The 144,179-nt window shown below is 37.0% G+C and overlaps 5 protein-coding genes across 9 annotated transcripts; 3 read left to right on the top strand and 2 right to left on the bottom strand.

The window, feature by feature from the left end:
- Positions 1–31,418: 31,418 nt before the first annotated feature.
- LOC306865416 (myb/SANT-like DNA-binding domain-containing protein 2) lies at positions 31,419–38,497 on the top strand. The gene is made up of 4 exons (XM_079410000.1): positions 31,419–31,881; positions 33,619–33,874; positions 36,991–37,054; positions 37,144–38,497. Exons 1-4 carry the CDS (start codon positions 31,441–31,443, stop codon positions 38,009–38,011), a joined length of 1,629 nt encoding a protein of 542 aa, XP_079266126.1. The 5' UTR covers positions 31,419–31,440; the 3' UTR covers positions 38,012–38,497.
- Positions 38,498–43,663: 5,166 nt separating this feature from the next.
- Positions 43,664–80,821, top strand: LOC306865464 (endothelial cell-selective adhesion molecule-like). Its single transcript, XM_079410068.1, has 7 exons — positions 43,664–43,998; positions 73,223–73,365; positions 75,383–75,584; positions 75,732–75,887; positions 77,320–77,442; positions 78,171–78,300; positions 78,366–80,821. The coding sequence occupies exons 1-7, from the start codon at positions 43,929–43,931 to the stop codon at positions 78,817–78,819; spliced, it is 1,278 nt and encodes a 425-aa protein (XP_079266194.1). The 5' UTR covers positions 43,664–43,928; the 3' UTR covers positions 78,820–80,821.
- A 336-nt stretch (positions 80,822–81,157) lies between these two features.
- LOC306865658 (fasciculation and elongation protein zeta-1-like) lies at positions 81,158–92,356 on the bottom strand. 2 transcript variants are annotated; one of them, XM_079410394.1, is made up of 11 exons: positions 91,524–92,356; positions 91,384–91,429; positions 89,276–89,645; positions 87,754–87,853; positions 86,703–86,789; positions 84,523–84,688; positions 83,737–84,011; positions 82,836–82,916; positions 82,675–82,750; positions 82,402–82,467; positions 81,158–82,187 (listed from the first exon to the last, which is right to left on the bottom strand). In XM_079410394.1, the coding sequence occupies exons 3-11, from the start codon at positions 89,590–89,592 to the stop codon at positions 82,171–82,173; spliced, it is 1,185 nt and encodes a 394-aa protein (XP_079266520.1). In that variant the 5' UTR covers positions 89,593–89,645; positions 91,384–91,429; positions 91,524–92,356; the 3' UTR covers positions 81,158–82,170. The 2 variants fall into 2 exon arrangements, with proteins under 2 accessions (XP_079266520.1, XP_079266519.1); XM_079410393.1 differs by having other exon boundaries at positions 91,384–91,872.
- Positions 92,357–94,322: 1,966 nt separating this feature from the next.
- On the bottom strand, positions 94,323–101,492 carry LOC306865660 (vacuolar protein sorting-associated protein 26B-like). Of its 4 annotated transcripts, XR_013783886.1 has the most exons (9): positions 100,976–101,461; positions 99,540–99,696; positions 99,243–99,407; positions 98,955–99,130; positions 98,674–98,816; positions 98,424–98,591; positions 97,479–97,567; positions 95,941–96,045; positions 94,323–94,457 (listed from the first exon to the last, which is right to left on the bottom strand). XR_013783886.1 is itself a non-coding variant. In XM_079410397.1 (7 exons), exons 1-6 carry the CDS (start codon positions 101,196–101,198, stop codon positions 98,454–98,456), a joined length of 1,002 nt encoding a protein of 333 aa, XP_079266523.1. In that variant the 5' UTR covers positions 101,199–101,461; the 3' UTR covers positions 94,866–97,567; positions 98,424–98,453. The 4 variants fall into 4 exon arrangements, 2 of the variants coding, with proteins under 2 accessions (XP_079266523.1, XP_079266522.1); XR_013783887.1 differs by lacking the exons at positions 94,323–94,457; positions 95,941–96,045 and adding an exon at positions 96,487–96,548; XM_079410397.1 differs by lacking the exon at positions 94,323–94,457 and having other exon boundaries at positions 94,866–97,567.
- A 2,131-nt stretch (positions 101,493–103,623) lies between these two features.
- On the top strand, positions 103,624–132,879 carry LOC306866183 (forkhead box protein O1-B). Its single transcript, XM_079411264.1, has 3 exons — positions 103,624–104,367; positions 128,049–128,240; positions 129,056–132,879. Exons 1-3 carry the CDS (start codon positions 103,813–103,815, stop codon positions 130,208–130,210), a joined length of 1,902 nt encoding a protein of 633 aa, XP_079267390.1. The 5' UTR covers positions 103,624–103,812; the 3' UTR covers positions 130,211–132,879.
- The last annotated feature ends 11,300 nt before the right edge of the window (positions 132,880–144,179 follow it).

The raw sequence follows: 144,179 nt of genomic DNA, 5'->3' as shown, positions 1-144,179 counted from the left end.
GTTGTGCCAAAGGCTCCAACACAGGTTGCCAATCTTCACAGAGTACTGGCGCTTTTCCACTGCATAGTACGGCACGGTACAGTTCAGTACGGCACACTTTTGTGGGGTTTTCCACTGGGTATAGTACCTGGTACTTTTTTTAGTACCACCTCGGCCGAGGTTCCAAGCGAGCTGTACCGTTACCAAAACGTGACGTGTAAACTCTGCTGATCACTGATTGGCCGGAGAGAATCGTCTCTGCCTGCATCATTGAACTTGCGGCACAAGACACAACAGACCCGCTAGATTTAAATCAGCACAGCCAGCGAAGGATCGAACGCAACTCTTTTGAATGGGCGCACCTTTTTTAACAACCAAAAAATGGCTGTTTCGTTGTCTGTTGAGGAAGTACAGACGACCCTCTCTTTGATAGCCGAGGAGCGGATCCAGCGAGAGCTTGATGGAGCGACGCGGAAATTTAAAAGTTTTTCAGGAATCACGGCAGTAGAGGCGGCGCAACTATAACGACATGTGAATAATCCCGCCTACTCTAAAGCGGTACTAAACTGCAGTGGAAACGCAAACCGAGCCGAACTGAGCCGTGCCGTGCCGTTCTGAACCGAGCTGAGCCAAGTCGTACCACGCAGTGGAAAAGCGCCATAAGGGGGATTTCATAGACTGTATCGATATATCGTACAAACTCGATATACCGCCCAGCCCTAATATACATATATATCATATATATATATATATATATATATATATATATATATATATATATATATATATATATACATATATATTAGTGCTGTCAAATGATTAATCGCATCCAAAATAAAAGTTTTTGTTTACATAATATATGGTTGTGTACTGTGTATATTTATTATGTGTATATAAATACACACACATACAGCTTATATTTTGAAAATATTTACATGAATATACATTTATTTATTTATTTTAAATTATATATAAATATATTTAATACATAAACATAACATATTTTTCTTAAATATATATACATGCATGTGTTTGTATTTATATATAGCTACACAATAAATATACACAGTATAAACATATATTATGTAAACAAAAACTTTTATTTTGGATGCAATTAATCATGATTAATCACTTGACAGCACTAATATATATATATATATATATATATATATATCAGTGATGGGGACTCGAGTTTGAGATTCGGACTCGAGTGCGACTTAAGTCGCACACACAGTGACTTCAGACTCGACTTGAGACTCGTCCTCGAAAGACTTCAGACTCGACTCGGACTCGAGCTGCGGGACTCGTGAACAATGTTTATTTTTAGGAAACAACTGATGAGCTCGCTGTTATTCCCCTCCCTCCGTTACCTATAACCTGCCCATGTAACACGTGACGTACTACGTATCTGCTGCGCGCGGTGCGGCCACACTTTTTTTTATTTTAGGCGCGGCCGCCATACATTAGAGGACAACGAACAAACATGTCGACTGCTGTGCCATTCATCGTTAGCTTTGGATTTAAGGATAGATTATACAGTCGGTACATTAGTTAAACCATTACGCCCATGGAGAGTCCCGTAAACCACATATCCAAGTGAGTGTGTGTGTGTGTGTGTGTAAGAGGTGGTGCGCTAATCATAGACTAAAGACCCAGATAAACAATTAAGTAATATTTTCTGTTTCTTATAGCATAGTTTTGTGTTGTTTGTAGTGTGATACACGTTTGCATAAGTAGTAGATGTGTTTGGAAAGTAACACATAACATTTGAATTATATTTTGCTAAAATGAACGAAATGACTCGAAAAAAGATTCGTTAATTTTGCTGAACGAGACTCAAAGGTCCGAGTCGGTAAAATGATCCGAACTTCCCATCACTAGTGTGTGCGTGGCGTGCGCGTGCGTGTGCTTGCGTGTGAGAGAGTGTGTGACCAGTGTGGTCATTGAAAATGTGTTCAGATATATATTCTTCACAGAAAATGAGCGAAGGCCAATGAGTCTGAGTTTGAAAAAATAATTAATCGTATAATTTTTCTCTTGATAAAAAATGAAAACGGGTCCTACAGATCCGAACACTATACAAGGGTTAATTGCCAAACTTGTGGTGGTCGATTAACGTAATCATTTACGTGCCGCTGGCATCCATCACGTTAATTAACGTTGTCTGCAAACAGGTTACAGGATTATTGTTGATCATGTAACATTACACTGGTTTGAGAGTTTGGGATGTGTTGACTTACAGTAGTTTATAAACTATGATTAGTTGCATTTTCATTGCCATTTAAGTGAAATTATTGAACTTAAATATACAAGCTTGATAAAAATAATCATTCTGAAGAAAATTTCAGATGGCTTTTGCATCTGAACTCTTCATATTTTTCACATCGTTTGGTTTGTTGCAATAGTGTTTTGCATTTAGCTACAATGTGATGTTTGACCATATTAAGTCTTTCTTAATTTTTGGTCTGTACTGTACTGTGTGTTCATGCTACAAGGCAAAATACAGATAATATTAACTTAAAAGTAAAGCATTCTTGGTGTTTTTGTCATGTTGCAATAGCCTGTTTACACTGATTATATATAAAAATCAAAGTTGATACTGTATGCTAATAGATAAAGGAGTCATAATAACATATTACATGCTTTCAATTCCTTATATATAGCTATGCAGTGTTGGATGGGTCGCTGTACGTGATGCAACACTTATTATAACCAGAGACTTAATATAATAAAGAGACTTGAGACTTGACTTGGACTCTAGCTCAGAGACTTGTGAGCATCTCTGATATATATATACACACACATACATGCATACAAACATTTATTTATTTATTTTGCTTAAACGTTGTTCTTTCAGAGACCACAAGTTCTCAATCATAGTTCGTTTAACTTTTTCTGAATTATATTACGTATTTATATATTTGCAGCATTTCAAAGTGATTTACAAAACATTGATTTTGATGAGATATTGAGTTCATATTGAACTCTTACATTTGACTGAAACTTTGGTATGTTGCCAAATTTGAGCACAGTGAGATATAATTGAGAATTCTCAAAGACTACTCTGATGTTTTTCCTAAGAGAAAAATCTGAATGCAAAGTGTTCATTTGTTCTTTTGAGACAAATGCATGAGAAAAACCTAATTTGAGACCTCATTTGTGGTTCTTTCCTATAGAACTAAATGTAAGATGTTACATGAGCGAAACATCACTCATGTTAATGAACTTTGATCCTGCAAACAGCCGTGCACTTACACAGCAGTTTCCTCTGAATGCACCAAAAACAGCTCATTGGCTTGTCAATAGATGTGATATGCACTGAATGTGGTTGCTATGGAAATGACTATCTATCCATAACCTAATTCTCTTAGAAGCATGAAACCAATACAGTAGTTATTCTTTTGCAGTGTCAAACTTTAAAGCTCTGTGTGAAGTTAAAAGACATGTGCAGCTTGCATGATCATCACTGAATGCTTCATCCTCTTAACATGCTACCGATGTGCAGTCACTCAACAACCAAACCTGACCCATAATACATGAAATCTTACATGTTAAAGATGGGAAACAGACATCTTTAATCATTTCGACACCAAACGGCACTGAAAAATTTATATGGAACATAAATCATGAATAATAAAACATCATCAGAAATAAAGTGCATTTGGTTATGAAGAGCATAATGATCTTGTTATGATCATATCTTCTCCTCTGTGGACTTATTTCTCTTCCTTATAGGGAGTTATTTCTCTCTCAAGGGTACTAATACATTTTATAGAGCCACAAATTCACATTTTACAGAGACCCAATAAAAAGTTATCTGTTCCAATTCAGCAGGAGAAAAAAAATTATGGAATATCCAAATGACTTTAAATGTTGCTGAACTCTATAAAGACACAAACTACAGAGCGAAAACTATGCACACACCTCATATAATAAGTATTTTAACTATATTCATCACTAACAGGTGCAAAAGCCTGGTTTTGTATTGAATACTGAACAAATACAGTAACTGCCAAATGTTCCAATTAACCTGAATTCTATGTGGGTGCACATACTTTTGGCTATTCATTGTAGTATATGTCAAAACTAAGAATGCAAAGCCCATACTAGGTCCAAAGCATCAATATATCTAAAAGAAAAGGGAGGCAAAACTCCACTGGTTCTTCCTCAGAATATCTATTAATGCAACATTCAACACTGACACAGGATTAGCACATCATTGCAGTTAACATCACTGCAGACAGAAGCACTTTATTTAATGCCATTTACCAGGCTGTTAGCAGCAGCACATTGCTGTTTTAAAGATGGGAGGGTGATCAGTTTCCTGCTCTCTCTCAGAAAATCCTATACAATTCTTTAAAAACGGCCCCTAACAGTCACATCACGACTAGAGAGCTCTGCGAGAGAAATCGATACTGCTCTGAAAACGGCAACAACACCGTTTTCCCTTTACCTGCTCGACACCGTCGCAATCGAAGACTCATTACCACAGATTCTTTCACTCTCTCCGCAAACTCCACAGCAATCAGTCTGACTCGATTAAAAGACACGTGAACCAGCACCTCATTGACAAAACTTTACACCGCCGGAAGAATGGAGAGGAATTGCAGGTTTTGTAAGCTTTGTTTTCTCTAAATACTATTAGATTTGTTCTTTGTGATGTCAGCTGCCAGAGATTTTCATTTGTGTTTTTGTGTCACCAATTGATTCCATTGAACTCTATGCTGCTTTAGTTCACTGTTATAGTCTTGAATGTCTAAGAACTAGGACTTATCCATTTAATTTAAAATAATTACAAGATATGCAGATTAAACTATCAAATTAAGATATACTGTATATGTACAGTAGGCTATATGTTCAATCCATATAAGCTGTGAAGCCATTTGAGAGAATAAGTTTGGGGATTGGTTTATTAATATTAAGATTACTATAAATTCCTGTCATTTGAGGTGTTATGGCTACTAAAATGTTGGGAATATGTGTGTAACTGTCCATAATTCTATCTATCTATCTATCTATCTATCTATCTATCTATCTATCTATCTATCTATCTATCTATCTATCTATCTATCTATCTATCTATCTATCTATCTATCTATCTATATAGTATTATTATTTTTTTATTTTTTTTGACACAGACAAAGTATGCTGAAGGTACATATTATCTAGCAACATACAAAATTTCAGAGTTTGTTTTTTGTTAAAACTATTTATAATTGCAAATAACATGCATATTTCAAATATGCATGTGTATGTGTATATACATATTGTGTGTGTGTGTGTGTTATTTGTATGCATTTATTTAAATATACAAAAAAGTTAAATATGCATATTTGCATTTAAATTTTTTTTTTAACAATTTTAATTATCAACTGCTTTAAATTTTCATGTTAAATTGACAGCCCTAATAAGTACATAAATAGTTATTCGGAGTGCAAATATTTAAATTATAGTATATTCAGATCAACTAACTCACCAAGGTGGTGAACATCTGCATTACATTCAGCATATATTATATCGCTCTTCTAAATGGGAAGATATTAAATAATTCATGTGGCAAAACAGAAGGTTATACACATGATTTAAGAGCAGAATAATCAGTGGGTATGTTGACATGTGAGCTCGCACACACACAGCAAGCTGACACATGCCATCCAGTGCATGGTGAAAGATATAGAGATGTGTCTGGTCGGTCTGGGGTGTGGACGTGGGGGACATATTCTCTCAAAAGACCTCCAGCTAAGATAATAAAGATCACCGCCAGCGTGCCGAGCTGTGCCAGGGCCGTCTGAAGCAGCTGTGCCCGGGTCTGGTATAGCTCTCTGCTGGGATGCTTATGTTACAGACCTGTCATGAGGTCTGGATGACGCGTTGGACCTGGTTTTGTGTGAAGTGGGACCATCTGACAGATTGGTGATCTCGGGGAGCCCAGAATCCAGGTGCAGCCACCAGGTCCCACAGCTGGATGTAAAAGCTCCAGCAGGGTAAAAACCTTTTTTGTAATTGGGCGTCTTTTGGCTCTGGCACAAACAGGTTCTGACCTTTGATGGCTAAGCATTTGGTCTTCCTCATCATTAGGCTGCTCTGTCCATATGCCAAGAGATATAATTGGTCCTTTTCCTCCTCAGTCCAGCTTGAGCAGAACGTTCATTGTCTCTTGAGAGGAAATGCTTCAGTATGGAAAGGTTCTTTACCAGTTCCTCTGCCTCTACAGACCCTTCAAAATTATGCAACTGTGTTGACAAGCACATATGTAACCTGCTTCATCATTTTGAGCTGTTTATGCACTGAATAAAAATATTTCTATAGATATAATTATCATGTTTATACTCCAAACTATAGTAATTATTTAAATGATTGCCATAAAAACAATGGCCTCTAAAGTGTTCACACAATTTCAAACATAATTAGGAGATTATGAAGACATCAGTTACAGACAAAAAAAGTTAAAATATAATGCATTAATATTATAGTGAACATATTTAAAGGTGCGTCACACCAGCGCAATTTTGTCAAACAATTTTGTCACACCTGCTGCTTAACATATTTATGATTTTACCAACATGCCCTTCTCTAAAGTAATTTTTTTCTGGCAAACTAACGAGGAATGCCTTTTTGGAATGCCTTTCTTTTTTTTTTAGGTAAAAGTAACGTCGCTCAAGATTTTGTTCACGAATAGTTTTATTGACGTATTTTTACGATTGAAACACTGTTTACACAAGTGCTCACGTTTCAGTAATTTGCACACTATCTCCTAACATTTCTCCTGTTCTTTCTTTTTCATTTTTTCAATTTTCATTTTTGGGTGATCTATCCCTTTATGAGTGCCAAAACAGCAGTTGTCATTTGAATGTCAAAATAAACTGATATAAATTGAAAGCAGAGACTTTGTTTTGCTTATAAATTGTTTTTCTCCACAAACAGTATCACAGTAGAATATCTCTCACAAGAGTGTCACATAACCTGATTTCCTCGTTTGAGGACTTTAAGTCAGGGAGGCAGGTCGGGGTGACAGAAGCAATATGCTGGGGTACCGAGGGACTACTCGCCGCTAGGTGGCCTGGGGAACACTGAGGGCAAAGGTGCAGTGAGCTCAAACAAACCCTTTGCCTCAGTCAACAGAGTTAACTCTCCATAAACGCTACGCAAACTCAGCATAATCGCACAACAATGGCACAATTAGCCGTAACCCCATGGATATTAGCTTAGAAAACACGCCCCCATGATTCATGCCTTTCAGACATTTGCATTATCATCCATTTTTTGCGCCTCAATTCCTCATTTTATTTTAATTTCCACCTTTTTTTCTAAAAAGCTCATTTGTGAAAATGCTAAACACTCATTTAAATATGCATAGAGCAGCACCCCCGTCTAAAATGAGGTGCTAATTTAAAAAACCTACAGACCATGTCTGGCTCATGTCTGTGTCTGAAGCTCAGAGCTTAAATCAGCAAATAACTAGCTCTGAATTGAGCTGCTTTAGCATTCACAATTTTAAAAGAACTTACAGGTACTTAGCAAAGCCCCTCGCTCTCCTACAATCAGCGGATCTCAGTTCGAACAGAGGAGAGTTCATCTCAATCAAGGCTGGCGGGACAGAAGAGGGCTCTGTATTGACTGTTGAGGAAAGATGAACCATTTGTTTTCGCTCCAAAGTGAAAGGGAAAAGGAGTCCAGTGATTGGCTTTGCTTCAGGAAAAATGCCTTTCAGCGGCTTGTTGAGAAGGACAGACCTCTGCAGGTGAATTAACCTTGTGGAAAATCAATGCTAGTCTGATCAAGTCTCCCGGAGAAGAATTTCGACTTATTCACAAGGCAATTTGCCGATGGAACGGCTGTTGTCATTGAGCAATTCCTTACAAAGCACTTCCACACATGTGAGAGATTCCATCTAGTTTCTTGTGTTTGTAAGTCTGCGGTGGTGATCAATTGCATTCGGAGAACTGAAAAGTCAGCATAAAATGAGATCTGTTTAAAAGAGAGTGAAATGCCTGTCCATCAATCTCATTGAAATAGAAGGGTGCTTATTCAACTATAGGCACTTTTTTTTAAAATAAACACTTAAAATATACCCTTCACACTTTCATTGGTTTAATTTTGTCAACCTACAATGTCAAACAGTGAATACACATTCAACACAGGAGAATTCTGACATTTTTTCTGAAAGTCATGAATATTTCCACCACATCACAAATCTTTTTGTTTTAACAACGGCTCCATTGTTTCTTACTATGGCTAATTTTACAGAAAGCACTTTATGTAGCATAAATACACACAATTAAATCATATTTTCACACTTTCTGTATAATCAAATGCCGCTTGAATGGAAAGTGTGCACAATAAAAATATTCACATCAAGTTTTAATTTTTTTTTTAATTTCTCCTTTCTGTGAGTATTTTGTTGAGTATATAAAGTTACAAAATACTGGATCCACAAAAAGAGGAGATGATACTTTAACATTATAGACATATGTCAAATTTGATTATTAATAAAAAGACATTTGAAAAGTTACCAAAATAAAACTGAAAAGATATGAAAGCTAAATAAATGAATAAACAAACTCCTTGAACATTAAAATGCATAAAGTTGAATACACAACTCAAAACAAGAACATTACAAATGCATATGCAAATCCTCCTACAAATTCCACTACTTATACAAAGGCCAATTCCAAATGCCGAGAGTATATGAAACTATGACAGCATTGGATCTATAGCTCCTTTGTTGAGGAACCCGTCTGTCTATTGTTCACCCTACACAGAGACATCAAACCGCCCATCGGGTCTGTTAGAAAAACAGTGTATGCACAATGTAATATGAACACCATGCATCACCAGTCAGCTCTGGCTAGGGGCCCGTCCCCAACAGCTGGGTCCCCTCCGCAGGGCTGTAGGGAGGGGTAGAGTAACAGGTAGCATCCCCAGGTGCTGGAGCTTCAGCGGAGTCGCTAACCCATCGTGCAGAGCGCTAGCAAAGCTGCGCTTAATTAGCCGAGAGGGAGCCCCCATTGGCCCGTAATGGGCCAGTTTGTGAAGCTCGAATGGGGTACACTGAGAAAAAGATGAAGAGATGGGAGGAAAGGAGGAGGGGGGTTTTCCTAAACCCTTCTCTGCATTATGGATTTGCCCATCTGGCCAAGTGAAGAAAGTCTCATCGCCGGACGAGTTAAACAAAGACTGAGGTAGAGGGGGCGTTTCCGAGATCACACGCTAAATTACGGTGGCCGTCACTCAACTATTGTGTATCTGATGGGCTGGCTATTCACAGCTGGGCTGGCCAAATTGTTCTTTTATACTCTTTTATAACCCTTTATTGAAGCCAGAGGGGTGAGTGAATGATTAACGGAAGGGACAATGAGGTTTGCTCGTCTTCAGCCTCTCTTACTCAATTTAATTCGCTTATTTTTTCCATTCCCTCCTTCCCAGATGCAAATGCAAAAGGGCTCGCTTGGTTAACTGTGTCCACGGTGATCACATGCTGGAAAATTAAAAGTTGCTCTGCAGACAATGAAAAGCCTTCCAGTGATTTCGGTAAACTGTTTGTGCTCGTCGGGTTTTTGGCCCATATTTCTTTGCTCTCAGTTTAATTTAGATTCACACATCAAAGAAACAACTAAATAAAAACCAATGCATGGTGTACACCATTTATATTTAGTCAAACAACATCTAAATAAATGAAAAAAGTTATTTTTCTTTTATATTTTTTATGAAAAAAAGAACATAGACAGATATGGTCAGGACAACATAAAATAAAATAAAATAAAATATATAATATAAAAAAATATAAATTAAACTTCAAAAAGCTTTGCCTTGAGTCCTTACCTATGCCAGTCAAGTGTATATCATTTTTAATTTCTTAATGTGTAAAAAAAAAAAAAAAAAATTTAATTGACAAACACTGACCTAATAAAAGCACATTTTGTACATGCCGTCTAGCCAGGCCTCCCTTTTTCTGTTTCCTCCTTCTCTCTGATGTCCATTTTGCTGCCCCTCTTAGTCTCCTGAGGGTACAAGCTGCTTAACAAACCTCTCGAATGAGGCTTATCCTCCTCAAACCCACCTACCCCTCTGGACCCCAGCCTATTGAAGTTTGGGGGCAATTATAGGGGAAGCAAGAGGCTCTTTTATTAGTTAAACAAATGAAGGGACCGGCTGGTAGGGCTCCATCACCCGCTGACATCCTCCAGGTAAAGACTGAGACCTGTCACGGCTCTTCCCTCAGATCTTTCACACTGAAGCTATTAGGAAACAGCGCTGAGGCAGAGGCTAACGACTTTCAGATGAAATGACAGGGTTATAATGATATTTCTTACAGATCTGAGGAACTGTTTTATAGAAGACTGCTTTACTGCAAGGGAAAAGGAAAAATCTAGGGGAAAATTTGGTCTGGAGGTCAAGCACCAAAGGCAGACAAAAATGATTTCAAAACCAATTTACAGGTCAATGACATATAAGAGTGTCTATGATAAAGAAAAGGAAAAATCTTTTTAAAATTCTGTGCCACGTACACTTTATATTCAGTATCATATGGTTAAAAAAACATTTCTTCAACAAAATTTCAATTGCTGTAACCATCAGGTAAAATAAAATTAGTAGCATATTTTCCTTATATCTTGTATGTATAATATGTAAATCATATCATACAATAATATCATGAACCACTGATGTCACGTGGATTATTTTAACGATGTCCTTGCAACGTTACTGAGCCTTGATCGTGTTAGAAATCTTGCTGTCTATGGAGGGGCAGAGAGCTCTCGGAATTCATCAAAAATATCTTAATTTGGGTTCTGAAGATGAACAAAAGTCTTGCAGTTTTGGTATGACACGAGGGTAATTAATGACAGAATTTTCATTTTTTGGTGAACTATCCCTTTAAATTTATCAAAAGGAGAAAAAAAAAGGTCCAGCTCTTTAAAGTCTTTAAAGTATTTTTACTGGCTGTCAATGTTTTAATATTTCATCAGTTGGAAAAAATAACTGATTCCAACTAAGTGATTCCAACTATATAATTCCTCCGTGTCATTATTTTTTTTATAGCTTTTTAATGTATTTTTGTTTAATGAGCCTGTGTGATTGTGCAAAGTGTTAGTTTCGTCTTGAGCTATTAGCAGTCCTACCTCATTGGCTGGGCTGATCAGAAGCCGGCCACAGCGACTGTTAAAGTATTTAAACTGCTCGGTCGCTGCTCTAAGGTTGGAAAAGCCGATTAGTCACCAGAAGAGATGGACGGCAGCTCGCATAAGTGTTTTGAATAACGTTGTCGCAGTTCTGTTGTTTAAATTATTTACTTGCTGCTAGGAAGGAATAGTTCGTTTCCTACCTATTTCTACTCTGCATTTTCGTTGGGGTTTTTATGTTTGATTGCACTTACTGGTAATTAGAATAATTTGCGCCTCAGCTGAGAACGAGCCTGTGTGATTGTGCAAAGTGTTAGTTTCGTCTTGAGCTATCAGCAGTCCTACCTTATTGGCTGGGCTGATCAGAAGCCGGCCACAGCTGTTTTCACTCTAGTTTCTTAGACTGAATTTATTTGATGTCAGAAGCATTCAGCCTCCTCGGTCAAAGACCAACGAGTGTAAAGACAGACGAATTTTTACTGAGCGACTTTGACAGAGCACACACTTAAGTATCGTTTTTATCTTCCCTCACACTTTCCTATCCTCTATCCTTCCACGTCTATCATGTGTTTCCAAACCATTCCGGTTCTCTCTCAATCTCGCTCTAAAAAACACATGCAGAAGGTTACGTAACCATGCTAACCTGCGCCCTATCTCTACATCTTCCACTGCACCTCTTTCTTTCTCTGTAGGTCTTTGGAATTGCCAGTCAGCTGTCAACAAAGCCGACTTAATTTCTGCTTTTTCCTTACATTCCACACTCAGCATCCTGGGTTTGACTGAGACCTGGATTCGTCCAGAAGACTCGGCAACCCCAGCTGCTCTCTCTCACAATTTCTCTTTCTCTCACACCCCTAGGCAAGTTGGCCGGGGTGGGGGCACTGGTTTGCTCATTTCTAACAATTGGAAATACTCTACCCACTCTCCCCTAGGCAATCTCAACTCATTTGAGTCTCATGCCGTTACTGTAACAGCTCCTATAAGACTCCAGATTGTGGTAATCTACCGTCCCCCTTGCAAAATTCTACCAACCTTCCTAGATGAGCTGGACGGACTGCTGTCCTCTTTCATGGAGGATGGCACTCCACTCTTAGTCTTCGGCGATTTCAACATTCAGCCACTGTCACTTTATGCTCTACCTTAACCTCTTGTCTAGACTACATCTGTCCTCTCTCCTCCAGGCCAGCACGGGCTGCCCCTTCTAACCCCTGGTTGTCCGATGTTCTTCGTGAGAATTGAACCAAACTCAGAGTGGCAGAGAGAAAATGGCGCAAATCAAATGATCCGTCGGACCTGAGTAAGTATCAGTCTTTGCTTTCATCTTTCTCTACTGAAGTCCACACTGCCAAATCCTCACACTTCCACAACAAGATCAACAGCACTCCAGACATGCGTAATTTCTTCAGAACATTTAATTCTCTCCTCTGTCCCCCTCCTCCACCTCCCACCACTTTGATAACCGCTGACGACTTTGCCTCTTTTTTCACAGACAAAAACTAGAACAATCCGTAACCAGTTCTCAACTCCACAGGACCTCCAATCAACCACATGCACTGCTCTAACTCCCATCTTCTCCTTCTGTCCCCTCACCGAGGCAGAAGTATCCAAACTTCTCCTCTCCAGCCATCCTACAACATGTGCTCTCGACCCAATCCCCTCACACCTTCTCCAAACAATCTCTCCCACACTCTTACCGGCACTCACACACATTATCAACACATCTCTCCTCACAGGCATCTTCCCCACAGCATTCAAGCAGGCTCGGGTAACCCCACTGATCAAAAAACCTACATTAAACACTTCTCTTTTAGAAAACTACAGACCTGTCTCTCTCCTTCCATTCGTAGGGAAAACACTCGAACGAGTTGTCTTCAACCAGCTCTCACGGTTTCTTTCACAGTACAACAAACTGGATGCTAAACAGTCAGGTTTCATGAGTGGCCATTCAATAGAGACTGCGCTACTCTCAGTCACTGAAGCCCTGCGAATTGCAAAGGCCGATTCCAAATCACCAGTCCTCATTCTGCTGGATCTTTCTGCTGCTTTTGACACTGTCAATCATCAGATTCTCCTGTCTACCCTCTCATCACTGGGCATCACTGGGATTCCACTTCGCTGGTTTGAATCCTATCTCACTGGTAGATCTTTCAGGGTGGCCTGGGGAGGGGAGGTATCCAAACCACATCAACTGGTCACTGGAGATCCTCAGGGATCGGTTCTTGGACCCCTCCTCTTCTCCACATACACTACATCACTGGGTCCCATCATACATGCACATGGCTTCTCCTATCACTGCTACGCCGATGACACACAGCTCTATCTGTCTTTTCAACCAGATGACCCAACGGTAGCTGCACGGATCTCAGGCTGCCTGGCGGACATCTCGGCATGGATGAAAGAACATCACAGCTCAACCTGTCAAAGACGGAACTTCTTGTCTTCCCTGCCACTCCGACTCTACAGCATGACTTCATGATTCAGTTAGGCTCATCAATGATTACCCCATCAACTTCGGTCAGAAATCTTGGTGTAATCTTTGATGACCAGCTGACCTTCAAAGAGCACATTGCAAAGACTGCTCGATCCTGGAGGTTTGCACTACACAGCATCAGAAAGATCAGGCCCTTTCTGACAAAGCATGCTGCACAACTTCTTGTCCAGGCCCTTGTCGTTTCTAGACTGGACTACTGCAATGCTCTTCTGGCTGGTCTGCCATCAAACACAATCAAACCTCTACAAATGATTCAGAATGCAGCGGCACGACTGATCTTCAACGAGCCCAAAAGAGCGCATGTTACACCTCTCTTCATCTCCTTGCACTGGCTACCAGTGGCAGCTCGCATCAAGTTCAAGACACTGATGCTTGCATACAGAACTACCACAGGCTCAGCACCCTCCTACTTCCACTCACTATTACGAAGCTACATCCCCTCCAGAAGTCTGAGATCTGCTAGTGAGCGACGCTTTATGGTGCCATCACAGAGAGGCTCAAAATCACTCTCCAGAACATTCTCGTTCACCATTCCTGGCTGGTGGAATAATCTTCCCACCCCTATCCGGAATGCCGGATCCCTGTCAATCTTTTAGCAACAACTGAAAACTCATCTCTTTCGGCAGTACTTGACTTCATCCTAAACTCAAAAAAAAAAAAAAACTCACCCTTTTCCTCTATCTTTCTCTCCCTCCCTTACTAGCTTGTACTTATTTGAACAATGACTGAGACTTGGTGTTACGAGCACTTCCTCTGTCTGATTGCCTCTTCAAGATGAATCACTTTTTGTATTCCCCAATTGTAAGTCGCTTTGGATAAAAGCGTCTGCCAAATGACTAAATGTAAATGTAATGAATACAGACAGGACAAAAAATAGCTTTAAAATCCTGTTCACACCAAGGATGTTAACTATAATGATAACTGTATTAGCATCTATTTCAACAGACCATAGCATTCTGCTTATTTTAAGCTCATGCAGATTTGTCTTCTGCCACTTTAAATGCTCAAGCTCTTTTGATTGGCTGTCAGTGTTTTTATGGTTCATCAGCTAAAGAAAGTCATTCCAAAAAAATTCCTCTGTGTTGTTATCATTATTGCTTTTTATTGTACTTTGGAAAGAATTAACTGAAAGAACAAAAAAGAGCTTTAAGACCTGTTTACACAATGGATATTAACTATAACTATACTGATTACTATAACAAAAACTTTATTATGAAGTCCACTCCAATGGATGATTAACGGGTGATTGAGGGGTGTTCAAGTGCTTGAGCTCTTTATAAAAAAAAATATATATATATATCGTTCATCTGTGTCGTTATCATTATAGCTGTTGTGTGGATTTCACTATTCACAAATATTCAGAAAGATTATTAAAACTTTACCATTAGTTATAATCCTTGGAAGTTTACACTTCTCTTTTGTAATCTTTAATTTGATAAATAGCATCACATGGCAAAAATTTTATGCTTAACATCATCTTTTCACAACACACACACACACACATATACAAAGGCTGACAAACTGATTACAGGATAAGAACACAATCTGCTGCATCCCAGAGGACCTTGTCGCCCTCAAAACACAAAGCTTATTCCCAAACCCACTCTCACACAAGGAAGAGAGCCTTGTAATTAGGTTCACATCTTTTCATTCACATAATCATCACACCCTTGTCACAATTTGACGCACAATCAACTTTCTGAAGAGGCCTGTAGTGCACAAAGCCGACCTATGTGCTCCCGCATACACAAACAAGCTTATGTTTGCCAAACACAATTAAAACTTTCCTTGAAAAATACATATTCTGTTTGCTCCCTCCTCCGGTGTTATCTTCCGGTTTTTCCAGGGAATGGTAAAGCCGTACTCACTAGCCATTTTCAAACACTTGGAAAAAACTACATTGCATTTCAGTCACGACACTCTGTGTATTTCCTTTGTCCTCTATTTGTATCAATTTGCTCCTGTCTAACAATAACAAAAGCTGTGCTGGAATACCAAATGTGGAGAGGGCTCTACCTTATCCAACTCATTACTGCAATTCTTTTTTCTAATAAGAGGTTTTATTAAGGCCTTGCCCTTCATTTGCACTCCTTGCAACTCATATAAAAATATATCCCTCCATTCCACATTCAGATCTCCAAAAGGACAAAGCAAATTCAGATTGTCCTTGGAGTGCAGGGTGAATTAGTGCTTCAAAAACAGCAACTGCAACTGTCCATCTCTCACTGGAAATAATCATATATTTAGTTAAACTTACAACAGTACTCAAAAAACAGCATGTAATTTGTATGTATGAGCATGTCCACTCTGGAGATGAATGATAGGTGTTCATATAAGGCGTGAGGCCTTTAATTACCCGGTTGTTCTCATGGGACGCATTACTGAAGGGAATCCATGTGGTCTTTATTAGTGCATTTTAATATTTGGGGGGTTGATATGGCACCGTTTCCCTTACCAGAGGCACATTTGTCCTGCTTTAGGGGGCTTGTGGGGTATCGGTTGAATATGCATGTGCTTGTATGGTCCGGTCCCCGAGAGCATCAACCAATGACAGAGTGATGGAAGAGGATGCCTGGCATCATCCAGAGGGGGGATCAGAGAACAAAGAGCAGCCCAGACCTCCAGACTTTAACACGGCTAATGAAGGGGCCATGCTAATGAAGGACATGCCAACACTGGGGAAAAGAGTTCCAGAAGCAAGAGATGGAATTCTGTGACCCTTTCTGGAAGATGACATTCCAGGAGAATTCCTGGAGGTGAATACACAATTAAGTTTGATAAGTGCTCAGATGACAACTTGGTGGAGGGTTTTGACAAGATGGTAAAAAGTTTACCTTTATGGAAAGTTCCATGCACTAGAGGTCAGGAGTGAAGATTTAAAGTTATGCAGTATCCATAGATGTTTCAGATACTGTTGTAAGAGGTGGCATGTGATGAGTCTCTTGGATATTAATCAGCTGATTGTGAATTCAATACGACAATGAGGTTTTGTTGCTGCAAGGTGCCTAGACCCTTTTGTTTCTCTCACTCTCATTCTCATTCGGACTCCACCCATCACACACACACACACACACACATTTACTCAGCATGGATGCATTACATTGATCAGAAGCGACATTTACAATTTTTCAAAAGATTTTCATCAAAGAATCCTGAAAAAAAAAAAAACAATATATATATATATATATATATATATATACATATATATATATATATATATATCAGCATATTAGAATAATTTCTGAAGGATTATGTGACACTGAAGACTGGAGTAATTGCTGCTGAAAGTTCAAAAAAAAAAAATAAAGTCAATTTGTTGTCTGGAATTTGCAAATGGGATTTTATATGCGAAACTTCTTTCGTATTATAAGCAGGAGGTCCATCAAATATTTAGAAGTCCTTGGCAAAAGTTTAAAAACTCCTGCTTTGGAGAATACAGACATGAATAGAAATGAAGTCATTCCAATTACTGATAAAGTGCTAGAGAAACCTTTTGGGAAAAATTATTGTTGCAATTCCACCTGGTGCCAGTAGTCAGTATCTCAGTTAAAAATCCATTTATAAACAAAAGGCTTAATGATGCAATCCCTTGATATAATTTCTAGATATGGCTGGTTAAATTATTACAAACCAAACAAACATTGACTTTTCTAATCAACAAAAGCACCATCATATCTGATGAATGCAATTAGATCCTTTTGAAATAGGGCAGGATTAGATTGTGAATAAGACCACAATGGCACACAAGTGATCCCTGACCTTTCTTTGGAAATGTAGCAGGTCGGCATGCCGCTTCACATAACAGCAGCAGATAACATGACTACAGATATAATTGTTGTGACAGAATATAATCTAAGAAAGGTCCTAAAACCAATCTGCTGACTTTAAGAATATAAAGATGCAACTTCAAGTATATTTTAATCTCCAAAAGAAACATACAACCAAAATGTTAGTGATGCTTACCTCTATATAACATTACACCACAATGCTATGATGTTCTGGGTAGTGGTTACTAGTATTTTACTGGCGGTGTAAGTAAAAAGAGTCCACCTATAAGTCTCTATGTTATTCTGGTGCTATTCCAATGCATTATTTGCATTTCACTTGCCAAAATCATAAGTCCACCATTCCTTTGCAAGCTGCATCACTTCATTAATTTAGTTAGCCGAAATATTGCAGGACGAATCATGCAGAATAGTTCAAGTCTAGTTCAAAAGTAATAGTAGCACATGATTTATAAAAGAGAAATAAAAGCATAACAAAGAAACGTTAGGTTGTGATGTAATGTTTACAGTAAATTTGTATAGTCTGAAGGGTCATTAGTGCATGCAGTTAATCAAAGGCAGGGGGAAAGGAAGAGCCCCGGTGGGCCCCGCTGCAGCCCCTCTGTTTCCAGCCCCGTTTAATTAGACTCACAGCAGGGCCCCCGTACCCACACACGTGCCTCTCTGTCTCGCTCTCTCTCATCACTCTATCATCCGCTCATCCCCTCCACCCAGTATATGAGTTAGTGTCTGCAAGACCCAGTGGGGCTTGGAAATAATCATAGTCATGTGCTCAAAAGACCATTTCCCTGCCACGGTCTGTCAGTAACCAATATTAAATAAGAAAAAGTATGTATTATTCAAGTAATATTCAAGTAACGATAAAATAAAGAGGATTATATGAGGATTTAAATAGATTGTACAAGACTCAAAATACCTATTTTATATTTGTTGAAAAGCACCGCTATGTGAAACTGAAAAAATACCTGTCCGTTTTAGGATAACGGGATGCCTATTACCAAAGGGGAGTATAGAAAGTGTTGCTGGCCATCTGCCCAGTCCCCTGCGCGCTGACAATTGGCTGCAGACCTTTAACCCTGCTGGAAAATGTCATGCCACAGAGTTTTCACCCCAGGACAACGACCCCTCGACCCCTGAAGCAGAATGACACCCGCAATACAATGTGATTCATTGATTATGATTTCCAAGAAAACAATGGGCAACTTTTGACATCTTATGACTCAAGTATCTCAACTTGAATCTGAAAACCTCAACTGAGCTCATTTTCACAGATTATTTGGCAACTTTTGATCATGTCAGGAGTATTGAGTTTAGGCCTTGAATGGTTAAATACAGTACACACACTTGTATCCTCGTAAACACATTAATTTAGGTCTTAAATGAAAGCAAACAGCTGAGAAAGAAAACACATGTGCAACAGTATATTTGATCCGGACAGCTCTTAAAGTGACAGCAGTCTAAAATTCCTGCTGTCTGTCATTCATGTTAATCAAACAACAAAAGAAAGAAAATCTCTCACTGCTCTTGGCTAAATCACTTTAATAAGTAACTTTAATAAGAAGAAATGCAGTGTTTTTAAACATTTGATTTTATACAACGTATGCAGCATTTCTTTATGTAATTAGTCTCTTATTTTTATTTAATCACTGACTATTTACTATAACATTACTCGTATTGATTTTAGTCAAATTGCCCACCCCTACAACACACCAAAGACTGCAATAAAAATTCAAACAATTTCAATATGAATATTTCTCATCATATTTTTTCTAAATCAAATTATCAGCACTGTATCTAGTACACCGATAAATACCCGATATTCCATTGTTATACTTAAAAAAATACACACTAAAATACATTATTTTAAGTTATGCAGATGAATTTGGGCATCACAGCATTATAATGCACAATATGGAAAATGTATATTATTGTATTTTAATACATGCTAAATTACATTCAATAGTATTATTAAATATTAGCTTTAAGCAAGATTTAAATGACAGAACAAGTAAGCGTAAAAATAAGAGATATTATTATATCCAAAATCGGCCTAAACATACTGCATCAACAACAAAAAAAGTCTCAGATGATAACCAAAATGATTGTGAATCCCATGCACACTGATTTTACAGCTCCATGCTCTTACTGAATACCAAGAATTGTATCATTCATAGAAATTGTATAATTGTTTTTCTTCTGAGGGATTTGACATTTGTAATTGAGTTCCGTTTCTTGTAATAACTTTAAGTCTTCTGAGCTTTGAAAGACCTGAACAATAACATCATCTAGGTTAACTTTGGTTCTGGATCACTGACTTTATGAAGCCTCCACTGTATGTTTGTACTCTCTCAACATAAACAGGAATCAAGCCTAGTTATAAAGTAATCCTAACTGCTCCAACAGCAGGTAACAATAGACACAAACTGAACACCCTCAGCAGGGAGAGATAAGACACACATTCACCACGTATCCTCTTGAGCTTCTATTGTGGTTATCAATCAAGAGCGCACAAAGTCAGGGGACAGCAAGTGAGCCAATTTCCACATGCAGAGCGTTCTCATTATGAGGCAGATGAAAGGTGTCGACTGAATGAATCACCGTGCAGAGATTTAGAGGGCCGATGTCTGACACGCCATGCTGTGATGGATTTCAAATGCCTCAATCACACGCTATTGGCTCGGTGGAAAATTCAGAGGTCGAAATTCTTACTGAAAATGACAATGATACCTGTGCTTGTGTGTTTGGATTTCATGCAAACTTGACTTACTGTTTGTCAAGCACATTTAAAAATGAACTGGAACAGTCCAGTAAAGAGGCTGACCCCATACTCAAGATTAAAACAGACTGAAATTTTCAATAAATTGGTCGATAAAATACAAATTGTTAAAATTTGTAAAAAAAAAAAAAAAAAAAAAGTAAAAAACAAAATAAAGTATCTAAATAATTTTACATTACTCAATGTATTGTCAAAACTTTATTTACTAAATAAAAATTTTGAAATAAACAATCTGATACAATGATAAAATAATTATATAGCTATGTATAAAATTGTGTGTAAAATTAATATTTTATACAATATTTATTCAATAAATATTTGACATTTTACAAATATTTTATTAAATAACTGTATTTTGAATAAATATTGTATAATTGTGTATTGATCATTTTACACATTACATATTATAATATTTATTTAAAATAACATTCAATAACACTTTATAAATAATAACAAAAAATTATGCATAATTACGTGCAAGTAACCCTAATCATATACATTAATTATTATTACTCAGTACTTAAATGTATAATTAATCTGTAATAAAGTGTAACCTAACATTCGATCGAAAACTAAATAAAACTATTTTATACAATTAGAAAATAATTACTTTTATCCAATATTTATTCAAAATGAACTATAATAAAAGGCTTGTACAGTAAAAACATTTTTTTTTTTTTTTTTACATTTTGGAATAATATTTATGGACGAATGTGCATGGTTATTGTCCAATATTGATTAAAATGATCTCAAAGTGGACAAATATCAATGATTAATCAGCCCAGCCTTACAAGTAAATGAAGTTACAACCAAATAAACCACAATCTGCTTGCATGCCTTGTCAAATCTGCCATGTGTTCTGCAAACCCCCTTCTATAATGAGCAGTGACCGAGGCATGTGAGATATCAGTGGTCAGTGCAGCTGCTGGAGGTAATGGTGTATTGAACGACGGACAGTGCTGGGGTCAGGGGCCGGACCCCGCGGATCCATCCAAAGGATGCAGCTGCTCCACACCTGGGCCACAGAGGACCAGAGAACTGACCATCCTCGGCTCTCCTCCTGCCCACGCCACCATCGGTCCAGTTCATCGCTCACCAACTACATCAATACAAACCAGAGTAGACTACTCAATCAACTCATTTATCAAACTCATCGCTATCTTGATGCCTTTATTGAGTCTCCCTTCACAGTTATTCATTCTGACTGAAAGTTATCAGCACTGATTGTGCATCAAAGAGAAATGTGGTGAAAAATAATTACTCTGAAAAAAAAAATGGATATGCTTCACTAAGTGCTCATTTGGACTTTAAAACCGCAGAAACAAATTTAAACATTGTTTTTGTTTGCTTTAGGGTGCTTAATTTGCTTTTATGAGACTACTTGTGCATGAAAAGCTGTCTTGTAAATCCTCCAGCTTTTGAAGTGTTGGTCATAGAAAAATCAGTGGAAATGAAGTGATTTTCTCTTCAATGTTTTCACCCAATCTTATTTTATTTGCAAATGAAGAGGTCCACTGAGGTGAGGGGATAACAGGATAATGAGGGCAAAAGCGGTCATCCCTGACCCCTCACACAACAATTTAACACCAGAAAGCCATCTCTAAAGAAAAACTGTTTGAAGTGCTGTTGAAAGTTGATTTATTTGTCTACTTTTATGTTCTACTTGTGTTTCCAGCACAGACACATTACACTACCACAGTGCTTCTCAACCGTTTTAACTCAGAGGCTCCCAGTTGTCCAACTCAATATTAGAATCCTGCAGCCTCTTTGGAAGTTTGCTGAGGCCCCCTAATGGGTTTGTGAACCACTACAAAAAGTACCTTTCTCTATTTTATGGAGAAAATGTGAGTGCTTGAGCATGAAAAATCCAATGTAAAGCCATGCTAGGATAATCTGAGCTGCATTGCAGTTGCTAGGGTGCTCAGAGTGGTTTCATACGGTCACTTGGTGGTTGTTATTTTGTTCTCAGTAGTTGCTAGGTGATTACTTACTAGCCTAAGTCAGAAAGTCTCTAAACATGGCTTAGGTCCCTCCTTTCAAATCCGAGAGCTCTCTGACCATGTATAGAAAGCTACCATGTTCAAGGCCCAGAAATGTAGTTAGGACATTGTTAACATAAAGCTCTCGGATTTCATCAAAAATATCTTAATCTGTGTTCGGAAGATGAACAAAGGAAGATGAACAAAGGTTTTACGGGTTTGGAACGATGGGAGGGTGAGTAATTAATGACAGAATTTTCATTTTTGGGTGTGAACTATCCCTATAAATCAGTGGGGCTTTTCGGCAATTTTTATCAGTTTCCAGGTTGAAATCAGCAAGTGCTTATGAAATTACAAATCCCCTCAAAATGCTGCAAAATTTTCATGTAGCATTCATGTCATGCATAAACAGTACAGGATTAGTTAGGTTTAATATTTAAATGGTAATGGTTTTCAAAAAAACATGATACTTTTGACATCTACAGACTTTGAGGCTACAGAATTTCAAGTATAGTTAGTAATGAATTTGCCACACTGACCAACAAAATATGACTTTCACGTGAACTGTGCTGCATAGCATACATAATTACACTATTAACAATCAGCATTTTTTTCTGTGAAAGTTTACATTTTCATACAAACAAAACTGCTTTGTTTTTCTAAATGCAGACATGCATTTGGACTTTCCACAAAATATTTTCTACTCTAACAAAGACTCAAATAACTAACCACAAAGCTTGCAGACTTCATTTTTTGCTCAAGTTGGTCATGCAAATTCACTACATTGACCAACAGAAAGTGCCTTTTGTGTGAACTGTGTTTCATACATCAATACAATATTGCCAACAAACATTTTATTTCTGTTAAATTTAGCTAATTTTTCTTACACCTGGCATATTTGTACAGAAAAAGAGTTTGTTAAGCAAAACAAGGAAGTGCAATGGAATTATGCAAAATGCAATTATTCTGTACTCTAACAACAAATCAAATGACACAAAAAAAAAAAAAACAATTACAGTACATGCACACTTAAAATCCCAAGAAAATCCATAATCCACTAAACACTGAACAGCAGCAAGCTGAATCTCAAATGATCTGATTAAATGTTTACTAACATGAAATCCTGCTCAAACTCAACTCAGAAACGTTTCCCTGGCCCAGCTCATTACAAGACTCCTTCTGTAAACAGCAACTCCCTTGACACGCACCGAGACGGCCAACACCAATACAATCTTGCTGAGCCTTGAACTTGGATGCCATCAATGCCAACATCACGGCACCGTTCCTATTCACCGTCACCCAGGCGTGACATGGCTTTGGCCCTGACCATGGTCTGTTATTGCACTTGAATATCAGAGCCTGCCGTCATCATAGCCTCTCTCATTAGCCTTGGCCATGTCCGTTGCGCTCTAATGAGACAAGTCTTTAATTTAAAGTTGCTCTCTGGTGAGGGCCTGCTGATGAGGGAGCACGTGTGTTTTGGAGCCGCCACTGAATTACCTTGGCGTCTAACTGAGGGGAGACACCTGGGCCTCACCGCCGGAGGGGGGTTAGCCTCGGTTACACCACTCCCACGGGGCCAGGTCCCATCTGCGAGAGGGGCTGAGGTAAATTCTCATTGGGACAGCGGGTGGCTGCGTAAGGGACCTAGTCTTTATCCGTCTGATGGGCATGAGAGGCTTTTGTTTGAAGACATGCAGGAGAATTTGAGATGACGGAATAACATATTGAACTAAAGGATGCTGCCCATATGAATCACTCTGGCATGTGTTGTCATTTGAATTTTTCTGTTTAGGTATTCATTTGGCACAGTGAGGATGTCGGAGTGGTTTTCCACTCAAGGTAGCGAATGATCACCTATTTACATAAATCACAAGGTTTGTAAACACTGTATATTAAGTGGAAAATTCATAATATATAACTAGAATGCTTTCAATGTTAAAATGGTCTAAAGTGGACAGACAACTATAAATAAAAACTAAAGAAAGTGGCAATGTCTGATTTGTATATATAAATCTTTTTTTTTTTTTGTCAATCTTTTCACTGAAATGTTTGAACTGATCCATAAAACTGCTCTGCATTTCTCAAAAGCATTTTGATTCTGCTATTCAGTGTCCAAAACCAAACATTGCAAAGTTATGTGGTCACACTTACATCACTTTTTTTAATAAACGATAAGATTATACATGCATATATTATACAATCATGCATACAAATAAAAAAAAATAAAAATAAAACAGAACAAAAAAAAAGTCTAAAAAACCTACAAAAACAAATGAAAATTCAGAATAAGGGTATAAAGCAGGTATTTAAAAAAAAAAATCAAACACTCTTAAAAATAAAAAGGTTCTTTATTGGCATCAACGGCTCTATGAAGAACCTTGAACATCCATGGAACCTTTCAAATGCAGAAAATTTACTTTACAGAAGAAAAAGTTTCTTTAGATTTTTTAAAATGTTCTTCAAATTGATTCTTTTAGGAACTGTTCACTGAAAGGTTCTTTTGGGAACCAAAATGGTTCTTCTATGGCAGTGTTTCTCAACCCTGGTCATGGGCGCCCCCCAACACTGCACATTTTAAGTGAAAGTGACGTGACATACAGCCAAGTATGGTGACCCATACTCAGAATTTGTGCTCTGCATTTATCCCATCCAAAGTGCACACACACAGCAGTGAACACACACCCGGAGCAGTGGGCAGCCATTTATGCTCCAGCGCCCGGGGAGCAGTTGGGGGTTCAGTGCCTTGCTCAAGGACACCACAGTCGTGGTATTGAGGGTGGAGAGAGCGCTGGACATTCACTCCTCCCACCTACAATCCCTGCCCGAGACTCAAACCTGCAACCTTTGGATTACGAGTCTGACTCTCTAACCATTAGGCCACAACTTCCCCAATTTTTTATGTCTCTCTTATCTGACACACCCATTTCAGGTCCTGGAGTTTTTCCTCACGAGCTAATGAGTTGAATCAGATGTGTTTGATTAGAGAGACACACAAAATGTGCAGTGTTGGGGGGGTGCCCAGGACCAGGGTTGAGAAACACTGTTCTATGGCATCACTGCAATAACACCCTTTTAGAACCTTTATTTTTAAGAGTGTAAATACTTTTTAAAAGCTCACAAACTTTTAAAGTCTTTAAAGCTTCCTTAGCATCTAATATTCTCTACGTACAACCTTAATAACCCAAATAATGTCAACACAACCATAAACTTGGGTTTACACGTGCTATAGCACTACAATTCAGAGTGTGACATAAGGGAACCCGTATTTTAATCAAACATCTGTAAATTGAGTAAAACATTGGACAACAAGAGTCAGAAATGTCCTTAAAGATGTTATGTTAATTATTTACCACGATGATCTTGACCTTTTTAAACCAATTAATTACCAGAAGTTATTTCTTCACCACCTGCATGATGTCATTTCTGTCATAACAGCTCTCTGAAAGATTAGCACAGTAATAAACATGGCAATGTTATTGTATTTGGTCTTGGCGTAATAGATCTGCTACTCTGCGGTACCGAGACTTGCTACTGCCAATACTTCCACAGTCATGCTGCTGTGAGCATGTAAGACATGCTGCTGCTGCACATATAACATACATTAATTTACCTCACACATATGTGAAATTACCTGTAGCAGATCTATACAAGTAGAGCTGGGAGAGGTGGAAGGGTTTTTAAAAGTAAATTGCTACAGCAAACACTGGCCAAGTATTTGAATGTTGAGCAGCAAGACCCGGAGAAGGTGGTTGATTTTAGAAGAGACAGGCGCCCTCCTCCTCCTTTGTACATTGGAGGAGTAGCTGTGGAAGTGGTTTCTAGCTTCAGGTCCCTGGGTGTGTATATAACCGAGGACCTTACCTGGAGCACCAACACCACCCGGCTGGTTAGGAAGGCCCACCAGCGTCTCTATTTCCTCAGGAAGTTGCGGCGAGCTGGACTTGGGAGCTCAGTCCTGAGGAGCTTCTATCATTGCGCGGTGGAGAGTGTCCTCTGCACCTGTATCACTGTGTGGCACGGCAGCTGTACTGCTGCTGAGAGGAAGGCTCTGCAGAGGGTGGTAAGGGCTGCACAGGGGACCGTGGGGAGCAGGCTTCCCACCATCATAGACCTCTACACAGCACGATGTAGGGGGAGGGCCCTCCACATCATGAAGGACTCCACTCACCCTGCACACGGACTCTTCGAACCCCTCCCCTCAGGCAGACGGCTGAGGAGCATCCGGAGTAGGACCACCAGGCTCAGAAACAGCTTCTTTCCTGAAGCTGTTGGACTGTTGAACTCTAGCCATGTTCTGTAGGCACTCCCTCTCCCCTTCCGACATGTGCATGCGCATACACGCATACACACATACACATACACATACACACTGACCTGCACTACAAAAACACTTTATCCATCTTAAGTGCAATACTTCACTTATTATAGGTGCAATACTATGGATTACCTCCCTTGGACAACTTCCTCTTGCTTTTAAACCGGGACCTGAGTTCTAATTTCGTATCATAACATGAAAATGTGAGCTGGTATGACAATAAAAGATCCTTGAATCCTTGAAGCTCACTGGCTGTTGATGCAACAGAAACCAATTAGCTGCACCGTGTAGATAACAATGTAATTACTAGCAGACTGAGTTAAATGCCAACCAGTCTGCACCATCAAGAGTTTCATGACAGAACTTTGTATTAATGGCAAATCTATATTGCTGAATAAACCTGGTGCGAATGATGGATGTGTAACAAAGTTACTACGATTTCGGGAAGCTAGTTACTAGTTAGTTCTCACCAATGATGTTATAGTGATTAAGCCGTGAGTTATGTACACTACAGGGTTTGTGCAGGTTTCGCCAAGTCAAATTTAAGCCGTTTTAAGACCATTATGAATGAAATTTAAGACCTATATCATAACATAAAAAATAAAAAATTAAGACAAATTTAAGACTTTTGAATGCCTAAAATTTTACATTTTACAAATTTTACTTCTTAAAGGGGTCATCGGATGCAAAATTCACTTTACAAGTTGTTTGAACATAAATGTGTGTTGGAAGTGTGTGTACACATGCATCCTATAATGATAAAAATCCACCCAGTGTTTTTGTTTTAAATCCTTATTTTAAAATCCCCTCTCTCAAATCAGGCAGTTCTGAGAGTCCTGTCAGAATGACATAGTTTTGCACAGGCCGCTCCCACAATAGTTGATTGACAAGGCCGTCTTTCCTTAGACCCACCCTGAGTGAGCTGAGAGCTGTCCACTATAGTATCGACTCCGGTGCAGGGGAAGACAAGAATGTCTCCAATTAAGCGATTAAGGTGTTTTGTTTTTGGATGTAATAATGAATATAGCAGTCGTCATTTATTCCCGACATCTGAGCCGCTGAAGACGCAGAGGATTAACGCTACTTTCGTTTTGAAGGGAATGCGCCGATCCCCGATCTACTTAAATGCATCTATGTTCGTGATCCAGCTTTATCTACAGAAGAAGTGAGTATAAGGTTTTTTATGAATCCTTTCCTAATATATGCTAGTTAGCAAGTTTTGCGGCTTAAGTGTACAGTCTGCTTGTCACCCCACGGAAGAGAGGTGCGGGGCGAGCAGAGCTCATTAGCATTTAAAGCAAAATGGATTAGAATGGCTTACTGAAAACAGAGCTGATTTTGACAGTGGAAAAAATGAGTTTTTTACACTGCCATTGAGAAATTTTAACCAAAGTATGTTATAGACTTTTCATTAAGACCCTAAAGAATCACATCAACTTGTGGAAAATGGGCATCCGATGAGCCCTTTAAGACCCCGCGGAGACCTTGCATGAAGTTGTACAAGAAATGCATCACTCCAAGTGGTTCTCAATTCAACTCACCGATACACTGAACCAAGAACTGTTTCTTTCAGATACTGTATGTTAACTTGAACATGACAACTCACCAACCCGTTGAACCTGAGAATAAAGTCAGAGATGGCATCAAAATCCAGCCCCCTTTTGGACTCCAAAGTGATTCCAAAAAAGAAAATCAATTAATTTCTTCATAGCACTACCAATTTAATCAATCCAATTAAATATTTATCTTTCTTTGTTTAACAAGCTATACATTGTAAGAGATGTTCATTACCTTTCTCTAAACTCCATCATAGAACCAAGAATCAAATATGATTTGGAGAATCAAAAAAGAAATATCATTTATAATTTCTCAAGGAACAGACACAATTCAGCTCCCTTTTATTTAATGTATAACACAAAGTGTATGAAAAAAAGCACATATTTTAGTATTTCAGTGTGATTTCATGATGCTTTAGGTGAAAAAAGAGAGAAGGTTGTCTCATAATGAAAGCCTCCAAACTAAAATGTGTTTTTTCTCTGAACTGGAGTCTGCAGGTGCTACAATCAGCCGCGCCGCTGAGTGAATCTAATGATCATTCACACCACTGTGATAATGATCTGATCTAAAGCCAGTCGAGTGAGATGAGATGAAACAGAATTTGCTCCCGTCATTGACGACTCACTCATACCAGAAAGAAAGCAAAGCTTCCCTTAGTATCACTGGCAGAATTTGTACTTCGGCTCTCCATTTCGTTGCAGAATCAACTCTCCTGATGTAAAGCTCTGGGTTTGTATGTCTTAGAGGTGAAAATAAGGAAGGGCATCGCAGGAGGAATCCTGGCAGAGGACACTTTGTTGGACAAGTAACACATCTGTGACCCTGTTGGGGGTCAGTCATCGCGGACACTCTGAATATCCAAAATTGCTGTCTGGCAACCAGCATGTCATGCAGAGGTTGTTTATCAAAATATCCTCACCTCCAAACTGCGCTAAAAATCACAATTTGGTCTAATTGACTGTGAATGCATGTGTGTATTTTTGCTCGTATGGGATGAACGGAAATATCTCTGCCCATTAGACATTATGCAAATAAGCACTTTGGGCTTTATAAAATGCAAAGGAATTTTGACTGCCAATCCTAAAAGCAATCTCTCTGACACAAATTCACTTAAATGCTTGCAGCATCTTCGCTAAAATGCTAAATTATGAAATAATAATCGTAATTATCTTCGCTTTCTCACCGCCCCTTAATGTTTCAGAAGGTCATTAGAATTTCTCTCACATTCAGCCATTCAAAGGGCTTTCGTGACTTCGCTGATGATAAAAAAAAATACTGGCTTGATTTCACGAAGACGTGATGTGATCTGACTAAGAAGTACTCCTCTTAATGTCTGCAAGGCGTTTAGAAATGCCTCTAGAGCGAGTCTAATCAGAAGGCCATGCTTCTGATCATGAGCAAACATATCCACTCCCTCATTAAACTGAAGGTATGGCAATGCATGTCTGTGGGGTACAATATGCATACGCTAAGAGATTCCCATTTTAGATTTGCATTCACAAATATAATGTCCAGTGTTCAGTGTACAAAGTCAATTTTTACAATACGGGGGTTGTGGCTCTTTATTATTCATATTCATCATGGTTGAGGGATTCTTTATCTCACATCTTGATGAGAAAAGAACACCTTAGGCTAAATTCATACACAATTGAATCATCCGCACGGGTTTGCTCCTAATTTGTAAACTAATAGCAAATATTAGCTTAGGATTCTTTTATATTTTTGTAATATGAAAGTTATATGAAAAACAAATTGATATGTTGATATGTTTATCAGCATGTGCGCAGCTAAAGTTTAGGATTCAGGTTCCATCGCCAAAAGCTCATGAAAGTCTTTGCATTAACCTACAGGTACTTTTATAAACTAAATAATACATATATGTAGGAGCCTGTCATCTTTGGGTTTTTTTAAAGGTTATACTGTCTCCTGACTCTACAGCTAACCTTTAGCAGACATCAAATACAATGAAGTTGTCAGGAAACACCCAGATATAGACAGAAAACGGTGTCAGGACGGTTCACTATTCTTAGGACGGGGCATAACCTTTGACCTGAAATAGACTCTCTGTTAAGTCATGTGAACAGCTGTGAAGCTGCAGCTCAGTTAAGCTGGATTCCCTATAGAATGACAAGATTTTATTTTATGCATCACAAATAAATAATTTGACAGCATTATTAAATCAACAACACTACTAAAGCAGCATGATTCATGCAGATATCTGGGCTGCTATGAATATAACTAAATTCTTCTTCGATGTACATTTGTGGCAACCAGACAACTGACTAAATAATATAAACTGGTTAAGTCTATGACAATCTGTATCATACTTCATAAAAGAAGAAAAACAAAAAATCTAAAACTGTTATTTTTATGCAAAGCATTAATGAAATTATGGGTCTAAAAATAACAGGGCAAGAAAAGGGCATGATTATATGCATTATGTTTTAGAGAAACACAAGCAGAATGCAAATTTGACAATGATTAACCATTCTTGTGGACAGAACACATGCAAGTAAAGTGTAGCATGTATGTACTGCTCACACAATAACAAGCTGACGCAAGGCAGAATGCAACGAATGAGCAACCCCACCTAGTGGTCGGCCGTGGTACTTTCCCTTGTGGTGGAAAATAGGCCTACTTAAATTGCAGAGGAAATACCCATCTAGAAAAAGGCTAATTGATTTCAAAAGGAAACGCAGATGCTTCGACTTTCAAAAATCAGCTTTCCCTCCGCTCCTCAAACATAGAAACCCGTGAACTTTAGTCAAGCGGAATGATACAAACGGTGAAGCGTCCCAGCGCGGATATATTTTCTATGGCACTATTTCAAGGCCGCCATTTTTGCATAATAATTATCACATTTATTCATTTAGCTGACGCTTTTATCCAAAGCGACTTACAATTGCTATATATGTCAGAGGTCGCACTCCTCTGGAGCAACTAGGGGTTAAGTGTCTTGCTCAGGGACACATTGGTGTCTCACAGTGGATTCGAACCCGGGTCTCTCACACCAAAGGCATGTGTCTTATCCACTGCGCCATCACCACCCCATGAAACATATCACTATATTATAATATTGAAATATAATTTCATTGCTCATAAAATATTTTTTAAATATATTTTCATAATATAAGAGAGACTTGCAAAAATGACAGTCAACGTGAAGCTGTCAATTGCACTTCATTATTATTATATTTAAATGTATTACATTGATTAAAATCTGAAACATTGCGTTTTTACATAATTAACTATAATATATTATTTTGTACATATTATTATTTATAACATAATTATTTGTAATTTGTAGCATAATATTAATAGACATTGGCTGCAAAAATTGGTTGAAAACTCAAAGATATGAGCTGTCAATCACGCTTGAAATGAGCGCGCGCACGCTCTTCCTCTCTGCCCCCTCCCCTTAGCAACAGAGGCAAGATGGCGGCCCCCGGTAACGCCGAGCGTTCTCCTGATCTATCGGTGCCGCTGAAGATTCCCAAAACCGAGGTTCCTTCCCCAGAATCAGAGGATCTGAGTGACAGCAACCAATACCATTCCAACCCCTCCACCCCTAATAGATTCTCTCCTCTGAACGTCGGGGTTTCGCTGTCCGGGGGCGCAGGCCGGAGTGGATCGGCCTCTGCCTCCAACAGCTTCACCGCTTGCCGAGGCATGTCTTGGACTCCGTCCGAAACAAACGCGCTGATCGCCGTTTGGGGCAACGAGAGGCTGGCGGAGGCGCGGATGCAGCAGCTGGAGGTGGCCGGGACGGTGTTTTCTGGCAAGGCGCCGGGACCCGCGATGTACGAGCGGGTGTCCAGAGCGCTGTCAGAGCTGGGTTACGAACGGACCCCATCGCAGTGTCGAGAGAGGATGAAGGTAAAACATCCAAACACATGGCTGTCACTCAGATATGCTTAGAGGCTTGTTGTTATGTTTATTCGGCAGTTTACACAGAGCTTTGGTGAAGCTGTCAAAATCAAAACACAAAGCATGTCTCCGTCTTGTCTCAAGCACATTAGACTGATGGCTGTCAGTTATCATCATGGATTTGTTGTGATGTTTATAGTAGATTGCCTCCACAGAGCTTATGGTAAAATGGCAAAATCAAACCATAAGGCTTTGGTTGGGGCATTGAAGTTTTGATTCCACAAATTAACATTAAATATGTTAAGTTATCATTGGACAAATTGCCTGCAAAATCACTTATGCTACCCACAACAACGTTACCCTTTAATAATAATTTTCTAGGTACTCAAAGCACTTTACTGTGTGTGTGTGTGTGTGTGTGTGTGTGCATGTTTATGTGGTTTATGAGGACACAAATTTGTATAATGACATGGGTATGACAGAGGTATTACAATATGAAGGTGGTTTATGAGGACACTGCCTATGTCCCCGTAATTCAAAAGGCTTAAAAAACATACTAAATGGTGTTTTTTTTAAAATATAAAAATGCACAAAGTCTCCTGTGAGGGCTAAGTTTAGGTGTAGGGTTGGTGTAGGGCAATAGCACACACAGTTTGTTCAGTATAAAAACCATTACGCCTATGGAGAGTCCCCATAAACCACAAAAACCAACATGTGTGTGTGTGTGTCTGTGTGTGTGTTTTCTGAGAAAATAATGACATCATAAATTTTTACCTTGATTTACAGAGGACACCTATTAAATTGTAATACACTTTCTGTGTAACAATAATTAATATATAAAAAAATATTGTCAGGCGTATTTAAAATAAGAATCATTAGTTGTCATTATAGACTATTTATGGATCACAATACAGCCCCCCAAAAACTAATTCATTATCATTTTAAATCTTTACCGATATTTGTGACTATCCATCCAACTATCAAACCACTTGGCTTTACCCATTTTCAGCCAGATTTTAATAATTTAAAATATATTAAATTGTTGTATGATATTTTGTGTGTGTATGTGTATATATATATATATATATATATATATATATATATATATATACATACACACACACACACACACAGCTACCATCTAATTCATATTCAAGTATTTTACTTCTATTATTATTTAGATAATTTTTTTATATAATCCTATTTTTTATATTATTTAATTTTTCAGATTTTATATATAAAGCATTTACTTATTTATTTACTTCAGAATTTACCCCTGAAATCACTCATGCTACCCACACCAGGCATATATTGTATATGAATTATTTCATATATGTGTATGTATATATATATATATATATATATATATAATGTTTTTATGTATGTATACTTGTGTGTGTGTGTGTGTGCGTGTATATATGATAACTCTTATCTCCCTGTGCGTACCTCCCTGATATATAGTATGCAAAAAGCGTTATGTCAAATTTGTAGGAAGTTTGAATATATTTCTAGTGCACACATATAGAAATAGTGCTATTTTATATGGCCATGCATTGCTATCAGATGCGAAATGTAAATAAACATTGATTGTCAATTTTTAAGTGTAAGTGCTGAAAGTACTAGGAAAATTTTTTTTTTTTTTTGAGGAGGAGTAGTTAATTATTTGCGATGTACATCTCAGTCTTAATTGATTCAGATACAGTGTGCATGTGTTGCTGTTTTTATAAACATGACCATCATCTGCAGACGCTGAGACGTTGTTATAGCCGGGTGAAGGAGCACGGCATTGGGAAGAGGAAGAGCAGCTACTCCTTCGAGCAGCTGGAGAAAGTGTTCGGGCAAGGCGGCTGGGATTCTCAAAGCTGTCAGCCTGTGCTGATCAACAGCAGTGGGCTCTACCAGGAGATGGAGTCAGATGGCAGCACTATGGAGGACTACTCTCAGGAAGACTGGTGTAATCAGGACCTTTCTGCTGCCTTCAATGAGGGAGACATAGAAACAGGTGAATACAATAATCTCTTTACAGTGTAAATAAGTTTAAAGTCTAAAAACTATTGGAGTATCATCCTCCTTTAAAAAGGAGAGCTGTAGACTAGTGGTGCAAAATCTGGGCAAGCATTTGAAAGACTTTAGGTTCATACCTCACCAGTGCTGCTCGAAATCTGCAACACAGACTTCCATATGATGCTCCACAGATTTACTGGTAAGTTATATATATGTATGTATATGTATATATATATATATATATATATATATATACTGAACAAAATTATAAATGCAACACTTTTGCCCCCATTTTTCATGAGCTGAACTCAAAGATCTAAGACTTTTTCTATGTACACAAAAGGCCTATTTCTCTCAAATATTGTTCACAAATCTGTCTAAATCTGTGTTAGTGAGCACTTCTCCTTTGCCGAGATAATCCATCCATCTCACAGATGTGGCATATCAAGATGCTGATTAGACAGCATAATTATTACACAGGTGTGCCTTAGGCTGACCACAATAAAAGGCCACTCTAAAATGTGCAGTTTTATCACACAGCACAATGCCACAGATGTCGCAAGTTTTGAGGGAGCGTGCAATTGGCATGCTGACTGCAGGAATGTCCACCAGAGCTGTTGCCCGGGAATTGAATTTTCATTTCTCTACCATAAGCCGTCTCCAAAGGCGTTTCAGAGAATTTGGCAGTATATCCAACCGGCCTCACAACCGTAGACCACGTGTAACCACACCAGCATCTTCACCTCCAAGATCGTCTGAGACCAGCCACCCGGACAGCTGATGCAACAATCGGTTTGCATAACCAAAGAATTTCTGCACAAACTGTCAGAAACCGTCTCAGGAAAGCTCATCTGCATACTCGTCGTCCTCATCGGGGTCTTGACCTGACTGCAGTTTGTCGTTGTAACCGGCTTGAGTGGGCAAATGCTCACATTCGATGGCGTCTGGCACTTCGGAGAGGTGTTCTCTTCAAGGATGAATCCCGGTTTTCACTGTACAGGGCAGATGGCAAACAGCATGTATGGCGTCGTGTGGGTGAGCGGTTTGCTGATGTAAACTTTGTGGATCGAATGGTCCATGGTGGCGGTGGGGTTAAGGTATGGGTAGGTATATGTCATGGACAATGAAGACAGGTACATTTTATTGATGGTATTTTGAATGCACAGTGGTACCGTGACAAGATCCTGAGGCCCATTGTTGTGCCATACATCCACGACCATCACCTCATGTTGCAGCATTATAATGCACGGCCCCATGTTGCAAGGATCTGTACACAATTCCTGGAAGTTGAAAACATCCCAGTTCTTGCATGGCCAGCATACTCACCGGACATGTCACCCATTGAGCATGTTTGGGATGCTCTGGATCGGCGTATACGACAGCGTGTTCCAGTTCCTGCCAATATCCAGCAACTTTGCACAGCCATTGAAGAGGAGTGGACCAACATTCCACAGGCCACACTCAACAACCTGATCAACTCTATGCGAAGGAGATGTGTTGCACTGCGTGAGGAAAATGGTGGTCACACCAGATACTGACTGGTTTTCAGACCCCCCCCCCAATAGAGTAAAACTGAAAAACTGCACACTTTAGAGTGGCCTTTTATTGTGGCCAGCCTAAAGCACACCTGTGCAATAATCATGCTGTCTAATCAGCATCTTGATATGCCACACCTGTGAGGTGGATGTATATATGTGTGTGTGCATGTTTATGTGGTTTATGAGGACACAAATTGTATAATGACATGGGTATGACAGAGGTATTACAATATGAAGGTGGTTTATGAGGACACTGCCTATGTCCCTGTAATTCAAAAGGCTTAAAAAAACATACTATATCGTATTTTTTTGAAAATCTAAAAATGCACAAAGTCTCCTGTGAGGGCTAAGTTTAGGTGTAGGTGCAATAGCACACACAGTTTGTTCAGTATAAAAACTGAGGAAGCTCAGTTGCGTAGGTGTTTTATGTAGTACTGACTTCAGAAAAGCAAAAAGGTTGTCCTGTTTTTCTTAACTGTCAAGGTAGACAGGCACCTGGCAAAAGGACTTCGGAGCATACCATTTTGATTTGTCCCCGTCGAGTACGTCCTATGGGCAAATTGGATTATGTGTTTCTTGAAAAACATTTTTAAGTTAATTTCATATAAATAAATAGACATAAATTAGGCCTAAGCCTAGTACTTGACCAATTTATTTATTTATCTTTTGTCATACTATTGGCTGCCCTGAGCTGTGTCCTTGAAAGCACTTCATATAGAGTACAGTACACCGTAAATGACACAATCTAACACGTGGTATTTTAACAGACAGTTGTTATGATGGCCTCTCTGTTATGTCTGGCTATTAAAATGTCATATGTCTGAACCAATATTATAAAACCATGTCAAAATGATATATATATATATATATATATATATATATATATATATATATATATATATATATATATATATATTATATATATTTATTTATTTTTAATTAATTTATTTTTTTTATTCAGCAAAGACACAAGGGACAGTGTAGGCTTTTACTTTGTAACAGAACAATTATTTTCAAATAAATTCTGTTCTTTTGAACTTTATATTAATCAAATCAAATAAAATATTAAGTAGCACAGCTACTTTCAACATTGAACAGCAAATCAGCATATTAGAATGATTTCTGAAGGATCATGTGACACTGAAGACTGGAGTAATGGCTGCTGAAAATTCAGCTTTGCCATCACAAAAATAACTTACATTGAATAAAATATTAGAATTATAATATTAGAGTTATTATAATAATATTTCCCAATATTACTCTATTTTTAATCAAATAAATGCAGCCTAAGAGAACAAAAAAAAAATAATTATACCCTATATTAATACTATGTATTTATTATCAAAATTATATGTGTATTTATATTTATGTGATTTTTTTTTTCTGCAATAAATAATTTTATTGTAAGAATTAGCAGAATTCTGCAGATCTGCTAAAATTTGTTAAAGGGTATGCATATTCACTGTGGGCCTAGTTATCATCCACAATTCATGAAAATTCTGCCCATTTCAGACCCAACTCAAAGCCATGTGCATAATTTCAAATATCTCATATAACACAGTCTGGTCTTTCACAGAGGACAACCAGCTTTCAAAACCCAGAGTTCTTCAGATACGACTGGAGCCATCTGAGCACACTCAGTAAGTTTGAACCTGTGTCCTTTTTCCCAATCCATTTACCTAAACACACAGTTTACACTCAGGACCTCATTTCCTCGTGCTTTCTTTAGACGCCATGAAGTGATGCAGAACGTGATGCGTATCCTGGAGTCAGTGGAGGTCAAATGGGAGCACTTCCAGACATGGACTGACTTCTCCCGCCTCCACCTGTCCAATAAGCTGGCCATCTTCGGAGTGGGCTACAACACACGGTGGCGAGAGGAGATCCGCTACCACTACGCAGAAATCAGCTCACAGGTTCCTCTGGGAAAAAGACTGCGGGAATACTTCAACCCTGAGAAGGCCGAGGGCAGGGTCATCATGACCAAGGTGCAGAAGATGAACTGGAAAAATGTCTATTATAAATTCCTAGACATCACTATTAGCGAAGCTCGCTGTTTGGAGCTGCACATGGAAGTGGACTGGATCCCGATCGCACAGACAAGGGCGGCAGGATGCAGCAACGGCTCCCAGTACCTCCTGCCAGGAGGCATCCCAAAAACATATGGCCTGTATGCAATAGGCTATGAGGAGACGAGTGGGTCCAATTCTTCAACTAGCACAGAGGACAAGTCTTCCCCCTCACAGGAAGAAGAGGAGACGGATCATAGCGAGAGCGTGGAGAAGGACAAGAGAACATCAGCCAAAGTCACTTACTGTTACCTCGGCATTGCAGAGGAAAGGACACTACAGCAGTATCTGTTCCAGCACTTTCAGACTTCAGGCAAACACTATAGCCGAGGGGAGCCTTCAGCCGTAACCATGTTCCTGCAGGACAACTGCACCGGCCAGGCCAAAGAGGGTGTCCTCTCTGGATTACACATCTACATTAAGTTTATCGAGGTGGAGCTGGACTTTCTCTCCGCCGGGTCTTTATTGGAATGTTTAGAGACTGCGATCGGTTATTCGTTAAAGTTTAACAAGAAGGATGCACTGTAGCTGTTGCATTTGCCAATGAATCTCTTTAAAGCCAGGATTTTGAAATATAGACTTGAACTCAAAGTATTTATGTGGTATGTCAGACACAGTCTGTTCCGAAAGGGGCCGTATAGTCTCCTTTGCAGTAATTGTCTTTATCAGGGAGCGTAAACGGGAGCAAACTGCCTTTATTTAAATCTCTCGAGATGCAAATGCAGGAACTGTCCGAGAAAAAACAAAAAGAATCCTTAATGAGAACTCTTTAATTAATCTAAGTATAAAGTCTATCTATATAGAAGTATAAATATATATATTTAAGAGTATATATTGATATTGTCAAGCATTCCAGCATTTCCAATTACAGCATTCAAAGAATGTTTTTCATGAAGCGTTTATCAATGTTTGTTTTTTATTTGTGAGTTCACACAGTGGCTTTATGTATGATTGTTTCCAGGTCACAGTCTTGTTTACATGTTTGGAAGGACAAAAAAATAAATTGATGAAATTAAGTGCTGTTCATTCACTTTCTGTTTTTAAATTTGTCCGTTTTAAGTTTTTATGTATCCAGACCTTTCGGAATAAAATGTTAATTATAATTAAATGTTTCATAAAGTCTTATATACATTAAGTCATAAGATGTCAAATGTAAAAATAAGATACATTTACAGTACTTGAGATGCAACTTGAACATATGAAGTCTTGTTTTCTGAGAAACTGAACAAAATTATGGGAGTTTTTTCTTAAAACAAGAACAAACATCTGTCAGTGTGGTATGAAAACTTGTTTTTTCCCTTGAATTAAGTGGATTTTTCTAAACCTATTGGATACTTGTTCTTGTTCTAATAATAAATTCATTTAATTTTAATCAAAATAAATAAATCATAAACAAGACTCCTTATGCTATGTCATTCTGCTTCTCAACTCTATCTTGATTTAATAATCTTTAAATATTTTAACTGGAAAACAAGACAAAAATAGTGATGAAGAACACTTTTTTTGCATAGTGATCATATGGTATAATACATTATTTCCAAATTCTAGTTGTTGAAGATGGCAGAGGTATTGAAGCCATAATTAATTAATTTTTTTTTTTTTTTTTTTTTTTTTTTAAAGAAATGGAGATCTGTTGGAATTCTATTTTCAAACTTTGAAGCAATGTTAATGCAAGACATTTCAATTTTAAGACCATAAGGAAGTATTGTGCTCCATTCCATTTATTAATTATATTTTCTTTACTTGGTCTTAAAAAAGTCTTAAATATACCTTTTTAAAACCTGCAGAGACACAGATGGTAGGTTATGTGACCAGCAGATGGCAGTAAATATCTGTGAGATTAGAACATTTGCTGAAAGATGTCCATTAAATATGTGTCCATTTAATGTCACATTCTAGAATATTAAATTATGTATTAGATTACTACTTATAGGCCCCAAGTAGTGCATGTCAAAGTATCTGTCATACAAGTAAAGTGCATTTTGTCATGCTTAAACATGCAATACTTTAGTTCAATTTGACCCTGATGCAGTGAATTATGTCCCAAATCAGAAGACTGTATAGTGTTTTATTTAACACACTGTGCACCTTTTCTTTGTAACATTGCCTGTGTAGTAAACCTCTTTTGTGGTGTTGCAAAGGTAGTTGGCTGCTGGCGTTGGTCGAGCATGTGCTAAGAGAATCAATAATCCAAACACAAAGTCTAATTTCCCTGCTTAGCCTGTCATATGAGATGAGTATCGCCCTCGGCCAGGAAAAAAACACTCCCAGTGGAGGTTGCTACACTTTTTCTAACCCCAAACATTAATTATTTGCCTTATTGATTGATTTTTCTGTTTTAAAAATGGTGGATGGTGACTAAAATATAGAACACTTATTATTATTGAACATGATAAGTGTTCCCCCATCGATTGCACTTTATTCATAGCACCTTTAACTCATGGGTCCATTCAATCCATGTAGGTTTTCCTTCTTATCTTTCTTTTTTTTTTTTTTTTTTAAATCTTTATTTAGCTTTTTCTGAAAGCTCTAATATTACATGTGTCCTTATGAATACTGAAGATACAAAAGTCATACATGCCGTACATAAGAAATACATCTATGAGAACATAATTAATACTTTGTAATACTTTAATACTGTTAAACCACTAATGATGTAAATCAGACAGAAACATATTTACAATGATTATAATTATGTTATTATTCTATTTTTTTATTTTGTGTGTACTAAAATATAATAATAATTTGTTTTTAAAAATATATATTTTCCAATGTTATATTATTATAAGAATTTTCTCAATTGTAAATCAGTTTATTTATATATATATATATATATATATATATATATATATATATATATATATATATAATTTTTTTTTTTCTTAATGGTAAATTAATACTGCTGCTTGCACAATTATATATAACCACTATTGTGGTAATAATAAATTAAATTACATTTTTAAATAAGAAAAATTAATTAATAAAAATAAATAAACAACAAAAAATTCAAAGAACAGCTTATCCTTCTGTTTCCTGTGTAACTTTAAACGACAACAAGGGGAATAAAACAAGAAATGCAATAAAAAGTGGCTTAACCTTCAAAGTTCATTCTTATCTCCTTGTTGTTTATGGTTGAGCATCCATAAATGATGGACCTAAATTACACTGCAGCTCATTTTCACGTCATTAACTTTTCTGTTTGCTCGTCTGGGAGCTGTGAGATGATTGTGGCTCTGAATGTGTTCTCTTGTGTATCTGACTGACCGACCTTTGGTCGTTGATTATACAGCTCTGAATCAGTCAGTTTTGCCTTGGGAATGGCCTCCAGAGCTTGTTTTTTTTAACTGTTGTGTCGTTTTTATAGTGGTTTAAAAAGGGAAAAAAGACCTCCTGTGTCGAGACGTGTGCTATTGCAGCTAAAACATCTGTATATTTTATCCCATACACCCCAGCTCACCCTGTCCTTTGAATTTTCTGTGGATGCAGTTTGCCTGGGGTGCTCGAGTGCGTTTAAGATATTAGCTTTGACTGCAAAACCACATGATCGTGTCCAAGTAGCCCAGGGTGTAATCACAGAACTGAGCTCATCTGCCCCTAATAATCCAGCAGTCCAACTGCATCCACCTCAGCCTTGTTTCCATGGCAACATGCCATCCTAAAGAAACAGGAATGAGGAGGTATTCACCTCCGAGGGCTGAGAACACTGTACCGCCACGACAAGCCCCACTCCCTGTCCTGTTGCATTATCATTGCAAGAGCTAAAAGGAACTACACAACATTAGTGCTGCTGTCCCGTCTAACTGAACAACACAAGAGCAGCCTGACTGTATTTTTATTGGTCTTCAGTCTTTTAAAGAGTTAAATGAAACTTGGAAAATCCACCTGGGTAATTGATACCATGCGCAGAGACCTGAGACTGCAGTCATGGTCATATATTAACCTTAAGCATGAACACGAACTACTGATGTGTAAAGCATTATATAACATTTTGATAATGACTTGGTAGTAAAAGAAAAATGTAATAAAAGTAATAAAGTGTGACATATTGTACTAGTTTATTCGTATAATCATAAACTAACTAGTTATTTGTAAAATGTTGTAAAATATATCTGTCTATCTATCCATCAGTCTTTCCATCTATCTATCTATCTATCTATCTATCTGTCTGTCTGTCTGTCTGTCTGTCTATCTATCTATCTATCTATCTATCTATCTATCTATCTATCTATCTATCTATCTATCTATCTATCTATCTATCTATCTATCTATCTATTATGAGTTTCTGGAGTTTTGGTGTTGGAATTTGGTCCCATTCTTGCCTGTTTCCAGCTGCTGAGGAGTTGGTGGTCGTCTTTAACATATTTTTCGTTTAATGATGCGCCAAATGTTCTCTATAGGTGAAAGATCTGGACTGCAGGTAAGCCAATTCAGCACCCGAACTCTTCTATACTACAAAGCCATGCTGTTGTAATAGCTGCAGTATGTGGTTTTGCATTCTCCTGCTGAAATACACAAGGCTTTCCCTGAAATAGACATTGTCTGGAGGGGAGCATATGTTGCTCTAAAACCTTAATATAACTTTCAGAATTGACAGTGCCTTCCAAAACATGCAAGCTGCCCATATACCCTTATGCACCTCCATACCATCAGAGATTCTGACTTTTGAACTGAACGCTGATAACACGCTGGAAGGTCTCCCTCCTCTTTAGCCCAGAGGACATGGTGTCCGTGATTTCTAACAAGAATGTCAAAAATTTGGACTCGTCTGACCATAGAACACTTTTCCACTTTGAAACAGTCCATTTTAAATGAGCCTTGGCCCACAGGACACAGCGGCGCTTCTGGACCATGTTCATATATGGCTTCCTTTTTGCATGATAGAGCTTTAGTAGGCATCTGCGGATTGTGTTTACCGACAGTGGTTTCTGGAAGTATTCCTGGGCCCATTTAGTAATGTCAGTGACAGAATCATGCCGATGAGTGATGCAGTGTCATCTGAGGGCCCGAAGACCATGGGAATTCAACAAAGGTCTTCGGTCTTGTCCCATATGCACAGAGATTTCTCCAGTTTCTCTGAATCTTTTGATGATGCTATGCCCTGTAGATGATGAGATTTTCAAAGCCTTTGCAATTTGATGTTGAGGAACGTTGTTTTTAAAGTATTCCACAATCTTTTTACGCACTCTTTCACAGATTGGAGAGCCTCTGCCCACCTTAACTTCTGAGAGACTCTGCCTCTCTAAGACATCCCTTTTATAGCTAATCGTGTTACAGACCTGATGTCAATTAACTTAATTAGTTGCTAGATGTTCTCCCAGCTGAATCTTTTCAAAATATCTTGCTTTTCAGCCCTTTGTTGCCCCTGTGCCAACTTTTTTGGAGACCTGTAGCAGGCATCAAATTTGAAATGAGCTCATTTAGTGCATAAAAGTGTAAAATTTCTCCATTGAAACATTTGATATGTTCTCTGTGTTCTGTTGTGAATAAAACATTGGCTTGTGTGATTTGAAAGTCTTTTAGTTTTCATTTTATTCAAATTTAAAAAACGTCCCAACATTTCCGGAATTCGGGTTCTATCTATCTATCTATCTATCTATCTATCTATCTATCTATCTATCTATCTATCTATCTATCTATCTATCTATCTATCTATCTATGAGATTTCATTTTGTGAGGGGGATTTAAGACGCGGGAGGCGCGCAAGAAAAATACAACCGCGCTAGGTATATTTCTGGTCATTTTAATATGTAATTAATCACAAAAATTAAGTATCCTGGGGATGATCGAGGGGCACAAGAAGAATCTGGAGGGGCACAACGAAAATCTGGAGGGGCATAAAGAAAATCTGGGGGGAACAAAGAAAATCTTAATTAAAAAAACATTGTTTTTGTTATTAATGTGGATATAAATTAATATTACTTTAATTTATATCAAATAATTAAAATGATTCTACTGATATAACCAATATTATTTATAAAAGATATGTTTGTATATTTCCATATGTCATTGCTTTAATCAGTGTGGATTTAATAAGCGCAGCTAGGTCTGGTTTAGTATCCCAGGCGTTCACCTGTAACTGGAGTGATGACGTATCCGTGCACGCAGTGCAGGTGCAACAGCTCGGACTGAAGTGCCGCTAGTGTTCACCACACTCTCGCGGTCTGTGTAGTGCGTAAAGAAACTCCAGCGCTCAGAGAATCTGCTGGGAAACACACGGACACTTGTCCATCTCATTCAACTGAATTCTGTGGAGTCAAAGATGATTTCCAGCTTGGATGTAGCGTCGGTCTTCCCGCGGTGAACATCGCTTGTTTTGAGGAGAACACACAATTTTAGGATACTTGAAAGAGCCTCAGTGCTTTGATTTGTTTGTAGACAACTGTTATCGACGCAGTGTTAATACGGACGAGAGCGCGCAGAGCGGACACTTTTCACATGCTGAGCCATGGAGACGCTAACTTCAGCAAAACTTCACACCTGCCTGTCAATATTCACATTTCTGTGCTGTTTCTCAGGTAGGCTGCTTCTACACAGCTACTGTTATGTGTGCGCTGGGAATATAAATACTTCATGTGTTCAGATACTGGATAGATATGGTTGCTTAGCTTGAGTTCATTCAGTTTCACTCAGGCTGTTTTTAAAGTCAAAAGATTAAAAAAAGCAAGCCAACAGTATTAAGTAATGCTGTATATATTTAAAATTGTTATAAAATGGTTCATTTAGTAAAATTGCATTATATATATATATTACTTACTTACTTTTACTTAAGTAAATATATATATATTAATAGGCTATATTCATGTATACATTTCTGCTTTTGTTGGTTGTTTAGCCTACACTGTAAAAAGTGATACTTTGACTTAACTTAAAAAAATTGAGGAAACCCCTTGCCTTAAAATTATTAAGTAAATAATAATAAAAAAATTAATATAATAATATTAAAAATAATATTTGACAATTCACTTAACTTATTTTTTTTAATTATTATTTACTTAATCATTTTAAGGCCAGGGGTTTCCTCAATTTTAGAAAAAGTTAAGTCAACTTATCACTTTTTACAGTGTACACAGTCTACAAAAATAAGAACAGACAGAATAAGAAAAGCATCAAAGTGAACTGGAATGTAGGTTATAGTTTACCACGTGGAAGGAAACAAAAAAAGTGGAAGAAAAAAAATCTAATAAATATTTTATTTTATTCTATTTATTTTCCTCCACATAAGGGTCAATTTTTTTTAAAGTGAGATGTACCTATACATCAGGTGAAAGCTCAATAAATAATTAAAACATTCCATTGATATATGGTTTGTTAGGATAGGACCATATTTGGCTGAGATACAAATATTTGAAAATCTGAAATCTGAGGGTACAAAAAAAAAAAAAAAAAAAATCACCTTTAAAGTTGTCCAAATGAAATTCTTATCAGTGCTTATTACTAATCAAATATCTTCATGGAACATGATCTTTACTTAATATCGTAATGATTTTTGGCTTAAAAGACAGATAGATAATTTTGAAGCATACAGTGTATTGTTGGCTATTTCTACAAACATACCCATGTGACAGTCTGGTTTTGTGGTCTAGGGTCATATATATATTATACACACACACACATACATACATGCATACATATACATATATAAATAAAGTTCAGTTAAACACATTTTATATATATATTATAATATTCCTCCCACTTGGTAAACTAGTTAGTAAATACACATATACGATACCACATTAATAACATATTTACAATACTACTACATGGTGTCCAGCATATAAACCCTTGAGTCACATGCCCTTATAAAACACTGTTATCTAAACACCTTCATGAGTAGACTAGTTTCAGTTGGGTGTGGTCATCTGCTCATGGAGTCATTTGACAAGCTGCTCTTGAATTATTATGTGTGTGAAAAACAAACAATTGATATTGTTTGGATCTAAGTGACGTAGCATTACTGTAGCGGTTGTAAGTAACAGGATATGACTTATGAGGATTCTGAGATTAATGATCTTTGTTTTTTCATGCATGCATGCACAAGTGACACACATTTTGCAGATGCATCCTCTTCTCTGCAGTGCCTAGAAAAGAGGGGAGTAAAAATTATGTAAAATGGATTAACAGTGGTGTATTTCCTTGAGTAAATTAGATTTAAAATTGACAGAATCCATCAGTGTTTTATATGGAGTGAGTGAGAAGTAGTGAAATGCCTTACATAATAATTGTCACTAATTGTCTGTAATTCTGTAACCACAGAAAAGTTTTAACTGAATGTGAAATCTAGAGCTGCAGGCCAGACATTTGTAGTGCAAACCAAGGATTTACTAAACCCACTGGAATGAAATAGCAAAGAAAAATTCCATTGCAGGGTTTCTGTGTTAAGCCCAGGTGGCAGGGATAAAATTAGTTCAGAAGAACATCATAAATTCCTGTAATTCTGCATTGCTCTGGTAGATTGTACAAGTCAAAGCATGGCTTTTGGTAAAAGCCCTTGTTGGCCGTTTGGTGACACTGGTAAGAACAAAGTAATTTCATGCCAAAGGTTTTATTTGTCCTGTCTTTATATTTAGATAGAAGAACATGGCAACAACTTCAGCGGATAAGACTGTTGCTCTAGATTGCAACTGAAAACTTTATGTTGACAGATTAACAGTGTCCCAAAAAATATTTGGGCACTTAAAATGTCTATATGTCATTGGTTACAAAATATCAGATCAAGTGTTTCTTTAAAAAAAAGAAAGCTAATTTTCCAAGAAAGCTATGAAAGAAAAATGTTAGATTTTAAATGTTAAAAGAAAATATTAATTGTTTAAAATTAAAGGAACAGTTCATCTAAAAATGAAAATTTCCTAAAAAAAAATAAAATAAAGAAAAAAGATCAAACCAATGGTGCAAATGGATCAAACAGCTCATAAAAATATCACAATAATCCACAAGTAATCAACACAACTCCAGTAATGTCTTGTGAAGTGAAAAGCTATATGTTTGTAAAAAAATTAAAAAATAAAAATTAAGGCATTGTATCTTGAAACCATTGCTTCTGGCTAAAATATGAATCCTCTATCCATAATGTTGCTTTCTTCATTCAGAAAGCCATCTCATCTGAATCAGGAGAGAAATCTGCACTGGTAAAGCACTGTTTACAAGACAAAACAAGCTTTTTCATTAGAGGAAGAGTGATTATGGATTATGGACTCTTATTTTGGCCAATAGTGGTTTAAAATTTAAAATGCCTTAATGAAAGCAATTTTGGGTGAACTGTTCATTTAAAACAAACTGTATTTAGAATCTTTCATGTGATAATGAACTCCACATTTGTGAAAAACTGGAGTTTTTCCATTTATGCCATGCTGGTTAGGGTTTGGGATGTGGGGTGGGGTGTGTTGTGTATCAGGATGTCCCATATACGGAAGTGAGAGGACTCCCTCTCCCAGTGCTGTGTCCCCAGAGGAACTTGCTCATTGCGGTCTGGGGTCATGAGAAAACTAGTGGGCGACTTTCCCAACTCTCTTCTTGGCCTATTGCATTCTTGCAAATACACACACACACACACACATATGTATGATGGCATGATAATCCATTTTTAAAAAGATGTGACATATCCTCTTGGAGAGGTTTTTACATTACATGGCTTGTACAGCCAATTGTCCTTTGACGTGCCATTGTGTCTTTGTGTTGACACATTTTCTTTTGAGTGATTTTTATCTTTATTTTTAATGTTGTTGTTTTTTTTTAATTGGATAAGATTATGGTTAATTCGAGTCCTAGAGCAGTTTAGAACACCAGTGTTTTTGCATCCATTCATCATTCAGTTTAACTTGATATGGTGTAGTGGCAGGTTGTCGTGCCGATGTGGCAGTTTAGTCCATACAGAGCTCATGCAGGGTGACGTTGTGTTGATACTTTTACGCTGATCTCTATCTGGTCTTACAGGAATCTGTGTAACAATTCATGAACATAGAGACACTGAGGTCAGACACAGAGACTCCTTCCTGTCAACTCTTGAAGGCACACACAGATTTAGCATGACGTATTTCAGAGGGAACACCTATGTCTTTTTCACTAACAATGTACAGTCCAGTATAACCATGCCATGCATATTTAAATGAAGGCAAATTGCAATTTTTGGGGCATTTTTGCAGCATTTCCTAATTTGCATAATTCCTTTATTGAATGCTGAAACAATGCAGACAGCGCGTGCAAATAAATGTCAGCGGGTGTGATTCATTTTTAGTGAATTTCCATTGTGTCTTGTGAAGGAGTCTTGCATATCGATATATGAAGCCAATTAGTTCAAAATCATATTCATATTGCATTCATAATACCATAATAATATTGATCCTCCTTACCTTGCAATCCAACAAGAAAAGTAAGAAATTAAGATTTTTATATAGATTTTTTTTTTAAAGCAGAGCATCAAAACTATTGACATGACACTAAATGAATCCTGAAAATCCAGTTAATGCAACTCAGGAGAAGAGTAATCTTGGAGAGCTAGTTGAGCTTCTGTAGAGGAAGTGACAGAGTAATTACCACTGCTGAAATCCAGTGTAATCTCATGTGGCCGGTCAGGAATCATACAGTGCTGAAATGCAGTGACAGCAATTTACTGTTTGACTGTCTGTCTGTCAGATTGACTTATTATACCTGGAGTTCTCCTTTTGCACTGTAAGAATATTTTAAAATATTATCTTCATATGGGAGAATCTTAATTTTTGTTCTAGTGAAAAATATTATTTAACATTACTGAATTATTATACAACCTAGTACTAACTACATCAAGAAACATTCATTTTAAAGATTTTATTACAATTATTATTACTTATTTGAGAATTTTTCTCTTCAAAGTAAAAGCAGAGGCTTTGTGCTAGAACATAATGCATTGCCTTGGTACCTTGCTATTAGGCATCTTAACTTCATGTATGACTGCTCTGGAATGCTCCATATTTTCATCAGCTCCATGCAGCACACTAAAGGCAATTTGCATGGCAGACTGCAGGTGATCAGTTTTTCAGGAATGACTATTATTTAGTTTTAGAAATAACTGTTGTATTTGACACCTCTCTCGAAAAAGACTGCTACCGTAATGCCTATTGGCCTACTGAGAGGTCTGTTCTTGTTAAGCCTCAATCTGTGATCAAGAGTTTCTTTGGGTAAAATGGGTGACCTTGGGGGTCACAGTGTGTTGAAAATCTCTCCAGCCCCCAAAAGAACACCTCTTTCTTCAAATAAATAGCCAGACACAAATATGAGCAAGAAAAAAATATATGTGGCTTGTTATGGAGAGAGAGTGTGAAAAGAGTGAGAATCAGAAGTGAGCTGTCATTGAGGTTATGCCCACATGTCATCCCATCAGCCATTAGAGGACAGAAAACTTTACTTTGCAGCTCATCAGCACTACTTCAGCTCCTGCGGCTGGGTACAGGCACAAAACCTCATTACTGTAAGAAAAAAAACACCCTGCACACAGTCATTTATAACCTTTGAGAACAGTCATTTTCACATATAATTACATACTCATACTTCAGACTTGAACGGAAGGGTCCTGAACCTGTGTTTACATTCTGGTGACTATAACAATAATTTTGGCGCAGCTCTCATTATAAGCTGTAATTATAGACTTTCAGAGGGAGTGTTAGGATCATTGGCGCACACCAGTGTTTTGGAGAGTTAAGACTTCATTATGTTAATGACAGCTCAGAGGTAAAGACCCTCGCTGGTTTTATCCTCCCATCAGGCTTTCAAGACAAGATGCACACAGACAGAGCTGTTCTCAACATCAACTAAAATGAGTGTGAACATTGATTTAATTTGCATGTTGATGTTTTAATTCTCCATTCCATTTGTTCCCACTTCAAGACCTTGTGATTTACAGGAAAGATATTACTGTAATTCAATCAAGGGTGACAGGAGGATGGGTTGATCCCGAATAACACATTTAGTTTAGTCCAGTGTGATTTCCACGAATCCAAAGCAAACATTAGATTTGGTCTCTAAAGTTACACTGACCGAGCGGCCATTGCCCCACACTAGTACTAACACTCTAAATAGGGAGGGGATTGATTTGGGGGCCAAGCCTCAAGCCTCAGGCAGTGACCTCTTGTTTCATGTTCTTTCGTTAGCAGTGTTAAGGGTTAAATGCTCTAAAATGAGCTTACTATGTTTAGATTTAAACCCTATTGTTTAGCAGCTATGCATCTTGTGCCAACTCTGAACACAAACACACAGTACGGTGGCCGAGAGAGCTCAACGCGCTGCAAATAGATAAAACACCTGCAAATAAAGAAAACAACTTCCTCAATTTGACAACACATGCTACAAATGCTCACAACATAACCAAACAAAGAAACGCGCTGCAAATAGAAAAAAACGCCTGCAAATTAAGAAAACAACTTTCGTCAATTTGATAGCAGGTGGTGCAAATGCTCACAACACAATCAAATAAAAGAAACACACTGCAAAGGCTCACACAACCAAATACATTTTATTTGCAGTGCATTTATTTTTTGGTTGTGTTGTGAGCATTTACAGCGTGTGCGTTTTAAAATTGAGGAAGTTCTCTTAATTTGCAGGTGTTTTTTCTATTTGCAGCGCATTGAGCTCTCTCGGCCACCGTAACAAAGGGAAATGAGGAAATACGGCTTTGTTGTTGGGCAACAAAAATTATACTCACTTCATGCCTTTCAGTAACTCTAACCTGCATTTTTTTTAGCTGGAAATTCTTCTATAAAGAGACCAACGGTAACATTTTCATTTCTACTGGTATTATGATTAAACTTCAGGTTGTTGCTGCTCTGCTCGCTGTGACCTTCATTGACGTTTGGCAAGTGTGTTTCTTTCCTCAGTGACTGATCATTACTGTCATTGATTTTCTCACTTAAATCCTTTAGTCATTAAGGTGGATCCTCTTTGGCTCGTTACGGAGTTATTTTTGGCTCTAATTTGTATAACTTGTAGTGTTTGAGTTCGAAAGTGTTAGTATTCAGTTTATTATGTGTCTGCTACTAGTGCTGTAGTGTAAAATCATAATGTTTGACTGGCTCTAGTAGAGTTATTAATCATTTAGAAGTTTTTTTCCATAGAAGTTTTATGATATATATATTTTTTTTTTGGTATTATATTAAATAATTTATATAGATTTATATATTATTAAAGAATATATATATATATATATTTTGCCACTGTGTCTTTGCTTTGATTATTATGGCATACCTTTTATTGTCACAGCTCTTGATTCCTGTATTACACTGTTAAAATTTTTCCTGTATTTTTAGAGTAAGTTACTGGCAGCACGGTTGCCAGCAAGTTACTGTATTTTGTTTTACAGCAATGTACTGTAATGCAATTTAACAGTACGTAGAAAAATGTACTGTATAACTATAAAACAGTATCGTACTGTATTTTTACAGTACTTTGTAATTTTGTTTCTACTATAATTTGCTATTGTGCAATTATTATTGTGTAGTTGGAATAGTACATACATATAGTTAGTAAAATTGTGATACTACTATAATTCAGAATACCATTACGAAAGACAATCCAAACATATTTACAAAAGTATTTTTATTAAAACATTTCAAAACATTTTAGTATGGTGTTTCAACTATTTACAGCCATAAAAGCATTTTAAGTGTGCAAGAATATAAATGAAACAAACACATGCATCTTGAGGGCTGGATTGGGAATCAATGTCTTAACAGAGAACTTGATTTATCTTAAATCTATCTAAAAATTAAACTCTTAAAATTAGCAAAAACAATAACAGGTTTCTCATAACCATCACCCATAAATGCAGGGCATGTGGGTGGTGGCAAACAGGCCACTGACCCTCTCTGTGAAGTCCTCCATTTAAACATCATTTTGGACTGAATGAAGCTGTTGACATGCAGGATTGATGGCCATCACTCTGCACCACCGTCCTGATCTTCGGCTCACTCGTTGTCCGCCAGTACATTTCTTCTCATCAGTGGTTGAACTGAAACACAGTAATGAAACACACACAAAGACAGAACCTGTTATCCACAGCACCAATAAAGATGAACAGACAGCATAAGGAAAATAGTGAATTAAAATTCTGTAGCATAGATGAAAAATACATAAATAGTTTAATTCAAAAATTTACATACACCTTGCAGAATCTGCAAAATGTTAATTTTAACAAAATAAGAGGGATTATCATACAAAATGCATGTTATTTGTTTAGTACTGATCTGATTAAGATATTCCACATAAAAGATGCTTACATATAGTCAACAAGAGAAAATAGTTCAACTATAATAAAAATGACCCGTTCAAATGTTTACATACGATTGATTCTTAATATTGTGTTGTTACCTGAACGATCCAAAGCTGTGTTTTTTGTTTAGTGATAGTTGTTCATGAGTCCCTTGTTTGTCCTAAACAGTTAAACTGCCTGCTGTTCTTCAGAAAAATCCTTCAGGTACCACAATTTCTTTGGTTTTCCAGCATTTTTGTGTATTTGAACCCTCTCCAACAATGACTGTATAATTTTGAGATCCATCTTTTCACACTGAGGGCAATTGAGGGACTCATATGCAACTATTACAGAAGGTTCAAATGCTCACTGATGCTCCAGAAGGAAAAACCCATGCATTAAGATCTGGGGGAATCTTCTGTAGCCTCTGAAGGGCAGTACTAAATGAAAAAAAAAAAAAAAAAAGAAAGACGATATTTAGGTAAAATAAGAAAAATTCTTCATTCACATCTTCATTCTGTTCAAAAGTTTTCACCTTTTTAGTTTTCAAGTTTTATAAATTGTCTTAATGGATCCTTTTTCCTTCTGGAGCATCAGTGAGCGTTTGAACCTTCTGTAATAGTTGCATATGAGTCCCTCAATTGTCCTCAGTGTGACAAGATGGATCTCAAAATCATACAGTCATTGTTGTAAAGGGTTCAAATACACAAAAATGCCTGAGAAAACAAAGAATTTGTGGGACCTGAAGGATTTTTCTGAAGAACAGCAGGCAGTTTAACTGTTCAGGACAAACAAGGGACTCATGAACAACTACTGCTTGCCTTGCCTTGCCTTGCCTTGCCTTGCCTTGCCTTGCCTTGGCTTGCCTTGCCTTGCCTTGCCTTGCCTTGCCTTTCTTTAGCACTAATTTTTTAGCCACAGAGTATAATGGATATTGAAGATATTTGAAGCACAAAACACTAATTTGTGATTCCGCAAACACACTTATTACAACCACATGTTGTTACTAAAAGTTCTGAAGACCATTTAAAGAGCTGTGATTTGTTAGTGCTTTTATGCTCATTTTATTTCTTGTGCAGGTCTACTGTGTGCTTTCAATGCAAGACATAATACAGATATTTGAATGTGTCCACTGGTTTTATTTCTTCGAATCTAAGCATATAGACTATTTCTATGATAATTTATGATAATTTTATCCTCAAAAGACAGGCCAGGGGTGATGCTGCATCTCTATGGTATATATCAAGCTAATATCTCACACACTGCTGCTCCCATCAGCTACATCAAGCATGCAATTTGAAAGCAGGGTGATGCAGTATGCATTACGGCATGCAGGGACACGCATATTGTGTGTGTGTGCATGTTTCAGATGGTCATATATGAAGATAACCACTCAAAGCAGGATATTTCTTCTTGACACCTCATTGCAAAAAGGAAACATCTTCTTTCCCAGAATGCACTGCTCATTACAACTCTCACAGTCTGTAATTTACAGCACGCCTGAGACCATCGATATTCCATCCAATCCAAATTCTCACATCTACTCCGAGTCCCAACGCCTTTTAGTTAAGCCCAGGTTTTCGATTGTCACCAACCCCGGCTTTGCATCAAATACATTTTTTGATTTCCCTTGTATGTTGTAACATTGTCCTCTGAGCTCAACCACAGATCATTTTCTCAATGTTCTACCACCGCAATCTCTGGAGTAACATTTTTTTCTGCTTTATCTTTTTCTGCTCTCTATTTCGTTCCTAATTTATACAGGCAGCACTCCATGCATCCCTCAATTCCCAGTTTGCTCTTTCCACGTTTGTGGAAACACTTATGAAAATAATAGCCTAGGGTCCCCCAACAGAGCGTTGCTCCCAAAAACACATTAAAGTGAATGAGAGAGATGTCCTGTTCTTACCCTGTGCCCAATCCATTACTGGCAGTCACTGTCATTAGCCATTCATTCCCACTCACCACTCAGAAATAATCAGTACAGGAAGTGCACCAGGGAGTTCATCTTCTCTCCATCAGTGTAAAAATAGCCGGAGCTGTCAGGAGCAGGTCTGCTTTTTCCCTCCACTATCGATAATTCAGACTCCTAATTACTGTGTGATACATAATTGAGCACTTGATGAAAACCTGTGGATGTTCATTTAAACTGTCTCACCTTTAACCTGCTGCCTCTCACAACGACAGCCTTGGAGAGCTTCCGAATACTAATGAGACTGGGAATGATTGAGAATTGAGGATTTTATGTGAGATTTATGGAAGTCTTCCAGACATAAAAATACCAGTCTTGTCACAAATTAAACTACAAAGTATTACTATCACTGACTAAATTCATGTCTTTAGGATCCTTATTGCGTAATATTATGAGATTTCCCAAAGATAAAATTAATCAAATAATTAAAATACCAATAATTTCTACATTATTAAACATTTCTTTACAGATGCTTTAATCCAAATGACTTGTGTTGCATTCTAATTATATATTTTGTCAGGTCATGCAGTAATGTTTTGCAGTGTGTGTAGTTCTGGAATGATGTATCAGCTTCCAGGACTGCAGCTATCCATTTTTTTTTTTTAGTTACATATTAGTCAGATGGTAATTGCATAATGCATATTTTAATTATGTTAATTAATTATAGGCAAGAGTTTTCATATAGAATTAAACCAAATGCTGACAGTCTTTTGGGGACCAGTATTCTCAGAGATCAGTGGGCAATGGAAGGAAAACTTTCTAGGATAAACAGTAATGCATTGAGCGGAGGCTGTGAGGAAACACCAGCAGTGTCTAGATCAGAGAGTATTGAAGTGAGGTGTCTATTAAAAATACAGAAAGATCCTGAGCTCCAGATTTGACTGTTTAATCGAGCCTGTGAGGATTAGCGTTGGATTATTCAGGCATTGCAAAGAATCAGCAAATTAGCTAGTGGGTTTAATCCGAGAATAGGACGCACACGGAATAAGCACAGATACTCTCTGAGTGTGTGTGGAGGGTAAATATTAAAGTTGTAATGGCTCATTTGACATATTTGTAAAATGAACCATTAATTTGATATGAATCTTCTGGTTTCCCAGCCATTACAAATGTCAGAAAAAAATTCCTTTCATTAAATTATAGATGTATATTCATAAGATCAGCATAAATGCAGGGTTGAGGCTTTAGATGTACCGTCTTAGCCATCAAAGACACAGTAGCAGTGCAGTTACAAATCACCTTACTAAATATTACATAGATCTTTGATGTAATATTCTTCGGTTGATAACTTTGAGGTGACATTGAAATCATTCTCAGAAGCTTTATAAAGACATGAAAGATTTGAAATGCACAGTTGCAAAGGATTACTGCGGAACGGAGCCTGAGGATTGTGTGCAAATGGAAATTTATCCCATCTTTGGAAATGCTGTGCATGGGATATGTGAAGAAACACACTTTCAGATTCACATTGTTCAACATTCAGCTGTCACAAATGAACTCAGAGGTTCATTTTCACGTTTCTTTTGAAGCGTCAATGTTTTGGTCATGAATGATAGCTGCGGCTCTATGAGCGAGGCAGCTGTCAAAGCTGCATGCAGGTGATAAGTTGGGTGCCAGTGAAGGAAGCCTGTCCCTTCAGTGAGTTTTCTATTTCTGGTGGGAGAATTAAGGTAAATCTCATGCCTTTTAATTCTCATGACTCACTGAGCAGAGAACATCTGCAGAAAAGTCTTAAAGTGCAACATCTGAAGTATTATTTATTTATACAGCAAAGCTGAGTGTGGAATTTGCGTACTGAAGCTATTGGGGCATGGCAGCTAAGTACGCAAGCTTGTCCTGGGTTGTCTGATCAAATTGGTGCATGCAATTACAGAGGAGAGAGAGCAATAAGACAGTGGAGATCACCTTACATTTATTCAGTGTGGTTTGTAGTTCAGATAGTAGCAGTTGTTTCACAAGAGGCAGACCTCCTTAAAATCATACCCTTTTGGAGTTTTGTATATGCCTTTCATAACCAAACTTAATATTTGAAAACAAAAAAGGAATACTGTAAGAAATTGTGAAATTGTAAACATGGTTCTGACTCCAGACTTGTGTTGTATGAATAGCGCTTTTTGCATTTTCCCCTGAAGATATTTCTTAAGGCTGTCCACAAGTTTATTAGTTGATACTGATATCAAGATATGGTGTGGCCGATTGCCAATATGATGTTGATTTCTGAAATACAATACAGTTAAATAATAGGAAAAAATACTAAACCACACAATTAAAATGAACATTTATTTTATTTTATATTCATGCACGCCTCATTGCATCCGCCTTAATTTTTAACGTAAGAGCAGCCACCATCATTTATATCTTGAATGTGCGAGGTTTCCAGTGTCCAGTTATTTTTAGCTGTAAAAACATCTCGTTATACTGCTTGATACTGCAAACTGGTATTTCTTATCATATCACTTTATGTACTGTTGTAATTATAAACATACTTGTTTGTAGCCCAAATAATTATACAGTTTACTGCATTTTGGTATTCTTCTAGTTTTTTTTTTTTTTTTTTACCTGTAGAGGCTAATGAAGTCTCACACATTTACACATACCTGCAAACTAGTCGCTTTTCGGTGAAATTCGCCATTTTGAATCAAAATATGTCATTTTTGTGAATCGTCTAGATTTTTTGAGAGATGAGCCCCCCACCCTCTCAAAAAAAAAAATTATTCTGATCTAGACTTCTAGGTCTGGGCGGAGAGAGAGAGAAATGTGTTTGACCAAAATCCCGTTCTTGGTTCGACTTGAAGCAGCGCCGCGCAGACCGAGTCGAAGGCTTTCGAATCGCTCTCTTTGATGTTATACACCGATCAGTCTGCACGGTGCTGATTCAAATCGAATACACCTCATCTTACGAGCTGACCCTCTGAGCCGGTCTGTTTTGACGACACACATAAGCTCGCATCCACATGTAAACATGTCGTCGGCGTGGAAGTTCTTCATTGTGAGTCAAGCTGACACAAAGTTGGCAATTTGTAATAAAATACTGACTATTTTTGCTCAAGTTCACTGATGAAGTTTCAATCAAAGCCACAGCAGAAGTGCTGTGTCTCCCAGCAACACACAACAGCGTTTTGATACTGAATGAATCCATGTTTTTGAATGAATCAAATGAGTCAATGATTCAATAACCTTTCATAAAGACAGTTGCCTCGATTCTGAATGAATCAGACATTTGAATGAATGATTAATGACTCGCTCATTAAAAAAGTAATTTAACGTCATCTACTGGTGGTTTGGTTTCATATTTACAAGTATTGCATTTTTCCCAACATTTTTAACTTGTATGTTCAAAAATATTTAAAACAATATCTTATAAAATTATTAATGCATTTGAAATTTTGTGGCGAAAATGCATATGGCACCTCAGCTTCATCAGTCTGTGTAAATACATCCAATGCCACTTCAGATGCAGCTTCTGTTTCGTCTGTGTTGAAAAGATGGCGTTTGTTGATAGTATGTGCACTCTAATGTGAACATTACAATTTGCAAAAATAAATACTCCACTCCTCACAAAGAGAAGTATGAACATAGATGACAACAAAATTGCGCTGTCCAAAAAGTATTTTTGTATACAAGTATACAAAGTGACCAACATTTAGTTTTCAACCACTGAAAATGGGTATTATACCCCAGGTGAAAAAAAGTACACCTCCATAATGTACTTAAAGTGCTCTATTTTCGAGCACTAATTTTGTACTTGATATACTAAAAATGATTCTTTAGTACTTCTTAAGATAAATTTAAGATCATAAGTGCTATTTTTGGAACGCCATGAATATGTGCTAAAATGCACTTTAACATACTATCTCTGTATTTACAATATGTATTTAGTCACCATTTGTAGTACACTTGAGTGTTCTAGAGTATGAAAGATGGTTCAAGTGTACTACAAGTGGTGACTAAATTATTTTTTTTAAATACAGAGATAGTAGGTTAAAAGAGCATTTTAGTTCATATTCATGGAATTCCAAAATAGCACAGTTGAGTACACTTAAGTTTATCTTAAGTAGTATTAAAGAATCATTTTTGGTATGTTAACTACAAAATTAGTGCGCAAAAATAGAGCACTTTAAGTACATTATGGAAGTGCACTTGTTTACAACAGTCTGAACATGGGGCCTCATTGAGGTCCCCATATCTCTGGGATTGAATGATACAGAAACTTGAAAATAAAAATTCCAAAAGAAAAGTTTATTAAGAACTAGAATCTAAAATTATATTGCAATATCTTTAAGACTTCTTGAGTTATAGGCACACAAACTTTGGAAAAAATAATACTTATGGCAGAAGTATCATATTTTTTGCAAAGACATTTGGTTTTTGACCACTGAAAATGTGTACAATTTATCGATTTACTCCTGGAGCTATATTGAAATTCCATTATCTCTGGAACTGTACCATGTAGGGCATTGTTAAGGACCCAATATCTAAAAGGGCATTAAGATATCTTTAAGACTTTTTGAGTTACACTCTTAAAAATACAGGTGCTTCACGATGCCATAGAGCAGGTATAGGCAACGTTGGTCCAGGAGTGCCGCTGTCCTGTAGAGTTTAGCTCCAACCCTAATCAAACACTCCTGAACAAGCTAATCAAGGTCTTCAGAATTACTAGGGCTACAGGCAGGTGTTCTTTGTGGCAAAAGAAGGTTCTTCAGATAATAAAAAGGTAAGCAAGAGATGGTTCTTTAAAGAACCTTTGACTGAATGGTTCTTTGTGGAACTGAAAATGGTTCTTCTATGGCATTGCTTGAAGAACCTTTTGAAGCACCTTTATTATTAAGAGTGTATAGCCCTACAAACTTTGGAGAAAAAAAACTTCCCCATTTTTGAATGGTTACCATTGGCACATACTGCAACAAAGATTGCTGAATTCAACAGATTTTACTAATAGACCTACCAATCTCTGTGTAAAACTAACATTATGATGCTGCCATCTTTCTTAAGTAATTTTTAACCTCCTGTAATTTGGCTCTGAATCTCAGGTGAAAATTGCCCCCTCTACAAGAGAGTGGATTACTCAGTAAATATTAATCTACGACATTTAATATTTTTGCTTTCTCATCACTATACATGTTTATCATTCTTCAGAATAAGCAAAATCAAACATTTTAGCCGAGGACGTCTGATTGAGGTGGCACGGAAAGATCCAATTGTGATTTATTTATTTTTTCAGTCATTTATAAAAATAAGAGATGAAGGGCTAGACTGCTGTCTTCCAGGAGAAAAAATTGAATTGAATAATTACTTAGCTGCTGATTAAATGTGTGCACTATTTGATTGGTCAAAGTGTTTGACATGTGGCCCCTTTAGCTTGGAAGTAATTGTGCTTTCTTCAGGCTTAGACTGATAATACTAATGGGAAGAGGGTTCAAGCAAACAATGGCTGATTGATTAATTATCTTTTTTAAAACTGAGTTTGAAACTCCTGAATCTGTTAGCATCCCGTTACAATACAAAACAAGTGTTTCTTTGCTGTATTACAGCCATATTAGTCTCTGCATAGCTACATTTTGAGTTTCAGTGCAGTGGTTTGTGCTTATTTCTCAGATGCCTTGATTTATGAGTTGAACACTAGTTTCTGCTCTTCCTTCCACAAAAAGTAATTACATGAAGTACTAATTTGCATTTGCATTCGATATGCATCATTGCAGTCCCATTAGTACCAAGTTTGTTTGCCAAAAGAGAATCTGTTATATCATAATGCTTAAATCTCTGCGTAAATGTCTCATATGTAATTAAAACGCCATAGGCGATCAATTTAATACTGGATGGCCTCTGTGGTTCTTCATAGTAAAACTGTTTGCTGCATTTTTTATTTAAATTTTGTGGTTGAACGTCTCACAAATAACTGTCTAGCAATATAATAGATGTGTTTGTTTGAAATTAAATGCCCTATATAGTGTCTGTGGTAAACCTGTTATTGTTCTTCACTTTTTATGACCATTTTTGCATTTGCCATTTTTATCTCATTATGAAGTGAAGTGAAGTGACATACTTCCAAGTATGGTGACCCATACTCGGAATTTGTGCTCTGCATTTAACCCATCCAACGTGTACACACACAGCAGTGAACACACACACACCGTGAACACACACCCGGAGCCGTGGGCAGCCATTTATGCTGCAGCGCCCGGGGAGCAGTTGGGGGTTCGGTGCCTTGCTCAAGGGCACCTCAGTCGTGGTATTGAGGGTGGAGAGAGCGCTGGACATTCACTCCCCCCACCTACAATCCCTTCGAGTCCCGAGACTCGAACCCGCAACCTTTGGATTACAAGTCCGACTCTCTAACCATTAGGCCACGACTTCCCCAATTATTTATAGTCTATAAATAATTTTCTGTGTACAACTGACTGGGGACCCACAGATTATGTTTTGTATTTGCATATAGTGTGTGGGTATTTACAGTTGCTAATGCCTTTTAGGAAAGTTTTAGAGGTTAGTCTGCAATATTATGGCGCAAATATCTCTTTTAATAACTTGTATGAATTACTTTAAACCCCTTTTTATTCTGTGCAGAAAGACTTAGTTGTATGGAAAGTGGTTCTCTTTAATATTCTGTGCAAAAGAACATTATCATCTTAGTAGCATGCTTTCTTTTGAAATGCAGAGAGGAAGAATGGGAAAGTAGAAGGAGGGTGAGAGAAAGAGGGAGCAATAAATTAAGGAAGAGACAGCATTTACGCCTTTCCTTTTTCTGACTCTCCACTTCCTCTCTGACCGCCTGGCACTCCCTGATAAGCTCCAGCATTCCCTCACCAGGCAATTCCACTGTTCTCAGATCACCTCGATAATGCCAGCAAATAAATAAATACATTTGCTGTCCTGTGAGTAATACAGAAATCACTGCAGTGACTAAACCTGAGATACACAAACTTCTCCAGCGTTCAGCGATGGAGGAAACGCTGTCAGCCTGAACGATTTTTTAAAAGTTGACTTTCAAGGCCGTGGTATGCAACTTTTATCTCGGTTTTATTTTAAAAATTGATTTTCAGTAAGTCGTTCTGCAGTTCAAATGATTTGTCAGACCTGCTTTACAGAATAAGATTTTCATCGTGATTGAAGAAGTCGCTGCAGATTATCATGGCCACTGTTTTGAAGGTCTGCAATCTAATCTCCAAAGTTTAAAGGGAAATGTGACTCTGTTACCCAGGCCTCCCCCATCCGTCCTGAAAACGGACCCCTGTTGGAAAGCGAGGTTTGTAAAGGAGTGCTTTGTTGGGATTCGGTAGCCAGCGCTATTGTTTATTGTCCCTCGGGATTCACTGCAACAGAGCATCATTTTGCAGACACGCATTGAATGCGTTTTTGTTGGTAGAGAGATAGCAAAAACTGTATTTTTGGCAGGGTAATGTTCTTCGATTGCACCCTTATAGATCTTCCGTTCATCAAAGTAACAACAGTAAAGCTTTCGCTCTTCAAAATGGCATACAGATCAACTCTGATCCTCTTAACCCAACTAGCCTACCTGCTTGGGACACTAATTATTGCTAATTCTGTTTTGATCCAGATTGCTATATTTTTTTTGGTCATTTTTTGCCTTTGTGGTGGTAATCTCAGATATTTGTTAAGGTTTTGCCTAAAGGTGTCTCATTGCGTTGAAGACTTGAAATGAATGAGTGTGTGTGTGTGTGTGTGTGTGTGTGTGTGAGTGTGTGGAGCTGCTAAAGACAGCTTTGAGCTGTGAGAAGATTAAAGGGAAGAGACAAGGTTTAGACACTGCCAGAGAAGACGAGCCCAATCTCAGAAAGTGCAACAGGAGGGTGTTGTGATGGACAAGGAGGTGGTAGGATGTCCGTAGACTTATCTCGCCTCCAGTTAATCATCTTAAACAAAACACCTTTCGAAGGTACATGCAATTTCTAGATTGCATTAGATGACTCGCTCTCAAAGACATCTTTGCCAGAGGTCAGTCTTTTAGGGGCATACAGATTTTGGACAGGCGGATTTTGAAGACCGATGGCAGTGCTCAGTGACCCCTGTCTGTCAGAGCAGATCTGAAAACGGCTTCTCATTCTGTCTGAAGGGTTGGTCCTTAAAAACCTAGTCAGATATGTGCTATAGATGCATTGAGCATTAAAGGGTTAGTTCACCCCAAAATGAAAATTGTCATTAATTACTCACCCTTGTGTCTATAGCACAAAAAAAGTATTCTCGTAGCGTCGCAAAACTTAAGTCACTCCACTGATGTCACATGGACTGCTTATCCGATGTATTTACTACGTTTCTGGACCTGGGAACATTTCGGTTGCATTGCTGTCTATGGGAGGGTCAGATAGCTCTCCGATGTCATCTTAAAACATCTTAATTTGTGTTCCGAAGATGAACGAAGGTCTTATGGGTTTGGAACCCTTTAAAGGGTTAGTTCACCCTAAAATTAATTAATTAATTAATTAATTAATTAATTACCCTCATGTCATTCCAAACCCGTAAGACCTTCGTTCAACTTCGGGAACACAAATTAAGATATTTTTGATGAAATCCAAGATCTTTCTTACCCTCCATAGACAGCAAGGGTCCTACCACGATCAAGGCATAGAAAGGACATTATCAACGCATGCGTATTGCATTCCTATGTACGTAAACAAGGTGAATCGTAATGCGTTGGTAATGCTCAATTAAGCTCAATTTAATGCCACATTTGCATTTGTAATGACTTTCAGACATTTAAAATGTATTATTATTTTTCTTATTACAAAAATGTCCATAATTTCCCAAAAATGGCAGTGTCTAACAAAAAAAGAGATTATATATATAAGATGTGCACATATTTCTGAAATTAAAATAAATATTTACTTTTACTCAGTGTATTCAAAATATTGTGTTTTCAGTATGGTTTTTCTATTTGATAAGACTTGCAGTAAATTCTGAAACTGACATTTTCTGTTTATCAGTTAAGCAACCTTATTGTGTCGGATAGAATAATGTCAAAATAGCCAAATATCATCTGATTATTTGGCCCGGCTGTCCATCACTCTATATTATATCAAGCTAAAAACATGGCCTTCTCATTCATAAAGGATTTCATACACGTCACATAGACAATTCCATACAATTGTGTGAAATGTGAATGTAAGGGGATTTTATTAAGTCACTTATGTTTGTCAGCTGTGAACTGATATAGTTTTTTGGCCTTTGTATTTGAGAGGCCTTCGTTGATCTGTGGGCATTATTGCGCTTTGTTTAGGGGATACAGCCATAATGTGGGCAGCAGAGGAATGTTTGTATTCCCACTCATTTGCTATTCTTGAGGAAAAATAGCAAGCTGGTGGCTGAAGCAAATGTCACTGATGACAGAAGAAGCTCTGATGCCATTCTTCCCCTATAAATCTATATTTTGTTTTATTTTTTATTTTATTTTATGCACATCTTTTATTGCATGTGGGGGTTTTGTGAGAGAGATTTTAGGCAGGATTTCTAGATCAGACAGATCATTAACCCTGAGCAGTCAGCAGTAAGCCTTGTGGCTTATCTTGCCATCTTCTTAATTCACACATTGAGTAATTAGTTTATTTGTCACACCTTAATCTGAAAAGCTTTAGATTCTCTCATCTATGTCATTATGAGAAACGACCATAGTAGAAGACAGATAATCATTTTATATGCTGATGAGCACTGTCTGAACCTTTTGCATTTTATTTTCTATTTATTTGAACTACATTGGCATTAACTCAACAGGAAAATATATTTTCAAATACTTGTGCATTCATTTCATTTCTGGGTATCCTTTAAAATCTACTTCTGTCTCCCTGTGGAAAAAACCTCTTATTAGGTATATTTACTCTGGAAATTGAAGGAAACGTTGACCAAACACTCATAAACTCTGAAATAAGGGTCAAATCCAATAGTTAAGGCAAGTCCGAGCTTTGTGGACAAACACGCGATCTCTTGCAGTTACCCCAAATGAGAATTGCAAAGAGACTTGCTGTGGGGCAGCGTGAAGGAGATGACATGCTCGGGTGCAATCGTGAGGCTTGTCCTGCTGCATTTCTGTGCCTTCAGAAGCGTGTAGTACACAGTTTCACTCTCTCTTAGCACTCATTCTCAACAGGAGGCAGATAAATGCTTAGATGGTCCTGGTGGACCGCTGTGTCTGTCCATTTCTCATTTTGAACTCATGGCTGCTTTTTTGGTAAACTTTTCTGTGGAAGCCTTTCACCAGACAGCCCTTGACAAAAATCACACTGAGATGCAACCAGCCAGCTTTCTGATGTGTTTGCCTGAAGGGTCAAGTGGATTTATGGAGGATTTTTTTTTTAAATTTAAATATTTATTTATTTTAAAAGTTTTATTTATTTTTTTTATTTATTTTTCATATCATTTGTCTTATTTATTTTTTATTGTTAATTAAATTTTTTTAATATATTTTTTATTTATTTTTTACATTTTGTATTTTTCTTATTATTTTATATAAGTAGTATTTTATATAAAAATTATGGACATGTTTGAGAGTCCTAGAAGTCCGTTATTTAAAAATCTGGATTTGTTACATCAGCGCTGGGGAACACAGATTTCAGTCAATGTCAGGAATTTATTTTTTAAAACACTTTGAAGTCAGGGCTGGATTTGGTTTTTGCTTTGAATTTGCTTTTATGAGATCAGTGCTGGCTGAGTGTCATATTCAAAATCTGCTGGGTAACTCCTGATGAGTAAAAACCCCTGATTGAGAGGCATATTTATCTCAACAACAGCTCCCCTTGAGCCCATGGCCTGGATCAAATTTCTCTAGCAACACAAGTAAAAGGATTATGACACCGGTAACGTCCCTGTGTCGTAATGCAATCACCTGAACTGGTATAAAGACCATAAATATGATCCTAAATCTGCAGGCCTCTAATGAGATTTGTTACGCATGACGGCTATCAAGCCCATAGCGGTGGTAAAGCTCTATCTGGGTCGTGGGTGTCTAGATCATGATTAACTCATGAGCAGCTTGATGGCATATATTACATCTAGAGTCAGACCACCTGTCAGTGACATGAAAAGATGATGATATCACTGCTGTTACTCATCTGTGGCATCAGCTATGAACTAAAGCCTGCTTTTATGACTTCAGGTACATTAATGAGGCAAAAGCTGATATAAAAGATGTGAACTAACTCGTCCAGCTGTTTTAAATTGAGCCGCTCCCTTCAGTTGTTAAGGAATATTCTGGGTTGTTTTCAACTGAATGGCTATATAATGCATTACTACAAACATTCTATATATACACCTAAACTTAGCCCTCACAGGAGACTGCATTTCTACTTTCCCCCAAAAAAACTCACTCTGTATGATTTATAAGCGTCTTGAAAAGCGGGCTGAAGTGTGGCTGAAATTGTTCCCTGCAGGAGTTTTGTCAAGGGTGGTTACATGCTATAAATTGGTATTTTTCCATAAATCGGTCGTCACTGTTCTCTCAGGGACTGTGACTTTTCATAACTCCTTGTTTTCAGATGAAATAGTTTTGCTCTATTCTCATTGGCTGTTTTTCTCTGTATTCAAGTGGCCACCAGCAATCACGCTGGGAATATGCTGTTATAGACACAGTTTGAAAGTTTGATCACAGGTGCGACCTCAGCAGAAGGAAACGTGACCGGCCCCAGGATGTGCGTGTGCGTCTGTGTCGAGACGTGCCACAGGAGCCACATTCTCTCTGCTTCTGTTTGTTTCTGTTGATCCTCGGGTTAATCAGAGCTCCTCAGAATCAAAAATGCAAAACAGAGTTGATTAATTACGGCCAAACACAACATCACAACCTGCTGTTTCTGCTCATGCCCATTCCTTTGGCCTTCCAGCTTCCCCTATTATGAGCTTTATTCATCAGATATGGCTTTGTGTGTTTTTAAGACTGGTTTAACTATGGAATTGGAGTAGCAGATCAGTAGCAGATCATCCCCTATGATACTCGGCCTTTCTGATGGTGTTGCTAACTTTATTGCAAATATGTTTGGCTCGAAACTGACATTTTCCACTACAAAATACAAAATAATTTTTAAGTAGCGCTATTTTAAAGCATCGCTTTACTTTGTTTCACAATGATAAAGGACAGAAAGGGCAGCGTAAAGAAAGCTGTGGGTTTTTCTAAATGGTGGTATTCAGGCCGAGAGTTTCTTTATTCAGCTCAACAAACATTTGTTTTATCGGTTCTCACGTCATTTTAAGATTAATGCCTCACTCAGCCTACCAGAGAAGCTTTATCTACTGCTGTGGTCAAGCATCTGACGTATATAAGAACCGCTTTGAAATGCATGTCTTAATCGAAATGTCCATACTGCTCCTCAAACTCAGTCTGATAAACCACATCCATCCTAGACTGAGCCGTATCTCTTTCCTAATACACTAGCTCTGCAGAGCGAAGAGATAAGGCTTTGGTCTCATTGATTTATCTGCACTGTTTTCCATAAGATTTAGAGGGCCGGAGCTCTGTGGTAATTATTTTGTCTTCATAGATGGGTAATTAGTTTTTGGACAGTTATCCTCAGCATGTGGCTTAATTATAAAATGCGTTATTTTTCTTAATTTTACGTTTGCAAGATAGTTTGGCATACTTTGCTTGCAGCTGTATTTCAGGGGATGTTCTCACAGGAATTGCATCGTGATTCACTGCACAGATTAATTTTTATATTTATTATGTATATATGCATGTGCATGTATGTATTTAAGAAAAATATATTGTTTATATATTAAAATATTTATATATAATATCAAATATAAGAATATGAATATATAAATGTATAAACGTAAATATTTATAAATAAAATATATTCTGTATGTGTGTATTTATAGATGCATAATAAATACACACAGTACACATACAATGTAAACAAAAACTTTTATTTTGGATGCGATTAATCGCTTGACAGCACTAATATTTTTATTTTGTTCAAAATATAAAATACACTGGGATTGATATGATATTTTTAATGTTTTTTTTTATGCTCTCTTTTATTTCACATTTATTTGATGAAAAATACAGTAAAAACAGCAATATTGTGAAATATTATTACAATTTAATTTTTAATTACATATATTTTAAAATATAATTTATTCCAGCGATTGCAAACAGAATCTTCAGCAGCCATTACTCCAGTCTTCAGTGTCACATGATCCTTCAGAAATCATTCTAATATTCTGATTTGGTGCTTATGAAGCATTTCTTAATATTATCAATGCTGAAAACAATTTTGCTGTTTAATATTTTTGTGGAAACCGTGATATATTGAAATGGATTGAAAACTCAAAAGAGCAGTATTTGTTTAAAATAGTTTTTTTTTGTATTTAATGTCACTTTTGATGCTTTCTGTGGTCAGTTTGATCAATTTAATACATCAAACACCACTGTGCCCCTCCTATAGTTTTAAATTTATTCAGTACACTGTTTTAACATGGGAGTTTTCATTTCAGCTGTCAGTAACGGGTTTGTGTCGCTTATGACAGCAGTGGTGTGAGGTTTGATTAATACAGCCTTAAACTGAGATGATAGACGGCATCTCTGAATCAGATTAAAGGCATGAGGTTTGTGTGTCACAGATGATCACATGTTGCAGCTCCTGTAAAACACAGGGTAATCCCAGCACAATTCATCATGTTAATCCAGTGTTTTCTGGACAGATTGCATCACCTGCCACCTCTCAGTATTGTACAGATTTGACTCCCAAATGTCAGTCACTGTGTTGAAGCGATCAGATCTGGGCCAGGGGAGCATCCTGAGCCCAGTGATTGATGCAGGAGCAATACGGGCTTATATTGAAGTTATTTCAGGATCTTAGATGGAGATGCAGGTGTGTGTGTGACCCTGTTTCCTTTATGTGCTGTTGGAGTGTGTCCCAGTCTTTGTCTTATCTGGCCCAACTCTCTTTCCTGTATCCATGTTTTAACACAAAGCACAGGAAACAGGAAAGAAGGAAACAGGAAAGAAGGAAACAGGAATACACTGGACTTAGACTCTGTCTTCACTTCCAGCGTTGCCCTTATATGTCAGTGTCAGCAAAGTGCTTCTCATCCAAAATGCAACAGGCAGAATTTAAACAACAAGAGTAACTGGTTGCAGAATAGCATATGTGTTTTTTTTGTTTTTGTTTTTTGGTGAATCCAAACATTATATTATATAATCTTTTTATAAAGATGATTTTAATATATATATATACAAAATGTGACCTCTAAAATGTGGCTAAAATATGACCTAAGACGTGTTCCTTTCTTACCGTCCCATTTCTCACTAATTCTGACTTTGTAGAAAGCATTTGTTTTAGGTTGTTGATACGGAGTCAGACTTTCTGTAGTCTTTGCCTGTCCACTTTTCACCATCCACGTGAATCAGATTTCTCTCTGCACCCTCATTACTGCTTCAATCAACCTTGAGCTGCACTAAAGTCGATTGCAGAGACTCTCTTATCATTCCTTTTCATCATCACATCCACTCGCACGGCCCTCTCTTACGCCACAGATAATGTGGATAACACGCAATCTTAATTCTACAATTAAACTAATGACTTACAAATATTTCTCAAATGAACCAAACCGTCACAGTTTGATAGAACTGATGCTCTCTATCCGCTCTCAAGCATTGTCTGTAATTACCGAGAGATAATAGAGAGTTTTCTTGTCAGATAAGGAGTTTTTTAGAAGAGGTTACAGAGGGCAAGCTTGACTGGTTTTTCTATATACGATGCTCAATGTTCAAGCCTCTAGAAGAAATCTTTTAAATCTATACATTTACTACACAAAAACATAACTTTTGTATTTTTTTAATAAAAAAATTGGTGTATCCAAGTAAAAGGCTTAATGGGTTTCTTCTCATATGACCACAAAAGGGCATCCTGTGTGGGAAATAAAAATAAAAGCTCAAAAATACAAATACTCGCAAAACCTCAAGAGAGTAATGCCACCTAGATGTTTTTCCATTCTTCAGACCAATAATAGTATTAATTATTTATTATATCTTGTAATTAGGACACTGAGAACATCATTCTATGTTATGTCTATGATATAGAATGAAAAAAAAAACATTAAATAGTTTAAACGTGTGCCTTTTTTCATTCTTAAAGTAGACTTCCGCACTGCTGTGTTGGGTATCCTTTACTCAGCATAATTCTGCCCCTCAGATAGTAATTTTCCCTGAAGGCACACAAATGAGATCCTCCCTACCACATCCAGAGTGTTCATGAAGAAAACCATCAGTCAATCTCTCAGATCTGCAGTGCGCTTGTGTACGTCTCCACCCCGGCCATCAGATCTCGAGTTCATCTGATCAAGGCTTTATAGTCGAGATTAGATTTGTCATTTTCATTTGACTCATTTTGCCAGAGCTTCTGTAATCATTTTGGGTGTTAACTCCTCTTAAAACGGCCTTCAGTCTCAGATCTGGGCAGGAATGCTTTAACGGTAACTTTGCAGTATAGATAGAGTTAGGACAGGAAGTTCTGGCATCCACAGCAAACTGTCAGATGCATCAAAGGCCTTTCCCGAACTCTTTATCAGAGCCTAGTGCCAACTTCCAAAAAACAAATAGTGCTCTTCCTGCAATTAAAAGCATCAACATCTCTATGTAAGTCATGCACATAAGCATACGTGTGGGAGCAACCTCACGTTGTGTTCTACTTTCCATGTTTATGTCTTCGTGAATCACGTTATCCAAGATTCCCTCATGAAAGTTACATTAAAGTCAACATGATTTTAATAACATTCATAATGTGACATTTTAGAGTGAAACAGGATGTTCAGTGAGATGATAATGTAGGGCGGGACTGAATTGTAAAGTGTATCTCTACATGAGTAACATGTTTGGTCTTGTCACCCATAAAGGAAGGTCAGTTTGGGTAATTGGGTAAAAGGTATTACCTTTTGTTTCTCACAATAATCTTGAATCCTTCACGATAAGACCAGGAACATTTATCAAAAAAGGAAAATAGGGTCATTTTTGGTTTCTTGTTCAATTTCAGGTTAATATCTGAGACCACAAAGGACATCTGAGACCCCCTTGTTTTGCTTAAGCTATGCACAACATAATTACTAAGAGTCTTGATTTATGTTAGCGCAGCACTTTAGAATAATGGGGTTATCACAGAAATTAGACAGTTTTCAGCTAAATGTTCCACATAGAAACTTTAGGCTCGGCTGATGTTAAACAGGTGCGGTGCATAACTTTTAATGAATAACCTAGCACTTGCATATCACAGATAAATTACACGCAATCACATTATGTTTGAGAGTCTCAGAGTACAAGTACATACATGTGATGATTTATCTGTCTTTATATAACCAAAGTGAGTTGTTTGATTAGAAATACATTTTTATTTATTTGTTGATTTATGCAGTTAATGATTCAAAAGTTTTGGATCAGTACAATTTATATTTTATATTTGTAATATATATATATATAAAATATGTATATTTGAAGTATTTTATACTCATCAAGGCTGCATTTGTTTAATGAAAAATGACAATTTTTTAAAAATAATTGTTTTCTATTTTATTGTAATTTATTCTTATGATAGCAAAGCTGGATTTCCCGCAGGCATTACTCTAGTCTTCAGTGTCACATGATCCTTCAGAAATCATTCTAATGTGCAGATTTGGTGCTCAAGAGAGATTTGTATTATTATTAATGTCAAAAATAGTTTTGCTGCTTAATATTTTAGTTTTCTTTTTTCAGTTTTTTTTTTTCCCATGATTCAAATAGGTTCAAAAGAACAGCATTTATTTAAAATATAGTATTTAAAAATATATATAATTTTGATCAATTAGCCGAAATGCATCCTAAACTATTAATTTCTTTTAAAAAACCATCTTACTGACCTCAAACTTTTGCATGGTATAGTCTGCAACTGTGAGTTTTATTTGTATTATATTCCAATTTTTTGTGGCCATTACTGGTGATTTGCTGGATGAGTTTTTGGTTGATGACTGACACCTCATTACCTCTCCAGCATGTGTGGCTCTAACTGATGATCTTTCCATCTCTTTTCTGACTTCACGCCACTCAGTAGCATATCTTATTCAGATTAGACCCATGGGAATGATGTGAGAAGATTTATAACACTATTCTTCTTCTCATTAGTCTTAAATATAAAAGTCTGTATTCAATATCTGACTTGACGTGAGCTGCTGTCTCTTTCTGCATGTTCTTCTCATTGCCCATACCTGTCCTCAGAGCTTTCCTCAGAACTGTCTGGGGTTCTCAACTGAACAAACAAAAGCACATTTGCATCAGCAAAAACATTTGTGTAAACCAATGTGCGATTTGGAGGACTATAATGCCAGAAATCATTTGTAGGCTCATTAGGCTGATGGGATTGGGACAGTACTGGAATATCTTGTCATTAGGAGCTAAACCAGAAGATGCTGTGATGATATTATGCTTGAAGACTCAGGAAATGGTCTCTCCGCTTTGTTCCTTCTGTCATTCTCAAAGTAAAACAGCAACATCTCTTAAAACATTTCCCAGGGGAGTCATTTATCATCGTTAACTGAGCAGTGTGGACATTTACTTGAACTGGTCACTGGTTAGCGCACACTAAACTTAACATCACATCCGCAGCACAGATGCTTTCCTCCTGTGGCTTGTAAAGAGCTTCATGTTTGCTTGAGGTTGCTCTTCCAATAAGTGAGTTTAATAGGAGAATTTAAACACTGCTAAGATCCTTATGTGGATCTGAGAGACTGTGTTCACAAGAGAGAAAAACACTCCCAAAAGTGCTCTGATTAATGAGAGGCTGATGCTAACACGGGTTCCCTACTGAGCATCAGATACTAGTTTAATCTCTTACTGAGGCTTTAGTAGAGCGATCTAGAGATGAGGAGAAGACTTGGGAATGCTGGGTAATGCACCTAATGATTCAGAAGCTCTGCTTTGTTAGATGCAGAAAAACACAGTGATTTATAGATGCATTGAAAAGTCCTGAATGAAGGATTTTCAGTAGTGAAGTGCACAAAACACCATGTTTTTGGTGTTCTGTTGTTCTTATTTACTGCATAATGAGTTTATTGCATAGTATTTGTTGCCCTCTACTGGTATGTTGGCAGTCATGCAGTTTAAGGTCAAACTCTTGTTTGAAAAGTTAATGGAAAATATTTTTTTTTTTGTTCTGTCTTTGCCTTTAAGCATTGCCTCTAAGCTGCTTAGGGTTTAACATGCTTTGTATGGTACCCTAGCATGCAGATTATGGAAAATGTTCAAGAACTAAATTTGCATTATTGTGAATGAACATTTGTATATTTTTGACTTAAAGTGCTAGTGTTCTTGCTAGAAAGCTGGTAATTATATGTTTTAATTACAAAATACATGAATTAAATGTGAGTTTGAAAGACATGAATACTCAATATTTTATATTTGCTATTGTTCGAAAGTTTGGGGTCAGTAAGGTTGTTTTTTTGAAAGAAATCAATTTTATTTACCAAGGACTTTTAGTTTTCAATTCGGTAACAATAGAAAGACTAGAAGCAATAAAAATGATCCTAAAATTCAAATAATATAATTAATATACACACACACATCCAGAAAGTCTACATTACGTGTGGTACAGCATCATTATATCATGTTGCCTGATCTCTCTGTATGTTTGTTTATAAATCTTTCAATCTGAGAAGTGTTTGACAGTCCAGTTGGAACTAGTTCAGGGTATGGTTTTTGGATCACTGCCGTGACCTCTGTTCCTCGACAATGCCTTCAAATGACAGATGGGGGCAGACTGGAGCACTGGATTAAGAGGGATTTTTCTTCTTTTGGTAAACAATAGAACTGACACTGATTGCAAGATAAATCTGGAAGAGAAATCTATTTTGCCCTTTGACCTCTAAGATGAAATGTGGATCAAGGTTTTCCATGAAAGCTGATTAATTCCTTTATACATTCATAATGCAATTCAGCATTTGATTCCGTCCCATATATGGGTTGAATTTGAATTGAGCGATAGCTTTATTTGGTGAGTCAATGGAAGTAATTTGACTATCATTGCTAGATTGTAATCAGATTAAAGACCAGCCCGCTAACATATAGCAGAAGAAAATATCTGAAAGATAAGCCCAAACAGGATTCTAGTTGAGGATTAGTGGTTTACACTTAAGCGATCGGAATTCAACATATGCATGGCATTGAGGCTCATTGCAGTGGGCCTGTGAATGTCCCTCTCCCTCCCACGTACCTTCTGCTAAGCCTAAAACAAGATGCTCGGCAGTTGCGTCACCCAGTTTTTCTCCCTGCGGACTTTCATCTGAAATCATAAGTGACAAGAGGATTTTAGAAGCAGATTCTCTCTTATGAGACTCTGTGTAATGCGTATTTGTTTCTCCGGGTGCCGAGCCGAAGCATCCCGGCCAAACTGGCGGATCAAACTGACAACCAGGACAGCTGGATTCAGCTTGTTTACCTCCATTTGGGGGAGTGTATGTCACTCCTGAATGTTTCTGAGATTTTATTGGGGTTTCAAATAAGCGCACCTGGACTTGTAGGCTGTCAGCTGTGTTGAATGTAAATATATTTAGTGTTTTTCAGGTTGTTAATCGATTTATGCTTTCTTTATCTTTTCAGGTGACCTGGCCCAACTTCAGCTGCCTCAGAAAAATGTTGAAGTGATCAAAGGGAAGACGGTAGTGCTGCAGGCTTCTTACAGTGGAGTGGCTATTGAGAAAAATACAGTGGTCTGGAACTACATGTCCAGCAGCACAGAAATGGTGACTGTCTTTATGTTGTTTTTCTTTGTTTGTGTTGACCGAGACAGCAGTGCCCTGCAGTGTGACATGCTATATTTCATCTAAAAATAGTTTTACACTTCAGAATTATGATTTTATTAATTTGATCAATTCATAACTTTTTTTTATTCTTATGTTGAGAGAATTGAATTGAATTGTCACACTGTAGAAATACTTAAGTGAATTGCAAAAAAGTTAAATAATTATTTTTAAATAAGTGCCGTCTGAAATATTCTTCTAAAATTTGCCTAGCATGTCACAATTTATATTGAATATTTATACTTAATACACCCTGTAAAAATACTTAAGTGAACTGCAAAAAAACTTAATTATTTGTAAATGATGATTTTTTAATTTTTTTACAAATGTTATATATACCTATAACACCCTAAAATCTTGATGTTAAAAACATGAACATGTCATTTGTTGCTTTTATTTATTTAAAGCATACCTAGTCAGCTACTTTGTGGATTAAATAAATAGCTAAAAATGGTCAAATAAGATTAGCATAAGAAATAATTATAAAAAAATATATAATAGTAGGATTAAAATAAAACCCCAAGGTAGTGCAAAGACTGTGTACAGTAGACTGAGACAATGAGCAGTCAGATGTACATTGAATTTAGTAATGATTATAATAATAATAGTAGTAGTAGTAGCAGCATAATTTAGGCTTGTCATATTAAAATAATATTTTTAATTCTCATATAAAGTGCTTTTAGCTAGTAATAATTAAGGTAAGAAATTATTGTAGTAATTTATTGGCTGTTTTCAATCTGATTTCATAGTTCATAAAAATCCTTGTAATTTTTCTCATGGTGGATCAGAACGTAACATGACATGCAGCTGATGTAATGTAATGGCCACTCTCTGTCCCTGATCACTCAGGCTCTTGAGGTCAAGAGTGCACACAGACGAAATCCTGCTCCTCATTATCACCCATGCTCAAACACTCATGTCAACATGTTTCCAGTGCAGTACACCGAAGGGATTCAGCATAGATTTATAATAAATTCTGATAATGTTATGTCAGTCCAAATTAGATATCGAAATGGTGTGGTATTTATGGGTGGGATTATATTAATTTGTTAGTTTTTGTGCAGATGCCAGAAAGTTTAGCGCCATCTGTGCATGTTATGTTTTGGATTATGAATGGCAGAGACAGAAATATTAATCTGGACTGATTAAAAAAAAAAAGTATCATCACTTTTATATGGAAATTTTGTTTTTGTTTTAATTCAGTTACATAATGTTGATCAAATGTCGACAAATGTCTTTATCACAGAATCACTTGTTTTTTTGTGTGTGTTAACCATATTGAAAGCACAAGAAGTCATGTGAATCATCATAGCAGACTACTATCTCATACTACCTGCAAGCTCAGACCATCTTACCGTAAGAGCTAGTATAATACTGTGATTGAAATGTCCACTTTTGGCAGCAATTGTCTTTCATTTTGCATTACACAGCACCTCATTACTCTGTAAGAAACCGTATTATCTGCAGATTGTAAAATCCTCTATCCTGCATTTTCTTCAATTGAGATTAAATCTGCACACTGAGGAATCAGCTGATATGAATCCTTTAGACCTGTCCACTGAGAAAACTGTCCTTGATTATAACAGATTGATGTATACATCATTCCATTTTTTTGTTTAGAAATTTCCAGCTGCTTGCCTGAGCAGTTTTTGCCATAGATTTCATTAGTATTACAAATGTCCAAACACTTATTTGTTAATATATTAATACTCCCATCTGTTTATATGTAATTATTTAATGTGTTTATATTTTCAATAACTTGTTGAATAATTAATTGAAAGTGGTGTTTGTGTAAAATTGTCTGTGTGTGTGTGTGTGTTAATAAAATGTAATGAATAAATATACCTGTATACTGTGAATTTTTTTTATATTTCACCTTAAACCTCCTGAATTGTTATCATCTATTCATACCTCATTTGCAATTTTAATTCCTTCCACCCTCTTCTTTGTCTTTCTTTAGATTATCTCATACGTCGGTGGAGGAGTAAGTCATAGCACTTCCCAGTTTGCAGGTCGAGTTGGTTTTATTCATAGTATGCCCAACACCAACCTGTCCCTGTACATTAACAACACCAAAGCATCAGACTCAGGGAAGTACATGTGCCAGGTCATTATCCCGGGCGCCCCAGGACTCACCGGAGAGCTCACCCTTAATGTTAAAGGTGTGTACTTACTGCCACACTGTGGTGCACACATGCATGGTCATAAAACACACATGCATGTGTCGCCTACATGTCAGATGCTTGTTCTGTGAGGCAGGCCAGCGTTTTCCGGATTTAACATCACATAACCCATCCTGTTTCTTTCAGTCCCTCCTTCAGTGCCAGTATGTCAAGTTAAAGGAAGGCCTGTTCTTAAAGGGAACATCACTCTGACTTGTAACTCTAATGATGGTAAACCTGCACCAGAATACAAGTGGACCAAGACCAGCCCCAATTCAGAGGTCTTCTTCCCTCCCGCACAAAGTGAGTCTACCTGTGTGTCCAAGTAAGACACAAGAATATATTTAAATAATATATTCTTCATTCTCCTTAAAGGGATAGTTCACCCAAAAATGAAAATTTGATGTTTATCTGCTTACCCCCACGGCATCCAAGATGTAGGTGACTTTGTTTCTTCAGTAGAACACAAACAAAGATTTTTAACTCAAACCGTTGCAGTCTGTCAGTCATATAATGGCAGTCAATGGGACTCACGGCTTTGAGAGAAAAAAAAAAAACCATACACAGACAAAACCAAATTAAACTCTGTGGCTCATGACGATACATTGAGGTCTAAAGACAAGAAACGATCGTTCTGTGCAAGAAACTGAACAGTATATATATCGTTTTTTACCTCTGATCCGCCGCACTGTCCGACTGTCCTGAGCGCGTTCACAACATCCGGCGCATTACCGCCACCTATCTCTCAAATGGACCACTGAAATTTTCATTTTTGGGTGAACTATCCCTGTAAATCATTCTCCTTTCGATTAGCATGCATTAGCATTAACATGCTTCTCCTAAAATTAAAATTTACTTACCCTAATGTTGTTTTAAATTCATATGACTTTATTGCTTCTGTGGAAAGCGGTGAATTTTTGAACAATGTCCCAGCCACTGAGAAAGAAAGTAGTATGAAAGTATACTTTAGTAAGTCATCTACGTGACTCTGGATAGTCGCAACATTTAACAGCTCACTATGGAAGGAATATTAGACAGAACTTTGATAGAAAGGTTTGTAATGAATTGGGGTGAATAGCTGTTAAATTTAAGCACACAATTAGATAATACCAATTTAGGTCAACCAGTTACCAAGCAATGCTTAATTGTGTTCAGTCTGTGGTGTAAAAAGTTCACATTAGCAATTAAAGAAAATACACTTAAGCAAAATATGGTCAGGTCAAAGTGAATAATTTTTGGTCCCAAATTTTTATCAGTTTTACTGTATGAAGAATATTTGGGTATAATATGCCACAGTTTACTTTATTTTGCTATCCTCACTTACATAAATGACTATAGTGTCCTGCACCCACTAGTAAAAAAAATCAAAAATTATATCTGGTGTCTGAATAATTTTTGGTTTGACTGTATGTTTTGAAGATCATGAGGGTGAGTAAATAATTTCAGAATTTTAATTTTTGGTTAAACTAATCCTTTAAGCATGCCGAGGAAACCGTTTGGGCTGAGATTAAACCTTAAAACCATATATTTATTGACCTTTGTTATGTAATTCTTGAGTCACTGGAATCAAATCCTTAGAGATATTGGATAAACATTGCTGGCATTCAGATAGCAATATTTTATCAGTTACTGTGACACACTGTGATCTCTGTTTCAAATATTTGAATTTTTCTAATCTCTGGTTGAATTATTTTTGTAATCATGCAAGTCTAACTTTACCCTAATGCTGTTGTAGATGAAACAGCAGGAACATTAAAGCTGAACAATCTGAGCAGTAATATGTCAGGGAAATACATATGCACTGCATCCAACTCTGCAGGAGCGGAGACGTGCTACATCAACCTGGAGGTCATCACATGTACGTACTGTTGTTTGCTCATTACATACATAAGCGTTCAAAAATATTAAGAAATTAATACATTTATTCAGCAGGGATGCATTAAATTGAGCAAAAGTGACAGTAAAGACATTTATGTTAACATGACACTAACTTTCTCTTCATCAAAGAATCCTAAAAAAAAGTATTACAGTTTTCACAAAAATATTAAGCAAACTGTTTTCAACATAGATTATTAGAAATGTTTCTTGAGCAGCAAATTAACATATTAGAATGATTTCTGAAGGATCATGTGACACTGAAGACTGGAATAATGGCTGCTGAAAATTCAGCAATAAATTACTTTTTAAAAATAGAAAATTTTATAAAAAATTCAGTCCTTCTTTATAGTAAGTGGCATTAACTACTATGTACTTACATTTAAAATATTCATTTGATGCAATGCACTTATGTACATACATGATTTTACATTGTACTTATATTGAAAAAATCCTGCATGTAACTGCATCTGTAATGTCTGTAATGTTAGCAAAAGTGTTTTGCACTATAATATAAACACAATAAGTATATTTGACTTATTTTTTTTTAATGTAAGTACATAGTAGTTATGGCCACCTAATATAAAGTGGGACCAAAAATTCAATCTTACGTTTTTTTTTAAACTGTTGTATTCATTCTCTTTTGCATACTTAATGTTTAGTCATTTCAGTTATCTGAAGATAAAAAGTGTGCTTTAACTTTTCCTACAGCGACTAATGCTGGGATGATCGCTGGTGTCACGGTTGGTTGTATTGTGGCTCTCATCCTCATCATTCTCTTCCTCGTCTTCATGTGGACAAGACGGAAAGACACAGAGGAGGATTTAGCCAATGATATCAAGTAAGATAATAATGATTTAATGATTATTAACTTGTGTAGACACTAAGTGTTTTTGTGGGTTACAGAGAGGATGCCCAGGCTCCCAAACGCGTCTCATGGGCCAAGAGTGGCACTGGGTCTGACATCATCTCTAAAAACGGCACCCTGTCCTCCATTCACACCAGCTCTTACCCACGAGACACCCAGAACCACCACCACTACCCTCACTCAGACACCGCGTCCATCCTCACGGCCACGGGCAGCACAGCCGGCTACCGCTCGCAGCCTCCAGCAGACGCCACCCTGGAGCGCACATTGCCAGGCTACATCACCAACCCCATCCCGCCCCGTGGACCCTCGGGACCCCCCAGCTCCAATGGAGGCTCCCAGCACACCTCAGTGCCCCGGCCAGCCTCCAGCCACCCTCAGATTCCACGTCCGCCCGTGCTGCCGACCTCCGTAACTGCTTCCAACCTCTCCCGCATGGGAGGGGTACCCATCATGGTGCCAGCGCAAAACCAGGCTGGCTCTCTGGTGTAGGACCTAACATTTCTGCTGGAGTTCTGAAGAGTACATCATGTCTATGGTCCCACAAACTAAAGCACATTGGAAAGGATGAATTGGAACCGATAAGTTTATTGCCTCTGTATGGAAACTGTATGATGTAATTTTCTTTATTTAGGTTTTTTCATTTTGTTTAAATATAAAAAAGTAAGCAAATATATGTAAAGATGCTCATTTTGTTTTATAGTTTTTTACTGTTCAAAGTATTACAGAAAATCCTCTACTTTCTCTTAAGTGGAACTTGCTTAACCGTAAACAAAAAGACGCTGACCAAAAAACAGAATTTAGTGCCGTCAAACATTAATTGCGATTAATCACATCCAAAATAAAAGTTTTTGTTTGCATAATATATGTGTATATTTATTATGTGTATATATACATACTCACACATGCATGTGTATATTTAAGAAATGTTGTTTATATATTAAATATATTTATATATAATATAAATTATGAATATAAATATGTACATGTAAATATTTTTTAAATATACTGTATGTGTGCGTATATTTATATACACATAATAAATATACACCATACACACACACATATGTATACAAAAACATTTATTTTGGATGCGATTAATCACGATTAATCATTTGACAGCACAACTGGAATTATTCACTTTTTCACTTAAGTTTGTGTTCTTGTTGTTGTTACTGCTGCACTGATTGTTATTTTGCTAACTAAAGATGCTAACTTGCCTTGATGAAAACAAATGAAAGGTCTATTCCACATTATTTACATTTACATAGACACTCCTCATGAATAATTACGTTTACATATGCTTAATACATATGAAATCAGTCAAAGACTATAGAATACCTTAAAGAGACTTTGAATCAGTCAAGGACATCACTTAAAATGTGACTTAAGTTGCTATATTTGCCTTTAAATGTTTTTTTGGCCAAATATTTAGAAATAATGTCCGTGTTGTTATAGAGATGTGAGGTAGCTTTTTTCAATTTAGAAGTGTAGGATTTGGTGGTATCTTTATTTATATAGCGTTTTTGTACCCCGTGATGATATTTAAAACTAATGTATTGTACTGAATATGTAAACTGTAATTCTTTTACCTTACTGTAAGGTATTTACTTCTCATTCTAGGTCTGTGGTCATTTTATAATTTTGCAGCAAAGAAGTTCATGATTCTTTTCTGGTTTAAACCAGAGTTCCTGTTGATGTGGGGATATTTGTTGTCATTCTTCTCAGCATTGTTTCAGAGCACTGCTAGAGCTACTAAAGCTGACAGATTTCTAACAAGAGTAATGGTAGCTTAAGAAAAATGACTTAGGCTACAAATGAAGGTCATGAGGCTAAAACATCCAGTTTCCTGGAAATACATGCACCAGTGAAACATAAACTTTATTTTCTTAATGCACATCACTGAACATCCCAGTTTTTCAGATATGCGTCATATTATGGAAGTAAAATGGCAGTTCATGGTTACTTTAAGTAGGCTATAGCAGACCATACACTACATCACAACAGCGCATCTGTAAGTATGTTTCATGAATGCTTTTTAAACCACTACTGTTATTTCTTAAAGTATGTTGTATGTACTCAAGAGTGCGATTGACTGTTTTCAAGTACAAACTATTTTACTTTATCTTATTAGAAATGTTTTATTGTCTGTACCCATGTCAATCTTTTTGTCATCTGCAGACTGAACAACCTCAAACTCTTCTGTATTTATGACGATTTACTGTCAGCAGACATGAAAACACTTTGTATTCATATTTTTGATTAAAAGAAACATGCAATCTGTTCATTTGCAAGGTAGTAATGTTCTGTACAGTCAGAAATGTAACATATTTTGTATATCTAACATATCATGTTTGTATTTGTTGTGATCCAGTCCATGGCATATTGACCTAGTGACCTAGGTTTATGTTAATGCTTACTAATAAGTAAATTAATGTTTATGATGGCGGAAAAAGGTCCACATAAAGATTAAAAATGCACAATAAAATAATGCGACTGCACCTTCGACTTATGGCATTTAACATGAGCAAAAATGAATTCCTCCGTTTTTATCGGTTATCTGACATGATATAGTTCAGATATTCTGTTGTTAAGACACTGAATGAATTAGTTCATTGAAATGATGAATACAATTTCAACAGTCAAAAGTAGTAGGCCTAGATATGGGCAGTAAAGGAAAAACGATTGCTTCATAAAGGTAAGATATCTGTTCCAGGGGACAAATATCACTTCATTTTAAATTAATTTTGCACTGGTTTAAGAACTAGAAAGGGAAGTCACTCCCATACGAGCATGACTTTTTTCCAACTAATGAGTATCAACAGTTATTAGGTGTAAGTGTTTTAATTTTGAAGGACAATATTACACTAGACGCCACAAAAACCTCTTAAACGCTGTTGCAAACAAGCTTGCATGTACGATGAATTATAATGACCTGCAAATGACTGCCCTTTAGTGGAATATTGCGATATTACAATGAAACAGTCATTCAGGCTTTCACAGGGTTTGACATTTATTGGAATTATAACTCAGCAATACTTCACATTCCTCCATGTCCCTTAGTAAATAAGAAATATATACATTAAAGATGTAAGCACGAGGCATGAATGACAGTTAATGTTAAAAGTTAAAAAAAGAAGAAAAGTTTTTATTAGACAAATGGATGGTGAAAGAAAAACCACATTATGTAGAACTGTATATTTCATACATAGGATGAAAAAAGTCTCAAGTTACCCAAAATAAGAAAAGTCACAAGGTTTCTCCCTATAACTTGGCATTAATGTAGAACGCTAAAACATGCTGTATTTTCAACCAACACAATACTAAAACGGCAAAAGCAGAAAATATGGATGGATTATTTTCAAATGTGCTCTCGAATCAATGTATCTATGCCTGAAGAAGATTGTGAATAATGCCCTTCTCATCGTCACCTGTGTTCAGAACGGATGTGAATGATTGAGTAGTATGTAAAATGCATTATGTTAGATGTATATTTAAAAATAAAAATATTACCTGATCGTAGAGTTAAACCAATTATAGTTCACCTGTTACCCTTACACGTTCCATATGGCTTTTGGCCCGTAGTAACGTACATAGTAGAAAACATGTAAAGCACCAGGCGCTGTGGTATGAACCTCGTGGATATGTGAATACAGGAAGGGCAGTGAGATGAGCAAGGTCAAAGGTCATTAGATAAGCAAGAGAAGGATGGTTAGATGTTCAGGGTCCCTCGCTGATACTGGATAAGGGAGCTCATGCAGCTGGGCTGGAGAACTGACAGAGGAGGAATGAAGACACCCGATCTCTCCACAGTCTCACCATCAGCACATCACGCTCAGGACTTTAGGTAGGACACAGAACTGCAGGATGGAGACGTGATAATGTGTTAATTCTGTGTATGTACTTCATATACATTTATATACTATATAAGTATATTATAGTTAACTAAAACCATAAAAACATTTGAAATAAACTTTATCTGAAATAAAATAAAATATCAAACAACCTTAACCTTATTTTATTTCAGCTAGTTGCCGAAGCAGCATTTCTCATTTCATTAAGGTTAACATTTACCTTTTAGTATATAGTCAGTCAGGAGGGTCGGGACCTTCTCACTGTCTTCTTTCATGGCATAAAGAACTGAAAAACATTATCAGTTGTAATAATGGTCACTATTTGTTTTCCTTTGATGGCCTAAATGTGTTATTATTTGATTTTAAGGATTACATAAATCAATATTAGCAAATATTAATAAAATAAACTTGAAATATTATGGTGATTTCTACAGAGAAGTTGGATTCACTTTGACTCCATTTTAATGTCATTAGTGCAGTTCAGTACTCTTACTTTTTGTGAGCATTTGCAAGTCATCCACAGATGGAGGAGTCCCTTTTTTCTCGTATGGGATGACTGTGTTTAGGTACTGTTGAACACACATATGAAAAAAACAATCAGACAGAGTTTGTGCAAGTTAAGTTCGGAACATTAACTGAAATGCTCCTCCTTACCTGTCTTTCTGTCCCTGAGGTCCCAAAGGTCTGTCTGATGCCTGTCTGCAGGATGTTAGAAAGACCCTCCATGCTGAAGCGCTGAAAAACATTAAAACATTAAATATTAAGTTATATTTTGTACAGCACTGCATCCCTTGTGTGTGCACATCCTACGCCAAACTAGAGAAAAGAGCTGGAAGAATTCCATTGGGGATCAAGAAATGATGGAAAAAGTTCTGAAATTACTTCTTATGTAAGAATCTGCAAATTTCTTTCAGCAAATGATTAAAATCATGTAATAATAAATATTATAGTATTTATTTTACATTATACATACTGTACATTATAATAGTGTGATGCCATTTATTTAAGATTTTGAAAGTATTCATTTCTATTATGTATTATTTACATTTTTTGAGACTTAATTAAAAAAAAGAAATATATATATATATTATATATATATATTTGTTTAAAAAAAAATTATAATTTAATTTAATTTAAAAATTATTATTATCAGTCATGGAATGGCTATATAATAATGTTTTGGCTAAAATGTTAAGCTTCTGAATTCAGGAAGAGTGTGCAAACATAATATATTAAATTTGAGCTTCACAATTTGCCACATTTACTAATTCTAGTCCCTGTGTACAAAATGACTAAAATGATCAACTCATCCCTGTGAGAACATGGAGGATGAGGATGCAGAGATGCAGTTCTTGCATGATGTAATCGAATCACAGCGGCATTACTATAAGAGGAAGCTGGTATTGCCTCCAGAGCTCATACTGCAGGGGAATGCTTCCTCTGCGCTTCCAGTAAGTGTTAAGTGCAGCTGAAGAGTAATGGGGCAAGATCCATTAACCACAGAGAGAGATGTCTGTGGAGGTAAACATCATGCAGTACATTTCAACACTCTTACTTTTGCAGGCATGCTCCCGGTCTTCTCGGAGCGGGTAGATCCTTGTAGACTCAGGGCCTTGTCCTTACGCCTGCGCTTGCTCAGCTCCCTTTGCTCCTTCTGTCTGTTCTGGACCTCCATCAGAGCTGTGATGAAGGTGTTCTTCACCTCCTTCTCAAACTCCAGCTCCTCCCTCCGGGCCAGCTGGGCCACCAGTTCCTCCGAATACTCTCGTATCGCCGCCTCCACCCGACACAAGATGTCAAGCAGCGCCGAGCTGGGCATCAGCCTCAGACCTGCATGATAAGCATTCGGTTTAAGACGACTTGATCAAAGCGAGCAACACTTGACTTTCACACTGTGACTAATGTTGCAATGTTTCTTTAGTGTCGTTCTCAGTTGACCCTGGGCAATTTTTCATTTGTTTTTGCTCTACTGCATCTTTGGTTTCAAAAACATGATCGGTTTCATCGGTCTGTGGGATAAAGAAATGCTGAAACAACATGGTTTAAAATAGCAACCCTCTCTATGTACTCGATAGGCACCTGTTTCTTTTCCTGGGGAGATGTAGAGCATTGACCTTGATTTGGTAATATCAAGGTACTTCTTTTACTCATAAAAATAAACATACTCTGTACCCAGTCCATTTACTGTATACATCAACTACATTTAAAGCAGTACTTTTTTAAGTGATTAAGTGATCAAACATTCATCCTTACATCTAGTTTCATCTGAAGATTCATGAAAAATGTTAAAAGTCACCCTGAGCTTCACATATATTTATTAATTGCAGGTTTGAACAAGCACCTTCATAGGAGCAGTTGCTGTTGGAGGCCTGAGACAGCATACGGATCTCCTCCAAGAGAGAGGGGCTGCTTTTTGAGGAAGACACTGCAATATCATCTTCCTCCTCTTCCTCTGTCTCTCCAGGGTCTGGTGAGTTTTCCATCATCTCCACAATCTCCTCTATCACCTGGTGAGAGAATAAATGACAGATTTCAGTGGGTGTTTAAACAATTTTTGAGGACACAAGTCAAGTCAAGTCACCTTTATTTATATAGTGCTTTTAACAATGTAAATTGTGTCAAAGCAACTGCACAACATCAAAAAAGGAAAATAGTGTGTCAATAATGTAAAATGAAAAGATTAAAAAAAAGATTTTCAGTTAAAGGCATTTCATTATTGAATTCAGTGATGTCATCATCCAGCTCAGTTCAGTTTAAATAGTGTCTTTGCAATCAGGTCGACGATATCGCTGCAAATGAAGTGTCCCCAACAGAACTATAGCTTTTAATTTTAGCTTTGTATGCAATGGATCAAGGTATCACACTTGATTTTAAATACAGCATAGCTTTAAAGCTAGGTTACCGTTCAAGCGTAAACCTGCTCGATGTAAAAATACAGTATTAGGCTAAATGTATTGACCATTAGTACAGACGTGGTCAGAATTGTTAGCACCCTTGGTAAATATGATCAAAGGCGGCTCTAAAAATAAACCTGCATTATGAATGAAAAATGAAATGAAAATGGGGGAAAATCTCATTATGAAATAAATGTTTTTCTCAAATACACGTTGGACACAATTATTGGTACCCCTAGAAATTCTTATGAGTAAAATATCTCTGAAGTATATTGCCATTCATATTCACAATTTTGAGCACTCCAGGGTGATTATGAACATGAAATCATCCATCCATGGCTTCCTGTTTCACAGAAATATAAATAGAAGAGAAAACAAAGCCCAAATTCCCTTAATCATCCATCACAATGAGAAAAACCAAAGAATATATTTCTGATGTGCAGCAAAAGAAAATTGAGCTTCACAAATTAGTGAAGTGGCTTTAAGAAAAGAGCTAGAGCAGTGAAAATCCCCATTTCCACCATCAGGGCAATAATTAAGAATTTCCAATCAACAGAAAATGTTACGAAACTGCCTGGAAGAGGACGTGTGTCTATATCGTCCTAATGCAATGTGAGGAGGAGAGTTTAAGTGGCTAAAGACTCTCCAAGGATCACAGCTGGAGAATTGTAGAGAAAGGTTGAGTTTCGGGGTCAGAAAACCTTTTAAAAAAAAAAAAAACTCCAGCATTCAGTTATCAGACACAACTGGAACTTCAAGTGGGACTGGCTTCTATGGTCAGATGAAACTAAAAAATAAGTTTTTAGCAGCAAACACTCAAGATGCCAGTTACAATTGCACTGTCCTTGGAGCGGACCTGACTTACATTTCACTGCTGGTTATACTCTGTATAATTGTGTATGTGACAAATAACAATCTTGAATCTTGAATCAAGATGAGTTTGGTGAACACAGGGATAAAAAGTACCCCATGTGTACAATGAAATATACTGCTGTATTTTTGATGTTGTGGGCCTATATTTTTGCTGGAGGTCCTGGACATCTTGTTTAGACACATGCCATCATGTATTCTATAAAAAATCAACAAGTGACTGACTCTTTTAGAAATCTTATAGTAGGCCATGTTTGGATCTTCCAACCGCAGAAAACCAAGCTTCTGCTGGCCATTCCAGTCCTCTGACCTGAACCCTGTAGAAAATGAGTGGGGTGAACTGAAGAGAAGAAGCACGGTCATGGAGCTGTGACTCTAAAGGGTCTGGAGAGATTCTGGATGAAGGAATGGTCTCTGATCTCTTGTCAGGTGTTCTCTAACCTCATCAGGCATTATAGGAGAACATTTAGAGCTGTTAAACTGGCAAATGGAGGTTTCAAAAAGTATTGAATAAAAGGGTGCCATTAATTGTGGCCAATGTGTATTAGAGAAAAACATTTATTTCATAATGATATTTCCCCCCATTTTAAATTCTTATTCTCCAATGAAAGATTAGATTTTTGTGATTTTATTAAATAAAAGATCAAAATGATTAACAATGCAGATTAATTTTCACAGCCTTCTTTGATCATATTTACCAAGGGTGCCAATAATTCTGACCACGTCTGTATGTCACAAATACCAAGTTTAGGCCCACCTGATCAGCTGTAATAAGAGGTTCGTCACTCAGACAATTGGCATTCTCATTCTTCTCATTCATCTCCTCCTCTTCTTTTTCATGTATCTTTAAAACCAAGACAAATACGTTCATGAAAATCTTCACAACATGTTTAGGAGCATCAGCCGTATCAATATGACAAGATGGTAGAGAGTAATGGCTCCATTACACTCATTGGTAATGTGCTGAAGAGAGTGCTTTCAAATGTTAGCACGACAGCTCTTCTGGCCTGCGATGATGTACAGAGTCTTGACTAAACTAGTCAAAAGCTAGCTTTAGATTACCTCATTTCACATCTGACCAGTTGCATTAGTTGATCATCTGTATAATATTATACAAAGACCGTAACTGTGTTCATCTCACATGAGGACGAAATATAAAAAAAAGTCTGCCAGTTAGTTTTTTGTGGTGTCTAAACTGTTTATTGCAAAGCTTGGGACAGGCTAATTGCCAGAGAAAGTAGATCAGGCTGGGTTTTTGGCAGCGAGTGACTGTATCTGCCATCCATTTGGCATAAATATACACACCACACCCTGAATCAAGAAGGCAAAGCTGTACTCTCATATAGTCCTGCAGTCATTTGCTCAAATAAATGTTTTTTTCAATTATAAGGAGAAAGATATTTTAAGATATTTTTTGATGGCCAATGCATCAGTGACAACTTCTTAATGATTATTTCTTAATTCAGTTCCATTAATATAATATAATTAATATTATTAATAAATGATCTTTAACAATAAATAATATTTATCAATATCAACAGAATAATAATATTAATATCAGAAGTCATCTAAATAGTAATATCATTGTATGATAAAATTCACATGATAAAATTAAATTACTATAAATAATGTAATATAAATATCAATAATAATAAGCTGTTTCTGCATTGGTAAAAATGATGTTGTCCCTAACATGTTATTGTACTCTAACTTATAGTCATGTTCTATAGCAGTAATCTATACAGTAACCCTGCAGTATATTATCATGTCAACACCGTGAATGTTATCAGAGCAGAGCAGACGTTTACCTCCTGATCTGAGAGGTTGCCGTTGAGCGTTTCTGAGGTGGGGTCGTCCCAGCTGGACACAGAGGAGGGGATGTAGTTGTCAGTCAGAGCATCCCACACGCTACAAAAACACATGCATGGACATTTATATACATAATGTTCCAACCAACACACAGTGAAAATGGAACAAATGAGACATTCAAACTCAGAATTATGAATAATACATTCTTTAGCAACACCTTTAATAAGCAACTCAGAATTTTTGTTTATATGTATTAATTATGATTTGTCATGTTTATTTTAAGATGTTCTTTAAGTAGCTGGTTTGTATGTTTATGTAACTGGGCTAGTGACAACCATTTCTTTCTCTTTTCTCTTTTCTATCTACACACTTTCTTTGTGCCTCTGTCTAGTCATCCAGGGAACAAGTGGCCATTCAAAGTGTGCTGATCCTCTGAGGGCACATAGACACAAGCCTCCATTCCAGCCCTGCAGCAACACCAAACTGGTACAGACTCATTGTCTACCCATATATCATTGTCGGAAAGAATTTAATTTCTATTTACTGTCTAGAGATCTCCAAAGGCAACATCTTATCTAGAATATTTACCAACCACAGGTAAAAAAAAAAAAAAAGGCTTGTGTCTGTGTGTATATATATATATACTGAATGGAGGCTGGTAGGCTTATGTCTGTGTATATATATATATATATACTGAGAATTGCAGCAGGCTGGCTTCTGTAATTCGTCAGATGCCGAGCCACAGGCTGAATTCTAGCGCAGGGACAGATTTGTGTCTGAATACAAGCCAAGAACAAAAGCCACGGGCAATGAGAACACATCACAGTGGGAAACGCAGAAAATAACATGCTAACAAGTCATAAATCAACGGCATATTTACAGCACAAACTATGAGAGTAATGAGCAAGATGCACAAATACTGGAAAACCCAGTGACATGTTCAATTTGATCTCTTATAAGGCTACAAAAAGGATAAAAATATGTTGATTTGAATCTAATTTTCTCACATTTTATGCTCTTTTTTATTTACTTCCTAATATTAGTGTATATTTTTGCCTTTACAGCCTCAATCAGTGATGATGTTTTGAGTGTCTTAAATCAACAATAATGTATGCTATATTTAGACCAAGGGATTTTTTTTTTTGTCCTATTTTGCGAGAGGCAGATTTGACTGCAGAGAGAGGATGGTGACAGGCTGCCAGCACAGACAAGTCAGGACAAACAAAAGCACTGAGGCGTATAAAAATTTGCTGAATAATTCACAGCCAAGCCGTGGACACACGAACACAGACAGGCGCTGGTGATGGACAAAGGGTGTTTTTATACAATATGATTGGCAGGCCAGTTGGCGTAGGATGTCAGACATGTCCTCACTTTTGATTGGAAAAGAGACAGCCAACTGGATGGGCATATTCATCAGTCAAAACAGTATCCATGCTACTTTTTTGGTGATGCTAACTGCATCAAACTCCATTCACTATCTACATGTATTTACTAGAAATGGAACAGAAAGGATCTTACTCTTCATCTTGAAGCCTCTCCTCATCCTCCTCGGTGTGCGATTGGTTGCGAACAGGTGCCAGACCTTCTGTCTTGGTGTTGTAATTGTGGAAGCACACGTTCAGCTTCTCGTCAAACTCATTGACGAGGTCCTCCATGGACTTGAAGCTCATCATCTCAGAGAAGTTCTCCAGCTCTGAGAACTCTTCGCGGCAGAGCGGGGCCAGAGGAATGGTTTTGTGAGGCCGGCAGGCAGGCTGCTCGGATTCGAGCTCCTCCATCTTGCAGGGCCGCAGATCCTCAAATTCCTCATCCAGGCACACCAGAGGGGCCTCCATCCTGATGCCCTCTTGATCGCACAGTCACGTGGAGGTTGTCGCTGCAACAATCCCTAATTAAAAATATGATAATTGTCAATCTGTCATTCAACATCTCAAATCTTCATCTAAAACATAAAATGTAGATTTAAAATGTTGAGTGATTCAAATAGATTTTTCACTTCTCTAAAAATGATGTTATATAACAGTAATGGCTTCTTCAGAGTCAAGAACATTTTGTGAGGCTTTTTAACCATGAAGATTTAGACTATGAAATACAGTTTTTCTCAGATGACATCTCGTTAAATGAATTCCCTTCCTTTCCACTAAGTGAGCAGGGAGCACGAATGACTGCATTTCGCTCAAGCAGAGTGAAAGTAATTGTGTTTAATTTGCAAGGCAGTTGATTCAGCAGAACCTCTGGGATTTTTCCCAATGAATTCTGGGACTGTGAGGCAGCCAAAGTCAACCAGCAATTATAGCTACTGCTAATTCAAATTCACTTTCTCTAACATAAAAATAATAAGTGGCGAAATACGTACATTAGCTTTTTTTTTCTGCAATCATTGCTGCCTTATAATCCACTCTATTTATTTTTAACAATATGAGCATTTATAGGCAAAAATGCATCTCGTTATATTCTGATGCTCCCAAAACAACTGCTTTACGTTCTGTTTAGGTCAAGATGACTTCCACAAAAATTCACTCGTCATTGAAATAACCAAGTACAGTTTAAGAGTTATTATAATATCCACTTTTTATTTCCTGCATTTTCGACCTGTGATCTGACAGTTCCCATGAATGAGCTCGAAAGCCTTTATCAGGCTTAACGTCAAGCTAAAAGACTGCAGGATAAACATCCATTTAAAACAGGCTTGCATAAGCTTTTACCCCAACGTTACATTAGTCAGCAAAGTTCCATTCCACTAATACACTCTATTACCCTAGTGTGCATGTGTCTGCCTGTAGTGTACTATGTCAGAATTAAGGGAATGTCCTTTTGTCATTTCCTTGTTTTTGGCTACAGATTGATATGTTTGTACACCACCCATAATTCTGTGCCTGTGGCCAAAACCAATTCAAAAAATCTTCCAATGACCAAAGCAAAGAGGCAATCCAATGTTACATTGATAAACTGCTGCCCCTTATTCACACTTCCTGAGGAAGGGGGTGGAATTGAGCAAGAGTTTAAAGAGCATATTGACCTTAAATCAATCGATGGAACAAACTGTGGCAATGGATTAAAACACTTTTGCTGTGGGACATCCGCTGAGTGACGTCATCCAAATGTGTATTACATTCATATTTATCACAGTGATAAAAAATGCAAGAGATATTTCTCAAACGCACTGCTAAATCTGGATCACAGCATGAATTTGTGAGTGCCAGTTAACGGTGCTCATGGCAGGCATGACCTGTGTTGTGAAATATGAATATGAGCACAACCATGTCACGAGATAAGATGAAGTGACGAGCCATGATGGGAAGAAATATGGCGGACCACATCATAAAGCATGGGAGAGATAAAATATAACATCACCGTAATTTTTTAGTATTTCTTTAGATCACACCACATGGATTAAAAAAAAATAAAAAATCATTATCCAACTGGAAGAATATTAAAATTGTGCAATGCGAAAATAATAATTCTATTTGTTTCTAGAAATATGTACAGAATGAAATTAAAAAGGAAAGGGATGGATGCAGAACGGATGGAGATCAAGGTTACCCCATTTCCCAGTGGGAATAATGGGAAAACAATGGTGGGATGGAGACGGCATGATGGAGGAGAGAGAGGGAGGAACAAATTACCTGCAGAAGAATCTCTCTGTGTGTATCTGGGTAGAAACAGCCCCTCCTATTCCAATATAGTCAGAGAGAAACCACCATCAGCAAATCTTGGTCAGGATGAAAGGACAGCAGACACAATCGTTCCCATCACACACACATACACACACAGAAGCTCCGTGTCGTGATGGCCGCTGTTCTAGTCCACGGCGTCTTGTCTAAGCCAGTCAAGGCTCAGAGTGTTGTTTTCTGAGCATTAAGCAGCAGCCGTCCTCTCCTGTTCCACGGAGCCTGCGCATTGGTACGGCAACAGAATCATCCTCCTCGCCAACCCTCCCCCTTCTGCTCCTCTCCTCATGCACCTCACTCTCTCCGCCCCCTACCCCTCCTGCTCCCTTTCTCTCAGTCTACCATAAGCCAAATCCCTCCATATTCATGAGGAAGGACAAAAAATAAAACAGTGAAAGGTAATGGAGAGAAGCTGTATTGGGGCTTTATTCACACCTTGAACTCGCTTGTCATCGGCCACATCAGGGGTCTCTTGGCAGGGCCCCCTTCTCATTACCCCTCAAAGCACGCTCGAGGGATTTTCAATGAGGAAGCCGTGCTAACAACATGCACGCTGGCTGCTTACTGTCAGTCATGACTATTGAAATGAAAGCTATAAATGTGGCAAGATTACAGTGTTTTAATAATGTTACAGGGTCATATAGAGTAGTAGTAAGTCTGAGACCACAAGTAAAAATGCTTCTATATTGTATTTTTTTATAATGATTTAATAAAACAATTATAAATTGTAGTAGTAGTATAACAATTTAATGAAAAGTTGAAATTAACATTGTCAAATTTCACAAATTCGGTTATTTGATTAGTGGTCTATAGAACGTGCAGAATTGAAATATTTTAATTGGGTTTAAATAACATTTCTATGATTTAATATTATAATATCAGTTATTGGCTGATTGTTTTTTGTGCTTTTAATTGTGCATTTAAATGCTTATTTTTCCTAATTGTACATTTAGTTTACCTCTGCCATCATTTACCACTCAATTAAGGTTAATCTTTAAAAACACTGGTAGCACTTTACAATAAGGTTTCATTTATTTACATGAATATTAGTTAACTCGAACAATATTTATATAGCATTTATTAATCAGTTAATGGTGTACATTATAATGTTGTGATACCCAAATTCCCTTGCCTTATAGCAATTAATATAATTAGTTTTAGTTTTTGTTTATTTAAACAAAATAGTATAGAATTTTATTATTGTACCATTTATGATTTATTGGCCATAACATGCAAATAATTATGGTATCACTTTACAATGAGGTTTCATTTGCTAATAGTTAACAAGAAGTAACAGTACTTCTACGCTATTTATTAATCTTAGTTAATGTTAATTTCAACATTTACTAACATAATTTCAAAACTTGTAATTTGAACAAACATGAACAATGTATAACTGTATTTTTATTTAATTGTCTTTTCAGGGAACATTCACAAAGATTGATAAAAGCTATAATGTTGTTCATTGGTAGTTAATACGCTAATGCACTAACAAATGAGATCTTATTGCAAAGTGTTACTACAAATTTATTATAATTGATGTATCCCTAGTTTTAAAAATGTCAAAATCCTAAAGTAAGTACATTTTATTTATATAGCACATTGAAACACAGCAAAGCTGACCAAAGTGCTGAACAGAGAAAACCTAATCCAAAATAAGAAAAATTAAATTCCTTCCCCTAAAACTTTCCATTTCCAGGTTTATATTTGATAATCAATCACGGATTAAACAACAGATGTCAATGTGGTTTTAGACTTTTGAACCCCTACAGACAAAATACACTGTTTCCAGCTCGATTTGTCTGGCTCTGCAGGCCATCCAGTGAGTCAGAAAGACTAATAAACGCAGCAAAGACAAAGACTGTGGTTTATTGGAACTGATGGGGCATAAAGAACTGTTTCGTTTGGTTGTAGTATTGCCCAGTTGCCCTTTACGTCACACATATCCACACCTCCCATGTGTAACGCAACTCTCCCTGCTTCCCTTAATCCTTCATGGCTTTTAATCTGCGTCTCAGCCTGTAAAAAGACCCATACAGTTAGAGACGCTCTCCAGCATGCATGTGTCTGCATGCACAAAAGCAGCGCAAAATTGGCTTGCCATATTCCAGGGATTAGCATCTGATTTTATGGATTACAGACAATGCTTTCAGTTTTGAGTAGATGACTATGGGAAACAACAAAAGAGTGGCACATGCTGCTTTAGACATCACAGGACGTCTAGTCCCTATATAGTAAAGCTTCCTGTCCATGTGGCCAGATTTACTCAGAAATGCATTTCGGTGTTGGAAGCATGCGGCGTGACTGAAATACAAATGCAGGTGCATTTCTACTGGCTGCTTGAATAAGAACTGTTAGTAATTCTAGCATGCTTTAATATATTCAATAGTTGTTGGCTGTATGCATGTGGCACGTCTTTGTCTAACTGACAGACTTTAAACCACGTGAGTCCATTAATGGTTAATAAGGAGGAGGAGAGAGCAGAAAGTAACAGTAGTGGGTCTTTATGAAGGGGGAGGAATATTCTGCAAAGCTCAAAGACAAATATGACATTATCTCCTATGGGAGTGTCAATCATTGTCTAATTTATTCAACAATCACACAACTGTTAGATAATAAATCAGACAATTTTTATCATCAAAGCTGCATTGTTTCGATGCAGAGACTGTTTCGAACCATCTTTCAAAAGCTTGCCAAAATGAAAAAAAAAATGTTTTATTTAAAAATTCAAACCTCAGATCATCTTATACCACGTCTGCTTTCCATTCTTATTACATTAGCTGCAATAAAATTGAAGAGATAATATAAAAAATGAGGAATACACACAATGACCTGATTTCCTGTGCACGACTCCCCCTTCTCACACAGATGCAAGGCTCCTCCACAATACAGTCAAAAGAATGACGGAGGCCCCATCGCCATGGTAACCGGGATTGTGCAGCTGAGCATTGCGCTTGGAGCAGTTGCTGTGGTTATTGGTGAAGGATTGGATCTGGCCCATTAGCTCCACACCTCCAAACATCGAAAGCCTAATAGGTTTGTACAATGTGGCCGCTGGATTTATCGAGCGAAGATGTTGTTTTAGCTGACATTTAATATTTATGATGTGATTACTGTATGTACTGTATGAACCTCCAGTTTGCCCCATCCATTGACACTTTTAACAGAAAATCAGAAAACTAAACTCAACTACATTGCCACTGAAATGTTTAATAACAAAAAAATTCAACAATTATTTTTATTAAAATTTAATAATAGTAATAATACAGTTCTTTAAAGATTTTATTTTTGCCTTTTTTATTGTGATAGGATAGTTTAGAGTTGGCAGGGAAGAGAATAGCAACGACGCTATAAGTCGGTGCACTGCCACAACAAACAGTAATTGTTATTATTTCATTACCTTTATATTATTTCGACTACCTTTTTTTTTTTTTTTTAGAAATCAGATTAAATATTCCAAAATGTTAAGTGATTTTATAGCTCATAGCCTCCCTGAGGAAAACATCTGCCGTATGGCTACTCTGTATATTGTGTGACGAGATTCAGTTAGGATTTGAACACAAAGGCTTGTTATTTCTCCTCAGGCCTCATTAGTGTCAATGGGCTTGAATTCTGCAGATGTAGAGAAAGAGGACTTCGGCTATGATCAATACTCATCCAGGTTTCTCTTCTCAGCTTCAGAATTCACTTGGAAAATACAGCTGTCAGCACCATGGCCAGCCGATCAATAACAACGTCTCAAAGCCTGAGGACTGCACATACTATTGAAAAATCATCAGCTAAAGTATCTGCCTTTATACTTGTCCATCTGGAACATTTTACAGTAAGTGAGTAATAAAGTAGCTTATACCTAAATGCCTCTACTGTTCAAAAGTTTGGAGTTGGTAACATCATGTAAAAATCCAAATACAGTAAAAAAAACTATTTTAAATAACAGTTTTCTATTTTGATATATTTTCATTTCTCCCTGTGATAGCAAAGATGTATTTTGGGAAACAATTACTCTAATCATTCTAATATGTTGATTTAGTGCTCAAGAAACAATTCTTCTTATTTTTGAAAACAGTTGTGCAGCTTAATACTTTGTGGAAACTGTGATACATTCATTACTATACAGAGTAGCCAATACTGTATAAAAATTAATACATTTTAATCCTTCTATTATCAGATTGGCTATAAAGTGCATTTGCAAATTGGGCAAATGAGGTGTGAGTCTGCCCTCTAGGGGCTATCAAGAGCTACAGCTGGCTTATTAACCAAAAAAAAAAAAAATCTATTTCACCATTCAAATCAAATTGTGTTGGAGAAAGATATCAAATGTAACTCCAGTTGAGGAATTAAAGGTAAAAGATACTTTAGAGACAGCAGTGGTCTTGTTTTTAAGACCGGTTCAAACTCCTTTAGCTCTTTTAAGAAAGATTTAAATACAAATATAAGACAGACCTTGTGGATTTTTATATAATGAGAAGGATGGCAACACTATAAGACCATAAAACAGTTTCCATTACACACCTTATTTTTCCAAACTGAGTTCACTGCAGGTGAAAAGACGACACACGACACTGGAAGTTTCTATGAGGGAAAAGATGAGCATTTTTTTCTTCTTCTTTTTTTAATCTGAGGAATCAGAGTAAAAACAAATGTCATATACAGCACAAGTACTGAAAGAGCAGTGTGTTCTGCACTCGTATTTTACATTAGCACAGTTCTAGAATCTTCTAGAACCCATTTTGTTAACTACGCTAGTACCTTAGAGCGATTTCAAAATCATATACTTACAATTCTGTAAATATATACTGTACATACATAATATTAATATAGAAATATGGTTATCTAATGCCGTTTTAAGCAGCACTTTTTTTGCACAATGATAAAGAATTTAAAGAATGCTAGGAATCAACTAATTATTGTTCCTTCTTTGTTTTAAAATGATACACAGTGCTAATTTGTAAAATCATATAGGTGAAGTCAGTAAACACAGTGTGGCACATAGAGCCATGAGTATTCTGCAAAGAGATGCTTTAGATTTGTGAAACAGACAGCAGAGAGATCACTTACACATAGCCCTCCATGACAGGCCTTGCCATCTTTTACTAGTTTGACACCAAAAGCAAGGGTTCCTTTACACGCCATGTAAAAAAAAGGCAATTTTATCAAGCAATATGCAGAACCTAGTGTGTGATCAGCATGTCACGATCTCAGTTAATGTTCGTTGCCGGACACAAGAAGTGAATGGAAGTGCTAACAAAAAACATTGATATTGTGAAATTGCAGTCTCACAAAAGACGATTCATCCTGGTTTTTCAGACAGATAAACACCTCCATGGTCCTAACACGACAAGAAATAATCACGACAATGAGAGCCATTAACAAGGCAGCCATAATGAGCCAAAATGGGTGTGCAATCACTTCCAGTATATGCATAGCTTATACTGCTCTCTGCTTTTCATCCTGATCACACACTTTATCAGCATTTGCTAAGCTGTACTGTTATGGTCAAAGATTTCTAAGGTTTTAAGTACATATCGGTTAGTACTGTGACATGTAATATGAAGCTGATCTCCAGTGTTGGTAAAAGCGAGAACTAAAGTAAGACATTAATGCCACCTGAATTGTAGAATTGACAGGAATTAAAGAAACATTAAACATTAGAACAGCCAATGACTTAGTAACACTTTAAAATAAGGTCGTTCTGTAGTTACCCTGAACTAACAATAAAAAATCCATTAACATTTATTAATCTTGATTAAAGTTACATTTTACGTAAAAATTGTATTTTTACATTAAACGCATGTTAACATTAGTAAATGATGTGTTAGGCAACACGAACGAATAGATAAGCAGTTGAATCATAATTAATTTATAAATAAACAAGCGTTACCCAACAACGTCAAATATTATGGTTTCCCATACCAAAATCTCAAAAGCAGTAATACTGAATTAAATTTAGATTTTTATACACTTGAAAAGCTTGTTAAAGTATCATTATAGCAATACAATCTGACAGACAAAAAAATAAAATTCAGGTGCATTTTAGTTTAGCTACATACCTGTAGGGAAATTAATTTGGTTTGTTGAATCGATGCAAAAATGTTTGTAATTTTGGGTTGATATGAAGTTAAGGGTCCCTCTGGAGACACTGAAATCACATTGGCAAAAACCCTGAAGTGCTTATAATTTATCGTACTGAATGGCAACAAAATTAAAAAGGCATGTATTGGCAAGCATACTGCATATATACATAAAAAAATAACTAAAAATATGAATTAGTTAAACACCATTTCATTAAAAAACAAAAAGTGAACACTGTATGAAATGTATGCGTTACGAAAGAAAAAAATTCTACAATAACAAAACATTCAATACAGAAGTTAAAAAAGGCTGTAAATGGAATACAGAGAGCGGAATGTGTTTGTTTTGTCTAGATCAGTGGTTTTCAACCTGTGGGCCGCGTGCAGGGGGGCCGCCAATTATTATTAATAGAAATTGTAATGTTAATATAATAAAAAATGTCTAGTCAAAATCAAATAAATCATAATTTATGTATATTTTCTGTTTATTCAATACATTACCAGTTTATTCAATAAAGACAATTAACAGCCTTGCTTCCGAGTACTTAGTTAACCCGACACAAAAAGCGGGATCGTTTAAATTCTTTTGCAGTGGGCCGCGGAAACATATGTGTTTGGCTGTGTGGGCCGTGAGTTAAAAAAGGTTGGGAACCACTGGTCTAGATGAACTGCAGACATGTTTCAAATAAATATACAGTCAATTAATTCCAGGGTGGAGGACAAAAAGTAAACAATCTCAGAGGAACCGCCATGAAGAATTCGTAAATATAGAATTGTGGTTTTTGCTTTTCATATATTAATCCCTTTTTAAAAGCTACTTAAGAAGTTCATAATCTGGTGTGTTTAGGAACGTGAAATATCGTGTTCTATTTTGGGAGCGCACAGCTTCTTTAAATCCATACACACACTCTCTCTGACACATACACACGAGATGATGAGAAGACATGGTTGGGTTTAGTTGTCTTCGTCCTCTTTAGCTTGAGAGAGTGCTTTCTCTGCACTCGCCGAGCCCTCGAAGCGCTGGGAGGCGATGGCAGCTTGATGGGACATGCTTTTTCTCACAATATCTCCCTTCCTCCATAGCGTAATCTCCTAAAAATCCACCAAAGATGTGTAAGCATCACTACTAACTTTTTATTTATTCATTTGTTAATTTAGTAAAGTGAACACTAACCTGTTGTTTGAAGTAACGTCTCTCTTCTTCATCAATGAGTACGAGATTCAGGTAATAACGAACAGAGAATTTCTTATTAATATCCCTCATAGTGGGCGTCATCTCGTAACCAGCCAGAAAAAGACGGATAGGGATGGATTCACCTAAAGCCAGTAAAGACAAAGTGAAAATTCAGTACACTTCATTTCAACATAGAAAATATGAGTCAGCTGTGACTGTGTTTCACATTAATCCTTCAGAAACGTCATCCTTGAACGGATACGCTAGGAATGGTTTCATACCTCGCACAGGTGCTCCATCCATAATCTCGTATTTCGCAATGGTGTCATTTTCATGGTACACATTAGGCCCTGTCCCTGTCGTCTCCCGTTTAATAATATCAATCTCCATGTGTTTGATCTTAATTCGCACCAACAGGAAATAGATCTTCCCTACAATCACATCTTTCAGGTGATACCTGCCATTTTTAGCAAGAAAAAAAAAAACAGGGAACATGCAAACAGGATATCAGTGGATGACAAATTTCAATTTTAAAGTAAACTCCCATCCACTGGTTGTTTTTGACTTACTTGGACTTGTTGTACTCAAACTCAATGTGTAGACAGTCCTCAATTCCCACCTCCATCTTAATGGAGGAGTTGAGCTCTGGATATGTGCTGAGTGTGTGCACCACAATGTCCATCTCTTTGGAGATGTCATTCAATCTCCTGCTGATGGTCGCCCGCAGGAAATAGCTGAAGGAAATTTAGAGTTTATAATAAAACCATCTAACCAATATCTAAGACAGTTTACTGTCAACTATGTGTACAGTATATTGTGGGAGCTCATATAAACAATCTTTCCTGAGCTACACAACCGGAGCATACCGTAGTTTGACATTCTGGCCTGTGTAGGACTCGTAGGGTTTCTCCACGTGTGTGAACTCAAAATCAAAGGTCTGAGATTGAGCCATTTCTCCAGGCCGAGCTAAATCCTTGACCAGAGAGACAAACTCATGATGGTTTCCTCTGTCGTAGTACAATTCTAGGAGAAAAAGACACAGGAGAGAAAAATATCACTATAGATGCTTAATTTTTGACATGGATTCTTAATAAAATGTTCATATGTGTATTCTATTTCATTCTTTCAAGTGAGAACAATTCTTTAAGGCTTTGTTAGGTTTGCAGGTATTGAACAACATGACATTATTAAAGGCAATTATTTTTTTTTTTTTGGTAAACTATGTCTTTATAATAAATAAGTTTGAATAAAGATCTTGGTAAATTGAACAGGCGTCAGGGGGAAACAACATTTTCTTTACATACAAGAAGTTCATTAACGGTAAATAGAGCTTTAAATACAGCCCTTACTTATAACAAGGAGAAACAGGGATCTTTTAAGGAAGCTGTTCGTTACTGAAAATAAAAACGGGATTCATAGCTTGAAACGAGCATCCAGAGAGGTGTGGTTCGTATTATACCGCCTTTTGGAGATATGAAGTCGACGAATTTCAGAGAATCGGTTCTTTTGAACAATTAATTTAAAAGAACAGGAGAAAAACGACTCAATGATTCTTTTACGGGTAGCACATAGAAGTGCTGTTCATTATGGGTTTTATTTAAGGGTATTTATTTATTTTCATCTAAAAAGTCCAATTTCAGGTTGTTGCCAACATGATTCAGCTACACTTATATAGAACCTAAATATAATTTTCATTTAGCCTACATTGAACTATACTTAATGTAATTTACCTTTATTAACTGAAAAATGTTTAAGGCTATTTCTAAGTCCAACTTTTTTTAGGTTGATAAACCAATTCCAGTACAGGTTTTACAAGTTGCAACGTTTTTGCTATTCGGCTTTATAAAATAAATAAAAAATCGTAAAAATAATAATTCACTTATTTTCCCCTCACTCATCAGTTCTCTGCTAATGAGGGATGTCCTGGTCGGTGAGTTATTGGCTGAATTCCGAGCAGTATACTAATGCATTGCTCTTGCTATTTCAGAAATACGCTCGGAGCGAATCCTGAACGATGCTTGGTGAACCGGTTCGTTCGATTCACTGAAAATATGGAAAGAACGATTCGTTCACGAATCAAACACCGCCAATGTGTCATATGTCACGAGACTAGTGTTTGTAATTTGACACTTCAACACATTTACGTGTTATTACTTAAGTCTGGATCCCCCTTAATGAAACGTGCTTTACGAAACGAATTTGCCCGCGACACGTCCATATAAAAGAACACAAATGTAAATGTTGAATTGTATTTATACGTTGCGTCATCAAGCATCGCTCGTTCAGGCGTTGTAACTCTTACCGATTTGCCCGATAAACTCTATTTTGATCCCTTGGTGCTCGAGCCTCTTGCCTGGGTTCTTCAGGCTTACGTTGATTTTCCCAGAGACTGTCTCTCCGTCGTAAAACAGAAAGTATTTGTCCTTTTTCCCGTCTTCTGTTTTGTGCTCGGCCTTTTTTCTCGTCTCGGCATCATTTAGGACTATGTCAATTTCAGCACTTTGTCCGAAACTGAAGAAGCTCATCCCGAAACCTTGTGCTGGACCGGAATCCTTTTGTATTTTAACACCTGGTCCAATTCCACATCAATACAATTCCGTCCTGTTCGCAAGCGAGCTGCTCTATCTTCTGCAATGCATGTACGAATATAAGAGGTTGTTCAAAATAAATTTGAGCTAATTCGTCATATGGCTACTGTATTAATACGTGCAGAGGATTTTTCAGCAATGCACAAACAGACACAAGCTTCAGAAATGAATTTACTACCGGGATAGTCCACGTAAATATTGTTTCAAAATAAAAGTCTTACAGAGACGACTGAAATTTATCAAGAGCAAAGTCCCTTTAGTCTTTATCAAGAGTCAACTGTACGTAAGAGGAATTGTATTTAGGCCTTTTAATTGTTTTCATTTTAATAAGGTAATGCACACAAAAGGTTATTTATGACATACGTATGTAATATTGGACACTTCTTTTTCAAATTAAGGCTTTAAAGTCATTAAACCTTAAATTCATAAAACTGGCATTAAATGTTGCATGTAATTGAATTAATCAAGAGTCAAATGTAGCCTGGTGTAAGATGAGTTGTATTTAGGGGTTTTAACTGTTTTAATTTTAATAATTTGATTCACACAAAATTTTATTTTATAAAAAGTAAGTAATATTAGATGTGGTTTCTGCAGGTTTTAAAAAGTTCACTTCTTTTTAAGACTTTAAAGTCATTTAGTCTTAAATGAATAAAACTGGTATTAAATGTTGCATCCACTGAAAAAATCTCAGTATTTTTGTTTTGTTTTTGAATACAAATATCTGAACATCCTTAAATCAATATGCATTTACTTTAGGTGCAAAATGAAGCCCTGTTTTTTGATAAATAAGTTTAAGAAATCATATGAAAACATGTTTTCCCTTTGAATTATGTAGATTTTCTGAGCCCATTCAAATATATATATTTTTTTCTTTAATCATATACTCACTCAATATATATATATATATATATGTATATATCTCATAAAACTTCGTATTAAAAAAGTTATGAAGCTCTGTTGGAAATTTTATTTTCAATTTTTTTTTTAAAGTAAATAAACTTCATAAAAGCTGAGAGCCCTGTTTTATTTATTTATTTATTTATTTATTTTTAAGTGCACCCTGGTCTAAGTTGTCACTGTCACTTGTTGTCACTGTCATGTAGTTAATGCCTCCCTCTAGTGAATACAGCTAGTGATAGCACAACTCTGCATGAACACCGGCTACAAACATTCACATCATTACCACACACGTTTTGTTGAAAACATAAAGGATTTAGTGCAAATTTAGGAAGACAAGTCCAACAAGATATATGGACTATTTGACAGGCGGATGAGTGCCAAATGGTTTCTAAGTTTCAGTGCACTCAGTCTTTTAAATCTTGATGAAAGGACCGCTTTTGAAGCCTATTAATAAAATATATTAAGCTGGTGATTATTTGATATTATACAACTAAAAAGGTGAATGGAAAGCTACACTGTGTGGACAAATTTTTTCATGGCAGTCATAATCCTCTGTAAATCCTGTTTAACTGAAAGTATAAGGCAAGCCATATTAACATTCATTTATAAACTAATACCTATTTTTGATAATATAGATATTTTAATTAGAAGTGAACAATCAAACACTGACTGGCCTAATTTTCGAATTAAATAAATATGTAGTCAGTACTTATCCCAGTAGCTGCAAATATCTATTTAGTTAGTCACTACTAGTAGGCCTACATATTTATCAGACTCTTTGTTCCTTTCCCATAATGATGATAAAGTAACTGTTCCACTGTTACTGGTAATGAAATGCTTTTTTTTTTTGCCATTGAATCATATGGGGATCTGTTGCTTGGATATTAACTATTCACTTCATAACTAGTGAAATAAGTGAGATAAGAGATTATTCTAGTAACAACTGGGATAGATACTAGTGTCTCATACTGTAGTGACTAACTAAAAGTTGACTAGTTACTAGAAATAAGTAGGCTATTAATATTAGTGAAGCTGAAAATAGATAGCCACACAAAGACCTGTAAAGTATGGGGATCTGTTTCTCAGATAATAACTATTCACTTCTTAACTAGTGAACTATTGACATGAGAAACTATCCTAGTAACAACAGAGAAAGATACTTTTGTTAAGTAATAGTGACTGAGAGCACAGGCTATAATTACTCTACCGGTGAACTTGAAAATAGATACTAGTCACATAAAGTAACGTAAAGTAACATTACATATACACGACTTAGTTTTCAGCGAAAATGTTAAATGAGCTTGCCATAAAAAAGGATAAACGAGTAGTGTGGGTTATGAAAACACAATTTGTGTTTACCTTTTGAATGCGCGCTTATGATTGGCTGTCCAGGCTGTCACTCCAGCTGTGGGCGTGGCTAGCTCACTCTACTCTAAAACACGCTGCACCCTGAGAGCGCTTCATAACACAGTCATTTCATTTAAAAACGCGCTAGGTATGGTACGAGCAGCACATCGCGATCAGACACAGGGCTTCACTGTCACTCAGCTCTGATCATGTGCGATTGTTAAAGTTAGCAAACTAGACAAAATCTCAACTACACTTATCCTCTGTTTAAGGACAGTCGGCTGACTTTGGCTTTGATTTTGTGATGGCAGAACCGCAGCGACAGCTGGTTGACATCGACCCGGATTTCGAGCCTCTTTCCCGGCCGCGCTCATGCACCTGGCCGCTGCACCGACCGGAGTTCAACGAGCCGGGGAGCTCCAACACCTCCTCTCCAGCACCGTCCGTTAAGACGGAGCAAGGCATCGTAGACTTTATCAACAGCCTAAGTTTACTAGAAGAGACCGAGGACTACCAGGAGGAGAAACCCGTCCTTTTGAACGACTTCCACTGCCAGGACAACTGCGTTCATCCCCAGCAACAGCATCCCCAGCAGCCGAATCCCCAGCTGCCGCACCCGCAACAGGTGCCACCGCTCCCCGCCCCTGCCAGCAGCTCCAGCCCTGCAGCGGCCCAGAGGAAGAGCAGCTCGTCTCGCAGGAACGCCTGGGGGAATATGTCATACGCTGACCTCATCACCAAGGCGATCGAGAGCTCCCCCGAGAAGCGGCTCACCCTGTCTCAGATCTACGAGTGGATGGTGAAGAGCGTGCCTTACTTCAAAGATAAGGGCGACAGCAACAGCTCAGCCGGCTGGAAGGTAATGGCTCTCCAAGGCCAAGCACAAGTGTCATTAAAAGTAGCATTAGAGGTCATCTTATTGTAAACTTTATATTTAAACGCACTAACATACAGAAGTATTTTTGCACACTGAAAGCATCCTTTAATGTGTCCTTTAATGTATTTGAATTTTATTATAAAATCAACTTCAAAAAAAAAAAAAAAAAAAGTTGGAAAATAAGGCATGTAATTCAAAATAAGTAGAAGGATGAATGTTTTGCTACATTTAAAATGGTGCAGTTGTTAGCTAAAAGAGCAATTCATATATGATTGTCTACACTCAAAAACATTTTCTTGGTCAATATTTTCATCTGAACTTCCAGAAAAAATATCTAAACTTTAAAAGAAGATAAATTTACTCGGTAGGACCTTTTTCTTTTTTCTTTTTGAGAATATATCTTAAATGAATTGTTTATCATTTCAAGTATAAATGTATCAAAACCAAGAAGCAAGATTGATTTATTTATTTATAGTTGTATTTCCTCCTAAATGACCTTTTTACCTGACCTAATTACCTCTACCTGACTGGTAATATTTCTTGGTAACCTAATGTAGGCAAGCTTTACAGAGGGTCCTGGGTGGTTCTGGCCCGACCAACCATGTTCCCATCCTAGCAACCACAACTGTCTATCCCACATTATATCTTAGAGCTAGTGAATTTAATTCCGGTAAATGCCTTTGAAATGGCTGTTGATTTTGATCTAATTTTGGTGTTACCACATGAAGCAGGTTTTTTTTTTTTTTTTTTTTTTTTTTACAAAAGTAGGCCCCTGAAAAAGGTGTAGTGTAATATATGACAGTAACAATCATCCTTCAAAAGCGCAGTTGTGGATACCCTACATAAATGAATGACATGTGGTTTGTTATGGAATTTAAGGCTCAGAGAGGAGGGATCCGAGCTCACAGTGTTCAGAAGAATGCATAACAACCCAGTATCAGCTGCGTTTAATCTTTGTTTAATATCCTTGTCAGAAGAACTTATGGTTTGGCTTTCTGTCGTCAGCATGACGTAGAGAGATGGTTAAATAAGGCTAAATAACCTTTTTTTTTTTTTTTTACTCTCCCTCATGTCATTCCAAACTTGTATGACTTTGTTTCTTCTGTGAAACTCAAATGTAGAAAATTTGTTTTGCATTCTGTAACTGAAGCTTTTATGCTTCAGGATGCAAAACCATCATTAAAAAGTGGTTTATACATCTTTTGCACTATATTATTCCAAATCTGAACTTCCGGCACATACTGTAACAATAGCTTTGTGTGAAATATAATGAAAAGAGCGACCGGTAAAGTCTTTTTTTTTGAGTGAACTACTGTTATTCATCTAGCAGTGTGAGTGAACTGTGGTCATTTTCATCGGTTTTAGTCATGTGACCTATTTTTCCAGCACTCATGCAGATATATGTAGTAAGTCTTGTGATTTGACGACACATTTCTAAAGCTCCTGAGGTGCTTTGAGGTGCGTGATGACTAAAACCAACTATCAGGGCTGCCACGAGTGAGGTGAAGCAAACAGAGAGTGCACAGCGTTGAAAGGGTCTTTGTCAACCTGTCATTTGTCTCTAGAGCACTTGTTCCTGTCTCTGATTCACCCCTCCATACAAGCTACTTTTGTTTCTTTGCTTGCTCGGTGCGTAAATGGAAATACAAATCCTTACCGTCACCCCTGTCAGGGCCTCCTCCCAACACTGAGCTAAAAATACCGGCAGGATTACCTGTCATTACAGGGAAACACATTTACCTGAAAGGTGTGGTCCGCCCCCCTCCTCACCTCCATCTACACGCCCCGACAAAACATCGTCTGGACTCCTTCACCTGTGACATCATAATTTCAGCATTCCAGTCACTCGTAGGATATTTGTATTGGTTGGACTGTTCTTTATCATCATACTGTCTACATACTTGAGACTACAGTAGTATTCTGCTTCCTGTCCCAGTAGATTCCAGTCTGACTGTCACGTTAACGTAAGTAAAACCTGAGCACCAAGAGAAGGGGTTTGCCATGATGCAGTTGAGTCAGTGTCATATCTATCTATCTATCTATCTAATCTATCTATCTATCTATCTATCTATCTATCTATCTATCTATCTATCTATCTATCTATCTATCTATCTATCTATCTATCTATCTATCTATCTATCTATCTATCTATCTATCTATCTATCTATCTATCTATCTATCTATCTATCGTAAATATACTCATTATGTTTTAGATGAGTAACAAGCTGCAACAAATAAATTATTAGGTTTTAAATTAGCAGTAATAGCTGGAAATTATACAACTATGATGTAACTTCATTACAGTTATATATTCATAAACCCACTTTTGCTGGAAAATGATGTCATAATGCGATTTCTTTTTTGATTTTCAACCCTTTGTAGCTGATGCTTCCAAGACGCCACAAATTAGTCTTGCAACTTTGACAAAACCTCAGCTGTGTTAGCCAGCTGGATAGATTTAACTTGGAGACATATTTAAATCAGAATCATTTGCACCAAGAAAACCAACCGTTTAAGCTTGAAAGACATGAAAACCATTTGCAAATATATGCATTCTGTCATTACACCACTGGTCAGACAGGGCAAGTGACATAAGTTGCACGGGTTTATTTGTAGCAATAGTCAACAATACATTGCATGGGTCAAAATGATCGATTTTTCATTAGGATATTAAGATCATGTTAAATTGAGATATTTTGTAAATTTCCTTACCGTAAATATATCAAAACTTAATTTTTGATTAGTAATAATCATTGTTAAGGACTTTTATTTGGACAACTTTAAAGACAATTTTCTCAATATTTCGATTTTTAGATTCTTAGATTCTTAGATTTCTTAGATTCCAGATTTTCAAATAGTTGGATCTTGGGCAAATATTGTCCTATCCTAATAAACCATAGGCCTGCCTCAATGGAAAGCTTATATATTCAGCTTTCAGATTATGTATAAATCTCAATTTAAAAAAATTGACCCCATTATGACCCTTATGGTTTTGTGGTTTAGGGTCACATATATGTTAACGTGTTGATTTTATTGTGAAACATAAACCATGTGCTATATAGTTTTTGTCCATGATAAACAGATATTTTATTGATTGGTTGGCTGTGGTTTCTGTAGTGTAATGCTGAATTGTTCCTTCCACTTTGGAATCTCATTGCTCCAAAGTACTGTTTCACATTAAATGTGTACTAATTGGGTGTTATTGTCTCTTATGGGCCACTTTAGTTTCTTTGTGGACAGATTGCTCGTCGATGGAATCATGTTTGTTTTAGATTCACAATCATTACTAAATCAAATCAAGATTTGGGTACAAACTGAACACTTTTGTTTAGTTCACTTCTGATGCGCTATTTTTTTTTTTAGCTTCATGCCTGGAACTGCTAAATAGAAGTCAAGACGGTTGAAGTGAAAATGTTTGTGGTTCAACAATCTCTGGGGTTCAGAGGTCAGCATTTTCAGGTCATGCCAACAAGTTTGTAGAGCATGTTATGGGAGTCCATGTTCATTTCCTTAAAGTCAAGTGAAATAATGAGAATAGTGTTTAGACTCATTTTATGAGGTTTTGGCACCCAGCATGTTGTTTCATAACTCTCTTGTGTTTTTAAATATGTCCACCATTGTTTTATGCCCTTTAAGTAGTCAAACACACACACACACATGCATACAGGTAGAATTCAATGTTGGTCAGTTTTGTTATTCCCATGTGCCCTCATAAGCACTTTAACTACTGTAAAAATGGCATGTGCTTTCTGTTTCGAAGCCTTGGCAGTTTGCACCCAAAACTATAAACGTGTTACTATATCTGTGGTATAGTGATACAATCTTGTGTGGAGCCGTACAGTTCATCTTGTGTAATTCAACGCACCCTTTATCATTCATATCATTTTATTGCCATTTTTACTATTTTAATTCCATTCATAATGTCATTAATGTACTAAGAGTTACTCATCCAAATAAATAAATAAACCCATGTGGTTTTCTTTAAGTTATTTTAGAAAAAACAAGCTTTCTCACTTCCCCCTCTTTCTCATGCTTTTGAAAAATATTTAACTCTGAGCCCTACTTACAGCACATGAACCCTGTTACCTCTACATGCTTTGAAGTTCACCATAGGCTTTCACCTCACCTACTAACACGCGCACACACATGCACAAACATGCAAGCTATACATTTGTACGTTAGTGTTTTCAGGTTATTTCAAGGCACACACAATATTTGTTCAAGCTTATCTTGAGCAGATACCAATTTGTATCCTTTGTCGTTCAGTAAGTTTCGAGTGTAGGCGTTCTAGCGACTGATTCTCCAAAACTAGTCACTTTTGATGTGTTTGTGGATTCAATGTGTGCATTAGGTAGTTTAAAAATCTAAATTCTAGAATTTTACATTTATCTCATGCGATTTGTGAGTTCTGGGGCACTTTCTCTGAATATATTTGATAGATAAATGCCAGGACATACAGGTGCAGTGTGCAGAGGCTGAAGTTTGTGGTTGATACCTGCTCTGCATAACATGGGTAGTGCGTGATTAGCATTGTGCAAGGTGCAGCAAAATTGAGGGACATTTTGCTTTTATACGCACTCAAAGCGAAAGAGAGAAAGGAAAGGGTTGAAAATGAAATGAAAGCACATGCAGCGCTGCTCCACCGTACCACAGACAGATGAAAGACTTCATCACTGGGGCTCTGCGAGTTGGTGCAAACTTTGGCTCTTTGGCTCTACCTGTGGCTTTTAATCTAGAGCTACATCAGTGTGCATGCATGGGACAGTAGCGTGACAAAAATATACGTGTGAAAACCCTCTGAATTCATCAGATATCAGGAAAAAAGTCCCCAAACCGAAATGTCAAATGACGACAACCGGATGTCAGCGCCAAAGGTGAAATGCAGAAAAAGAATGTAATGTATAGTTATGATTACAATTGATGTGAAAAGATACTTCATTGTGAACTTTCATTGTTGGCACTAAAATAAGAGTGAATAATGATTTACTGTAATCCTCATGTTTTATTCCATTAATTTTGACCTGGAGAGATTTTTATTTTTCCTAAAAAAAAAAAAAAAAAAAAAGCTAGTTTGTTATTGCATTGGACTAAAACTAGTTACTGACTTACACAGGCTATAACATCATTTTGGTAATTTTGGGGGATTTTTTTCCCTATTTTGTTAAACTTCTGGTGTTCCTGGTCAAGAATGACTGGCCTACAAAAACTGCTGATAAGTTTCTCCTAATGCTATATTATTACCAAATATTGGATTCAGTATTGGATTTTAAGCTTTGGAAATTGGAAATTAGTTGAAATTTTGAAGCTGATTTATTTGAATGGGTGTCCAAAGGCCAGAACACATCTATAGCAGAAAACTGAATTGCACTGAGGTGTAGATAAGAATGAACCATGGAAGCCAAGACTGTCCTTCAATATGAAGACACAGAAATAGGTATAAGATAGACAGGAATTTACCCTTGAGATTGCCAGAAACATTCCTTAAAAAACTTGTTAGCTCTTGCTACGGAAAGACATATGCTTTTTAGCTGGAAACATTCCCTGGACCCATCAGAGCTGAAGTCGTGCCAGCTTTAGCTAATTATTCCAGAAAGCAAGACAATAAGACATTTGTTTTATTTGTCAAAGCCACACCACAAGAAATCGGACCTCTCGCTGTGCTTTTACTTGCCACAAAAGACCAAACATCTCTTGACTTCTCTTTTTTGCCCAAATACCACGGTCATCTGTAAATATTTTTGTTTGTTTGGGTGGTAATTAATTAATTCAAAGAATGACTTCTGTGATAAATAGTTTTTATATGAAAAGTTAGTATATATTTGCTATTTCCATTTTGTTTTCAAGATATTATACTTTCAAAACATTCAAAAGTTGGACTCTGTAAGATATTTAATGATTTTTGATTATTTAATTCACACCAAGGCTACATTTATTTGATCAAAAACACAGTTAAAAAACAGTAATAATATGAAATATTATTGCAATTTCAAATAACTGTTTTCTATTTGAATACATTTTAATTTATTTGTATGATGGCAAAGCTAAATTTTCAGTAACCATCACTCCAGTCCATTCAGTGTGACACGATCCTTCAGAAATCTATAATATGCTGATTTGCTGTTTAAATATTATCAATTTGTATTTAAACAAGTTCTTAATTGTTAATAGTGATTTTTATTATTTTCAATGTTGGAGGAAGTTTTTGCTGCTTAATATTTTTGTGGCAACCATGAAACATTTGATAGAGACTTCTTTCAACAACATAAAAAAATATAAATTTATTTAGATTTACATTTTATTCTATAAACGAATATATATAAAACACTGGAAGGTCCAAAGATGCAGCATACCAGGTTTAGGCTGTTTAGGACGGCAGTATCATCTTTCAAAGTGTGTGTCTGCAAAAGGTCAACTACATCCAGGTGGTGATAAACCACCACATCTCGTTGTCAGATGTTGTCTGTCATATAGAGGAACGCACCTCGTTAATGCCATGTCTGTAGCGGTGGAGGTATCATGGGAGGTCTGCATTGTTGTAAAGCAAAGCTACATCCTCCAGAGCATATATATATATATATGACCTGTGCTCCCATTTCTGTCTAAAAATTCTCGCTCACGGGATTCCTCTTGCTAAATCCTAGAGTGTTCAGAGGCATCTGGGGTCACTAAGAGGCAGCGGAGGGTATTTTGTAGGCCCCACTGTACTCTAGCCTTACTGCACAATCACAGGAGGTGAAAACAACTCCTCCAGCATTGTGGAGCGAGGGAGAGGAGAGGAGGAGGAGGAGTAATGGAAGAGATTGGGGGTTATTAGGGAAAAGCGTCAAACATCCTCCATTCCTGAGCACTGCGCTCATTTCCATCTGCGCGTTCCTTAAAGCATTTCCTCTGCGTTCCATCAGAAAACACAGCGGCTTGTGTTTACAGAGGGACATCAGTGAAATTGACTTGAACCGCTTACATCAACATCGTGCAGTGTTTCCAGTACTGTCACTCTTCCCCTGTCCTTATGTCTTCTTCTATTTGGGATCTAAGACTGTGAGATTGCCAGTTCATCATTGATTGCTGACATTGCAACAGCACTGAATCAGAGTTGAATCAATGATTCAGCTGGAATTAGACAAGTTTTGATCGTGTTCGTGATTCATAGAAGAAATAAAGTCACAGATTTGAAATTTGACTTCAAGTAGAGTAAATGATGACCCATTCCTTTAAACCTAAAATCTAAACATGTTAAAGCATTGTTTTGTGTAACAAGCTTTCCTGTCCCTCTGATGTCCCGCTCTTCTTAACAAGGGTCACTGACCTACGAATATCTCTGTTGTCCAGTCCTGCTGCATCCTCTGTTACAGAGACGCTGTATCTTGAAAGCAGCTCTCTCTGAGAAAACACTGATGAATGACTTCCCGTTTTATTTTCTACCACTAATCATTCTCAGCATTGATTAGACTTCTGAGTCCATGTCCTTCCTGTGTGTGTAAATCAAGCTCAGAGAATGCCTGCACACACTCTTCTCCTTTTCCTCTTGTTTCCATTTTAATGAATTCTGCATTATTAGTAGAAATATCCATGACTTGAGTGTAGTGTTGATGATAACACTTGCAACAAAAAAAAAAACACTTGTAATGTTTTTGTATCATCAAAAGTTAGTCTATGATAAATTTTATTTTCCTTGTGGTGACACTTATAGAAATATGGGAGATAGATAGATAGATAGATAGATAGATAGATAGATAGATAGATAGATAGATAGATAGATAGATAGATAGATAGATAGATAGATAATGGCATAATTTTATTATTATAGTAAGGCACATGTGCTAAATGTTGTGATTGGCATAAAATGATTTCGGATCCTGTCTGCGCCTGCTATCAAAATAATATCTGTTGCCCCAAAGGGATCTCATTAAAACTATGGTTAAATCAAACATGACCCTTTCTCTGGCCTCTGCAGTGAGATCCTTTTCCTTTAATGTAAAACTTCAGCCGCTACTGGACCTTTGTCATGTTGAGTCCAGTGGCTCCGGTGGAACCTTTGGCTTCAGGTTATTTTTGCACTTTCCTGTAAAAACAGTGCACATGTCTCCCACAATGAGTGATGATGCGTTTCCTGCTGAGTGGCTGGAAAATAGCAACATTCCCTCCCCTGAAAAGACACACTCTCTCTCTGCCTGGCCAGGAGATGGGGGGCACCAGAGTTTGACAACAAAACCCATCATCAGCCTGTCTGGTTCATTACAGAATACAGTCATGACTCTGCTGTGCAGTATGGAGCAGTTTTACCATCCTATTAAAAGCACATGGAAATTAATGATGATGCTAACTCCCGCTAACTCAAATTTTACAAAACTCAAATATAAGTCTGGAAAAAAAGGAGGCTGAATCCTTTGCTCGGCATTAAAAACATGACGTATACAGTGGTGTGAAAAAGTGTTGGCCCCCTTCCTGATTATTTATTTTTGTTGCATGTTTGTCACACTTTAATGTTTCAGATCAAACTAATTTAAATATTAATCAAAGATAACACAAGTAAACACAACATGCAGTTTTTGAATGAAGTTTTTTTATTATGAAGGGAAAACAAAATCCAAACCCACATGGCCCTGTGTGAAAAACTGCTTGCCCCTAAACCTAATAACTGGTTGGGACACCCTTAGCAGCAACAACTGCAATCAAGCGTTTGCGATAACTTGCAATGAGTCTGTTACAGAGGAATTTTGAACATTTTGAAACACTTTTTCACACAGGGCCATGTGGGTTTGGATTTTGTTTTCCCTTCATAAAAAAAAACCTTCATTTAAAAACTGCATGTTGTGTTTACTTGTTTGATGATCTGAAACATTAAAGTGTGACAAACATGCAAAAAAATAAAAAATCAGGAAGGGGGCCAACACTTTTTCACACCACTGTATGTGTAAGCCTGCACATATGTGTGATCTTTTTTCATGTTTTTTGCATTGATTGTGTGGGCAAAGTCTATGCAATTCTATGGAATGGATGTGAATACAGAGACCTACACACAAATTAACCAACAGATTTGCTAAATGAAGCCAGAAAAGATTGAGTAGGTCTTTGTGAATGTGATGTTCTGTGGAGATTTCTGAAGGTATAGGACTGGACTCAACAGTCCTTGAGCATTTGATTGAATTATGAGTGTTCGGCTGTGATGCTATTGGTTAATATTGCTTTCCCCCGCCCACTTGGTATTGATTACTTCAGCAGTTGTTAAAGTGGTCAGGAAAGTTAGTAGTTAGTAATCTTATAATAATCACTTTGTATGACCATGTTATTTAATATTATTTATGTCCTATTATATTATTTATTATTATTACATTTTTATTAGTTTTTTACATGTATTTATCACTTTTAATTTCAATTAAAAAAAATTCAGTATTAATTTGAGTATTTTAGTTCTTCGGCTTATTTATTTCAATACATTTTTATTTGAAAATGATTTTTAATAGTTTGTTTTAATTTTAGTTAATAACAACACTGGACTTGTTCAGTGGTCTTTTGATTGACCAATGCCATAAACCTTTGATGATGCCAAAAATGTCAACCGTGAAATGGAAAATGCAAAAAAAAAGTGAAATTTGTTTAATCTTTATGTGAATTCAGGTATATAGCATAAAAATGTGAAATGGAAAAACAAAGATACAAATACGATTTTCAAAATATGCATAAAAACATTCACTTGATTGAGGTAGATCAATTGATCTGATATTCTGATAACGAGAAATTAGTAGTCATATCAAAGCAAGAAATAACAGGGGAGGGACAGGAGGTGTGTTATGCTTTACACCGTCTCACAATAACACACACACCCCTGCTGGCCTCTGGGGGCTAGTTGGGGGGGGTTACAGTTCCTCGCATCCTGTAACACACATGTACACATAACAAACACACAGATGCACACACCCACAAAGGCACGTTTACTCCGATACATGCACACAAAGGCCAGGTGCTTCTCTTTAGAGGGTGTTCCCTCAGAAAGGGGTCCCTCCGTTCCGTTTCTCGCTTTCTTTCTCTCTCAGGGGAGGCTGCTGAGCACTGGATACTGGTGGGCAGAAAGACCTCTGATGCTTGGTGCCTTACTGTAAGTCTGTATTTTTCTCAGTGGCTTGTGATATGAACCGTTACCACACGTGCAGTATGTCAACTGGCACTGCCGCGACTTACACAGAATACATCTCTCTTTTGTTAAAATAAATGTATGAGTGGCAGGAAAAACCTACTTCAGAATTTCTCAAAAGCATTTTTCATTCACTGTGAGGGTTAAAGGAAGTGAGTGGACATTTGTTGATGTGGGAAAGCCACGATAAAGAGATGAATGTGTGTATGTGTGTGAGAGAGAGAGTTTGCACACGCTTTTTATGTTTGTGGGAAAAAAGCCAACGATGAAAAGAGAATAGATAAGGCTTGCTCACATGACCTTGGCCTGGTTTTGTATGTCTATTCTTCTTCCTCTGCAAAGATGTGATGTCACTTCCTGTAAGTATCCTTGGTTTAGAGATTTTTCATTGAGCTGTTGCATACACTACATTTCAAAATTTTGAAAAATACTTTAATTTAAAAGGGAAGCATTAAAATGAGTACAAGAGAAAAAGTATATTTACATTTGTTACAAAAAGTCTATTTCAAATAAAAGCTTTCTTAAAAAATACGAAGCAGCACAACTGTTTTTTAACATTAAAAAATGAAATAATAAAAAACAATCAAATGTATAATAATAAAATGTTTCTTAAAGGAAAATAGGCTCATTTAAGAGTTAAACAGTTGAGTTTTATTGTTTTTGAATCCATTCAGCCGATCTCCGGGTCTGGCGGTAGCACTTTTAGCTTAGCTTAGCATAGATCATTGAATCGGATTAGACCATTAGCATCTCGCTCAAAAATGACCAAAGAGTTTCGATAATTTTCCTATTTAAAGCTTGATTCTTCTGTAGTTATAGCTGGGGACTACTTTCAGGCGCTGCGTAATATCACTGCGCCTGCTACACCCATGGTACGGCAGCAAAGTTCCTTGATTATTAAGCCGGAATGAGAGTGTAGTTCCTAGCCATATCGGCCTAGAAAATCACAACTTTTCATTTTCCGTCAGTCTTAGAACACGATGTAACTACAGAAGAGTCAAGTTTTAAATAGGAACATTATCGAAACTCTTTGGTCATTTTTGAGCGAGATGCTAACGGTCTAATCCGATTCAATGATCTATGCTAAGCTAAGTTAAAAGTGCAACCGCCAGACCCGGAGATCGGCTGAATGGATTAAACAACGGTAAAACTCAACTGTTTAACTCTTGGGGAGTTGGAAAATGAGCCTATTTTTCAAAAAAAGTGGAGTGTTCCTTTAAGCGTCAAACTAGTGTATTAAAATGATTTCTGAGTGATCATCACACTGAAGACTGGAGTAATGATGCTGAAAATTCTGCGTTGCAAACACGGTAATAAATTACATTTTAAAATATATTTAAACAGTATATTACTTTTTACTGTATTTTTAATCAAATAAATGCAGCCTTGGAGGCTTCTTTTAAAAAATCTTATAGACCCCAAACTTTTAAACAGTTGCATTTGAAAGAAAATATACTGTAAAGGGATAGTTCAGCCAAAAATGAAAATTATGTCATAAACAAACAGGCAAGCAAAAACTTGTTAAACATACTTAAAAATTAAATGTTCTACAAAAGTCAGGTTTAGAATGACATGAGGATAAGTAAATGATGACAAGAATTTTTTTATTTTTTTTTTAACTTGCATTTTAAAGCAAAAATTTGTTCATCAGCTGACTGACTACAGTAATTAAGCATTGTGTGGTTTGATACAGTGTGAGTGAGTGAGTGACTCTGGTATGTGAAGCATGTTGACTCATTGTATTGCATTAAGTATGGTCGACGGTAATCACTCCTCTATGGGCCCCAATACAGGTATAAAGTTCTGCAAGCTAGATTAGAGCTATAGCAATTCTAACATTTTCTAACAAATCTTTGAGGTTGTTTACCCCAAAATGGAAATCAATTTCCTTACTCTCATGCTGTTTTATATCCAACTTTTTTTTTTTCTTCAGGAGCACAAAAATAATTATTTTCCAGAATGTCCATGAGCTCTTTTCCATACAATTAATATAAATGGAGATGAGCGCTGTTGAGCTGCAAATATGAGGGAAAAGTGGCATACAAGTAGTGCGATTTGCGTCATTGAAATAAGAGAGCATGCAAGCATATTCACACTTTGCTCATCAGGATGCCTCATACCAGTTTTGACGATTTTGACACTAAACAATTGTTCAGTTCCTCAGAGAATTGGAATTTGGCACATAACTTTATATTTTATTGTGTTTTTTGTTCTTTTGTAGCTTGACGATCCCTAGTCAATGTGTGTTTTGGTGTGCAGACAAGAGCTGCAAGCATATTCTAACAAAACATTTCCTGAAAAACTAATAGTCTTAATAGTTTGAAATGACATGAGGGTGAGTATGATGAGGTCAACTGTCTCTTCAATCAAAAAAGTACTTGATGTCAGACCTTCAGTACCAGTACTAGTACAAACCTCTTCTCTATGTTTTAAGGACAGTGTGCCAAACCTCTTTGTAGTCTCAGTCTTTCCATTTGACCCTGAGCCAGATGTGAGAGAACGTAAAAGGAATTGAAAAGACTTAAGACTTAAAAGGGCTAAATGAACAGTCAAACTCGTTTAGTGAGTGACAAAGTTCATGTCGGGTCATCCTGTTATTAAAGCGAAATAAAAAAATGAGTCTGCAGCAGGTTGCTTTGGTTTCACAGTCCCCAAAACACACACATTCTTCCAATGGCACATATAATTCATTTGAAATGTCACATCATGATCTATAATAGAAAATGAAAAGGTGGATTTTTGTAAACCAATCATTTTACTCAACAGAAGAGCTGAATCACCTTGTGTGTGTGTGAGAGAGAGAGAAAGAGCATGTGTGTTTCATTTCACGCTGTTCCCTTACATGCTTTTTAGTTGTCTCTGCCTTTCCTGCCCCTCCCTGGAGGGACCACATGAAATGATAAAACGACAGATCTGTTTGCTTGTGTGTATGAGAGTTAGTTTGTAAAGGTGGGACTGGATTGATTGGGTGGGGTGTGGAAAGCAGTTAAAAAAGCATGATAAACCTCAGTGGGTGTCGAGATGACTGTGACCTCCTGCCCTCTTTGTCCCTTTGCACATGTGTGTGAACATGTTTGAGCGAAATAGATGTGTGTAACCACACAAAACACCTCATAGGCAAGAAAAATCACGAATGTGATCTCTAACATTGCAGGTGTTTTTCCTAGGCAGCAATGAGATTAAATGGAGAGCAAAGAGAGACTTTTGACACCTCAGATTTTAGAACTCTTACACGTTACTTTAGAAATATCACACACATCCAATCGAAGTTCAGAGATTCAAACACTGCTAATCAAGTACATCTAGATTTGCTGGTGAGGCTGGTGGTTGACCTAGAAAATCTTGCTAGTTATGCTAGTTAAGAAGAATGGTTGGAAGACCAGCATTCAAAACAGGCAAATGAGTTTTATTGTTCAAAACTCTTAATACTTTCAGCAAAGATGCATTAAATTGATCAAAAGTGTCAGTGAAGGCATTTGTAATGTTGCAAAAGATTTCCATTTTAAATAAATGCTTTTGAAATTTCTATTCATCAATGAATCCTGGAAAATAAATGTATCACGGTTTCCCCAAAAATATTAAGCAGCACAACTGCTTTCAATATTAATAATAATAAGAAATGTTTCTTGAGCATCAAATCTGCATATTAGAATTAATAATTTCTGAAAGCTCATGTGATTCAGCCTTGCTAAAAAGATAAAAATAAAAATATATTCAAATAGAAAACAGCTGTCTTAAATTGTAATAATATTTCACAATATTACTGTTTTACCATATTTCTTTAATCAAATAAATGCATCCTTGGTGAGCTTAAGATACTTTTTTCATTTTACAAAAATGTTATGAGAAACATCCGAGATAAGTTCTGTCATGAAACTCTAGATGGTGCAGGCTGGGGTTATCAATGCAAATTTGTTAATGTTGCATACGCAGCCAATGAGCTTGCTGCTTTACATTTAAATGGTTAGTTAGCATTCACAGCTCCCAGCACTTTTAGAGTGCCTCTGAAAACCCTCCACCTCCCCAGCTCCACCTGTATAGATCTGCTATGGGTTATTATATATGCTGTTTGTGCATCAGCAGTATGTCTTAAATACTCCTGTATTGGCGTACTGTATGTATTTGCAGGAGCAAGCAGTAATCTATAACAGCAGCAGCAGTGTAGCAGATTCCGCCAAGACCATGCACATTAACATTGCTATATCATTACCATGCTTAAATCTTCAGAGAGTTGTCATGATAGAACTGATAACTCCAAAAAGTCAGTAAAAGAGCAACCTCTGAGTACTAAAAAGTTGCTTTGGGCAAGATTAAAGGGTTCAAAGTGTTAAACGGCTTAGTTTTATTTGAAACTACAGTTAATCAGTCATTTTTCACAGTTGGGATACTTAATATTGTTGCTTATAGCTCCGAAAAAGTAATTTACTCGTTAGGGTGACTGACTGCAGTCAGGGACTCTAATGTTGGATTACACAAAGAAGCGGTTCCTCAAACAGGTAATTTCCTGTTTGGCACTGAGTCTCATTTCTACATCACAGGGCAGGTTTTTGTATCATTTATTAGGGCATTTTACTCTCCAAAGGTCTCGTTGGCGGCCCCTGTGTGGGTCTGGTCTGTGCCCGCGCAGAGCCCTGTGGTCTATCAGAGCGAGAGGGCAGACGGCGCTCCTATCAGCTTTATGCAGCTTTTCCTGAACGGATGGGCCAAGGAGGGCGACAGGCCCTCTCTCTTACTGCACTTGTGGGACGTCAGGTTTTTCTCTTTGTCCTTTTCACTTTGTAACTCTGTCTCAATCTCTGTTTCACTCTCTCAAAATAACCCAGCTGCCAGTATGCACACTAATACACACATTTACACTCACTTCTGCATATGTTTTTTTTAACTACTAACCAAAAGAAAAAGAAAAGAAAACAGACTTTGAACAAGCAAGATTAGGGCTCTTTGCACTTTATGCGTTTTATCCCTAATGGTAGACATGAGCAGGATTGTGTTATTCTTTACAGTATCAGGTACATTACAGTTCTTAGCACGCAAAGAAACCATGTGTATGTTAATGCATATCTCATTGCGTTCATCATCTTTTCCTGTCCCTCCTCTCTGCGACCACATGAAATGAAGGTAAAGTGCAGCCTGCGTGTTTAATGTAGCTAAAGATTTCTTTAGAAGTGCAGGTGCTTTTGTCACTCTGGTGAGAATCTCCTCTAGCTTACTGTATTACTGTTTTTCTGTAGACGTCACTGGAAGATCTGAAATCTGTGTTTGAGGTCTAATATTTAATTCTGTTTATTTTTATAATAAATTATTTTTTAATTATCACTTTTAAAAGATCACAATAATTATAATTTGAAATATAGCTGCAAGCAGCGATTACCGGGGTTGAAGCACTTTAGGCATTTAAGCACATAAGAAAAAAAACATTACATATAATTGAGCAAGCCTGTAACCACCTAAATCAATTATTAAAAAAGCATTTTTGGCAAATCCAGGTGATTTACCATAGAAATATAATATTTTTAGTCGTTTATGACTGTTATAGCTCCAGCTGTGGTCCGATCTCCCTGAAACTTTGCATGCTTGTTGAGAATCACCTGTCGCATGTGTGCAGTGGGTTTTGTGAAGTTTTGAGTTTTCGTTTAGGTTTTACAGGCTTTTGGGTATATTTGGACAGGCCCCTTTGCTAAAGGCCCCGTTATAGCTTCCAAAAGGGTAAATTTCAACATGTTTTTGATAATTATTGACGTAGAGAGTCCAGAAAATTGCACTGCGGGGATTTTTTTCCAGATTGAGCGAAAAACCTAGGACTAGTTCGCAAAAGTAGGTTTTTCACATCTTCTCAATCATTTAAAAATCGGTTTGATCGACAGCAGTGGTTCTAGAAGCAAAGTTGTTCGGAATAAGGAGGTCTACGATACAAATATTGTGTGTATGTGCGGAAAACTGTGGAATGCACAATTGTTTACGTTCTCAAAAAATGCGATACCGCCTCCCCCCCCAGCGGCTGATTTCCTTCAAATTTATCACAGACCTTTGGGGCCGTGAGTCAAACAGGCCCACCGAGTTTCATTCAGATCGGCCTCCGTTAACCTTGTCTAATAGATGCTCAAAATGTTTTTTTGGAGATACGCAAATGTCCCCATAGACACTTGTGGCACTTTGGACCAAGACCGTGCACAGCAATTTTCATGTTGACCGGACAAACGGTTGCCTAGTTACAGCCATTTTTATGTTTTTTCCCTCTTATAGCGCCACCAAGTGGCCAATCCCCACGATTTTTTCCTGTGACCTCAGCTTGAGCTCTTACATAAGTGTTCCGAGTTTGGCTAAGATATCTCTTTTCATTCAGGAGTTATAGGCATTGGCGTCCCTTTGGCACGGTGAGTTGAAAGTTCAATTAATTATTGATATTGCACTGGATTGGTTCTGATCAGGCAAAAAACCAAGGACTAGTTCACAAAATTGGGTTTTTGTCCGGCATGAGCCAAGGATTCCAGACTGCGACTGACGTTTAGAAGTTATGAGCGATTTCGTACTTTTGATCACTGTAGCGCCCCCGTCAGGCCGATTTGGGAGAGACTCGGTCAAATTGTAGGCGGTGTGAATACTACCATCCCTCCAAGTTTCAAGTCTCTACGACTTACGGTTTGGTCTGCACGATCAGTTTTACGTGGAAATCGCTCCTCCGTGACCATTCTAACAATTACAAAATTACAATAGGGTTTCAGCACTACACGCTTGAGCCCCTAAATATTTTGTATTCTTAATTATAATTAATTAATCTGTTACCAAACCAAATTATATATATATATATATATATAATTTAATATATATTTATATATATATATATATAAAAAATGATAATTGTTTTTCTTGTATAATTAAAACATACGGTAAGTGCAAATAACTGATACACAGTGTGGCTAAATTTTTAAGAAATGAAGCAAAACTCACCACCTAAGGTGTGGTGAGTGATTGCGTACAGTATGTGGTTTCTAAGGTGTTCTAATTGGTTTTTAGTACTTTTTCTTGTGGTTTCTAGAGTGTTCTGGTCAAAGAGATCACCACCACAAAATCCAAGTTATCAGTTAAATCTGTAGCATAAACTATCCAGGGCATGTTAAGCACCATAGTTTATTACTGAACAGATTTTTGAAAAAGTAAATGAAAAGTTTGCCAAGATAATTTTATTCTTATTCTGCTGAATGAAAAGGAAAAATTATGAACTTTGGGAATAATACTCTGTGTACTGTATGTATTTACGTATATAGAAAAATAAAAGAGCTTCTAACCATGGGTTATTCCATTCATAGCAGGTTCCCTGACACACAAAATTTATTTTCTTCTATTTCACTTCAGTGCTAAATATTTACAATGAAGGAGAGAGAGATAAAGCGGATGTGCGCAGGAGGAAGTGGTTAGCCCATTGAAGTCTCTTGTCACAGCTTATCTCTGAGCACCTCTTGCCGTTCTCTGTTGAACTTGTACATTCCACTTGTGTTTATCTCCTCTCACTGAAATCTCACCCACTGACACTTTTGTCTCAATCAGAACTCTGGAAAGCACTTTTTGACACGTATTTTAGTCATAATGTATCTTTTTTTTTTTTTAGGGGGGGGACTAATGCCTAGTTACCAGACATACTGTATTGAGCCTTGGTGCATATATGGAGCCTGGCAGGTTCGAGTCCAGCTTGCATCATGTCCTGATCCCATTCCTCATCTCTTTCTCCAATTTCCTTTCTCAAATGAATCTTTGAGATCCTTTTCAAACTGTACGTTTACTGCTTTGTGTGCATATGGCAGGGAGGGAGGTGTGGTATTATGTTTGTGTGAACATCAGGCACTGGTCTGTCAGTTCGCACCTGGTCTTTGGAAGCGCTGCTTGTTTACTCGGACTGGTGTTCGTTGTCAAGACGTCACGGCTGACTGGCTGCAGTCAAACAGCTGTGCAGGAGTTATCCAATCCACTGGCGCCAATGTTTGAATTTCTACTTACATTTCACTGCTGGTTATACTCTGTATAACTGTGTATGTGACAAATAAAAAATCTTGAATGTGTTCTCCGTAGAGCATTTTACACTGTGCCTACACTGCAGACCTTTCCGGTATTACTGTAACAAAGCAAGTGCATAATGTGTTGTGAGCGATCTGCTCTCTTTTAGTGCAGATAGTGCCACAACCGCTTTCTTCAAAGCCAAATACTGATAAAAAGTATCCCTATGAAAAGTGTCTATATCTATACCTCAAAATCAAGGAAGTCTTCATATCTCATTACTGTGTCACTATATTTCATAAATAGGACTCTCATGTCTCAGTGTTACTTAATATCTCACAATGTTACTTGTAACTGTATATCTCTTTTTTTGAATTTTACAATGTGATCATACATCTCATAGTTTTGACTTTATATCTCATAATTGTAATGTCTCACATATGTGACTATATCTCATAATTGTGACAGCATCTCAAAATGGGACTTAATATCTCACAGTTGTGATTTTATATCTCAAAATTGTAACTTAATGTCTCACAGTGTGACTTTTTTTCAGTTATGATAATCTTGTAATTGTGACAGTCTCTCAAAATGAGGAGTAATATCACAGTTGGGACTTCATATCTCATAATTTGATGTCTCTCAATTCGATGCTTATTGTAAACTTTCTCACAATTACCTGTTTTATATTTTGCTTTAATTTGGAAACTGATTTGTGTAGTTTTCTAATTTGATCAGTTTAAAATCATTGTTCTCTTTGTTCACATAATATGTGAGTGTGAGTTGGTTTGGTTAAGTTGATGAGTTATAAGTTGTGAAGGTGATGGCTGATTAATAATGCCTGCTTGTTATTGAGTGGCAGTCAGTGTATGTGGTGTCTGGGGTGTCAGACAGGATGCAGATGGGGTTTCTTGGACTTGTTTATAAATCCCTCAGGAGATCTGATGTGCACACGTGCACACACACACACACACGCACGCACGATAATACATAGTGACCCCTTCAACATGGCTTATTGGCACCTATCACTGCAAAAATGGCTTTTAGGATTATAATAGAAATGTGTTTTTCTCGCATGCACACACACCCGTTATAGCATCTCACACACTTATTTGCCACTACACCTGGTACTACAAGCAAATTCGCTTCTGTTTACCAATTTGTCATACCTGACCTGCAAAGAAATGTTATATACTGAGTGTGCTAGAACTGTGATGTTGAATTCAGTTCATATTTATAATTTCATACATTCATTCATTATAAATAATTTATTAAATATTATTTTATTAAATAAATTTTAGTTTCGTTTAGCTTTGTTAGAATTATTTATCAACAACTATGTAATTTTTCATGATGATAGTTTGATTAGAAACTTTGACATTGGAATTCATATTTATATAGATATTTATACATTTTATGTGTGTGTGTGTGTGCGCATTTGAAAATAACTAAACTACAATAACAATGTAATTTGAGTAATATTTTTTCCTGATGATGCCTTGATTAGAAAACTTTGACTCTGGACTCTTATGGAGTTTATATTTAAAAATTCATGAATTCATTCATTAATTATTTAGTATAATTAATATTCCTATGTACAGTTATATTTGATTACTGTTTGGTAGTTTTTATTACATGTATTTTATTTAAAAATATATAAAAAATATTATTTTAATATATATTATTTATATATTGAAATATATTCAATGTTTTGTCTTTTTAAATAAATAAATATTTTATCTTTTTTATTATTATTCAGTTTAATTAAAAATAATTTTAAATAGCTACAACGCAATGTAATTTGAGTGGTATTTGCTCATGCAAATGTTTCCTCATGATGGCTGAATCTCATTGATTTCATTTATTGCTTATGGAACTGATTCTGACAAACCTGAGAGCCTGAAATTCGAGGAGTTTCAATTTGCACAAACTCTTAGCAAACTTCCCACCCATCTGTGTAGAAATTGGTGCATAGGTCCACAGTTTTTCATCTCACCCATCAGTTGACTCAAATTTTACCCAAAGGGGATTTTAATGCACTTTTCTTTAGTGTCGCAGATCAGTTGGGGATGTCCCAGATCTGAGACCAAAGGTCATCATGTTACCTTGAAATACCTTGCATACCTGTGATAAGACAAGGGTAGAGAGAGGTGAAGGCCCCACACCATGTATAGACATCCCATGTGCTGATGTCAGACCAGAATTACTAGGTTAATTCACTCAACTCTGACAACTCTGTCTTAATTTGTTCACGTCATTCCAAAATAACAGTAATCCTTGTGGGCTGTTTTTCAAATCTTTGAAGCCATAGAGTAGCATTGTGTGTTATTGAAAATCAACCTCCAAATCTAATTTGCATTTGTGTGCATTCAAACAGTATCCAGAATTGACATCTGTGACACAGTTGAATTGATGCGATGATGTGTCTGTATGAATATTTGTAGAAATCTAAAGAGGCTTTTTCTGTTTTCTGGGGGGAGCAGATTTCATGCAGCCCTGGCTATTACTCACTTCCTGTACTGTAGATCAGATCAGTACCTCAGATCAAAGACTGACTGCAAACTTGAATCTATTTTGAGGGTATTGAGTAAATCAAGAAGCATATATGACCCTGAAACTATTCAGGCATTAACTTAATTTTGTTCTTTTGAACGTGTGATCACCAGTTTGATTAGAAAACTGTGACACCTTCTCCGTCGCATTCCTGTAGTGACTCACATCCTGCCGCCCGGCCTGGTGTGCATGTGCAAAGTGTGTGCACTTGTGCTCTGAATGTGACTGTGTGTGTGTGTGATCTGCTAATATGACTAGATGAATTTATGCATGAGTACACTGGAACACTCACAACATCCTTTCTTTCTTTCTTTCTTTCTTTCTTTCTTTCTTTCTTTCTTTCTTACGTACTTTTATAGGAGGAGTGAAGTATAGAGTTTTAAGAGATTTATGTTTTGGTTACAGAAAAGTTGATCTGAAAAAAAAATAGTAAATGTGTGTTTAGTGCAATTATGTTTTACTGATTATGAACAACTTGTTTTACATTTGTAAAACATTTAGAATTTGAGAAAAATTTAAGTTTATTTATAATCTATTATATATCTATTATAATTTTTTTATTGTTATGAATATAATTTGAATCAGAATATGTGAAAAATACTGATTGTATTAGGGTGTAAATCTCAAAATATTAATTGTTAATTTTGTATATTATAATGTTGTAGTATTTAAAAAGCTTATTTTAATTAAATTTTATGTAATTAATTTGAAGTAAAAATACAAATATAAAAGTGTAAATAGAATTAGTATAGAATTATAAAGTTGGCAGATACAACATATGTGTGTGTGTGTATTTTGAATATTATAATAGAACAAAATAGTATAGAATTTTTAAATATCGGCTCTTTTAACAGTTATTGGGCTGAACGTAATGATTATCAACTATTAACATTGGACAGAATTTTAAAATCCAGACATCCGTATTTTTTCAGTGTCTGTGTGTCTTTCTCTCCCGCTCTGAGTGTCAGGGTGGAGCGAGGCTGTGCTGTGGGGGTTCTGTTACAGTGCAGGCAGACGCCAGACAGCCCCATACGTTATTACTCTCTCTGAGAGGCAGTCCTCCTCCACACACACGCAAAGACACACAGCGAACTCATCGACCCCGTCCCTCTCAGCAGGAAAACATTCCCGCTGCCCTGGCTCTCCCTCAACACACCCTCCTCCTCCTTCACGATTCAATGCCTACTACCTCCCTCTGTCTCCACCACTTCACTTTCCATACTGGTACCCCTCTTTCTCATTTTATCTCTATTCCTCCAGTTCTTCCTTTTCCTCTCACTCAGCATCCTTTCCTTCACTCTGTTTTCACTCATTATTCTTATCCTAGTAGGGCCAGTTAAACTGGTCAGACAGAAGATCCAGAATGTGTGTTTCCAGACCCCCTGCACACTTACTCATTCACCCTGTTCAAATCTATGCGGACATTTTCTTCACTGATTCTGTGATGTAGAAGCCGTATTTCCCTTGACTTGACCTCTAAGGTCATGACCTTCAGCATCAAAGGTTGGAGGTAACATCCTGCTGACCTTCTTCTGGGGCTTGGGCCTCTGCTTTCCTTCTTCCTACCACTTTACTTCCTGCTACACAGGAAACAGTCTGATCATCCCTCCAGTAAAGTGACACTTGATTTTTTATTTTTTTTTGGCACCTCTTTTAGGACATTGTTTATTTAAAATGTAGTAATGCATAAATGCTTAATTTGCCTGGACCAATACAGTCAAACTGCTTTAACTGTTCAGTGTTGATTTAGTAAGTCTTTCCACAAAGATTTAGTCTTTTTGAATGTTTTAGAAACACATAATCAATAAGAATATGACCAGCAACTCTTACACGTAGATCCGTGTGGTACATTACTTGAATCATACTAAAACAGGCTTCATATTTCATATTTTGAAAAAGGATTATAATGTTGGATGGGTTTTATTTTGAGCACTAATCATCATAACTTCTTGTCCAAGTTTTTTAGCTCAAATTTACCTTTAGATCTGATACCAACTCTATTAAATGTATTTATTTTTTCTATTTCTGAGGGGAAAAAATTATAGACATTTGTCATTATATACTTACATTATTTTTAACATCTGTTGTTAATCATTTATTAATTACAAAACACTTCAATTTACACTTCACTTAATTTGAATACCCCTTTAATCATCAGGCATTCATCACACAACAACATTAATAAATGTCACATTTACCTTTATTTTTACCATCTTGAAATAACTCAGTTATGACCTTTGGTAACACTGTTAATTTTTGAGTTAGTAATTATGATGGCATGGTATCGTCAAAATACCACACAAAATAAATCCTGAGTTTGTCCTTTATCCTCTTCTAACAGTCGGTATCGTTTACTTTTTTCTCCTCAACGACAGTTCAGGCCTAAATTACATCACCTTTCTCCAGAGGAATCAGAATAAGAGTTAAGCTAGCAAAGTATTTGAGACTTTTAAATTGTACTATGGGAGTCTCGCTTCTCTTTCTTAGTAGATGAAGATCTGGTCAGGGTGTGAATGGAAAAACCGAAGCAGACAAAATATCATTAGCACAGGATGTGTGTGTATACGTTGAGTTCAGTGTGTGCCTCCGAAGAGGACATGACTAATACAGTTCTTCCTCTGCCAGCTAACTGGCTATTGCTCTACTTCATATTGTCACTAGGCTCTGAGAAGACTGTTTGTATATGATTGTATCTGCAATTGTGTGCATGTGATTTGGTAACAGACGATAAAGTGATATCTGCCATTCTTCATACACACAAACACCCTCACAGCAACTTGTCTGCCAAAATATTGGTTGTTTTGTCAGTCAAAATATGGTTTATCTCATGTTTTAGTACTACTGCATGTATTACAGTATAAAAGCACGATATTATGATATTGGATGATTGCAGGTCATTTCCACTTCTTGTGAATGGTTTCTAGTGAGACATGTATACTCAGATTTTCATGTTCTCATCCTGTTTTCTCTCTCTCTCTCTCTCTGCCAGAACTCAATCAGACACAATCTGTCCTTGCACAGTCGTTTCGTGCGCGTCCAGAATGAAGGAACGGGGAAGAGCTCATGGTGGATGCTGAACCCTGAGGGGGGAAAGAGTGGCAAGTCTCCACGCCGGAGAGCCACTTCCATGGACAACAACAGCAAGTTCACGAAGAGCCGCGGACGAGCAGCCAAGAAAAAGGTCAGTTGAGGGAAAACCGTCTCTGCTCGCTCACTAGGTGAAGATTAACTGTGTGTCAAAATATGAGTTGTTTTGAACTGCTCCAAACATCACTCAGCGTAAGGCTTTGCCATCAGTTATACAGTTTAAATTCACAAATAAAAAAAATCTGGTCTTTGATTTTTGTGTCTGTGTCAGAAGTAAGTGGCACATTGCAATCCCTCATCTAAATTGTTCACATTTTAATTAATAAAGTTGTCAACACATAAAAACGTAAATTATGACATGCCTTTAGTCAATGAGCTCCCCATTTCTATTTTTGATGCACTTCAAGCTACTTTATTTTGTCTGACCATCTGAAACAGAATACATTGTTGTGCAAATATAATAATGTGACATTTATTTATTTATTTTTGTTTATATTTTTAAGTTAACTGATTATGGTTCTGGTCTCTGGACTACTAAATAAAAATAAATAAATAAACAAATAGATGAATAAATAAATAGTTGAATGAAAAAAGTAGTAATTCAAATAAAACATTTATACACAATTTTATAGGTTAAAAATTAATCTGTAAAATTATTTATTTATTCCAAAACAAAACCAGAATTTTTTTTTTCTCCACTGAAATTCAGTTTAAAAATACTGCATGGCTTCAAACCCCTAATCTTCTGAAAATCTGATTGGTTTGAGTTCAATTTGATCAATTTGACCAGATGATCCATAGTAATGCCACTTCCAGTGTAGACATGGTGTAAAAATGATTTACAGCAATATATATCTGAACAGTAATGTGTTACAATTGGTTTTCATGGCTCTTCTTTTGCATCTGTAGATGTCGATGCAGGGTGGACTGGACGGTGGTTCTAACAGTCCTGGTTCTCAGTACCCAAAATGGCTCGGCAGCCCCAACTCTCACAGCAATGACGACTTTGAACCCTGGACCACCTTTCGTACCCGCGCCAGCTCTGATGCCAGCACGCTCAGTGGCCGTCGCTCACCCTTCCTACCTGAGGAGGACGAGCCCGGTGAGGTTCCCATCGGGTACCCAGGCACCAAACTGGGCGGCCCCCTCCCAAGCCTGTCCGAAGTGGCGGGTCACCACGGTTCTGAGAACGTGATGATGGATAATCTCTTAGACAACCTCAACCTCATCTCACCCAAAAATAACACCCAGGGCAGCCAAGACGTCCAAACTGGGTTGTCTTCACCCATGATGCAGGGTAGCCCTGGGTACCCATCTTACAACTCTCCCAGTATGGGACCTCAGCCCCAAGTCCAGCAGGACTACCGGAGGTGCCTGTATGGACAGGCAGGGATTGGTGGACAGAGTCCCATTGCCATACCGACTTTATCGGACAGTCAACCAGGAGGCTACGGACCCTTCGTGAGTCAGTACAACTGTGCTGCAGGGCTGCTCAAAGAGCTGCTGACTGCAGAAGCCGATCCAAGAAGGGACATGATGCAGCCTTTAGAGTCAGTGGGGTCTGGAGAAGGCCGACGGGTGCTACCTAGCTATGCTAGTCAGGGACAAATGGGACAGGGGGGCAAAATGATCACGCATCCTCACCTGCATGGGCACTCACGCTCGCTTCATCAGTTGCCTTCACCAGCAATGGGCATGAACGGCTGTGCGCTGTTGCCCCACGGGCATCCTATTCGCCTCGGTAACATGAAGCTACAACCACACCTGCCTCATCATGCTCAACTGGGAAGAGGCGGAGGCGAAGCCAGGATGCCAAATTACACCAATGGCAACAGTTTCCATAGGCATGGACCGGGACCTCACCACCATCACAGCCACCCGGAGCGGCTGCCCAGTGACTTAGATGACATGTCGATCGAGCAGCTGGAGTGTGATGTAGAAACTGTCCTTCACGAAACGCTTATGGACGGCGATGCTCTGGACTTCAACTTTGACCCCATGAGCAGTCAACAGAGTTTCCCGCATGGAGTCAAGACCAACACTCATAGCTGGGTATCTGGATAAAAACCTTATCTACTCAAACACATATACTTTGGTGAGGCAGGCTGTTTTTGATTTATAATTTGAGTTAATCATAACAAATGTGCGTGTGTGCGTGTGTGTGTGTAAATATGTCATAGACATATAGCAGGTCAATTAACAGTTGACTAAAGCAGACTGAATGCTGTTGGTCATTCCAAAATCTACACATACAAGAGAGATTACAAGCTTACATTTCCTTCCCATTTGCAAGGACTCAAAAGTCTAAAATAAAACAATTGAGTGAAAATAAATGAAACAAAAGTAAAATAAATAATTAACTCCCATTTCTCGTAGTTGTGAATATAGATCTCACAATTCCGATTTAATTCTGAATTAACTCCCTATTCTGAATTTATTTCTCACGGTTGTAACTTTATGCCTTGTAGTTGTGACTACAGTAGGTAGTCAGCCGAAATGCTTATTACCGCTGTATGTGTCACCGCCTACTTTTTTTCTTGTAGTTGTGACTATATATCTCGCAATTCCGGTTTTATTTCTCCCAATTCTGAATTTCTCACAATTGTGACTCATTTTCTCATAGTTGTGAATATATATCTCACAATTACAATTTTAATTCTCCCAATTCTAAATTGATTTCTCACCATTGCAACTTTATTTCTCGTAGTTGTGACTATAGTACGTAGTCAACCGAAATGCCTGTTACCGTCGCATGTGCCGCCGCCTGCTTTATTTCTCGTAGTTCTGTCTATTACAGTTTTCTCTGTTCTCTCTCTCTCTCTCTGAAGTGTGTGCATGCACCTCATGAATTGTTTACCTCAGTCAGAACTTCTGCAACCAATCAGCAGAGGCCAGTGAATGGTCATTATTTACTGATTACAGTACATTGTTCCAGTAGACTCCATGATTGTCGGGAATCATCATAATCTGCTTTTTGCTTGTGGTTAGTCAGGGTGTAAATATTGAAACTGGCTGATCAAAAATAGTCATGTCAAACACTCACAGACATTTGAGATTGTTTTGTATATTTTTTGTCTAGTTGGTCTTTCAGTTTGGCACTGTAGGTCACTAAAATTAATTCAGGGCAGATGTGTGTCATATAAACTGGAGTGCTGTATAATGTCTGGTATAGTGTACATTACGGTTACCTTTGTCATTTCAGGGTGCTGAATGAATGTGTTTTGTACAGAGATTAATATTTTTGTTGTACTGATTGGATGGTAAATGGGATGGTTAATGAAATGTTTATATTTGTATATTAAATGCTCTTAAATAACCCCTCCCAGCTTTTAAATGTCTAAAAAATCCTTTATTGTCGCCTTGTTTGCTGTATATATAATTGATTTTCTCAAACTGCTGGATAAATTTTTTTCACTGTATATAATATGTACTTTGTGCCTTCCCTCTTACATCCTGGCATTGAATGATGTGATGATAGCTGAGTGGTATAGCTGTCCTGAGATAATTGCAAAAAGTCTTCATATTAAATGCCCATTGACTTTTTTTTTTTTAAATTACATGGGAAAGTTAGTTGAAGTATTACCCCAAGAAAACTTCATGATATTCATGATTCAAACATTCATATTTGTAAAATGATAATAATAATAATAACGATCATGATGATGATGATGATGATTTTTACCATGGAAAATGTATTTGAAAACATTTTATAATATTTTCCTTCCTTTTCCCCCTTTTTTGTGATATTGTTAGAGTAAACAAATTCTTGTATTTTTAAATGTAACTCTAGCTTGGCACAAGATATTTTCATCATCTTGGATATTCTTTGTCATTGGCCAGTTGATGAATTTGTCATGAAATGGAACAAATTTAAAATGATCTATGCTGGGAATCCCCAGAAAAGGTCACTGGAAGCCACATTTAGTTAAGACTAATTTTGCATCTGTCTAAGGGCTTCAGGCTAAAGGCCTCTTAAAATGTTTTTACATTTATGTATTTGACAGAAATTATATGATAATTGTGTAATTTAAGATTTTTCTCTGTGTTCTTGTCTTAATGTTGTACATGCGCACGCACACACACACACACACACACACATTCATTATAACCTGTGAGATTTTCTATCCAAGCCGTGAGGTGAACCATGAAGGTTTGTAAATTATAAAGAATATTTTAAACATATGCATATATTTTTAACACATATAAAACAACAATCTGCTTTTTGTAGTAATTTCAGACTGCCTCTGAATATTCAAAGTATGCTTTTGTTTGTTTGTGTCTGCTATCTAATATCTATATAGAATTTTATGTATCATTAAGTGTCAATGACTTTGTGAGTTTTTTTTTTCTAGTCTAGATTGTGTGGATCTTTTAAATAGCATTGATTTTGCCTTATTTAATAATCAGAACTGTCATTTGTTTTGACTCTAATTTCATAATGGATGCATTTTTCTCAAATGTGTTAGTGAAGTTTTTTTTATTTTAATGTTGTCTGACGTGACCTAATTGAGATGGGAGATGTTTTCCCACTGTAGCCAATTGTACATTAGAAACATACACTCACCGTACAGTCTTTGTCAGAAACATGCTTTTTTTAGACTAGTTCTACATGGCGGAAGTGCCTATTAATACTGTAATGTAAACAGCGATGAAGAACTGATTTTAATTTAACAAAAAGAAAATTGCAGCTGTTATATGAAGCCATAATTGTATATAAAGGTATGAATATATGAACTAAGAGTCTGTCGTTATTTGGAACGCTGAGACCTGTTGGAAACTGTGTCTTGTGTATCACTGTGTTATGAGTTTGTATGAGTGAGAGTGTGTACAAGTCAGTCTGATATTAATTTACAGAACAATGTCCTCACAGGAAATTGGCTCAAAATGGCTAATCGGCATCTGATGTTGTTAGGGGTCCAGAAGAACATATGAAACTAGAATTACATATCAAGAAAAACGAGTGCTTTCAAAGGCATAGTAAATTCATGTTTTGTTTCAATTCTGTTTGTCACACATAAGAATCAACAGTCACTTCATATTACTTTTATGAAAGGAAGACTAGACCCATCACAATTAAGTATGCAAATTAATGCACAAAAACACGAACGAGTCGAACCGAACCGAACCGTTTCTCAAGTCCAAACAAGCGGGAAACAACGTACATTTCAGTCTTTGTCACAAAAGGCCATCATATCAATTTTAAGTGGAAAGTCTCCAGTCCCCAGACAGAAGTATGTTTACATTAGTGCTGTCAAACGATTAGTCATTAGTAATCACATACAAAATAAAGGTTTTTGTTTGCATAATATATGTGTGAGTATATTAATTACGTATATATAAATGCACACACAGTATATATTTTGAAAATATATTCATGTATTTACATGTCTATATTCATATAATTTATATTATACATATATTTAATATATAAACATAACATATTTTTATATATATATTGTGTCTTTATATATACATAATAAATATCCCCAGTACACACACATATATTATGTAAACAAAAACTTTGGATGCGATTAATCGTGATTAATCATTTGACAGCACTAGTTTATATATAACAAATGGAGTCTTAATGTTAAAAGTTTCCTGGCTGAATTAACAACAAGATAATAGTCGTCTGCTGGTCTTCAATATGCATGATTCCGGTTGAACTGAAAGTGAAGAGGGTGAGATGGAGTACAGAGGATCTTTTTGGTGTCGAGTTGAGTCATTGGCTGACATCTCTGGTTAAGTGAAAAGGCAGCACGTTGTCCCCTCTCTTGCCGGGTCAGGTCGGTTGTAGCCTGGATCTCTGTGGTGGGTCAGGTCTGCTGAAGAATGTGACTAGACACATATGCTCCCCATATGTTCCTCTTGATGGATCTGCAGAGAGGGATTAGGTAGAAAGAGAAGAAGAGAGGCCACATTAGGACACTAGAACACTCCAGGACACGAGTTCACTTTGCGGGACACACCAAGCAATGAACTCATAGACCCCTTTCTCACTGTCAGATAGGAATCTCTGTAACTTCTTCTAAGCTGTAGGGGTTTATTCTTAGTGAAACTGTGCACGCGAAACACATTTTTATGTTGTCTTCTTGTCATTGTTTGTGTTCTTCTGATTTAGAGAGAGTCTCTTTTTAAAAGCACCACTGTATTTCAAGTTTTCATGCGCCAACAATCAGGTTTCTTCATTTCGTTTTTGGATATAAACCACACTGACCTCATTTAGGCCTTTGAAGAAGCATCTAAATGGTCACATGGCCATTTTATGAGAATTCCACTGGGATTAGTTAATTCAATATATTCTTTATTTTGCAGTAAAAGAGAAATCCATACAGTTTGTAATATTTAAAGCATGAAATGAAATAAAATATTTTAAATAAATATAAATAAATCATATTGTGTAATATGTTTAAGTGAGTTACAAGTTGCAACATTTCTTTTACAAGTAAACATCTATTTGTGGCACAGGCTGTATTCAGTTTATATGCATCCACCCGCATACACATTTCTACATAGGTGCATGGACAATTTCTTTAAGACACTGAGACTTTTCATACAAACATTTCTTGTTCAACCTTCTTCTCCTGTTTTAAAGTGTCCATGGTGAGGCTCAGGCCACGGTTTGCTCAAGAAGGAAGTGAGACTGTGTATCTCTCCTCAGCCAGAAACCGCCAGGCAAACTTTCAGCTGCCAAAATAGAACCCCATTGAGACTTCAGCTGAAGTTCATCAAGTTCAGCACAAGTGTGCCAGCATGCAGCACACACTCACACTGGGACAGGTAGACCTACGGTATAAAGAAAGATCTATTAAGCTGTCATTCATTCAAAAAGAAAAAAAAAGAAAAGAAAGGAAGTCTGTTAGTAGAACCTTAAAACCCTCATTTAAAAGTTCTTTCAGTGCTTGTAGAAAATCATATTCTTCTTTTGAAAATGGTGCACTATAAATTCTCTTCTTGTGTCTTGGTTAAAAGCTATAAATTTGAAGTTCAAATAATTACTTCTTTCAAAAAAGCACCATGCGACTTCTTTTGACATTTTTACCATGATTTACAGAAGACATTTAGTGTAACATTAGTTCATATATATATACTGTATATATATATATATATATAAATCATATTTAGAACCAGAATAATGTGATGTCATTAAATGACTCTGCACCAAAGTGCAGCCCTCAAAATCAAATTAATTGTAAAGTTAAATCTTTATCCTTTAAACCACAGGTTTTACCCATTTGTCAGTAACTAGTTTTTATCTTTTAAAATATAAAAATATTTAGTATGATCACTTTTTCTGCTATGTTTTAATAAGTACTGGTCAGTAAGTATGCTGTTTCATTTGAATGACGATGAAACATTATTTCACTCATATTTTGACATTTCATTTTCAAAAAAAAATTGTTTGAAACATTAAAGTAGATACTTTACTTTCATATGCTTTCTATGTATATCAACATCACTTTTGTAAATTTAATTTGAAGCGGACATCAAAATGCCTCATCTTTGAACCACATAAATGTGCATGTATATAACAATTCTACCACATTTTATATATGTGACCCTGGACCACAAAGTCGCTGGAGTATATTTGTAGCAATAGCCAAAAATACATTATATGGGTCAAAATTATACATTTTTATTTTATGCCAAAAATCATTAGGATATTAAGTAAAGATCACGTTCCATGAAGATATTTAGTAAATTTATTACCGTAAATATATAAAAACTTCATTTTTGATTAGTAATATGCATTGCTAAGAACTTCATTTGGACAACTTTAAAGGCGATTTTCTCAATATTTAGATTTTTTTGGCACCCTCAGATTCCAGATTTTCAAATAGTTGTATCTCGACCAAATATTGCCCTATCATAACAAACCATACATCAATGGAAAGCTTATTTATTCAGCTTTCAGATGTTGTATACATCTCAATTTCGAAAAATGTATACTTAAGACTGGTTTTGTGGTCCAGGGTCACATATAATAAATATATATATATATATATATATATATATATATATATATATATATATATATATATATATATATATATATATATATATATATATATATATATATATATATATATATATATGTATATATATAATTGTAATGTAATAATATCTCATTTTTAAAATAGATTGGGTTTTTTTCTGACTATCCCCATATTACTAACTTAAATTTAGTAAACCACGCCTGCATACAGTATGTCTTCCATCATCTATTTATTGCAACCATGTGGCATGCACATAAACTTTAAGTCTGGAGTTTTGTGCTGAAATTTAAACAAACCAAAAATCAAAATGTTCTACAGAAACATGAAATATCAGAAAAGCACATTAAATCTCCCAGTTCTGGCTTTCATTAGCGCTGCCTCTCTCATTTTACTGTTTGTCTTTCACTTTTTCTCTTTTACACACACTCATTCTCACTCTCTCTTTTCTCAGTTTGGATTTTACTTACACTGATGAGCGATCCAATCTGTTTTGGGGTCTGGTTCTCCTCAAAGCAACTGCTTGAAGCCCTCTGGCGCTGCTAGAAAGTCTTGTTAAGTTGTGAAAGTGGAAGAAAACTCGCATGGAGTGCTGACAGCTTTGATACATGGAAAATATAAAGAGAGCTGAGAGCAGTTTAGTTGTGAGAGGCGCAAATATGATTATTACCCTGTATCTTAGATCCATCTCTGCTGTGAGTTCATTATGGTTGCTTGGCTGTGCAGTGGATATGATGGTAATATTGCGATTGAGGTTGCCCTTCATGCCCTTTTGGTTAATTTGTTATGAGATGCAAGTAGTCAATCCATTAATTTGTTTAATTGGCAGCTTTAGCAAGTTGTATAGGGACTGTCTGCCCTTAAGATGATGTCTTTTGTTTTATATATATATATATATATAAAAGATTGCAAAGAAAGAAAAAACACAATATTTTATATTTCACAAGGAATAACAGTCAACGTCTCACTCAGTGAAGTTTGCGCCCGACAAATGCAACCTGCCTCCAAAATGAGATGTGGGTTCAAACGGCAACATTGATTATTTGGAATTGCTATTTTTATCCAGCCCCACTTTGATATGCTAGTTCAGTTCTGGTTTGTTTATGGAAGAGACACAATCTTTAAAGCTTTAGACTATGATTCCAACCAATTAATTAGAGGATATCAAACAAATGTTTGAATCATGTGTTTCCTGGAAACAAGATGCATGTTTCTGTGTGAGTTTGTTGTGTTTGGAATGACTTGAAAGTTTGCATGATCCTCAGTCCTTTAGTGTCCAGTTTTTTGCAGTAACTATTTACAAATTCTGCAAATGCATGAAGCCTAGTGCCTAGTATTCCAACTTTAAGATTAACAAATGTTCTGGCTAGTCAGGCACATGAACACAGAGCCGTTTAACACAGCAGACAGTGGGGTATTACACAAAAAATTCACTTAATTAGTTGCTGTTCCCTATAGGTTGTAGCACACAGAAGGGACTTTGCAGTTTATTGTTCAGTGGCCTGGTTGAAGAGTTCAGTGTGCATGAGGGGAGGGCACTTGACAGGAGCCGAAGTGAATACACAGCATGACATGATGCTCTTGTTAAGTATGTCATGATGTTAAAAGGACATCAGTGCATTTAAATGGTGCATTGCATTCTTGGAATTTGGTTTTAGCTAATTCCATGCATGTTACTTGAGCTGAATGCTAAAGGAAAAAGCACTGTTTGTTACCGACCTTTGACCCTCAAACACAGTGCATTTTTTAGCGATTGTTAACACTTCATGAGGTTGTAAAGGCGATGTTATGGAAAGCCCATTTAGAGTGTATTCTGTTTATATTCACAGCGGATTTATCCTCATCATAAATTATCTTTGCGATGTAACACTTATCAAATGTCATTTAATTGAGTCATTTTTAGTGCTGAAGTGAACCTGTAATTTCCTAAATGTCATTTTTTTCAGTACTCGGTTTTATTCTGCTTCAATTTTCCCACGTTATCAAAAGATCACAAATACCAATTTTCCTGCAAAAATGTCTGTTTATGATAATTTGATCTCACCGTACAAACACCGAATTGTGCAATAAGTGGTATACTGTACATCCTTTTAGTCATCATTGTAAATGCTTAAAGGAATAGTTTACCCCTAACTTAAATGTGAAATGCTCCGCCTGTTGCTAAAGCCCAACATGTGAAAAGGGCCAGCAAAACTTTTCTTGTATTTCAACAAAAAAAAGCTGGTCCTACAGGTTTTGAACAACATGTGGGTAGGTAAATAATGACAGAATTTTCATTTTTGGATGAACTATTTATTTAAACAAACTTTGATTTGATCTACGGCCCTTTTAATGCTGATGAGAGACAACAAATTTATGCCGCTGGGGTTTAGTGACAGACAAGAGCAATTCACAGCTGAAAAAACACCGAACAGGCCAAAAATTACAGGACCCCGCACTGCACTAAAAGGGTGCAAACAGCAGAAGCACAAAACAAGTGTCCCAGTCGTGCTATTCCACCACATAAATCCAGAGAAAATTGCTTAGCAATATTCGGTTCATTAGCTGTCGTTGTTATTGGAGCACTGAAGAGAATGAAGTCCCTAATTGGTTGTATGTGCATTAAAATCCTTCTTTATAGTAGGTGGTCTTAGAGCAGTTACACGTCTTTTTATTCTAATTAGAATTTTTTTTGGTAAATGCTTTCAATGATACTGAAACTGCAATGATTTGCATAATTATTTATTATAATTAAAAAACAATTGTCTAAAAAAATTTAAATGTCCCTGACACAATATATAATTTGTGAATATAGATAATGTTTACTAAGAATAAATTAAGTGATTTTTTTCATATATGCATTTTGCTGGATTTATGCTCAAAACAAGAAAATGTGAGGTTAGAAAGATAAACATTTCAAGATTTTTTAGGCTTTTAAGACAAAAATACTGATTATACACACAGAGACACACACACACATTTATTATTATTTTGTTTTTTCAGTTATTCTTTTTGTGTTAGCATGGACTCCCCCAGGGATGAGGGAGCATTGTGCTGCTTGTTGATCTGGTATTATAGCCATTGTAAGTGGTTGAGGAGAGTATTAGTAATATTGGCCACCTCCTGTGCGTCAGTCCAGCTCGCTGTCACCACCCTTTCATCACTTCCTGTGCTTTAATCACATGATAAGGGCCAATGACGCCTCCTGGACTGGTATCATGCAGTGTGTGTTTGTGTGTGTGAGTGTGTATGTATGCATATGATCCACTGCTGATGTCAATCACCCCAGGCGAGAGCCAGGCCTCCATCCTGCGTCTCTCTGCCACCCGCTGTCTCTCCCCGTGATCGTGCTGCATGGCCTGATTGGACAACATGGTGAGAGAGAGGCCCGGGAGAAATGTTGGCGCCCGGCTGTGGCACAGCTTATGGGAATTAATCAGGTTTTCCTGATGGTCCCTCTCTAATGGAGAAAGCAGTGTGTGCAGACATGAACGTCTATTTTCAGACACAGACTCTGCTGATGGAAGCAAGAAAGGATGATGTTTTGAAAGAGATATGTCTGTCTATTGATATCTTTGAAATGTGAAAGATTTAGGTAATCATTGCTGTTTATTACAGATAGATAGATAGATAGATAGTATAATGTTCTAAGCGAAAGTGCTGTTCTGAATGTGCATGCGCAGTACGCATGAAAACTTAGGACTGATACACGGCATAGGCCAGTGGTTTTCAAACCTGTCCTGGAGGACCCCCAGGCCTGCACATTTTGCATCTCTCCCTCATCTAACACACTTGATTCCACTCATTAGTTCGTTAGTAGAGACTGCAAAACCTGAATTGGGTGTGTCTGATAAGAGAGACATACAAAATGTGCAGTGCTGGGGGTCGTCCAGGACAGGTTTGAAAACCCCTGGCATAGGCCATACCATGAAACTGTTTTTCATTTAATCCCGTTCCTATAAATGGGGCACAAATTATTATTTATTTGGTTTTGAGTGAGAAAATAAAAGTTCTCCATGTGTAATCCTGCAGTTTATTTTTTATGAGAGTTTAAAGTTGGCAATAGTTCTTTCCTCGTATAATCATATTTTGATTGTGAGTGATGAGGCTTCACGTCATGTGCTACCCGGTGGACCAATAAGGTGGCCGCTTTTCAGAACAGCATGTAAACATGAGTCCAAGATGTTTGCGCCCTTGTCGTCACGACTGATTAGTGAAGAAGTGGAACTTACTGCCAGATATCCTTCAAAACTATGTAAAATGTATTATTAACAACGCTATAAGCATCTCACGTCCATAAACAAAGAAAAAACAAAGGATTTTACAGGCACACAGTGGATACATTAAGAAACGGCATCAACCAGTGACTTGGCTTGCAGGATGACAATCAGAAAATAGCTAACTTCAACTAGACTATTTATTTAATATTTATTGTACAGTCAGAGTCAGGTTTGCATGTTGATGTTTTGCATACAGCAACAGCCAGAACACTCAGTATTGTTTAACTGCAAAGTGCACAGTTTTTATTTAATGGTTATTATTTATAAATTAATTTCATTATAGTTTATTATTATTATTATTATTTATTTACAGGCCAGATGCTGAAAGTGATACACTGATGAAAGAAGACAATAGCAGTCTCTTCCATAAAGATTTGGTGTCTCTGGAGGTGTGATAGGCCTACCACAAAGTCAACTTTATTTATATAGTGCTTTTAAGAATACAGATTGTGTCAAAGCAGATTTACAGTATCAAATAGGAAAATAGTGTGTCAATAATGCAAAAGGACAATAGTAAACGCTGAATTTTCAGTTCATCGTTGAGTTCAGTGATGTCAAACCCTGAGCAACCATCCTGCAGATTTCAGCTCAGACCCCAATCAAACACACCAGAAACAGCTAATCAAGGTGTTCAGGGCTACTTGATAATTACAGACTGGTGGGTTGGAGCCAGGGCTGGACTGGGACAAAAAAAGGGCCCTGGCATTTTTGCTCAGACCGGCCCACCACAATCGGTCGGACACAACCAACAAGTACACCATCCTTGCGGTCCCTGTAGATATGCATATCTACTGTTCCATTCCCAAAAACCCCTACAAAGCTGAGAACTAAGTGCCATGGACCAGTGTACTCACTCTCTCTTTACTCCCTGGTGGTGATCAAAGGTGGCAGTGGAGTAGAGCCTACACAAAGTGAGGGCATCCTGAGAGAGAGAGAGAGAGAGAGAGAGAGAGAGAGAGGGACAAGAATGATAACTGAATGAGTAAAATTATCACCATACAAGTATCTTTAATATATAACAATGTAGAGAGATGGTTGCACATATTTTATACTTACTTAGTGGAAATGGCTCCATGGTGCTCTGAACATCCTCAAAAACAATGAACTACAAAAGTGAGGGCATCCTAAAAGAGGGAGAGGGAGAGAGGGAGATAGGGGAATAATGAGTCACATTTTCAGTCTACAATATTATGAATATTTTTTTTAATAATATCAATAATCTCATCTCACCTTACAATAGCAGCAGTTTCCTCAGTAGCTTGCTCTTCTCTGCAACTCTGTCTATTACAGTGTCGGTGTCCAAAGCCACAAGGATGTCCTTTTCAGTGGCCATCAACATGAAGGCTTCCAATTTGCTGGCAGACAGGCTGCTCCTCAGTCTGCTTTTGATCTATTTTAGGGTTGAAAATGATCGTTCGCAGGCCACCTGGATTATTGAAAGTGTCAACAAAAACTTGTACGCAAGTCCAAGCAGGGGATATGCATCAGTGAGCATGTTGAATCTCTGGAGAATCTGGTAGCAGCACAGTGGGCAGTCTTTGCAGGAGGCACAGCTTTTGTTGATGGTTTCCATGTCCTCTTCCTTTCCATCAGGTCCATCCTCCACTGTCCTGGTCACATATTCATCCAGTGGTGACTCTTTCAGCTTGTCCCACTGTCCCGCTAAGCTTTTCAGCTCATACTGCAGGTTGTCAACTGTTGCCCTATCATCAAATTTAACCAGGCACTTGCTGAGGTCTTCAAGTGCAGATTTAGGAAGTGCAATCTTTTCGGATCAGGGAGAAGTTTTTGGGATCCAGAAATGACAAATCTGCATAAAGAGTGCCATGTGTCAGAAATCTTTGGTGGATGGCCTCAATAGCTGTATCAACAATTTGGTTATGAACCTTTACCTCGTAGGCTCTCTCAGCATCAATTATGGTGTCATCCTGAGACATCTCACCCGGCATGGCTTTCTTCTTCTTTCTTCTATTCTGTGGCAGTGCAGCCTCCACTTCCATGTCGGTCTCCTCATCTTGCTGCTCAAGTTTTTCATTTGCCCATTTCACAAAGTCATCAGCAGCAGCCTTGACAACATGGAAATCTCTCGCCATCTTTTTTAGGGCATCTTGTGTTGACATGACCATCCTATGGGCAGAGAGGATGTCCATCCCTTCTGTCTGCAGGTACTTTGACAATGGTGATGTATGCTCAAATATCCTAAGGAATAATTGAGCTGTCAGTATTGTCTCATACCTGAGTAGGCCCTCTTTGTATCCTCTGGCTTTGGTGCGTACATTTCCTTTCACAGTCTTCAGTTCCTGTATGGCTGTGAGCGTGGACAACACATCAATGTACAAACTGTCTTGAGGCTTTCCAAATGATCCAAATATTTTGTTCAGAGCATCGTGCTTAGCCCACCAACGTGTCTCTCCAATTGGAGCAATGCATCTGTGTCTCTTGTCATGGCTCTCCTTCTCCCAAATGTTCACTCTCTGATATGACTCCCTGATGAACACTGTCATTGAGGAGATCAAACAGTGATCCACTCTCCATCACTATTTGAGTGGTATCAGACAGCACGAGATTGAGGACATGTGAATAGCATCATACGTGTACATGGTTGGGGGACTGTGATGCCAGCAGTGCAGAGAAGCCTCTATAATGCCCCTGCATATTTGAAGCTCCATCTGTTGCATTTCCCATGCACAGACTTGAGTCCAGTTTCACTTGGAGCTGAAGAACAGTGAGTTACTATATTGCATTATCATATAATAAATATTAATAACATTATTGTATATTACAAAAAGTAAAACACTGATCATCTTCATAGTCTGTATATTGTCGGTTTGTCTGTAAACACAGTCTTGACTGCACAACTCTTGGCACAGTAATTCAATATGATAAAATGTGTAGTTGTTCATGAAAGTAAAAGAAAATAGACATTATTGATAACCAATGAATTTTCTTTCTGAATAATAATAATAAAAAAAGCTTCTTAAATCGCTTGGTGAATCGCTGCTATTTATACTATGTTTAATATAAAAGCCATTGTGAAATAATTATGGTACATAACATATCTTTTCTGTTTTTAATTTAGTTTTCTTTCAGAAATTAGCCAACCTTCAATGCCAGCTACAAGATCTTTTTGTGAGAGAATCATCTGCCATAGAAAAATTGTAAACCAAGAGGTGCTGATAAGAAGGATATTTTTAAATCTTGTGAAAAAACATGAAGATCTTGATTCTCCAAATTACAGGTAATTTAAATACCATGAGTTTCTTTGGTAGCTTTGGTTAGAACATATATGCAACATCTTTTTTCTCTCACAACTATGGATTTCATAAAAATAATAGTCAATCATATTTTATAACACGTAGAAGCTGATACACCGTGTATTTTAACTTTCACAGTGATCCGTATCTTCTCAGGTTGTGAACCTACAAGCGCCTTTGATGGTAAACAGCCATATCACCCTGCAGCCCAAGACCGGTTACCCACTGAAGCTAAGCAGGGTTGAGCCTGGTCAGTACCTGGATGGGAGACCTCCGGTGAAAACTAGGTTGCTGTTGGAAGAGGTGTTAGTGAGGCCAGCAGGGTGCTCACCCTGTGGTCTGTGTGGGTCCTAACGCCCTGGTATAGTGACAGGGACACTATACTGTCAAAAAGCACCGTCTTTCAGATGAGATGTTAAACCGTGGTCCTGACTCTCTGTGGTCATTACAAATCCCAGGATGTCCTTCAAAAAAGAGCATCCTGGACAAATTTCCCCATTGGTCTCTGACCATCATGGCCTCCTAA

This window comes from Barbus barbus (assembly GCF_936440315.1).
Source record: "Barbus barbus genome assembly, chromosome: 47".
Lineage (NCBI taxonomy): Eukaryota > Metazoa > Chordata > Actinopteri > Cypriniformes > Cyprinidae > Barbus > Barbus barbus.
The sequence above is the reverse complement of the archived record's forward strand: the minus strand, read 5'-3'. Positions and strand labels throughout refer to the sequence as shown.

Bases quoted from the DNA above. Each gene is read 5' to 3' on its own strand.
- LOC306865416 (XM_079410000.1), top strand. From the start codon at position 31,441: ATGGCGGCCCCCGGTAACGCCGAGCGTTCTCCTGATCTATCGGTGCCG. The intron at 33,875-36,990 runs GTGAATACAATA...GGTCTTTCACAG, and splicing joins TGAGGGAGACATAGAAACAG to AGGACAACCAGCTTTCAAAA. The intron at 37,055-37,143 runs GTAAGTTTGAAC...TGCTTTCTTTAG, and splicing joins GAGCCATCTGAGCACACTCA to ACGCCATGAAGTGATGCAGA.
- LOC306865464 (XM_079410068.1), top strand. From the start codon at position 43,929: ATGGAGACGCTAACTTCAGCAAAACTTCACACCTGCCTGTCAATATTC. The intron at 73,366-75,382 runs GTGACTGTCTTT...GTCTTTCTTTAG, and splicing joins TGTCCAGCAGCACAGAAATG to ATTATCTCATACGTCGGTGG. The intron at 75,888-77,319 runs GTGAGTCTACCT...ATGCTGTTGTAG, and splicing joins CTTCTTCCCTCCCGCACAAA to ATGAAACAGCAGGAACATTA.
- LOC306865658 (XM_079410394.1), bottom strand. From the start codon at position 89,592: ATGGAGGCCCCTCTGGTGTGCCTGGATGAGGAATTTGAGGATCTGCGG. The intron at 84,689-86,702 runs GTGGGCCTAAAC...TTCTCTCACCAG, and splicing joins CTCTTATTACAGCTGATCAG to GTGATAGAGGAGATTGTGGA. The intron at 82,468-82,674 runs GTAAGAGTACTG...AATGTTTTTCAG, and splicing joins CTTGCAAATGCTCACAAAAA to TTCTTTATGCCATGAAAGAA.
- LOC306865660 (XM_079410396.1), bottom strand. From the start codon at position 101,198: ATGAGCTTCTTCAGTTTCGGACAAAGTGCTGAAATTGACATAGTCCTA. The intron at 99,697-100,975 runs GTAAGAGTTACA...TTTTTCTCCTAG, and splicing joins AGAGTTTATCGGGCAAATCG to AATTGTACTACGACAGAGGA. The intron at 98,592-98,673 runs GTTAGTGTTCAC...GTGGATTTTTAG, and splicing joins GACGTTACTTCAAACAACAG to GAGATTACGCTATGGAGGAA.
- LOC306866183 (XM_079411264.1), top strand. From the start codon at position 103,813: ATGGCAGAACCGCAGCGACAGCTGGTTGACATCGACCCGGATTTCGAG. The intron at 104,368-128,048 runs GTAATGGCTCTC...TCTCTCTGCCAG, and splicing joins ACAGCTCAGCCGGCTGGAAG to AACTCAATCAGACACAATCT. The intron at 128,241-129,055 runs GTCAGTTGAGGG...TTGCATCTGTAG, and splicing joins GACGAGCAGCCAAGAAAAAG to ATGTCGATGCAGGGTGGACT.